This window comes from Balaenoptera borealis (genome assembly GCF_965194805.1).
Source record: "Balaenoptera borealis genome assembly, chromosome: 1".
NCBI lineage: Eukaryota > Metazoa > Chordata > Mammalia > Artiodactyla > Balaenopteridae > Balaenoptera > Balaenoptera borealis.
In genome coordinates, this window is record NC_138860.1 from 161948639 (window position 1) to 162056432 (window position 107794).

The following is a 107794-nucleotide window of genomic DNA, read 5'->3' on the forward strand; positions in this document are numbered from 1 at the left end:
AAGGAATGTGACCCAAGGGGAGGGCAATTGTCAATAACTACAGAGGATGATAGGGAAGCCAGAAAGCAAACCCATCCTTAATGGAAAGACTTTAATGGCTCACTCTCCCCCACGTACAAACATATGCCTCCAAGACCTTTGTGGTGATATAGTGGGGCCAGTTTGGAACCTATACAGGCAGTGGGTTGCACCATAGCTGAGGAACTCAGGGCCAAGGGCCCAGCACGTTTTGTTGTAGCAAGCCAAAGTGGTTATTTGAACAAAAGTAAAATATACAATGAACTTTAAATTCTCCTAACTTCTTATTGAATCCTGAAACTTGGTCAAAGGATGCTTGCAAAGTTATGTGAGTTGAAGGTAAAAAAAGATCAACAACCTTAAGCCAACTATTTAAATGACATTCAAATTAATGACCTTCATGACTTGATTGGTAATAGAGATATTGTATGATACATACAAATCTCACACACCTAAACTGGAGAATATCAGTAGTAAAATTTCTAAAGGGGCGCTCAATTTCATTCACTGTATATATATTTTTCTACACAATTTCAATGATTTGATATACAAATGTAAGACTTTTCATGTTACCTAGTCCAGTAAACAACCCTGAAATATTTTTTAAAAATCTCACACAGTATTCTTAATTGTTAGAAGAACTTTGAATATAATTGCTGTTACTTCAGAAGAACTAACAGCAATTATAACAGAAGAAAAGTTTCAGCCCTATGAATAATATGACTGCTTTTAAGAATAAATTCTCTATTGATTGAGAGGACACGTCACCTAAAGATGATCAATTTAGCGGAGAAAGCGTTGGAAGAGTTTAATGTCAAATCATGGCTCAGACAAGGATATCACTTAGCTAGTGACAACTGCATTATATGAACAATATGCCCGCAACTTCTAAAAACCAATATATGATTTGGAAATCATTAGAATAATTTGATGAATAGGTTAGCACCTACAATTTGTATCACTTGTTAGACAGTCATATAAGATATAGTTTAGATAAATTAGAGAATAAGAGGGAATATTTTTAAATTATTGATATACGTATATATAGACACACATATATATATACATTTTAATGATCATATCCACTTGTTAAATATATTGAGTATCACCTTTTTACATATATCATTTCTCAGTGCAGAGATATGTCTATAAAATAAATTCTCAGAAGAGGGATTGCTGGGTCTAAGTGTAAATGTGTTTGAAATTTTGATAGATACCATCAAATTGCCCTCTGTAGAGACTGTACTATTTTTGTACTCCCATCAGGAATTTACGAGTACCTATTTCCTCACAGCCTCATCATGTCTGTGTTGATAAATTTTTGATTTTTTTTGTTCTTTTGATAGGTGAGAAATTTTAGCTCAGTGTTATTTAAATTTGTACTTTTCTTATTATGAGTGAAGTTGGCATATTTCAATATATTTAAAGGTTGCTTGCATCTCTTCTCTTGTGAACTATGTATTGATGAGAGCCATGTCAAGCATTTTTTTTTTTTAATAAATTTATTTATTTATTTATATTTTATTTTTGGCTGTGTTGGGTCTTCGTTTCTGTGCAAGGGCTTTCTCTAGTTGCGGCAAGCAGGGGCCACTCTTCATCGCGGTGCGTGGGCCTCTCACTGTCGCGGCCTCTCTTGTTGTGGAGCACAGGCTCCAGACGCGCAGGCTCAGTGGTTGTGGCTCACGGGCCTAGTTGCTCCACGGCATGTGAGATCTTCCCAGACCAGGGCTCGAACCCGTGTCCCCTGCATTGGCAGGCAGATTCTCAACTACTGCGCCACCAGGGAAGCCCAAGCATTTTTTTTTAATTCCTGAGAGCAATAGGAAGGTGCTGTAGGGTTACCTGTTGGGAATGAATATACCCAGATTTGCATTTTAAAACAAGCACCTCTGCAGCTCTCTCTTAATTCTTCTCCCTTCACACTATATCACTTCCCTCCAAAGAATAGTGCAAAGTTCCCAGGAATCTGGAGGGATGGAATTCTGAGCACAAAAGGAGTCCTTGGATAGGAGGGAAGGAAGGGAGGAGAAGGCAGCTGTATGATAGCTTCTATTTTCTCTGTCAGGTAGAACATTAGGTCATCTGCTGAGCATGAGCAGGGTAGAAGGAAGATAGAAGTCTGAGAACAGTGTATCTAAACAACAAAACATAATAGAAGTGTTTAGCAGCCTTGAGGCTGGTGACTATGAATTTATAGTGTCACTTATGCCCAGTTGTTTGTGTTCTTCAGCAGTGCTGAGCAGCCTGGATGCCGGCACAAAGGAGATGGGTAGTTAGGTTCATCTAGAGTTTGGAGTTTTGATAGGTAAGTGCTGAGGGCAATTGTGTTCAGGACGTTTGCAGGAAGTGATTAAAACAATAGAACATGATTTCAAAAAAAACAATGGAACGTGAAACTTAAGTTGGTTAAAGAGCAAAATAAAGGCAGAAAAGAGTTGATAGATAGGGAGAAATTGGAAGATTCAGTGGACTGGATATCTTTTTTTTTTAAACATTTTTTGGGGTTGCTTTTTTTAAAAAGTTTATTTATTTATTTATTTTTGGCTGCGTTGGGTCTTCGTTGCTGCACACAGGCTTTCGCTGGTTGCGGCGAGCGGGAGCTACTCTTCGTTGCGGTGTGTGGGCTTCTCATCACTGTGGCTTCTCTTGTTGCGAAGCACAGGCCCTAGGCGCACTGGCTTCAGTAGTTGTGGCCCACGGCCTCAGTAGTTGTGGCTCGTGGGCTCTAGAGTGCAGGTTCAGTAGTTGTGGTGCACGGGCTTAGCTGTTCTGCGGTATATGGGATCTTCCTGGACCAGGGCTTGAACCCATATCCCCTGCATTGGCAGATGGATTCCCAACCACTGCGCCACCAAGGAAGTCCCAAAAGTTACCATTTGAACCATTTTTAGGTGCACGGTTCAGTGACATTAAGTGTATTCATAATGTTTTCCAACCATCACTGCCAACCATCTCCAGAACTTTTTCAGCATCCCACAGTGAAACTCCATAACCATTAAAAAAAATAACTCCTGGGACTTCCCTGGTGGCACAGTGGTTAAGAATCCGCCTGCCAATGCAGGGGACACGGGTTCGAGCCCTGGCCCAGGAAGATCCCACATGCCGCGGAGCAACTAAGCCCGTGTGCCACAACGACTGAGCCTGTGCTCTAGAGCCCGCGAGCCACAACTCCTGAGCCCGCGAGCCACAACTACTGAAGCCCACGCACCTAGAGCCCGTGCTCAGCAACAAGAGAAGCCACTGTGATGAGAAGCCCACACACTGCAACAAAGAGTAGCCCCTGCTCGCTGCAACTAGAGAAAGCCTGTGTGCAGCAACAAAGATCCAACGCAGCCAAAAATAAATAAATAAATAAATTAATTAGTTAATTAATTTTAAAAAAACAAAAAACTCCCCTCTCCCCCACCTCCTGGAAACCACTATTTTACTTTCTGTCTCTATGAGTTTGACTACTCTAGATATCTCATATAAGTGGAATCATAATATCTGTCCTTTTGTGTCTAGCTTTAATAAAGCATAAGGTCTTCAAGGTTTGTCCATGTTGTAGCATGTGTCAGAATTTCCTTCCCTGTAAAGGCTGAATAATAGTCTATTGTATGTATACTCCACAGTTTGTCTGTTCATCTGTTGATGGGCATTTGAATTGTTTCCACATTTTGGTTATTGTGAACAATGCTGCCGTGAACATTGGTGTACAAATATTTATTCAACTCATGACTTTCAATTTTGGGGATATATATCCAGTAGTGAAACTGCTGGATCATATGGTATTTCTATGTTTAATTTTTTGAGAAACTTCCTTACTGTCTTCTGCATTGGCTGCACCATTTTACATTCTTGCTGGCAATACACAAGGGTTCCAACTTCTCCACATCCTCACCAACAGTTGTTATTTTCTGTTTTTTTGATAATAGCCATTCTAATGGATATAAGGTGGTATCTCATTGTGGTTTTGATTTGCATTTCCCTAATGATTAGTAATGTTGAACATCTTCTCATGTGCTTATTGGCCATCTATACATCTTCTTTGGAGAAATGTCTATTAAGTCCCTTGCCCATTTCTAAATTGGTTGTTTGTTTTATTGTTGCTGAGTTTTAGGAGTTCTTTATGTATTCTGGATATTAATTCCTTATCAGATGTATGATTTGCAAATATTTTCTTACATTCTGTGGGTTGCCTTTTATCCTTTTACTCTATTGATAGTGTCCTTTGATGTACAAAAGTTTTAAATTTTGTTGATGTCCAAAAGTCCAATTGATCTATTTTTTCTTTTGTTGTCTGTGGGTTTGTTGTCATCTTGATAACTTGCTGCACAGCTTGCGGGATCTTAGTTCCCCGAGCAGGGATGGAACCCAGGCCACTGCAGTGAAAGCTCCGAGTCCTAACCACTGGACCGCCAGGGAATTCCCATCGTCTTGATAACTTTTAACTGCATTTCTAACCATTCTAACCTCCAATATGGAGGTCCTTCTCTAAATAGAGTTCAATCAATATTCCCCTTCAGTTGGGCTATTCATAAAAAGGAGATCCCCTGAATTGGTAAGGTTTGTATGCTTTTCTCAGGCAGCACAAGTTGATGGAGGTCTTGCTGTTTTCAGGCCAGTTTATGGACACTTTGCTGGCCGTGGTCAACTGGTTGTACAAGGTGGAACCGAAGCTGGCTTGAGGACCAGCCTGTGTATGGGGATCTCAACCTCATCATGAACCTCATGGATGCCCATAAGGTGAGGGATGAGATCTGGGCTGTGTGGAGGGCAAAGCTGTTGGGTCCTCCACCTGTGTGTGCCTTCGGCTCACGGTACCCTCCTAGGGGAGAAAGGAAGTCTCAAAATGTCTGTATCTCTGCTTGTCAGAGAGGCAGCTCCTTGCTCTGTGTGTTTAAACAAACTGTTGCCAGGATTCTGCATCAGCCACAAAGCATTTACCAAAGTTGGTTTGATTCAGATTTGGCGATGTGTAAACGTCACTTTGAGAGGTTTCCCCCACCTCCACCCCGATCCCCAATCCAATCATCCATTGGTGTCATTTGGGTCACAAAATGGATTTAATTTCAGGTGGAAATACACCCATTTCCACTGACTCCCAAAATAAACGTGAGGACTTTTTAACCACTTTGGAACCATACTCATCAATATTTAGTGTAGCCTGAGCCTGTCATGTTCAGGTGCATAATACCCTCCTGTTTCAGTAGGATGGATTCTGATGAAGTGACACTTTTATCATTATCTCTGCTAACATTCTTTACCTTGAAGTCTAGTGTCTACTTGATATTAATACAGTCCCTCTAGCCTTCTTACTTTTTTATTTGCATGATATATTTCTTCCATCGATTTACTTCCAAACTGTGTTTTGTATTTACAGTTCATCTTTCATAGACAGCTTATCATTTGTTCTTGCTTTTTTTTTCTCCCTTAACTCATCTGACAGTTTCTGACTTTTAATTGGAGCATTTAGTCCATTAACAGGAGGTGACCTTACCCACTGGCTGGAGATTCCCCATGAAGACAAGACTGTTTCATTATGTCTATATGTTTATTCTTGCCATGTAATCACACCTTGGGAGCATGATAAACTGGATTTTCCCAGCATCATGGATGCAGTCAGGAGGGTGAGTGAGGCACCTCTGAGGCCCCTCATTGGTCATTTAATGAGGCATTATAGTGCGCCTACACCAAGGCAGCCTGTGGGTCTGACATGATCATGACACAGGAGCTCAGGACAGGATCCTGTGATTGTATTCATATCTATGATAGGTCCTCAGATCACAAAATGCAAAGATTACATGTATTGGTGATAACATCGGATCATCTCCACTCCTGTAGTATTTCTTATGGGAAACTTGTCTCTGCTTTTTTATTATTTATTTATTTAGGCTGCCTGGCGCAGCTTGTGGGATCTCAGTTCTCTGATCAGGGATTGAACCCAGGCCATGGCAGTGAAAGCCAGGAATCCTAATCACTAGGCCATCAAGCTACTCCTTCTGCTTTTTTTTTTTTTTTTTTTTTTTAATTTATTTATTTTTGGCTGCGCCGGGTCTTCGTTGCTGTGCACGGGCTTTCTCTACTTGCGGCGAGCGGGGGCTACTCTTCGTTGGGCTGCACGGGCTTCTCATCGCGGTGGTTTCTCTTGTTGCGGAGTATGGGCTCTAGGTGCGCTGGCTTCTGTAGTTGTGATACGTGGGCTCAGTAGCTGTGGCTCGCGGGCTTTAGAGCACAGGCTCAGTAGTTGTGGTGCCCGGGCTTAGTCGCTCCGCCGCATGTGGGATCTTCCTGGGCCAGGGCTCGGACCCGTGTGCCCTGCATTGGCAGGCGGATTCTTAACCACTGTGCCACCAGGAAAGCCCCTCCCTCTGCTCTTTTAAATTGCTGTCTCTTTTTCATATTCTATATAGAGTAGGTCTTGGCGATCATGAATTTAACCTTGTGGTTTCAGTAATGAGAGTTCATGGATTTGCATTTGTGGTTGGCGTGCAAGAAAGCCAGACACACAGCAAGAGAGGAAGGCTTACTGGACACCGACCCCCACATTCCAACACAGCTTTGTTCTGTTCATCGCTCCCACGCAATAGTGAGCAAGTCTTAGTGGAAGGATTCATGAAGGTTGGAGGCTACTCTTTTGTCAGAGACTAGTAAATTCACAGGTATTTATTGAAATCTTAAACATGAGCCTGGGACTTCCCTGGTGGTGCAGTGGTTAAGAATCCAGCTGCCAATGCAGGGGACACAAGTTCGAGCCCTGGTCCCGGAGGATCCCACATGCCACGGAGCAACTAATCCCGTGCGCCATAACTACTGAGCCTGCGCTCTAGAGCCCGCAAGCCACAACTACTGAGCCCACGTGCCACAACTACTGAAGCCCGCACGCCCAGAGCCCGTGCTCCACAACAAGAGAAGCCACCGCAATGAGAAGCCCGTGCACTGCAACGAATGGTAGACCCTGCTCGCCACAACTAGAGAAAGCCCGCATGCAGCAATGAAGACCCAATGCAACCAAAAATAAAATAAATAAATAAGTATTTAAAAAGAAAAAAAAAGAAGTAGGTAGGACGGAGTAGTCGGGAGAAGGGGGAGAGGCAGGAGAGCGCAGGTCCTGGAAGCTGAGGGCGGAGAGTGTTTCAAGAAGAAAACAGTCAGTAACTCCCCTCCGTGCAAATGACAGCGGTAGAGAGGTGTTTGTACCTGCCAAATTGGCAGAGACTTATTTATTTACATATTTAACAATAACACTTAGTGTTGGCAAGGGTGAAAGAAAATGGGCACCCTCATACTATTTGGGCAGCAGATAATACGTAGCAAAAACCTTAAAAACTGTGTGTGCTCTTTGACCCAAATATTCCATTTCTAGACATTTATCCTAAAGAAGTCACTACGGGTGAGCACAGATTATTCGACAAGATTGTAACAGCAATGTGATAATGTTAAAAAAAACATATTATTCAATCATGTATACTTGGTTAAATAAGTTATGATAGCCATATGATGAAAAAATACCATGAAGCCAAACAAAAACACATGCGAAATAATCAACGGCACGGTGAAATATTGCAATATATTGTAAGTCAATAGAGCAAGTGTGATCTTGGTTTGTTTTTTTTTTTTTTGCATTAAAAATGTACAGATGTGTTTAAAAAAAATACACCAAATATTACCAGTGATTATCTCTTGAACATAGGTTTGGTGATTTTTGTTCTTTTTTTAATCTTTCTGTATTTTCAAAAGTTTCTGCAATAAGCAACCTGTTTTCGTAATCAGGAAAAAAAGTTTTTTTAGTGCTTTGAATAGTGTAATAATAATATGTTAATAATAGTAACAATAACAATAGCTAACATGTATTGAGTGCTTCCCGTGTGCCAGTCACTGTGCTAAGTGCTCTATGTACATTCTCATGTAATTCCCATCACAATCCTACAATCATGAGCCTCGCTGATAGATGAGAGACAACCTGAGAGAGGTTCAGTAACTTGCCCAAAGTCACAGAGTTGCCGGGTGACTGGGGAAGCCCTTGTTTGACACTACTTTCTCCAAGAAACCTTTCTCATTTCAGTTCCCCTCCAGTTCAGGAGTTCCAGGATCACCTGTCCCCACTTCCTCTGTCTTTCCAGGCACTTTGCCGGCCCCTCTGTCAGAGCGCATTCTGCTTTTGGAAAAGATTGTAAGTTCACCTGATGGCCACCCCTGTTAGAGTGGGGGTCTCTTGAGGGCAGGGAGCTGGTCCCCTTCATCTCTGGCTTGGAGCACAGCACAGAGTGCCCCCTGTGGTTGTTGCTAAACTGAACTGTGGGGTGATGCCCTTTGGACTGGCTATAACCTGCTGTTTAGGTTTATGGGAATGTGAGCCTATTGTTTAAAGATCACAGTTATTTCCACTCATCCAAAATTGAGATAAATGATCTCGGCTATTACAAGAATACTGGTACTGGGCTGCTTGCAGTCTTGCTGGGAGGCCAGCATTGTACAATACACAACCAGAGAATTACAGGCTCGATCTGAGACCCCCAGTGATGTGGTGTGGACTCAAAGGGGAATGCAGAGGGATGCCCAGGGACATAGACAGGGACAGTGAAGGGGGCAGGAGATTCAGAGACCCTGACAAAGTGTGACAAGGGGACACCCCTTTGACTCTGCCCCCTGCCTCTGCATGCAGTCACCAAGCCCTGTGGATTCAGCCTCCTAAACAGCCTTCTCCTCTGCCTTCCACCCATTGCTACTGTCTTCCTTCCTGCCCTCCCATTACTGTACCTGCCCCAGCTGTGGGCCCTGACTCCAGTCTCCCTCCTTCCAACCTGGAGTCCCTTCTGTATCCAGGCTCTGGTCTTGTCTTGGGCACTTTCAATGGCTTATCTCCATTATCCTTATGATAAAGTTCAGCATTCTTATCTTGCCTTACACGTGGTCTGTCTGTTGGGTAAGACAGACTAGGCATGTTGCTAAGGCAACAGCAGATGATTATTTAAGGATTTATTTGATATTTAAAATTTTTTTGAAGTGATCATGGAAAAATGTGAATTTTATTGGACATAATTTTAAAGTTTAATCTTGAATTTACATTAGGGCACCATTATGGTCAGGGGCCCAGAGCCCTCTTCTAGCCTTCCAAGGCCCTTTGTGGTCTGTCCCTTGTCAGTGCCTCCAGCCTCACCCTCAGCTGGCCATTTGCCCCCCAGGCTCTCCAGCCTCCACTGCACAGCTCACCTGCACGTGCCCACCTGCTGCAGCCCAGCTCCAGTGTTGTGTGACCTGAGGGAAGTCCCTTAACCTTTGTGTGCCTCGGTCTCCTCGTCTGTTAAATGAGGTGGGGGAGGGGCGGTTAGGTATCTACCCTGTGACAACGTGTGAGCGTGAAAGAAATGGTACAGAACATGGCTGGCACATGGACAGTGCTGATTGTCGCCTGCCACTGTTAACGCTCCTTGGAGTCTCGGCCTTCGCACAAGCTATTTCCTCTGCCTGGTACATTCTCCTCCCACTGACCTTTCCTTCATCCCAGCCAATTCCTTCCGGCCTTCAGAGCTCAGTCTAAGGGTCTTTTCCTCTCAGCGCAGCGCCTCAACCATAAACGAATAAATGCGGTGAGAAGGCACCTAGGGAAGAGCAGGGCGTGCAGAAGGGGGCTAGTCAATGGAGGGGTTTCCGTGAGGAGCCTTCTCTCGCAAGCCGCTGAGGGCCGTGACAATTCAGATGCGCAGAGGCTCAGGAAGGGCACCAGAGCTCCTTGACCGGCGGGAGGCGGGAAGCGGGTGCGCGTATCTCGCGCGCGGCTGGACCGGCACCGGGGTCCGAAGGGCGCCCAGCCAGACCTAGTGGTGTCAGTGCGGCTGCTGGAGCTGCCGGGGCGGCCCGCCGGAGGCGCCAGCCGGGAGCGCGCGGGAGCCAGGCGGGTGGGCGCGCCAGGAGCAGTGACGGAGCCGGCGTCAGGTGTCCGGGAGAGAGCTCCCAGAGGCGCACGCAAGGGGACTGCGGGGAAGGCGCCAAGAGGCCGGCGAGGAGCTGCGGTGGCCGGGAACCCGGGCCCAGCTGCTCGCACAGGGATGCGCCCCACTCTCGGGCCTGGCTGGCACCCACCTGAGGCGTTTCGGGTCCTGCGGCGACACTCCGCGCACCAGGTGGGGCTGCAAGGTCACTCTGCGGGCCGGACGGAGAGTTGGGATCCAGCTCTGGCAGGGCGATCAAGGACACGCCCCGCTGGAGCGTAGGGTCTGATCTCCCCGGACCGCACCGCTACCCTGGGTCCCCAGGCCGAGTCCCCGCGGCTGCCCGACAGCGTGGCCAGCGGCGGGAGGGGAGCCCAGGACGACCGCGAGGCCCCCGACGGCAGGGCTGCGGACTCCTCGCCAGTCCCGCCCGCCACCCACAAGTGGGTAGTATCTCTGGGGCATCAGCAACCGCCCCCCAGAAACCCTTCTTGGGGCTTCTGTTCCGTGGACTTGGCCCCGCCCCTGTGCCCCCATTGGTTGGGTCCGGAGGGGGCGGGACCCGACGGCTGCGAGCTGGACTGAGAGAGGCCACCTCGGCCCGGGGCGCGCGGCACAGACTGAGGGTCCGCTCCTCCCGGAGCCCGGGGGGAGCTCGCCCTCCGCCTCTGAGCTGAGCTGCCTCGGCAGCAGCCGGACTGTCTGGCGCGGCGGCACAGACAGACTAGCCGACGGTCCCCGGTCCCCGGAGGAGCCCTTGCCCGAGGAGGTGCGGCCGCATCCGACTACCCGGAGCCGCGACAGGCGCCGCGGGCCGGACGCTCTAGGGACCGCGCTGCGTCGCGGGCGACGCCCGCCCCGTCCCGCCGGCCCCAAGCCCGGCCCGCCGCTCGCCGTCGGGGCGGCCCCAGCCTCGGGCCCGGCCGGGAGCGGATGCGCGCGCGGTGAGGGCGCCCGGGTCCCGCCATGGCCGTGCGCCCCGGGCCGCTCTGGCTGCTGGGCCTGGCGCTGTGCGCGCTGAGCGGCGGCGGCGCCTCTGGCCCGCGCCCCTCGCCCGGCTGCCCGCAACGGCGCCTGGGCCCGCGCGAGCGCCGCGACCTGCAGCGCGAGATCCTGGCGGTGCTCGGGCTGCCCGGGCGGCCCCGGCCCCGCGCGCCGCCCTCCGCCGCCGCCCGGCTGCCTGCGTCCGCGCCGCTCTTCATGCTGGACCTGTATCGCGCCATGGCCGGCGACGACGACGAGGACGGCGGGACCCCCGAGCGGCGCCTGGGCCGCGCCGACCTGGTCATGAGCTTCGTCAACATGGGTGAGAGCGGGCTCGGGGTGGGCGGCGGCGACCCCACGAGAAGGCGAGTGGGGGACGGCGGGCCGAGGGGCCCCTCGGGGGCTGAGCGCGGGCTGCAGGGTCGTGTGCGCCACTTCGGGCAGGGCGAGCGCCCTGCTGGGAGCGGGGAATCACCTTGTCGTGGACGAGGAACCGCGGGAGGGAAAACCGACCAGGTCAGGGCAGCGAAGTCTCAGCGGGGTGGGGGTCGGTGAGCGGCCGATCCGGCAGGGACAGATGAGGGATGTGAGTCCCAGAGGCGTACATTCACCCGCGGCCAAACACACCCGACGGTAAGATTCATGTAGTGTCGGGTGGACGCGGGCAGTGCCAGGAAGACAGTCTGGTCCTGGGGAGGCAGATGAGTAAACAGAGGCTGTGATGCTGTCATGGTGATAAGGGCGATACTGAAGAGAGGGACAAAGTTCAGCGTGGAAAACCCTGGTCACATCATCAAAGCACCAGGTAGAGATGAGGACCCGGATGTTCTGAGTCCACAGCAGCCTCTTCCCCGGGCCACCTGGGGGCGGGGTGCTGCTGGGGGGTGGGGCGGTGGGGAAGGAGTAGACTCTGAGCTCGGCGGGGCAGGGACTGTGGTCTTGCCACCCTGGGCTCACACCCGGGACTTGGCTTGTCATGGAATGAGTGTCCAGGCCATTGAATGACCTGATGGGCAGCTTGGACCCTCTTTGTTCTCCCAGGTAAAGCCCAGCTTTTCCTCTCTGCAGAAATTATACTCCAAATCGTGGAGTCATTTACCCTTAAAGTTCTCAGAGATAACGTTTTCCATTACTAAACTCTCTTTAATCTACATTCATGAACATATGTCCCCCACCTGTTTTGCCTCCTGTCTGTGGCCAGTGAGGGGCAGGAGTCTGGGCTGAGGCAGACACTAGGCTGGACCTGGGGACCCAAGGACTACAGCTCAGCCCCAGGTGGGGAGAGCTGTGGGACCCAGAGCAGGGAGAGGACCCTTGCCGTGGCCACCGCCTCCCTTCACCTACAGCACCGCTCTTAACCCTCCCAACAGCCCTGTGAGCGACATGATATTCATCCCCATCTCCCAGGTGAGGACAGTGAGGCTCAGAGAGGCAGTGTCTTGCTCAGGACCACGTGGCCTCTATGTGGCCAAGCCAGGACAGGCCCAGGTTGTTTGGCCCTCCATCCAGTGCTCAAGGAGGTGATATTTCTGTGTCAGGAGGGCAGGCTTTCAAGGTGGAGAGAGCTTTCAGAGAGATTTCGGCAGAGGAACCCATGGGTCAGAGTGACAGTAAGTCTTGTGGGTCTTCAGCCATTTGCCTCAAGGAGGCCCGTCCCCCCCAAACCAGAGCTCGTGATGGGCCTCAGGTGGGGGAGCGAGCAGCAGGAGGCAGCCGTTAACCTGTGCTGAGAGCCCAGTGCCAGGCCCAGGACTTGGGCTGGCGGGTTCTAGATGCCACCTTCCTGGTTAGAGGGCAGGGGTGGGGACTTGGGACAGAAGCGACCACATGTGGAACTGAGGCTGGAGCTCTGTGCTGGGGGCAAGCTGACCCCGGGCTCAGGACCAAGAAGAGCTGTGGATGCAGCCACCCTGAGAATGCCTCCAGGGGAGCCGTCCATCTGAGTGAGTCACCGCCTAGCCCATGTCCCTCTTCCCCCAGCATCCCCTGGGGCAAGGGGTGCACAGCCCTGGTGGGAGCTGCTGCTGTGAGTCGAGCAGCACCCTGAGCTCAGGAGGAGCTGGTTGCCCTCCTGCTTCTGCTCTGTGATCTTAGGCAAGTCCCTTGCCCTCTCTGAGCCTCAGATCTCTCCTTGTAAAATGGGGCTCCTAGTGATCTATCCTCAGAGTTGTTGTGTGATAGGTTGACAGAGGGGGAGGGGCAGAAAGTCAGCCCCCTTTTTAGGGTGAACCTGGCCCTGGTCAGTGCTGATCCCAGACCCTCCCAGCTGTTGCTCAGCCTTGGTGTGGATGTGATGGAAATGTCCCCACATGTCTTATAGACATGTGAAACCCAGAAACAGATGTTTAAAGCCAACCAAAGGTGTTTCTATCTGTTTTTGAATAAAAACTAGCATTTGAAGTTCCATAGTCCTATAAATACTCATTTCATCCATGCAGCAACTTGTGAAGCTGTTTTTCCAGCCTTATTTCATGGGCTCAGAGAGGTTAAATAACCGACCCAGGGCCACACAGCACGTCCATGGCATCATCCAGGCTGTGGATTCCAAATCCCAGTTTCTTCCCACACCACCTCTGTGTGTTTCATGAAGGTCTAAGGCCTCTGACGCTGTGGATTAACAAGCAGATCTTTGTTCAGTGGAAGCCTGGCCTGTGGGCAGTCCAGCCAGCTGTCTGAGGGCCTTCTTTATTCTCATGTACTAATTGCACTAGTAAAACTCCTTCAGTTCGAGTAGTTTTAACTGGTAATTACCTAGGCTGATGTGGGGGATTAGAACCTACCAGGATTGTTTCCTCCGTTGGAGGCCCCGACTCCAGGCCCCTGAAGGTCAGCGGCCCCTGAACCACCGTGGAGTCTAATAGCAGAGTCGCCGTGGCATCAGTGCCCACGCCGAGGCTCCCACACCTCTTGGCTCCAGCTCCACCTCTGCTATTGGCCTCATCAGCTCCTGAGAAGCCAGCCGGGCCTGGTGCTTGCCGGGCCCCTGACCGTCAGTGGCACCTGTAGGACCCAGAGGCCTGGGCCTGCCGTCCAGGGATCAGGCCTCTGCTTTTGCGCAGATGCTTTAGGAGCCGTGTCGTGACTGACAGGGCCTGTGTTGGGGGCCAGGGCCGCAGTCAGAGCTGGGCCCTGCCTGGCCTGCCTGTCGACCTCCGCCTGTGGACTCTTGGCTCCCCTTGGCCAGGACACAGTGACGGGGCCGCCCTCGAGGAGCAGACGGAGCCTGTCCCTGGTGCCGCCTGAGCTCAGGGGAGGAGGCCCTGATCTGGGAGGCAGCGCCCAGGTTCTCGTCCCTCCTGGGCCTGCCGTGGACTCCTGCACGTCCCGAGCCACACCGCTTCCCTTCTCTGGGCCTCTGCTTTCCTGTCCAGTCCACAGCGATGGTGTCAGAAAGACGAGGTGCCTCCCAGCTCCGGCCCTGTGGCTCCCCGGAGGCAGCTTCTCACACCACCACCCATCCCTCCGCCCAGCTCGGTGTGACTGGCGGGACCCCCGAGTGCCTGAGCCGGCCCAGCCAGTCCTGAGGGAGGAATGAGGCAGGAGAGACCACCTCTGCATGTTCCTCCTGAGCCCTTCTCCGCCTCCTGTCCTGGGAGCACCAGGTGCCCAGGCTCCAGAGTGAGAAACTGAGGCACAAACGGCACTGCAGGCAGAAGTGTAGTCAGAACTGGATGGGCCATCTTCACTTTTGTCCTGCCCCTTCCCAGGACTGGTCTAATTCACTCCTGCAATCCTGGGGGGCTGAGGATGGGGGTGGGGATGAGCTGGGGCTGTTGGATTCGGGAGGCGCCGGGCTCAGTGCGAGCGAGGGACCTGGCCCGGGTCCTGCTCAGCCCCCTGACCTCACCTCCGTGAGCCCCAGGGTCACTTTCTTTGGTTCTTTAGTAGGCAATTCTTGCATATTTTCCTGAATTCACTCCACAAATAGTCATGTAGTACCTGCTCTGTGCCAGGCTCTGTTCTAGTTCCTGGATTATAACAGGGAATGAAACTAAGTCCCCCCTTGTGGAGCTGACCTTCCAGTGGGAGAGACAGATAACAGTACATCAGCCACAGAGTGATTGTCACGTGGTCTAGACAGTGCCGCCTCTCTCTGGAAACCGAGAGGGGAAGGACAGTGGGAGGGCAGGCAGGACTGGGCTGGGGGTTCTGACCTGGGACTCAACAGAATTTGCATCTTGACTCCACCCACTACTCTCGGTGTGATCTGGATTTTCAGTCCACCTCTCAGAACCTCAGTCTCCTCTATAAAACGGATATACTCACGGTACCCACCCTAGGGGCTGTACAGCGATTGTGTGAGATGACACCCAGTGATGACCACATGCCCAGAACCTCCATGTCTGTGCTTTCATCTCATCTCACATTTACTGTCACATCTTTGTTTAAAAAGAGGACAGAGAGGTTCAGGGTAGTTCGGTGGTTTTCCCAAGGTACACAGCAGGTTGTCTCCCTGCCTGCACTTCCTTTGCTCTTGTCCTACACAGAAGCTGCCTCTCCCCCCGGCCCAGGGCCCATCATTAGGTGCAGTACGTGCTGCTGAATTGGACTGTATTCAATGTGAGCGTGTGTTGTAAACTAGGAACGTGATTTTCAAAATATCTTTGTTTTGGGATTTATAGAACTGATGCATATTCGTTGTAGAAAATTCATACCGTATAGATTCATTATAGAATTTCATGATAGAAAATTCAGACCATATATCTAGAGACATATAATATGGAAGCTCCTAGTAATCCTCTGTCTACCTCAGTTAGAACCAATGTTTAATCCTTTAGCTTAGCCCTTCCCCAGCAACCAGCCCTGATATTTTATCAATTTGTGTTATTCTTTTTTACAAAGTGGAATCTAAATGCCCACTGTTTTGCCATTTTGTCTTTCACTTAACAATAAATCCTTTATCTGTCTTGAAAGTCGACTATTAAGTGACCACATTATTTTTCCTTTTATCTATCTACCTTTTATTCATTTATTTTTATTTCAACTTTATTGAAGTATAATTGACATATAAAATTGTAAGTTATTTAAAGTGTACATCAGGGTGATTTGCTATACATATACATATAACATTCCCCCCACCTAGTTAATTAACACAGTCATCACTTCACATATGTATTCTTTTTTTTGTGTGAGAACATTTAATTTCTACTCTTTTAGCAAATTTCAAAATTATATAACTGTGTTATCAACTATAGTCACCGTGTTTTACATTAGCTTCTCAGACCTTATTCAACTTATGGCTGAAAGTTTGTACCCTTTACCAACCTCTCCCTATTTCCCCCACCCCCACCTCCTGGCAACCACTTTTCTACTCTTCTGACTTTTTAACTTTTTAAAATCCACATATAAGTGGTATCATGAAGTATTTGTCTTTCTCTGGCTTACTTCACTTAGCATAATACCTTCAAGTTTCATCCATGTTGTCGTAAATGGCAGGATTTCCTTCTTTCTCATAGTTGAATAGCATTCCCGTGTGTGTGTGTGTGTGTGTGTGTGTGTGTGTGTGCACGCGCGCGCGTGTGTGTGTGCACGCGCGCATGCGCCTTATCTTCTTTATCTATTCATCTGTAGATGGACACTGAGGTTATTTCCGCATCTCGGCTGTTGTGAATAATGCTGCAATGAACATGGGAGTGCAGATATCTCTTTTTTTTTAATTGAGATATAATTGACATATAATATTATATCTGTTTCAGGTGTGCAACATAATGATTCAATACTTGTACATACTGCAAAATGACCACTACCATACTTACACTTTTTTCTCTTTGATATCCTGTTTTTATTTCCTTTGGATATATATCCAGAAGTGGGATTGCCGGATCATATGGTGGTTCTATTTTTAATTTTTTGAAGAACCTCCATATTATTTTCCATAGTGGCTGCACCAATTTACATTCCCACTAACAGTGCACAAGAGTTCCCGTTTTCCCACATTCTCACGAATACTTGTTATCGCTTGTCTTTTTGATAATAGCCATTCTAACAAGTGTGAGGTGATAGCTCATTGTGGTTTTGGTTTGCATTTCCCTGATGATTAGTGATGTTGAGCACCTTTTCATGTACCTTTTGGACATTTGTATGTCTTTTTCGGAAAAATGTCTATTCAGTTCCTCTGCTCATTTTAAAAATTGGATTGTTTGGGTTTTTTTCTATTGAGTTGTATGTGTTCTTTATATATTTTGGATATTAACCCCATATCAGAAATGTGGTTTGCAAATATTTTCTCCCATTCAGTAGGTTGCCTTTTCATTCTGTTGATGGTTTCCAGAGGTATTTCTCTTTCCAAGAGTTGAAGATGGGTCTCTTTTCTCCAAAACCCTGTTTGGCCATCAGAATGGTGTGCCCTATGGATCCCTGATGACTGACTACTCCTCCCCGCCCCCATCTTCTCAGTCTTTACTCACCTTTCTGAGGTAAATGACTACTATTGCCCCTAGGTGACAGGGGAGAAGTTTAGTCTCAAAGAGTATAAGTGACTGGCCCAAGGTCCTGGGTACCCAGATCCAAAGGAGCAGATATGAAAACTGGGTCACAGCCGTGAGGAGGGTTGGCCTTGGGGGTGGGAGAGCACAGTGGGGAAGACCAGGTTTTAGTTCAGGGTCTGCTACTTGAGATGTGTAAGATTTTGAGCAGGTTACTTAAAGTCTCAGCATCTCAGTTTCCTCATCTTTAAAATCAGGATAATAATACCTGTATCATAGTGCAATGGTTACATAGGTTAAGGCATTGAAAAACTTAGCAAGTGCCTGGCACCGCTCAATAAACAGCAGCCAGAATTATGAGGAAGAGCCTGCTGTGTTTGTCTACCCTCCCGCCCCCATCATTTACTTGGGGACCTGGAGCTGAGTGGTAAGAGCACGGTTCCAGGATCAGATCCCCATTCTACCACTTGTTTTTAGTGGATGCTATGGTGCTCCCCATATATTCTCTTTGGGACTGAGTCACTTATTGCCCCAGCTGCTTGGAGGGTGGCTGCTGACAACTGGGTCCTTCTCTCGGCACCAGCCCACCAGCTTCTTGCTCAAGGTTGGGCACCCACCTTGAGGGCACCCCACATCCAATGACTGGCTTATTGGGGTATAAATGCCCAGCCCCCTTGCCTCAAGGAGGGACAACTGTGAAGGGCCATCAGCCCAGAGCTCCCCGTGCAGATGGGATGGGCTGGCCCTTTTGTGATTGCGTCACTGTTCAACTGTGCCCACTCCTGCTCCTTCGTTCCCTGCAAGAACACTCTCCACTAAACCTACCCACCCAGCCTGTTGCCCAGGAAGTCTGACCTAAGATATATTTATATGATTTTTGTGTAAGTTATTTACTGCTGTGTGCCTCAGTTTCCTCATCTGTAAAATGGGAGCGATAATAGTTCCTGCATCCTAGGATGGCTATGAGCATTAAATGACTTACTCTATGTAAAGGGCTGAAACAGTGCCTGGTAAATGCAAAGTAAGTGTTAGCCTGGTTTGATTGTTTGTTTGTTTTTAACCTAAGTCCAGCTGGTCAGTGACAAGACCAGAAGTAAAACCCAGTTATTTCCTTTAACTGCTGGCTCTGCCCCCTGAGCAGCAGCCATTCCTTCAGAACAGTCTAGGGCTCTGAATACAGGAAGGGTTCTGGGGAAGCCAAAGGCTGCAAGACCCAGGTATGGAGAAGGTTGGATCCTTCAGTCTGAGGTCATTGTTTCACAAACACTCCTGGGAACCTACTGTGTGCTGTTGCCCTCCCTGGTTATCTTGGTGCTCACTCCAAAGCACAAGCCCCAGCCCAAGATCTGCTTATTACAGTGGGAAAGATAGGCCCACAGACAACTCAATGTAAATGATCACAAAGTGGGAGAAATGGCCATTCCCCCACTCAGATATGAGCATGAAGGTTCAGTGCTGCAGAAGACAGACCAAGTCCCTCTCTCATTTGCAAGGGATGAACTAGGCCAGAAGAGGGGGAGGAATGAATGGCCTCCTGGCTGGGGGACAGAGAAGGCTTTGAAGGAGGTGGCACTGTGCTGGACCTTGAAAGAAGGGTAGAACTTAGTCAGAAGCAGGTGAAAGGGGAAGGTGTCCAGGCAGAAGGGAGGCATGGAGGTGAAAAAGCTCTCAGCCTGTTCTTGGAACTCTAGTTCCTCAAGTGAAAATCCACTCACGGCTTCTCCTGCTTGGGATCCTTCTGCGTGTTCCTTCTTGCCAGCCTGGCACTTGGCGTTTGACATTATAGTCCAGTGGAACCCTGCGGTGTTCCCTTGACATGTCCCCAACCTGATGAGGCTGTGGATGGGGAGAAAGAATGTAGACTTTGGAGACAGACACACCTAGACTCTAATCCCACCTTGGGGGCTTCTGGGTGTGGTCTTGTGCAAATCAGTTAACTTCCCTGATCTTCGGTGTTCTCAGCTATAAAATGGGGTGAAGAATGCCTCTTTCACAGGGTTGCTGTGGTTGCCAGCCTCCAGTATAGTTCTCAATGATCCCTGCCTCCTGGTTTTCACACCCTTGTGTCCTCCCACACTGGGCCAGCGCTGGTCTATGTGACCAATAGGATGTGACAATAGGGATGCTGTGTCACTTCCAAGATTAGGTTATAAAAACACTGCAGCTTCCGTCTTGGGCTCTACCCGCCACCCCCCAAGATGACTCATTCTGAGGAAAGGTCATGTTGTGAGAGGTCCACATGGGGAACCTTCTACCCTCAGCCACAAGCGTGAGCTTAGAAGTGGATCTGTTCATCCCAGTCAAGTCTCCAGAGACCACAGCCCCACCTGACAGCTTGACTGTCACCTCATGAGAGACCCTGAGACAGAGCCACCCAGCTAAGCACCTGGATTCCTGACCCTCAGAAACCATGGGAAATAATAAGTGTTGGTTGTTTTCAGCTGCTATATTTGGGGTAATTTGTTACACAGCAATAGATAACTAACACAGTTAGGTAAACAGTAACAAATATGGCCTGCGTAATGTGCCCAGGATGGTGCCTGACATACAGTTCAGTGCTCAAAAAATGGGAGCTGACACATTATTTCCCACCTCCGTGCTTTGTCTCAAATACTTTACTCCATTTCTGCTTGTCAGAATTCTTCCACCACTCTCAACTATGTTTCCTAGAAAAGTGTTCTCTGACCACTCCTCCCTAAGGCACCTCTACGAGCGCCCTCCACCTTGATCATCTGTATTTCTCTTAGGAATGGAGTTGCTTTCTGCCTGTCTGATTTGGGGGCACGTCTAGTCCCTTTTTCTCCTACCCACCCCCCGACCCTACTAAGAAACTATGAATAACCTCAGAACGGGGACCAAATCTGACTCTGGGCCTGGATGGGTGACACATAAGCAGGGCCAGCCTCCCGTCTTTTTTTTTATTATTGCTTTTTTTTTTTAATTTGGCCACGCCGCACGGCATGTGGGATCTTAGTTCCCTGGCAGGGATGGAACCGACGCCCTCTGCATTGGAAACGCAGTCTTAACCACTGGACCGCCAGGGAGGTCCCTCCAGCCTCCTCGTCTTTTCAGATCACCCTGTCCCTCCTCTGGGACCCGAGTCCCCGCAGGGCGCTGCCTGGAGGACAGTGGCCTCAGCAGGCCACCTCTCAGGCACCTGTTGATGGAAGAATCTTGTGGAGAGGTGATTCCCCCATACCAGTATCGCCACCCAGAAAGTCCAGGGCCACTCATTTTACATGGGCTCCAAGTCTGCAAGTCCACGTGAAGGGCCCCTAACCTGACACGTGACCCCCAGCAAGTCTCTGCTCCCCTGGGCCTCAGTTTCCCATCTATGCAGGGTTGCCACGAAGGCCTTTCCAGCTCCCACAGAAGAATGTGTCCCCCACCCTCCCTGCCCACTGATGGGGCTCCTCCAGGGCTGAGGCACAAGGCGGGAGGACACCCGCCACTCCTCACGGGCACCCACTCCCCACGGGAGAGAGGGGATGTGTCACCGTGACCACGTCTTTCTGGAAAGCCCCACAGTTCAGGTCTTTCCTGGGTTTGAACTGGAGGAACCGCATCCTTCTTGCTCACATCTCCTTGGATCTATTTTTGGCCTTGGCGGGCTTGATGTGGTGCAGTGGGCAGGTTGTTCCCTTTTAATTTGGGCTGTGAAGCCGGCTGAGGCCTGGACCGGTAATTATAAGCACAGAGCCATTTATGGAAACAGCTCTTGAAAAAGTCAGTAATGAGAACTGACTAAAAATACCCCCAGAAGTGAAGCGGGGGGCCTGCTCTGGGCAGCGCTGAGATTCCTGGGCGGGAGGAAGCCCTGAAGAGGCAGAACCAGGAGGTGATGGATTCTGCAGCTCACTCGGGACCCGCACGGGCCGCGGAGACCCGGGTGTTTCCTTAGGTCTGGGGTCCCCCTCGGCCTTGTTACCGGCAGGACCAGCCAGACGGGCCCACCCCATCCGCCTCCGGGGCTCCGAGGGAGCTGGTCCTCCACCTCAGGGCCGGGCCGTGAATGGAGGCGAGTCCCACAGTAAAGTGAGAACATGGATGGCTTGGGTTGGAAACCCTCGGTGGCGAGGAAGCCACTCCCAGACCAGCAGGACGCCCAGCCCAGGGGCTGCGCTGCTGGTTGCTGAGCCGCTGTCCTGGGGACCAGGAGCCCTTGGGATGAGGGGCCGGGCATCCCCTCTCTGGGCCCCCGGGACACGAGGGGCTGGATGAGCAGCCCCAGGGGCAGACCGCTGAGGCCTCCCGTTTCCACCCCACATTGTTCAGTCTCTGTCCTCAAATTGGTCACCGTCCAGAGGGCAGATGAACCATTGACGGGAACCCCCGGGACAGGGAAAGGGAGAGACCGGCAGGCTGATGTGTGTGGGGTCAGAGGCAGGCAAGGGGGCTTTCACAGCTGGACCGAGAAGAAAGTAGCCTTTATACTTGGTGGGACGGGGCAACCCTGGAGAGGGCGGCTTCAAGGAGGGACTCCAGGGGGAGGGTGTTTGCACCAGAAGGCCCAGGAGGCCGTGAGGATGGGCAGGGCCAGCCTGTGTGGGTGAGGGATGGTGACTGGACAGCAGAGCCAAGCGTCAGACCCTCCCATGGGCCCTGAGGGGCTGGGGAAGGGTTTGAGGGCAGGAAGGACTGTCAGGTCAGAAGATGCCATTCTCTTAATAGCCACACTGGACTGGAGGAAGGGGGTGTCTTTTGAAGTCTTACTTTTTGGTCAGGAACAAGACAGATTTAGGTTGTCCGGGTGACTCTACATTTTGCTGAGGGCACAAAAATAGCCAAAGCCAATGTAGGTGTTGGGCGGGTGGCATCTGGAGGTCTAGCCTGAGCTGTGGGTGCAGGGTCTCAGACATGGGAAAGCAGAATGAGGGCCACAGACGTGGTGGTGGAGGCCGTCTCCTCTTGTGGGCCCTCCCCTCAACCGTGGGATCCAGAGGTGGTTTATCAGGGGCTGGAGGAGAAGGCCGAGGGTCCAGTTAGCACTCACTGGTGAATCGTGACTGTTTATTGTTCTGGGGGCTGCATTAAGGCGATCCAGAAGGTAAATTAATTTGCTGCTGCTTCTCCAGACAGAAAAGCTGGTTCAGTGACTGAACATTTTGGGCAGCTCTTTATAATTTTGTGGAAAATAAACATGTCAAGGTGCCTATGGATCCAGACGTACCTTTGTCTGCTCCCTGTGCCCAATGAAGTGCATTGTGCCTGTCTTTTCATATCTTTGCCAGTGTGTCTTTGGGAATCTTGTGTCAAAGGATAAATTCATATGTAACTTTGCCAGGGTATTGCAAAAGGATGTTGCCAAATTCCTCTCCATGGTACCCCTACCAGCACCATGTGAGAAGACGCACATCTGCGCTTACCTATTTCCTTCTCACAGGCCATACTGAGCACCCAAGGACAAGCCCCCCATCCCTTCCAATCCTCTTGAAACCATCATGCTCTGTATTTTACTTACAATAGAAATGACATCCCCTATTTTATTTGTCTTGTTTGTTTCTATTCTGTCTCCCCTGTTAGACTGTAAACACTGTGAATGCACTGTCCTGTTCTGTCTGTTCACTGCTGTGTTCCCAGTGCTCAGAACAGACTCTTACATACCGTAAGAACTTGATAAATTTGTTTATAAATTGAACTTGATAAATGAATGAATAAATAAATGAATGATGAGTACACTTATTTAGAAAACAATCACTCAAAATCTCCCCTTCCCCTCCACCCATGGCCTTGGAGTTGCAGACATGGCCTTCGGAGGGTATCTCATCTTGGCTCAAAGCTGGGAGATTGCAAGTCAGGCTCATCCCAAACTCCTGCTGAACAGCCATCCCTCCCAGTCCATTGCCTGACTATTTACAAAGTACTTGCATGGGCTTGTGAGGAAAGCTGGGTGTCTCCTCATTCTCAGTTCACGCAGGAGAAGACCAGGCCAGAGGGGATTTCCATACCTGGTTAGTGCAGGGACAGGCCTGCAGTGAGGCCCTGACCACTGGCCAGAACCCTCCGGGCTGCCCTAAGCTGCCTCTCTGGCTAAAGCAGGCTCAGTCTGCACAGTTAACAAGGGGGAAATAGAGGTGCCAGAAAATGCTTTCCCAGAACACCAGCTTTTGGGAACTCTGTCTCCCAATTCAAAGCCACAGGCACTGAAAAACCTGCAAATCCACAGGTGGCCTCGCCCTACCCTCCCCATTGACTGTCAGATAAAAGAGTTACTCTCTTTACCCAGTTCCACACTCAGGACATTTCACCAATTTCTGATGAAAATCATTTTCCTAAAAATGTCCCACCTCTAGTGCTTGCTGGGGTGGGCAGTTTCCTGTGCTGGAACTATTGCGGGGGTGGGGTGGGGGTTGGGCATCAATTTCACAAACCCACAGGATCGAAGTTTGGAACTGGGGTCAGCCCAGGTGAACAGGGCTGTCTTGACCGCACGCGGACCCCCAGCTCAGCAAGGGAGAGAGGTCACAGAGTTTGGTGCCCGCAGGAGCTGGCAGGTTTGTGGTTGTTCCCTCAGTCCTGTATACGACATGAATAAGTCAGCGTCAGGCCTGCAGACAGAGGTTCCCAGTGACCCACCAAGGGTCACCCACTGTGCCTTGGGGGCAGATATACTTAAGAATGCTTTGAGAGGGGTCGGGCTCAGGGCATGGCTGAGTGACCCCTCCTTATTCTCGGGGCCACACCCTGTGACAGCCAACAGCCTGGACCTATTTCATCCTGCAGATCAGGGATGCTTACACAGCCGTGTAACTGAGGTGGTCTCTGCAGTTACCGAATCCACAGAAATTGTCCCTAAAGCTGTGTGTGTGAGTGTGTCTGAAGGGAGGAGGGGACTCGTGTGGTGATAATCATGGCGAGCATCACTCGGCAAAGGTCCAGAACCCTGCCCTCCGTGCCCTGCCTGTATGGGAGGACCCAGATCCTCCTGTGTCACGCTGCCCCTGAAACAGCCTGGCTCGTGGCTGGGCATTTACTGCGGGTCCAGCACCCTGTCAGACAATGGAGGTTCTATTTCCTCTCCTCCCTGGTCAGGGGATGAAACGCCCATCTCCTGCCCAAACATGTGTCCACTGGCCCCGCCCAGCACAGCTGTTTGCCTATCCATCACCGGACCAGGCCTCCACCGCAAGGACAGGAAGTGCTCCCACATCCGCCTCTGCCACCAGCCTGGTGACTTGTGGTCTCTGAGTCCAGTAGCCAGAGAGAGAATTTTAAAAAAGACTCACAGACATGTAATTAAAATCTCAGTGTTGGTTTTGCGGGAAGGCTCTGGGAGGCTCCTGCCCCTGCTTTGCGGAAACACAGATTTTTAGTGTTTGAAAGTGACAGGAGGCTAAAGTGAGACGCTCTAAATATACTGTCCTGGGCATTTCCGGGCAGCTGGGGAAATATGGGGTTTATTCTGCTCCTGCGGTCTCTTGCCCAGACTGTTAGAGCAGCCCTGCCATGGGCCTGCCTCGGGTCCCCTCCAGCCTGGGCTTTACCCTCGCCTCCACACATAGCTTCCACTCTACCCTTAAACCACACTCCCTTGCTGCCCAGAGCCCTGACCCCCCACTGGCCAGAGCACAGCCCACGCTCCGAGGCCAGAATTTCAGCTCTCCGCAGTCAGGCCACAGCCAGACTTATGCCCTGAGCCGCACATTGCTGGATGGTGGGCGGACCCAGCACCCCACACCTGTGCAGGACCTCTGCCTAGAATGTCTTCTCCCCCACCTTATCCACCTACCAAGACTCAGTCCCATCCTTCAAGGCCAGTTCAGGTGTCACCTCCTCCGGGAAGCCTGCTCAGATCATGCCATGGGACCCTGCAGCTTCCCCAGCACTTGACCCAGCATCTCCAGGAGCTGTCATCCTACCTCGCCTCTTCCTGGTTCTTTCCATGTCTCTCTCCGGCCCCCCTTCCTGCTTCCCCTTGTTCCAAAACGGGTCCTGCCATCCTTTCACCCTTTGCTGGGTTTTATGACTGTTGTTTTCCCTGCCGGTGCTGTCGTTCCTTGGCTTTAGGCCTTTGCTCAGGCTGGACCCTAACTCTGCAGTGTCCTCCCTTGACATCGTGGCAAATTCACTCTCACCCCTCAAGGCCCAGCTCCAAAGCCCTCTCTCCCCTCAACTCCCATCCACACACCGGCTGACTCCAGGAGCCCCATCCTGCTCAAGTGCACCCAGCTATGTCCCTGCTGCCACCGTGGCCCTTTTCTGCCTTGGGTCTGATGTCCATCTCCCCAGAGGAGGGACCTGTCCTGTGCCTCATCTGTGGGTCCCAGAGCCAGCAGGGTGCTGAGCGGGGCAGGCTGGGTTTGGGGCTTGCGGACCAGACATGGACACTGCCCTTGTGGCACCGCCGTGTGCCAGGTGCCGTGCCAGGCGCCTCACGACACAGCTCCCGGAGCCCTCTCGGCACCCAGGAGGCAGAGCTGGGACAAGCCTGTTCTCGAGGAGGGAGCGGTCCCACCCAGACTGCCCAGGCCCCCAGATCCCACCCGGCCCTGCCCACCCCGGAACCCGAGCTGGAACCACAAGTGACCGCCAGTCCCACTTTGTCTTGCAGTGGAGCGGGACCACACCCTGGGCCACCAGGAGCCCCAGTGGAAGGAGTTCCGCTTTGACCTGACCCAGATCCCGGCGGGGGAGGCCGTCACCGCCGCGGAGTTCCGGATTTACAAGCTGCCCAGTACCCACCTGCTCAACTGGACCCTCCACGTCAGCATGTTTGAGGTGGTCCTGGAGCAGTCCAACAGGTGCCTGCCCTGCGCCCCACAGGCCCGCTCAAGCCTCTGTCGGAGTGTCCGGCCCAGCCCTGGGTGCCGGGGGGGACATTTCCCAGAGGACAGAAGGGGACCTTCCTGGGCAGCCCACCCTCAGAGAAGAAAGATGGTTGGCCGGAGGCCTCGTGTCACCGTGGGGAGAGGCCCAGCATCAGTCCTGGATTCAAGCCCCCATCCTACTGTCCTAGCTGTGGGACCATGGCAGGTCACTGAGCTCCTGAGCCTCAGTTTCCGCACCTGTACACGGGCACAGTAACACCTTTGTACGGTAGACACAGTGAGAAAAGGCATGTAAGGCACTCAGGTCAGAGCCGGGCGGGGTAGATGCCCCACTAATGGTCCCCCAGGAGGGCACTGGAAACAAAGGCAGCTGTGCCAGCCCTCGGTTAATTGTTCTTTCGTGTCCACAGGGAGTCTGACTTGTTCTTTTTGGATCTTCAGACGCTCCGATCTGGGGACGAGGGCTGGCTGGTGTTGGACGTGACAGCAGCCAGTGACCGATGGCTCTTAAACCGTAACAAGGACCTGGGACTCCGCCTCTATGTGGAAACAGATGATGGTAAGACTCTGGTCAGCAGCGAACCTTCCCCTGGGGGCTCCTCCGAGGAAGCTGCTGGCGGCAGGCGCAGCTGGATCCCCTCACGTGGCCCTGGAGGCCTGGCCTTTCCCACCTGTGATGCTGGGGCATACCTCCACCCCTCCACAGGGGCTCAGTGGGTAGAGAGTGAGGTTCCCGCAGTGCGGGACAGCAGGCGACCCCCTACCGGCCGAGAGTCCCTCCTCTCCTTCTGCAGGACCAACAGTTGTGTTGCTCAGAGTGAGTCCATGTTTTCCCTCCCCAAGAAATGGGAGATTCTTTCTACTCTACGGAGCTGCCTTCTGCACCAGGAGTTTCCGTCCTGGGCTGGGCGAGGGGAAGCGCTCACACCCTCAGGCTCTGAGGCAGAGGCCTGGGTGTGAATCTCGGCTCTGCAGCCTTCTAACTCGGTGACCTTGGCAGGTTACTTACCCTTCTAAGCCTCGGTTTCCTCATCTGTAGAATGAGGATTCACACCTTCATTCCTTTAGCAGGTGTCTGGGGGAGAGCCTCCTGGTGGGCCCAGGGTTGGTGTATCTGCGGTGCAGCAAGGGGCCACCATGGCTGGAGCACAGGGGACTAGGCAGCGACTGTGAGGAGGTTGAGAGAAGTGGGCAAAATATTAACTATGAAATAAATGTTATTTTATTTAACAGCAGTGGAGGAGGACAGGATCTGATTCAGCTTTTTATCAAACAACCCTCTGAGACACTCCCCCTCAAGGGGGTGTAGCATCTCTCCCTCCTTCAGTGTGGGCTACACTTAGAGACTTGCTTCCCAAAGTATGCCGTGGGCTGGGGCAGTACCTTTGCAGGGGCAACCTGAGCGGCACCCCTCAGCCGGTGCTCAGGCTCCCATGAGCACGTCATGTGGCTCCCAGACACCCTTGATCTGATGGGATGGGAACAGCGCTTCACCTCCGTGGTCTTCGTCCCCAAAACCCAGAACCCCAGTCTCACCATGAGAAAAACATCAGACAACCTGAAACTGAAGGACATTCTACAGAATACCTGACAAGTACTTCTCAAAACTGTCAAGGTCATCAAAAAACACGGGAGGTCTGAGAAACTGTAACAGCCCAGAGGTGCCTAAGGAGTTGTGATGACTATATGCCAACGTGGGACCCTGGGTGAGATCCTGGAAAAAAGACACTGGAGAAAACTAATGAAATCTGAGTAGATCGTGATGTTTAGTAAATAATAAGATACCAATATTGGTTGATTAGTTGTGACAAATGTGGATCCAGGACAGTACGTGCTGGGGACACAGGTGCGGGAACCGCTGACGTGGAGGTGGATCTGGGGGCGGGGGGGACGGGAGTAGCGCGCCTGGGAGGAAGGGTGACGATGGAGAGGAAGGACATGGCGCCCAGGCTTCCCCGAAGGGACGTCGCCTCGGGGCCTCCGTGCGCCAGTCCCCGGGTCCCTCCAGTCCCGCCTGACGGTCCGGACCGGTCCTGCCTCTCGCCTTCGCGGCCCGGGAAGCTCGGCGCCTCGAGCCCTCGGAGCGCGGAGACGGAGAGGGGCGGCGGGGAACCAGCCGGGCTGGCGCGTCACCGCCGGGGGCCCCCTGCCCTGTGACGCGCGGGCGGGGCGCGCACGGCCGCCGCCTGTCCCAGCTGGGCCCGGAGCCGGAACCCCAGCTGGAGCGGAGCGGACGATGGCAGCCCTGCGGCTCCTGGAGTCTGCGCTCGGGCGCCGGGTCCCCGCCGGCCGCTCGGTGCCCGCGCTGGCGACGGGCGGTGTGTGCGGCTTCGCCAGCAGCGCCCGCGCGCGTGCCAAGTCCTACGCGGACCCCGTGGAGGCCGTGAGAGACATCTCGGACGGCGCGAGGATCATGGTCCGGGGCTTCGGCCTCTGCGCGATCCCGGAGAACCTGATAGGGGCGCTGCTCAAGATCCGCGTGAAGGACTTGACCGTGGTCAGCAGCAACGTGGGGGAGGGGAACTTCGGGCTCGGCCTTTTCCTGGGGACCAAGCAGATCACCCGCATCGTCTGCTCGTACCTGGGGGAGAACTCGCTCTGCGAGCACCAGTACCTGGCGGGCGAGCTGGAGTTGGAGATCGCGCCCCAGGGCACCCTGGCCGAGCGCATCCGCGCAGGGGGCGCCGGCGTGCCCGCCTTCCACACCCCCACGGCCTACGGGACCCTGGCCCAGGAGGGAGGCGCACCCAGCAAGTACTTAAAGGACGGCCACATCGCCATCCTGAGTCAGCCCAGGGAGGTGAGGGAGTTCCACGGACAGCACTACCTTCTGGAGCACGCCATCACGGCCGATTTTGCTTTGGTGAAAGGGTGGAAGGCCGACCGGGCAGGAAACGCCATCTTCAGGGCCAGCGCCAGGAACCTCAACGTGCGCATGTGCAAAGCTGCGAGAACCTCAGTGGTGGAGAGTGAAGAAATTGTGGACCTGGGGTCGTTTGCCCCAGAGGACATCCATGTTCCTAACACTTACTTAGATCGAGGAATACAGGGGGAAAAATATGAGGAAAAAATGAGCGTTTAACGATCCGGAAAGAGGATGATGAAATATGCAAGTCTGCAGATAGTATAAGGACACGGATCATCAAGGGGGCAGCTCTTGAATTTGAGGACGGCCTGTAGGCCAATTTGGGCATAGGAATCCCTCTTCTGGCCACCAACTACATCAGCCCCAGTATAACCGTTCATCTTCACAGTGAAAATGGAATCTTGGGCTTGGGTCTGTTTCCGCTGAAAGAGGAGGTGGATGCAGATCTCAACAATGTGGGCAAGCAAACAGTCACCCTTCTTCCTGGGGGCTGTTTTTTCTCCAGCGATGAATCATTTGCCATGATTCGAGGCGGACACATTGACCTAACCTTGCTGGGAGCCATGCAGGTTTCCAAACACAGTGACCTGGCTCACTGGATGATACCCGGCAAGAAGGTGAAAGGAGTGGGGGGTGCGATGGATCTGGTGTCCAGTACCAAGACCAGAGTGGTGGTCACCATGGAGCACTGCACCAAGGCTAATGAACCCAAAATTTTGGAGATATGCACCATGCCACTGAATGGAAAGCAGTGTGTGGACTGAATCATCACCGAGAAGGCCGTGTTTGACATGCACAAGAAGAGAGGACTGGGCTTCCCTGGTGGTGCAGTGGTTGAGAATGCGCCTGCCAATGCAGGGGACACGGGTTCGAGCCCTGGTCTGGGACGATCCCACATGCCACGGAGCAACTGGGTCCGTGAGCCACAACTGCTGAGCCTGCACTCTAGAGCCCGCGAGCCACAACTACTGAGCCCGCGTGCCACAACGAAGAATAGCCCCCACTCACCGCAACTAGAGAAAAGCCCGCCCCAACGTAGCCATAAATAAATACATAAATACATAAATAAATTTGAAAAAAAAAGAAAAAAAAGAGAGGACTGACCCTGATCGAGCTCTGGGGTGGCCTGATGGTGGAGGACATCAAAAAGAGCACGAGGAGCACCTTTGCCATCTCCCCGAATCTCAGACCCATGCAACAGGTCGAAACCTAGCCAGAAAGTGAACCTTGGTCCCAGACCGTGTGCTTCTCCCTTTAACCTCCTGGATTGCATCCCGAGAAAGCCGCAATCACGTTTCTACATTTCACCAGCATCTGGCCGGCTTTCTCCTGCCGTCCCAGACTGGCTGCCACTGGATAGGCTTTGTTCTCTCAAGAGGGACATGCCTTTAATTAAAAACAAAAGGAAAACAGAGGCATTGACCTTATATGTCCTGTGAGTTCTGAGAAAGCTCTGCTCCAATCACCCTCCTCCCTGTCTGTGATATTTACATTAAATTCTATGCAGCTTGAGATGATCCCATGGGAAAGGTTTTACTGAAGTGCCTGCTCTTGTGAATGAATCATGAAATGTAGGGAAAAGTGATGGGGGAGGAACAACTCCACCCAGAGTCTGCGGAAGGCACCGTTTTAGTGTACTGGAACAATGAAAACATACACACATAAATGTGAATTTGTAACCAGGAGAAACGCTGTCTAAATGAAAGATTTTTTCCTTTGGCCCTATTGACCTTCCTTCTGGGGCCTTTCATTTTGTCACTAAGTTTTGTTTCCTTGTAGCCTCACCTCCTCTGCCTCTCACATTTCTCCTCCTCGTAGCTAAATAGATGTCTCTAGAAGGGAAGCAAGACCGTCTAGGCGGCCAGTAAACTGGTAATAGGGGCAACTGAAGCGGGAGAGACTGTTTGGTGCCGACGTTCCACCAGGAAGTCTTCTCTGTGAATAAACAGCTCACCTGTGTGTGGCCAAAGGCTGCGGCTTAGGATGGGAGGAGTTCTAGAAACCCGAGCGATGGACATAGATGGGTTTTCTCTTCTTAAATCATAGCGTTCCTGTGTCGTCCAGATCAGACACTTAGACCCTTCTTCTCTGTTACGGAGCCTAAACCAGCCTCTTGTTCATACTCCCTTGAAACTCATGAGGGGCAGTGAGGTACTTCATCCTGAATCCACAGTCTCACAAACTAAACAGAAAAAAATGAGTTTCCGTTTGCATGTGTGTGCGTGCGTGTGTGCGTGCGTGTGTGCGTGCGTGTGTGCGTGTGTAAGGTTCGAACCCAGGCCTGCCGTGGAGCCCACGTTTTCTCAATGTGGCTCTAGGGCTGCACAAAATGGATGGGAGCTCATAGGTAAGAACAGGAAGCTCCAGCTGGTCAAGGAAGGCCTTTCAGAGAGGTCTCCCTGAAGCCTCACCCTGACGGGAGGCCCGGATCCTGGAGTGGAGAGACAGTGTACCTGAGGGGACAGCCACAGAGTGTCAGGGGACCGTGACCAGGCGGGCAGTGGATGGACGTCATTGAGTGGACTGTGCAGCACCTTCTGGGGCTTCCGGGGAAGAGGACCTGATCTGCCCTGCATGGTGGGAGACGTCCTACAGCAGCAGCCTGGGACAGGCAGAGGTTCTAGAAGCAGACGAGTTACAGGGCTGTTAAACAGTAGAAAGAAGGAAAAGCACTGAGTTCCTACTTCTCATGCGGTGAGGAAATACCCTGTGGGACAAAAGCACACCTGGTCACAGCTGGATCCCCTCCAAGGGTTTCAGCCAGGCGTCCTGATTGTCCTTCAACGTGGCACTAGGGTCACATCCATGACCGCAGGCTGAGGTGGGGCAGGGGCTGCAGGGAAGGGGCAGGTGGCACCAGAGCAGAAAGAGGCCTTGGGGAGAGATGGGCGCAATCTTGGCCTGGCCCAGGGGCAGGGGGCATGAATCCCCAGGGATGGGATAGGTCAGGGGAGCTGCCAAGACATCCGGGCCCTGATGGGGTGGTCTCAGAAATGGGGGGAGGCTGGAGGTGTCGCGGGCCTTCCTGGCCCAGAGGAGCAGCATCTTCACCTGGACCTGCGTGCGGGGGGAGGCCACAGTGTGGCCCCCACCTCGAGGTGTGGCCACACATCCCACGTCTCTCACAGAGGGGACAGCATGCCTGCCAGCACGCTCACAGGTCAGGTCTAGAGGCAGGGACCCTGGGCCTCAGAGGTTCCTGAAGTTCCTGCCTCTGCTTTCTGGAAAGGGTCCTGCCAGAGCCAGGCAGCCTGGGGGCCAGCACCTGGACAGCCGGGGCCTGCCCTGTGACCCAATCTCTCTGCGCCCAGGAGACCCCAACACGATCCTTGACCAGACAGTTGCACAAAGAAAAGCCTACAGTGAACACGGCCTCGGGAGCACCGAGGGTCCCCCTGGCCTCTCCGTGGACAGGGCTCTCCGGGGACTCACAGGACATGGCGGCTGTATACACAGGCCCGGAGGGCTGCCGGGCCAAGGCCGCCCCACACGCCCACCAGGTGTGGGGCTCCGCTCCAGTGCCGCGTGGACGACAGCCGCCCCCCTGCCCCCGTCGCTCCACGGCCTCCTCCTGGTGCGCTCACGGGCCTTTCCCTCTCTGGCGGGGCTGCTGTGTGTCTTGTGGCTCTGCGTCCTCACAGGCCTGCTGCTCTTCCTCGTGACCCTAACCTGCCATGACCCAAATTCCCCGAACGGCTTCTCCCTGGGCCCCTTCCAGTGTCAGCTCCTGTCTCAGCAGGGTCATCCCTGAGTGGCACCTCTGATGGGCCCAGTGCATGTTTGTGGCAGGTGATGTCATAGGTCAAAGGTTAGTCTCTGGTCGATTAGTTGTTTAGTCAACTCTGGCGCATGGACTCAGGGCTAAAGCACAGCTGTGTAAGGGCCGGTGATGTCCTTGACCTGTAATGTGCAGTGGAGGATCATGAGACCCACTAATAGAACACATATGTTTATGTATGTGCACATGTGTACACTATATAAATGCACACGTGTGTGTACACATACATATATGTGCATGTGTGTGTGTATATGCCTGTGCATCACTGTTGCAACATTGGGGTGAAATGTATATGGAAGTGGGATGTTCCGCCCAGTGTTATAAGAAACATTAACAGTGAGCTTGTAGTCATCCCCTGTTGTTTAGTCTGAGAAAATTCCACAGGGAAAGGAAATAAAGAGGTTCTATCACATTCTCATCTTTATGATGAAAGCCAGGAAATAGATGTCTAAAGTTGAACTAATATCTAAATATGCAGATGTATCTACTCAAAGGAATTTTATACATTTGAAATGTTCATAGTTGAGACTTAACAAGCGAGAAAATGTTTATGTGGAAAAATTGGGAAATATACAGACTTCTTTCTTACGCTCACAATTTAAATTAACATATGAAAATATCACAGAAAAATGAAAATGGTGTGTTGTAGCAGGGGAGGGGTTTTATGGGTGATATTTTTTCTAAGTTTCTTTACAGTTGTTGTTATATATCACTTTGACAATTAAAAAACAAGAGGTCATTGGAACTACAAAGAGGTACAGGAGGATAGTTTTATCGGTGGAGGTGACTTCCAGGGATAACCAGTGTGTTTCTCCGGCGTCCTCAGGCTTTAAGCAGCTGCGGGTAAAATCCCAGTTTTACAAGCATCACTACTCCTAGGCTGAGGCCCCCGTCATGTCTCTGCCCACAGCCTTTTCTCTCTTTCTTCCTTTTCAAACCACAAACCCGCTGGTTCAGAACTTAAATGGATAAGAAGGGCTCTGGAATTAGATGCAGGTGTTTGAACGTGGACTTGGGGTAAATGTCTCTGGCCGCGGAGTCTGGGGTCTCGTTTGGGGGCATCGGGACGGTGAGTGGCCTGCTCTTGGGCGGTACTCAGCAGAGCAAGCACTGAGTCCTGGCAGCCGCTCCCACAAACCGGGTGTTGTAAATCCTACACTGATCCCCAGAAAGGATGGGGTGGAAGGTAGAACTCGGGCCTCAGAGCCCCGAGATGGGTGGGAATCCTGGTTCTGAGAGTGTCTGGTAGTGGTGCTCTAAGCCGTCACCGAGGGGCTCTGATGTTTCTCAGGGAAATGATGGGTCTGGCGTCACCATGAAGACTGGTTGAGATCATCACGTGAACTGACTGAAAGCTGTAAAGCGCTGTCACCACTGGCAGTGCCCTGGACCGTCACTAATCCCGAGTCTGTGCTCACGAGGACCCTCCCCCTCCCCTGAAAACCTGCCCGCTGGGGGCTGGGGCTGGACTTGGGACTCGGGTCTTCAGAGGAGGAAACCGAGGCCCAGTGGGTCCCCTGCAGCCTCAGGCTCCGTGCTCCTGGCCCGCCCACAGAGAGGTCCCTGCTGTGTCCCCGTGCGGTGGCCCCACCCTCGAGTGACCGCCCTCTCTGCTCTCTCTGTCTCAGGGCGCAGCGTGGATTCTGGCCTGGCCGGTCTGCTGGGGCAACAGGCACCGCGCTCCAAACAGCCTTTCGTGGTCACCTTTTTCAGGGCGAGCCCCGGCCCCGTCCGAGCCCCTCGGGCGGTGAGGCCCCTGAAGAGGAGGCTGCCGAAAAGAACCAACGAGCTGCCGCCCCCAAACAAACTGCCGGGGATCTTCGGTGAGGTTGGGGACCAGGTGGTGGGGACAGAACCCTCCCGGCCTCAGTGGGGTCAGGCTGATGGTCAGTCACCCAGCCACCTTTCCTGACACCACTTTGCCCCTGCACCCTGGGGACCAGCCACTGCACGGTCTCCAGGGCTCTGAGCATCTGCCCTCGCTGCCCCTGCCGCCCTGAAGTCCCTTCCTGCCCGCCCTGGCTCACCAGGCCCCACCCCCACCCCCCCGTCAAAATCAGGTGCCCCTGGTGGCCCTCGGTGCTGCCCCGGGCGCCCTGCAGGATCCAAGCGTTCGTGTGAAGGTGTCCCCACCAGACCAAGCCCCTCGGGACCAGAGCCCCCTGGCACCCTCCTTTCCTTCACGGGGAGCCAGGCTTTGCTTGGCCTCAGTGGGAGCCACTTATCCTGTGGAATGGGCGTGGCTGGAGAGGCGGATGAGGTCAGGGGTGTCTCCGGAGGAAAGGAGGAGGGGCTGCTGGACGGCAGAGGGTCCCCGGGCTGTTTATTGGACCATCGGGAGTCACAGGCTGAAAGTCAGGGGAGGCTGGGCTGAGCGTGGGGTGACTGTACCACGGGGAATCATCTGGAGCCATCGAAGGTTCTTGACCTGGGTCACGGCGCCAGCAGAGCTGCAGAGATGGGCTTTATGAGACCAAATGGGTTAGTTTCCCATCATTCATTTATTCAACAAATGAGCCCATCAGGGCGTCCCCCGCCCCGGGAGCTCCCCGTGGTAGGTGCACAGAGCAGGAACCCCAGAAAAGACCTTGTCCCTTCTGTCCCCCGCAGACGACGTCCACGGCTCCCACGGCCGACAGGTGTGCCGTCGGCATGAGCTCTATGTCAGCTTCCAGGACCTTGGCTGGCTGGTAATTCCTGACTCTCCTTCTTTCCTAAATGACAGTCCCCACCTTGAAGATGGCAAGTGTATGTCCAAGAGGAGGTAGAATCATGGGGGATTTGGATTTTCTTGGTTTATTTTCCTCTGTGTTTTTCCAAGTTCTCTAAAGGGAGAATGTGTTGCTTTTGTAGTGAAAAGTGCTTTTTTGTGAAAACCATGAAAATAGAGACTGTCTGAATCCTTAGCCATAAAATGTCAGAGCAGCAGCAGGAAAACTGAGGCCAGGGTGGGCAGTGCCTCTGGCCTCTGCTGTGACTGGCGGTGGGCTGGGGAGGACGAAGCTGAGCGCTGATGGCGCATGAAGGGGACGGAGATCGTGCCCAGCCCTGTCTGCTGAGGGTCTTCGGGTGGATGTCAGGCCTCTGGGGGAAACTGCCCTGGGAGGGGCCCGAGGGTGGGGTGATGGGCCCTGAGGCTGAGGGAGGGTAAGGGGCAGCCCTGAGTTGTGCTGTGACAGGTGCTGGACTGGGGGGCTCGGGAGGGGCACATGGGTGGGACTCACCTTCTCCCATTACCTGCCCCCAGGACTGGGTCATCGCCCCCCAAGGCTACTCAGCCTATTACTGTGAAGGGGAGTGCTCCTTCCCACTGGACTCCTGCATGAACGCCACCAACCACGCCATCCTGCAGTCCCTGGTCAGTACCGCGTCCCTCTGCCTGGACGCCCAGGGGAGGGGTTTGCGGAGGAGAGGGGCGCGTGCAGCCAGCAGGTGATGGCAGCACTGCTGTGTCAGGGAGCTTTCTCTACATGGAAACCTTTCTGTGTGCATGTGCAGTGAAATCCCACAGCTGTGCAGCAACTGGTCCCCGTGTGGGGCACCCCCAACCCGTGCACCTGAACACACGTGCACTAGACTCTTGCTGATCGGTGTGCACACGTACACACGTGCACGTGGGGGACTTTCACGTCCATGCGGTGGGTACCAGACTTATAAAGGCCTGCCGGCTGGTGGTCAGAGGCACAGCCCGTGCATGATAGGCGGGCATCCCACACGGCTACTTGTGCCCTTGGAACACACACGTGCACAATGTTCACTGGCGCGTTCGGCCTCCTGTGTGTCACACACGCCCTCAGGGTCGAGGTGGGGGGTGACACACGTGTGGGTTCTGCCCCCTCTTCCTGTGCAGGAGTCACCAGGTACCCCGTGCCCTTCTGGTTTCCCCTCCCGTTCCTTTCCCGTTGGCTCTTTTTTCTGGGTCCCTCTCGGCTCTTTGTGTCTCTACAGGCTTTTGATGCCCCGATGTCTGGGGAAACTTTAAATGCTGAAAAAGTTTCTAATAGGAACACTGTTGCTGCTGCTTATTGCTAAGTGTTTTAAATGTTTTTTTGTGCTGAGGCTTCTTTCTAGAACATTGACCTGGACACTCTAGTTACAGGTTGTTCAAGGTGATGCCCTAGAGCAAATGAGTTAAGAAGGCAGCATGGACCCCAGGATAATGCCTCCTTTCCCAATGGTCACATGGGATTTGCTGGACCCCTGGGGAGCTGCCTTCCTTGAAGAAGGTCAGGGGTGATGGAGCCTGTCCTGGCAGCAGGCTGCTCAGAGCTGGGGCTTCTGGGGTAAGGCTGGGCTCTGGGGACCGGGGGCCAGGCTGCCGGACAGGGCCCCCCATGAGACGGCTTGGCCCAGGTCCTGCTCAGCGGCCTCCGTGAGGCCTGGGAGGTCCCGGTGGATGGAAGCAGGTTCCCTTTTCCCTCCAGCCCCTGACAGGCTGGGGAGCTGCCTTCCGGGCCCTTCCACGTGGGGCCCCGATGAAGAGTCCAGGGTGAACGGCAGCTCATCCTGCCGAGTCTCCAGATAAATATTTTTGTAGAGGCTGCAAGAGCTCACTCAGTCGGGCTGCCTTTAGGGGTAGAGCTGTTTGGAGGAGGGTAGCGGGATCCCCGTCCGTGCCAGGTCCCAGTCGTGCCACGGCCTCGGCCTCAGCCATGGAACTGGGCAGGTGACTCGGTCCCAGTGCCCTCAGTGGTCATCTGCCCAGAACAATCCCTGCCTAGAAATTGTTAGGAGGGGTGGAGGTGCTTTCAGAAACAACAGTGTCGGACACCCCAAGGGTGAGCCTAGAAGTCTGGCCGCTAGCAGGTGTAACACGGACCTTCACCGGCTCCCAGTCTGGAAGGGGAGACGGACCAGAAACAGCTCATGCGGACAAGACACGATCAGGGACGTTGCAGAAGCGCAGGGAGGGGAAGGGAGCAGAGGGGACGCCAGGGGCGGCGCTGCAGGGGCGCAGGCAGGACCTGGCACACGTGCCGGGGACCAGCAGGGTCAGGGTCGTCCTGTCTGAGGGGAGGGGCTGTGACAGGAGCCACAGGTGCCCAGGCTGGGCCTGAGGGCAGAGGCGGGGTGGCCAAGGGGGGCGGGGCCGGGGCAGAGTTCGCACCAGCACCTGCCGGGCTGCGGGGCGAGATGGAGCCGAGGAGGGGCGAGCGGCTGGAGCCCGGGCGGCAGGAGCTGGGGGCTGGGACGGGGTCCCCGCGGCTCTCACGCGTCTGCCTGCCGCCCCCTCCCCGCCAGGTGCACCTGATGAAGCCTGACGCGGTCCCCAAGGCGTGCTGCGCGCCCACCAAGCTGAGCGCCACCTCCGTGCTCTACTACGACAGCAGCAACAACGTCATCCTGCGCAAGCACCGCAACATGGTGGTCCGCGCCTGCGGCTGCCACTGAGGCCCCGCCCCGCCTGCTGCGCCGCCCCTCCCGGGTCAGCTCAACCCTCCGCAGGGGGCACCCCCAATGCCCTCACAGCTCAGGCAGGACGGCAGCCAGGGCGCCCCTCCGCTGCCCACATCCTGCCAGGGGCTGGTCCTCCCCAGGCCCCTCTGCCCCGCCCCCGCCCGGCGCCTGAGGTGGTGGTGGAACTCCGGCCTGGTGGTCTGCGTCCGCAGCAGGGTCCTACCCCAGCCCCCTCCCCAGAGGCACGGGCTGACCGTTCTTTGCGGTTGGCAGAGTCCTGTCTGAGGACCTGCCCTTGTCCACTGCTGGCCCAGCTGTGGGCGGATGTGGGACGAGCTCAGAGGCACCTGGAGCCCAGGATGGCCACCCCAGGCCCTTCACCATCCACAACGGGGTCTGGGGATGTGTAGACAGGTCCTGGTCCATCTCCAGTTGCCTGCCCTTCCCAGGTGCAAAAGTGGGCATTTCTGGGCACTTCTGTTAGAGTGTGGAGTTGCCCTCGGTGTGCTATATTTGTGGATCTGAATTACCAAACCGCTGGCCACAAGGAGGCATGTGGGTCACCTCCAGAAAGAGCTAAATGAACAGCATGATTTAGGGCCAAGGCCGATGGCATTCATCTTCCCTGTCTTCCTCCCTTGACCTGCCTCTGCTGTCTGGGGAAGACATGCAGTGCGCGGACACTTTAGGGAAACAAAAAATCTTGGGGGCTTTATTGACCCCATCTGGTCACCATGTTGAACCATCAGGAGTTCAGCTCTGTGGAAAAGTTATCTTTTTGCTGAGCCAAGTACGGTGGATACGGCGGGTGGCCCAGGATGACAATGCCCAGCATGGGTGACATAGTTTCCCGTAACCTTCTGCACGGCAGTCATCAATCAACCTTGATATTTTTTCTTTCACATCTGGATAGAATTTCAAAATGACCAGCACAGAACTCCAGGTGGCCACCACCAACAGATTAGAGTTGGCATGTGGAGTGAAAACTACCTGCCATCTCCTGCTAAGGAGCGATCCACTGCCCCCAGTGCTCTGGGACACTGGGCAGCCTGGGGCCAGGCGTGGAGCGAGGGCAAGGCTTGTTAGCACCTGCCCATGTCCAGAAGCTGTCAAAAACAGACTGGTCACCCAAGTCTGTGTCACCCTGTCCTGTTTCTTGGGGCCTGTGAGCCAGAGAAAAGGCCCCTGTCCCAGGGGAATGACAGGCAGCAGTTAAGCTGAGCTGGGTGGGGAGGTTCCCGGAAACCACTGCTCTCCTTGGAGCGGCCGCCGGCAGTTGGAGTGTTTATTTGATTTCTGACTTGGTAAGCCTGTAATTTACCTGGTGGAGCAGACTGCGTCCAGCTGCCCGAACCCTGAAATACTGTGTCATTAAAAGCAGAGCCTGGGCCCGCCCCAACCCACGGGCACAGCCCAGGACGTGCAGCCCTGGAATTCACTCTGCGCCCCAAGGAGGGGCTCCGGGAGCACAGGTCTGGCAGCAGGGGTGGAGGCGGGGGCCTTGCTGCAGGACAGCAGCCCCTCCGCCTGGACCTGGGAGGGCCTCTGGGAGCCAGTGCACAGGAAGAGACCCTCCCCATGGACACAGGAGACTGGTAAGTGGTGAGCTCCCCATCAGTGTAGGGATCTAAGCTCTGGCCTACATGTTAGGGGACATGACTTGGTGGCTTCCTCCTCTGCGTCTATTTCCCATCTGTAACATGAAGCATGGACTTTTTGATCCGAAAAGGCCCTTCAGCCAGGGAATCTGTCTGCCAACCTTGTCTCACACTGAGCCCAGAGGCAGCTTGCTAACCCTGAACACGGAGCTCAGGTGGCCATCACGAATCAGAGCTTGCACATAACATGGAACCTGTTTGTTATTCTAGTACTTACCTACCAGTTCTCTTCCCAACATGGAGGATTGTCTCTTAGGTAAATATAAATCTTAAATTAGCAGATTATTTTGAGAACTAACATTTTTCACTTGAAAATTTTTACTTGTAATTTTCTGAATTTCAAATTTTTTTTTATTGCGGAAGTGGAAAAATCAAAACACGTTAGCTCACCAGCTACAAATTACCAAAAAAAATGGTAGTCTTAATGGTAGTTTCATCAATGACTACCATTAAAACGGAAGAATTGACAACTAATTTTTTATTTTATTTTTTATTTTTTTTGACAATTTTTTAATTTGGTATTTTTAGGCCCAGCCAATGATTAGTTTGGTCGGGTACACCAGGAATGTCTGTCATATTATCCAAAGGTTGGTAGATGTGGAGTACACCTCACCTACCAATCAAGCTGTGCACAGCAGGAGTGGAGTTACAATCCTTTTTCAAGCAGAACAACTGAAAAACAGTAAGTTATTGCTTACGTACCTGGCCATCAGACTTCCAGCAACTTTTGCCATCCAGTTACCAAATGAAATCAAATAGGAAAAGCCCTGAGGAGTGGAAGAGTTGTGAATGGACACGAAGCCCATGTATGTTATCCGGAGAGTTATGTTTGCTTAGCCAAGCAATGCAGCTGCAGTACTCTTGCTCAGGGCCTGGCTTGTTTACCTGGCCAGACTAGAATAAATAAGGGTGGTCAATTCAGACCCACTGACAGCAATAAGAAATCAGTGACAGTTGATAGGCAGGGAGGACACATAGGAAAAAAGGCTAAGGTGAAATGCACAACAGTTTTGGTGTTTGCAGTGCAATCCCGGCCTCAAGACCAAGTCATCATAATGTGAGGTTCACTGTCTTCAAACTAAGATAGGGTAGTAACATGTTCTGGAAAAATCCCTAAGAAATAGGAAAAAAGGCAGCACAGCAAGAGTACAGATTTTTGGAGCAAAATGGATTTGAATCCTGGTTCTTCTTCCTCTGTAGAGCAGGATACTGGCTTTCCTTCCAAGCTATTTAAAAAGATCATATATGGACACAAACATTTAGGACAACATCTGGCATATAAATGCTTAACAACTGGTACCCGTTGGTATTATTATAAATGAATTTGCTAGTTTTGAGCCCCTTCCGTGCTTGTCCACTAAACCTTTTCTCCTCCCAGAATGTATTCTGTGGTGTTCTATTTCAGAGCTGTGCTTTTCCCACCGCAATCCTTTTGAGGGCAGGACTTGTGTTCTCACCTGCTTTAAAGGCCTGGGACAAATGCCCGGTTATGCCGGCAGTGGCCAGGGCTGTGACACTGTGCTCTGTGTTCCCAGAGACACGGGGATCCCAGTGGCCTGCTGAGGGCACTCAGCACCACCAGGTACCCTTTTGGCAGTTTAAACAGGGGTTGTCCATCCCAAGTGTTATTCCTTATGGGGAGGCCTTTTGTGAGCACTTGACCCACTTTTTAAAAAAATGTGCTTTTCATTTATTACAAAAGTAATGCAGTTTTGGAGAAAAGTTTGGAAAAAAACAAAAAATAACACAATTCAAATCACTATAACCCTCCAAGTCAGATAAACATGCTAGAAATATTTTGTTGAATTTATTTCTAGGCTTTTTTCTTAGAATACATATAAAACATAGATGTTTACATATTACAGATAGGTATTTGTACAAAATTGGGATCATACTGTATTATATAAACTGCTTTAGATGTGCTTTTCCCACTTTATTATATGGTGTAATTTTCCCCGTTAATAAATGTTTTTTGAAAATATGGCTGTCTAGTTTTCCATCACCTGAACTCCGTAAGACTCAGTTTTCACCACTAAAAAGTAGGTCCCACAACCTCTTTCTTGTGCTGGCAGCATCTGGAGCAGACACGCGGTGAGGAAGTCCAGCAGTCACAGGACTGGTCCCGGGGCTCCACCCCCGGGTCTGTTCCTCCATGCAGCCGTCACAGGGCCTGCACAGATGGGGCCCGGCCCTGGAGGAGCTAGTGAGGGGATGCATGAGCAAAGCCAAGCCCCGTGTTCTCAGTCCTGGTGCTGGAGCAACAGAGCAATGGAAACGAGGACGGGGAGGCCAGGCAGTCCCAGGAAGGCAGCTTTGACCTTCAGCCTGCAGCAAAGGCCCCACAGCGCCCTGGGTCCACTTCCCACAGGCCAGAGCCCTCCTGAGCAACAGAGGGTCAGTGCTGTGCTGTGATTGGTTGAGCGAGGTGGCTAGGCCACTGCTCCCCAGACTCTGGGCTCCCCATCCTGCCTGGCAGAGTAGGGCCCAGACCAACCATGGAGACCATGACTGTCTCCCCACAGGCCTGGGGTTGTCCTGCTGTAGACTGAGGCTAGAGCTCAGGAAACACCCCAGGACTCCATTACGACCGATGGGGAGATGGCCACGCTTCCGACCCCAGCTCTGCCACGTCATCCTGGGTGACCTGAACAGTCATGTCACCTGAGCCTTGGTTGACCTCTGCACAAGGTTCTGGTGTGGAAACAGTGAGTTAACACCTGTGGACACCCAGAGGGGCACTGGGAAGGCCACTGTAGCTCCAAACCCACTGAGCTTCCCAAGCTGCTGGCTGGTCTCAACCTCCCTAGGCTATCAGGAGTCGGTCCTCTCTTGGAGGGCTGGCTGTACTAAGCTCATACATATCCTTTCTTGGCTCTTATAAAAGCCCTGAACTCACTGCCATCACCCTGCTTCACTAAAGCCTGCCCTAACGCTGTGGGCAGTCAGGCAGACTGACCTGTGACGGCCACAGTCTGCACTCAGAGGGGGCGCCTGGGCCTTGAGGTGGGGGGTCTCTTTCGGCAGCTCCATAAGGATCAGGGGTCACTGTGGTACATCTGAGGCCCGAGCAGACAGAAACCTGGTCAACTGCAGCAAAGGGGGCTCAGCTGAGGGCCAGGAGTCCACTCGGCACATGGGAGCCAGAGGTAGAGCCAGAGTGCCATCGTCTCTCAGCAGGAGCTCTCCTGGGGCCACCAGGGCCAGGGGACAACAGGCCACACTCCTGCCTCGTCCAGATTTCTACTCAACATGTAAAAGCCCAGCCGGGTAGACTCTGAATGGTCTGAGTAACCCACCCCACAGGGAGGTATCTAGTGGCTACAGGGCTCAGTCTCTGCTCAGTGCCTTCAGTAGGTCAGGATTTCTTTAAAGGCACTTGGCTGACCAGTCCATGGAGGGGGAGCAGAGAGAAGCCAGCCTGACTTGAGCTCCAGGAAGTGGCTGCACACAGGGACCAGACTGTGAGCTCGGCATGGGTGAGGCCACTTGTCTCATCAGTGGTCAGCAAACTTTCTGCAAAGGTTCAGATAGTAAATATTTTAGGCTTTGGGACGGTGTTGGTTAATTTTGTGTCTATAGCTAGGCCATGGTATCAACTTTTTAGCCAAACACCAGTCTGGATGTTGCTGTGAAGGTATTTTTCAGATGTGATTGACATTTACATCAGTAGACTTGGAGTAAAGCAGATGACCGCCTCATAACGTGGGTGGTCCTCATCCAATGAATTGAAGGCCTTAAGACAGAAAGGCTGGGATCACCTGAGGAAAGAGGAATTCTGCCTCCAGATGGCCTTTGGACTCAAGCTTCAACATCAACTATTTCCTGGGGCTCCAGCCTGCTGGCCTGCCCTGCAGCTATCAGATTTCTCAGCCAGCATGACTGCAGAGCCAATTCCGTGAAATAAATCTCTTTCTCTATGAACATACACGCACACCCTATTGGTTCTGTTTCTCTGGGAACTCTAATACAGGGACCATACAGTATCTGTCACCAATTACTCAACTCTGTCACTGCAGTGAGCAAGCAGCCACAGACAATATGTAAACAAATGGGTGTCGCTATGACCCAATAAAACTTTATTCACAAAAACAGGTAGTGGGCTGGATTAGACCCAACGGGTTTGCTGACCTCTTGTCTCCTGACAAATAGGTACAGCACTTGGCATGGAGAAGGCATTTTGAGTAATAAAATATCATTTAAAAAACCTGTAGAATGAAAGTGAGCAAATAAGCAAATGAATCACGGAGACTGAGCAGTACACCCACTGGCTATGAGACTGGCAGAATGATTTGGGAGTGGAGGCACTGTAGATAGGAACTTTTCCACTGTCTTTGATTCCCCGGGGGCCCGGGCGGCCGCCCACCTCAATCTGCCGCAAGACATCCAGGCCTTCCGTGATCTCCCCAAATACCACGGTCTTGACAATGGTCTGACAAGGGTATCTGGCTTGAAGATATATCACCCGACATCTCAGGGAATTGTCAGAGGGAAGAAAGAAAAGCTGTGGGGAAGACACTATTTCCTATTCCTTCACCAACCTGTCTCGGGGGACAGTTTAGCTTTAGATGTAACCTCTGACAACTCCCAGGAACTAGCTGGAGGCAGCAGTACAAAAACTAGAATTTATTTTACCAGAAGAAAACGTCTAGGATCCACACAAGTGGACCCAGGAGAGGCCCTGGCCTGGAAAGGGCACGCACAGCCGTCCACGGTGGGGAGGGCAGCACCCTGGCCCACGGCCCCACTTGGGGAAGAGCCAGAGGCGGCCCAGGCCGTGCCTGCAGAGGAGCTGCCACACGCTGACCCCAAGGGCGGGCCAGGACACAAAGCCCTGCTTGCTGCAAACGGGACACCTTGGCTGCCGGTTCCCCGGGCTGACAGCTCCCCTCTCACACGTACTCCCCACAGTCGGAGATGATGACCTTCTGCTTGGGTTTCCCGTCCTTGCTGCCCTGGGCCTTTGCAGGCAAAACAGAAGAGGAGGAATCAGGGGAGGGAGGGAGGGTGGAGAGGAAAGGGCAGCTCAGGATACCCGCCCCCCAGCAGCAGCCGTGGCCTCTCTCTCCAGGCCCCGGAGCCCCCGCTCCTGCCCTCCCACACGGCTGTGCCCCGGGGGCCCGGGCGGCCGCCCACCTCAATCTGCCGCACGACGTCCAGGCCTTCCGTGACCTCCCCAAATACCACGTGCTTGCCGTCAAGCCAATCCGTCTTGTCACATGTCAGGAAGAACTGGGAGCCGTTGGTGTTTGGGCCAGAGTTGGCCATGGAGAGCAGGCCTGGGGGAGAGAACGACCACGTCGGCCCCCTCCACCCTGCTCCCGGCCCTCAGGATGTCTGGGAGCAGAGGGAGGAGCGTAAATGCTGCTGGGAGGGGGAGTGGAATGAGGACCCGGAGCTGACTATTGGCACGATGGAGGCTGCCAGCATCTTTGAGAAGAGTGGCTTCAGTGGACAGGGGGCACTAGATGTGTGTCTAGAAGGGGACAGAGAGAATGGAAGGCAGGGAGTCTACATAACTTTTTCAAGAAGTTTTGCTTACAAAGGGGACCAGAGGCATGGGTGACAGCTGAGGGGGTACATGAGTCAAAGATTTTTGGAAAGACTGACGCCGCGCACTTTTGTGCTGATGGACTGATCTAGCAGAGCAGGGGAAATGCATTACACAAGGCTGCAGGGGCACATCCACAGAAGCCAGGTTCTGAAGTAGGGGAGAGGAGTAGGGGTCCAGGCCACGAGCAGAGGAAAGACAGCTCAGCCCCTGTACTTGGAGGGAAGTCAGAGCGGGCATGTGTGGACAGATGCAGGAGGCCAAGCATCAGCTGAGGCAGAGGGTGACGTGAAGGCTTTGGGAATGAAGGAAGGGATGGAATTGTTATCTCTGACCAGGACTGAGTGTTAACTAGGGAGCTCTATCTAGTACGGCTGCCGAGGGCCTCCTGCAGAGCTTCGGTCATACATTTCAGTACAGTTCTGTGTTTTTTCTAGTTGCTGGGGGACCAACCACTGAAATTTTTTACTGGAAGAGTCTGACAGAGCGAGGCGGGTAGTGGGGCTGAGGGAAGACAAGGGCTTACACTGGCCGACCACAGAATGTAAGCTAGGTCGACAGGGAGTGAGGACATGGTGGGGGGACGGGCAGTACATGAATGGAAACAAGCTCACTCTGCTTAGCCAGGCCGAACGCCTCTCCTCTGTTCACTGGGTGGGTCTCCTCCAGACCCCCAACCTGTCAGCCAGAACCTCAGCCCATCACTCCCCCGACACAGTCATCCTGCCCAGCCCAGCCCACCGATCACCAGCCACTGATCGGGTCCCACCTGGTGCCGTGTGTTTGAGAATAAAGTTTTCATCGTCAAACTTCTTCCCGTAGATGGACTTGCCCCCAGTGCCATTGTGGTTGGTGAAATCGCCGCCCTGGCACATGAACTGGGGGATGATGCGGTGGAAGCTGCTGCCCTTGAAGCCAAAGCCCTTCTCGTGGGTGCACAGGCAGCGGAAATTCTCTGGCGCCGAGAAAGGAAAAGGTACCCGGGTTAAAAAACAAACCGATGAAACCTCTAACTAGGCTCTGAAAAACTGTTGTATTTGTTTAATGTTCACATTTTCACTTCAAAATATGACATGCTCATTATAAACCTTTGAGATATTGACATCTTGAAGGATTAGAGGGAATTCTAGTTAAAGAAGGAGTGAACACATGCATTCTAGCTCTGTTCCACACTAAACTGGCAGTAAAGCAATTTTTTAAAAGAAAAACCAAACAGGATCTTAGAAAAAAAACACAGGAGCAACTCTTTGTGACTCTGGATTTGGCAATGGTTTCTTTTTTTTTTTTTTTTTATAAATTTATTTATTTGTTTTTGGCTGCGTTGGGTCTTCATTGCTGCGCGCGGGCCTCTCATTGCGGTGGCCTCTGCCGCTGCAGAGCACGGGCTCTAGGCATGCAGGCTTCAGCAGTTGTGGCACACGAGCTCAGTAGTTGTGGCTCACGGGCCCCAGAGCACAGGCTCAGCAGTTTTGGTGCACTGGCCTAGTTGCTCCGCAACATGTGGGATCCTCCCGGACCAGGGCTCGAATCCGTGTTCCCTGCACTGCCAGGCGGATTCCCAACCACTGCGCCACCAGGGAAGTCCCAGCAATGGTTTCTTAATTGTGATACCGAAAGTGTAGGTAACAAAAGAAAAAATAAGCAAATTAGACTTCATCAAAATGAAAACTTTTGTGCATCAAAGGACACTCTCAACAAAGTAAAAAGGCAACTCAGGGAATGGGAGAAAATATTTGCAAATCATTATCTCTTAAGCATTTAACATCCAGAATATATAATGAACTCCTACAACTCAACAACAAAAAGACAAACAACCCAGTAAATGAATAGGCGAAAGACTTGAATAGACATTCCTCCAAAGAAGATACACAAACGGCTCCTTCCCCTAAGCACATGAAAAGATGCTCCACATCATTAGTCCTTAAGGAAATGCAAATCTAAACCACAATGAGATCCATTTCACATCTACTAGGATGGCTATAATAAACAGAAAACAAGTTTTGGTGAGGACGTGGAGAAATTAGAACCCTAATACATTGCTGGTGGGAATGTAAAATGGTGTAGCCACTGTAGAAAACAGTTTGGCAGTTCCTCAAAAAGTCAAACTAGAATTACCATATGACACAGCATTTCCACTCTTAGGTAGGCACCCAAAACAGTTGAAAACAGGGATTTAAACACATATTTGGGGACTTCCCTGGTGGCGCAGTGGTTAAGAATCTGCCTGCCAATGCAGGGGACACGGGTTCGAGCCTTGGTCCGGGAAGATCCCACATGCCACGGAACAACTAAACCCGTGCACCACAACTACTGAGCCTGTGCTCTAGAGCCCACGAACCACAACTACTGAGCCCACGTGCCACAACTACTGAGCCCACATGCCACAACTACTGAAGCCTGCAACCTAGAGCCCATGCTCTGCAACAAGAGAAGCTACTGCAATGAGAAGCCCACGCACTGCAATGAAGAGCAGCCCCCGCTCGCTGCAACTAGAAAAAGCCCGTGCACAGCAACGAAGACCCAACGCAGCCAAAATAAATAAATAAATTTATATTTAAAAAAAAAACACACACGTATTTGTACACAAACGTTCACAGCAGCATTATTCACAATATCTGGAAAGTGGAAACAACGCTCAAGTGTCCATCAACACATGAACGGATAAACAAAATGTGGACTATCCAGACAATGGAATATTATCCAGTCATAAAAATGAACAAAACATTGATACATAGATGCTAAGTGAAATAAGCCAGACACAAAAGGACAACTACTGTATGATTCCATTTATATGAAATGTCTAGAATAGCAAATTCTGAGAGACAGAAAATAGATTAAATGTTCCAGGGGCTAAGGGGAGAGGAGAATGGGGAGTTGTTGTTTAATGGGTACTGAGTTTCTGTTTGGAGTGGTGAAAAAGTTTTGAAAATAGTGGTGATAGTTGTACAACATTATGAATGCAATTAATGCCAGTAAATTGTACACTTAAAAAAATGGATAAAATGACCAAAAAAAAAAAAAAAATAGGAGCAAGAGAAAAGACAAAAGCAACAAAAATCTTTGAAACCGGGCTTCCCTGGTGGCGCAGTGGTTGAGAATCTGCCTGCCAATGCAGGGGACACGGGTTCAAGCCCTGGTCTGGGAAGATTCCACATGCCGCGGAGCAACTAGGCCCATGAGCCACAACTACTGAGCCTGCGCCTCTGGAGTCTGTGCTCCGCAACAAGAGAGGCCGCGATAGTGAGAGGCCCGCGCACCGCGATGAAGAGCGGCCCCCACTTGCCGCAACTAGAGAAAGCCCTCGCACAGAAACGAAGACCCAACACAGCCATAAACAAACAAACAAACAAATAAATAAATAAGAAAAAAAAAAACAATCCTGATGTCCAGGCCACAGCCCAGACCAACTAAATCAGAATCCCTGGGAGTAAGGCCTGGGCATCAGCATTAAAAAAAAAAAAAATCTTTGAAACCTAGAAGACAAATAGATGAGCCATAACTGATATAGCAGACCTAACAAACCTGAAGCTTAAGCTGGTAAAGCCAAGAGCAATTCGATTTATGCTGCAGAAATGCCAAAAGCTCAGAGACAAGAATGAAGATGGCTCTAAAAACAGTAAGTGTGGTTGAAAGCCTGTTTAAAAAAGTAGCTAGCCTCCAGATCCTCTCTCTTCCCTGGCCCTGGCTGCCGGCTGGAGGTCTACCTTCTGGTATGTTAAAGCAGAGGGCCTATGCTCTGGGATGCACTACACACAGCCGAGGGTTGAGGTACCATAATGACAAATGGAGATCAAGTGACGTTTATATACTGTTCCCACCCCCCCAACCATGATGGCAACGAGCTGGAAACAGGACCACTAGCAAGAGACTAGAGTCTTCTCTGTGGACTCTGCTTTGTCCAAGAGACTACAACTCAGGAATACTTACCATCCAGGGTCCGAGAGACAGAGAGAATCACCTTGCAGTGGAAGCCTCAGTCAGCAAGCCTTACCGATATCTAGGGAGTTTCCAAGCAGATTTTTAGGGCCCTAGTCTTAAAGGCATCTAATGTGAAAAGCAAAGACCAAAACAAGCAAACAGACCAATAACAAACAAAGCAAAAACAAAATTTTAAAACTCCGAAAAAAGTAACCTGAAACATAGCTGTATAGGAAAAAGAAGCTTTAGTAATCTCCCAAGATGAAATGGCAGTACGTGCATGAAATAAGCACAGGATGCTATGAAAAAGGACATTTAGGAAGGTTCCAGAATGAGAGAAGAGAGAAATCAGAAGGGACAAATGCAAAGAAATAATCCAAGGAAATTTTCCCAAACCAAAAGATAGGACTGCCCTGATTGATGGGTGTGGTGTGCGGAATAATGGCTTCCCAAAGATATCTATGTCCCAATCCCTGGAACCTGAGACTATGTTATGCTGTACACAGCAAAAGGTACTTTGCAGATGTGATTAAGATTATGGACGTTGAGATGGGGAGAGTAGCCTAGATTATCCAGGTGGGCCTAATACAATCACAACCTTTCCCATCTGTAGTCAGAAAGAGAGTTAGAAGTGGATAGAAGAGGAGGCAGGAGAGAATCGAAACATGAGAGGGACTGGATCTACCACTGTTGGCTGCGATGATAGAGGAAGGGGACCACAAGCCTCTAGAAGCTGGGAACAGCCCTCAGCTGGCAGCCCACATGGAAATGGGTACCTCAGTCTACAGATGCAGGAAACTGAATTCTGCCAACAACCTCACTGTCTCTGGAAACAGATCCACCCCTAGAGCTTCCAGTAAGGAACGCAGCAACCCAGCCATCATCTTCATTTTAGCCTGCTGAGACCTGTGTTGGACTTCTGGCCTTCATAACAGTTAATAAATTTATGTTCTTGTAAGCTGCTAAGTCTGTGATAATTTGTTACAGCAGCAAGAGAAAACTAACACAGTAGGGCCCACTGAATATCCAGCATGACGAATGGAAGGAGATCTACTCCAAAGGCACACTGTTTCAGAACACAGGACAAAGAGACCCTCCAAGCCTCTGGACCAGTGTTATCTAACAGCCATTAAGCATTTGGATAGTGTAACTGAGGAAGTGAATTTTAATTTTATTTAACTTGAATTAATTTAAACTTAAATAGTCACACGTGGCTAGTGGCTACCATACTGAACAGCTCAGCTCTAGGCAGAAAATTTTAAAAAGGTTTTGTATAAAGGACCGAGAATCAGAATATTAGACTCCTCTACAATTTTACAACCAAACCATCAAGTGGGAAAGTAGATATTTTCACACATCAGTCTCAAAAAACTTACCCTCCAAGCTCTTTTCTCCAGAAGCTACAGAAGTATGTCTTCTACCGAAACAAGAGACTAGACCAAAAAAGACAACAGAGGTTCCAACATAAGCGAAAATAGGAGATCCCATGACAATAGCTATGCAGTGGCGCCTGGAAAGCAACTGGTCCAGGCCAGAGGAGGTCAGAAGGCTCCAAGGAGGAACAGTGAAATTGACAGAATATCTGATGTATTTGAACATGATGAGAGATTTATATAAGCAGGAGAATTTCGGAGAGACTCAGGAATATATGCACAGAAGACTAAGCAAATGTGAAAACAAGACAATTATGAATTCCAGGGAAAACAAAGTGCTCTGTATGAAAGGAAGTTATCACAGTATGATGCTTACACAGTTAGAATAACCTATGACCTCAACAAAATTATGGTAACAATGTAAGGAGGATGAAGGAGCAGGGAAGGTGATTTAAAAAGCTAATTCCTTATCTTCTGAAGTGGGAAGCCAATAGATGTCTAAAATGAAAAAAACTCAGAAAGTAGCAACATAAATCTGTTATCTACCAACATGGAGGTAAAAACCTAAAGAATCAGCTAAGAGTTGAAATTGGCTGCCTCTGAGAAGCAGCAAAGGGGGGGATGGGGCAGGATGGGAGGACAGCATGGGGGCACTGCTGTTTTTCAAAACAAGCTTTGTGGAATTAACATTCTAAACTATATGTCTATATAATAAAATTTAGATTAAAAGAAGAATAAATAGAAGTCAGTATTTAGCAAATGAAAAATACTCAAGAAACTGTTAGTTAACAGTAGTTACTTCTGAAGAGTAGGACTAGATGTGGAGAAGAAAGAAAGACTTAGGTTTTCAATTCATTGCCTTCAATATTGTTGGAATATATTTATGTGAGTATACTTTTTTTTTTAAACCATGAATACACATTTACTTGTATTAAAGAAAAAACTATTATTAAAAAGTAGTAAACCAGGGACTGCCCTGGTGGCACAGTGGTTAAGAATCCATCTGCCAGGCTTCCCTGGTGGCGCAGTGGTTGAGAATCTGCCTGCTAATGCAGGGGACACGGGTTCGAGCCCTGGTCTGGGAAGATCCCACATGCCGCAGAGCAACTAGGCCCGTGAGCCACAACTACTGAGCCTGCGTGTCTGGAGCCTGTGCTCCGCAACAAGAGAGGCCACGATAGTGAGAGGCCCGCGCACCGCGATGAAGAGTGGCCCCCGCTTGCTGCAACTAGAGAAAGCCCTCGCACAGAAACGAAGACCCAACACAGCCAAAAATAAATAAATAAATAAATACATACATACATACATTTATAAAAAAAAAAAGAATCCACCTGCCAATGCAGGGGACATGGTTTCGAGCCCTGGTCTGGGAAGATCCCACATGTTGTGGAGCAACTAAGCCCGTGCACCACAACTACTGAGCCCACATGCTACAACTACTGAAGCCTGTGTGCCTAGAGCCCGTGCTCCGCAACCAGAGAAGCCACCGCAATGAGATGCCCAGGCACCGCAATGAAGAGTGGCCCCTGCTCGCCCTGCTTGCTGCAACTAGAGAAAGCCCGCGTGCAGCAATGAAGACCCAACGCAGCCAAAAACAAATAAATAAAATAAATAAATTTATATTAAAAAAAGGTAGTAAACCAGCACCTCTAAAGCTTCAAAAATGCATGCTCTGACTCATCTGTTAATAGATCCCAGGATCTGAGATGCCGCAAATCAACTCAGGTCAGAAACAACGTCAAGGACACAAGAACTAAGGCACTGAGAACCTTGGAAAGGCTCACTGCTCAGCTCCCAGCTTCCCGGCCATCCTGACCGGAGTCCTGCTCACCTGCTGTCATGGGAACGACGTCTGAACGCAGGAGCATCTGGATGCGGCCTGCTGGCTTGTTCCCAATCTTGATGTCCATGTACACCTGAGGGTTCGACCGGGCCTTTTTTACAGCGGGCTCTCCCTAGACGCAGGAGAAATGGCCAGGTTAGAGAGAACAGCTGACTCCCCGACTAGGAGAGCGAGTGTTCTTCTGAAGACACCCCAGAACCCACTGCAGCGAGCGGGCTGAGCAAGGCACCGACAGGGAAGGCCTTGGGCCCTGATGGGGCTGCAGAAGGCGGAGGCCACGGCCACGGCCCCCAGCTGGACACCCAGTGACAGGAGACCTCAGCACCCTCTACCCGGAGCCCCACCCCTCAGGCATTTTATCTCATCTCACTGCCTCAGACACGTCAGCTCGCTTCGCCTTCACCCTCCCCTGCAGTCACAGAACAACGCTTTTCTGGCCCAAAACACACAACTCTCAACAACTTCAACCCCAGTTCAAGCCCACCCACCCTAGTCAGTTAAACAGACCCATTTCTGCAACACCACCCCCTTCCTCTATGCTTGGCCCTGCGTATCCGCAGGCTGGCTCCAGTGGAAGCAAGGAGGGCCTAAGTGCTCAGAATGGAGGTGGTTGGGACCTTGCTTTATACTCCAAGTAGACGAGGCTGGGCAGAGGAGATATTTATTACAGCTGTCACATTTGCTCCAAAGAGAAAACTCAAGTGTTCTTGTTTGTGCTTCAGTTTAACAAACTCGCTGAGGTATCACGCTGGGCACTGAGGATACTGTGACTATTATTTGCTGTTAACAACAGTAGTAGCATAGTTGTAACAGCAAATACTCACATAGCACTTGCCATGTACAGGGTACTATTCTGAACGTTTTAGGTAATCAGCTCATTTAATCTTTACAACCACCTGTGAGATCAGTGCTACCATCATTCCCATTTCATAGATGGGGAAACTGAGGTGCAATGAAGTTCAGTAACTTGCCCAAGGTCACAGAGGTGCTAAGTGGTAAGGCTGGAATTCACACCTAAGCCCCTCCACCCCCCAACCAAGTCCACGTTCTTAATCACATTACCCCACCTCACATTCCACATTTTTATTAACAAGGTCTTTATTAATATGAGGCCCCTATCCTCACAGAATTTACTGATTAGAAAGGGAAAGGCAATAAGCACTTGCATAGCCTTTACAAAAGCAAAGACATACAGAGAAATACAAAGAATGGTTTTACCAAGAGCGTAAAGTGGGGACTGCAAGGTGAGAGGTGGGCAGGGTCAAGGTCAGGAGAGTCCCCCGCGACTTTATCTCCCGGGACAGGTGATGGGCAGCCACTGAAAAGTTCTCAGCAGGAGAGTCAGATGATCCATGATATGCTTTAAAAAGATCATTCTAGCTGCCTTTATGAAAGACGGGAGGAGAGCAAGACTGCAGCCAGAAGGCTAGTTAGGAACCTATTGCAATTATCCAAATGAGACGAGAAGTTACATTGGGACAATTGAGTAATCAGGGGAGGATGGATTCAAGGAAGATTTAAGAGAAAAACTTGGCAGAATATGATGTTCTGGTTCTATTTTAAATAGGGGTCTAGAGTGACCTAGGGTTACTCCACTGACTAAGGGCCATTTATGTGCTCTGCTTTGCATCTGGGTATCTGGCTTAGGTCAATGTGGATGGATGGTGGCAAGTTGGTGAGTTTGAGAACACAGGAAGAACGGGATTAGAGAAGGGAGGGCGAGACTTGCAGCAGAAACGTCTGAAGCTCAGGACTAGAAACAGAGGCCAGGAAAGTCAACAGCACAGGAGAGGCTGTGAAAAATCAGAGTGACTGCCACTGTTCTGGCAAAGAGGGGAGAGGGCTGCTGTGAGTCAAGAAATTCAGAAGAACAACGTTTACAAGAAGGGGAGAGGCAGCCTGAGAGGCAATGGTTAGAGAGGTACGCCGAGAATCAGGAGGAAGTGCCAAGGCGGGTTCTCTGGAAGGAAGAACCTCAAACCTGTGCCCAGGCTGCCGGGAAGGTACCCCCACCCAGCCCTGCCTCCCCTGCATCAGGACAGGAAGCTCCAGTGAAGGGGGACTGATGAGGAGGGCTGCAGTGGTGCGCTCACCACCCCTCCTCACCTCAGGCTTCCTCCTCGTCGGCGGCAATCACAGAACAGAACCCGAGCAGAGCTGAGAAGCTCCTCATGCAGAGCACAAGGACAAGAGGCCTAAAGCTTCCCTTTAGTTCACTCATTAGCACCTCCACCAAAACACTACAAGTTCATTTTTCATTCTCTCTGCTTTTGTATATATGTTTGCAAATTCCCATAGAAACCTAAAAAACGAAGTCTCCTGTGGGAAGTGCCAGCCTTCAATCTCACCTCCTGGGTTTCCACTTTGGGAGGCTCTGATCCTTCTTCCTCTTTATTTTCCTCAAGAGTCTTCCCAGAAAACTTCTTCAACCAGTCGTCATCGGACCAAACTGAAAGGAAAGAGGCAGGCAAATGAGAACAAATTCAAGCTATCAGCCAGCTGCTAAGTAGCTGCTTTGGTCAGCAAAGCAGAACATACTCTGTGGCCCTCTCGGCCAGAGGACTCCACTTTGGGAACTCCCACAGGTAAGGAAAGTTCCCACCTTTCAGGGACTGCCAGCCCTGAAGCCCGGCTCTTAGCAGGACTAAGTGAAAAAGCTATGCCCCAGGGAAAGGTGCAGCCTTTGCCAGTCCCAGCCCTTGACGGAACCTGCCAGGAGTGTTCAGAAAACGGGGAAAACGGAGAAGCTCAAACTCTTTTTATTTCCCCACAAAGGTGGCGCATGTCCTTCGCCAGTGTAAACCACGCTCTATTCCTGTCCACCAGAGTAGCATTCAGCTCCCACTTCCAAGCAAATCGGGACAGAAAGGCAACCAAGGCCAAACTGGACGATGTGATGGGGAATCTGTATTGCTCCCACTCGCCTGGTCTGGAAGAGCCTTCCTTAATCCTCATGGGTTTTGCCAAATTGACACGAATTGTCCGTCCAAAGAGCTCAGATTCATTCTGAAAAGATTGAAAATCCAGCTGCTTAAACTCTGTTAGGTTAAAACAAAGTCAGACAGCTTTCCACATCCTTCTGAAAAATCCGAGACAAGCTCATGACTTGTTCTCCCTTAACCCCTGAGCCCCTAGCACCCAAGTTATGCACCTGCTGCAAAGTAGCCTGTAGGTTGCAGGGAATTTCCTCCCTGGAGCCATCAGATACCTCCTTTCTTTCTTTTCTTTCTTTCTTTTTTTTTTTAAAGTTGAAGCATAGTTGATTTACGATGTTTCAGGTGCACAGCAAAGTGATTCAGTTATACTTTACATATATATATGTGTGTGTGTATATATATACACATATATATACACATACACACATATATATATATACACATGTATATATATATATTCTTTTTCAGACTCTTTTCCATTGTAGGTTATTATAAGATATTGAATATGGTTCCTTGTGTTATATAGTAGGTCCTTGTTGTACATCTATTTTATATATAGTAGCGTGTATCTGACATTTCTTTCAATACCACCAATGACCTGTGCTTCCAAAGGTGACTCTGGGTTCAGAGCACTCTGAAATTACAAGGATAAATGCAGTTTCCAAGTACCCGAGTTCACCTTCAAAAGTCAAGATCAGCTTTAAGTGGTGAGAAATGATCTCTCTCTCTCTCTCTGAGAGCTGGGGCATATGTTTGGTGAATGGGAAACAGAGAACAGGAATAAAGGAAAACCTTATTATCCTAAGATAATTGGTACCAGGAAAGGTCACTTAATGTGAATTCACTTAAGGCAATGAAGAAAATTTCATGGTAAAAAGTGAAGGGAAAAAAGATTGATCGGGAATTTACTGTGATGAAACTAAAAATAATGAAAATAAATTTCTTATAGTTAAAATTCAGGTTTAATTTATGTGCTATTTATAGGACAAAGATGTAATGGATGCTGATTAATCTGTAGTATTTTTCCAACAAAATACTATCAACATTATGATATTTTTGCATTTCTTATCTGATGTGAAAATCATAAGCATCTTGAAGAGGGAATACATACTTAAGAGCTACATCATTTTCCCCAAGGAGTTCTCCAGGCTATTCCAATCATTTGCATCAGCAGCATAACCTATCTTTATCCTTGTCGAATTTCTCTTCTCAATTGTTAACTGGTCTAACACTTCATGAAATCCTGCCTCTTTTGTAAAGTATGCAACTTCACTGTGCAATCAATTTGCATTGTGTTTGCAATTTCCTATCCTAGACACGGGCAGCCAGTGAGAGACTGGTCAACAAGGATAGCAAGGTTAGCATTTACATTATTATCAAATTGATCAAAAGCGATCAATTCACAGTGAATATTTTCACATGATGATAATCTGTACTTCCCCATGCAACCTTGTAACTTTGGCGGTTCAGCAAACTCATGTATGAATAAGTGCCCTCTGTACCAGCAAAAAGCAACTTCTGTAAGAAGGAGGATTCCTAGCCATACCATGTTGTCGATAGCTGCTGCAGCATCCTGCCAAGGAAAGACAAGGTACAAGTTTAGGCTTGCAATATATGTGGAACCTAGAAAATGGTACAGATGAACCGGTTTGCAGGGCAGAAACTGAGACACAGAAGTAGAGAAAAAATGTATGGACACCAAGGGGGGAAAGCGGCGGGGAGTGGTGGTGGTGGTGGGATGAATTGGGAGATTGGGATGGACATGTATACACTGATGTGTATAAAATGGATGACTAATAAGAACCTGCTGTATAGAAAATAATAATAATAATAATTTATTAAAAAAAAAAGTTTAGGCTTGCAGTCAAATGCTTCTTGTGGTGTCTAAACATACTCAGTAGCCAAAAAAAAAAAAAAACAACCTAACAGGAAAAGGTCTATTTATACTCCTTGCCCAGGTTGTATGTGTCTAACAAAGTGCACTTCCTGGGTGACTTCAGCTATTGGCTATTTAGTGGAAGACAAAGAAATAATCACCAGTGCCGCAAGAGCTCTGCAAAGCAAGAGGCGCAGGATCTGGCAGGTCTGCGATGTTAACCACAGCCTACAGTTTGATTAAGTGAGGGAAACTTTCCTTCAAATAGCACTTCTTATCTCTCTGGAAGCATCAGCACGAGGCCCCAAAACCCAACCAAATGGAGAACAGCTCCCTTTGTAATCAGTAACAATAATAACACAAGTCAAAGACTTAACATAGGTAACAGAATTTTCTCACCTCTGCCAACTCAAATTCAACAAAAGCAAATCCTCGATGCTTTTCTGAAAAAAGGCAAACAAAGCCAAGCAATTATCATGTGGGGCAATGGGAAGAAGCAGGTGGTCACAAGGAAAGTGAAGTCAGTTGCATGCCTTATCCATTCATTCGAAATTCTACACAATAACTATTTAGGAAGAAGGAATCTTACTCTTTGATTCTTTCTAGTTTAAATAACATTTCAAGCAATATTAAACTGTTTTGTAGTGAACATAGCTGAATAATCAACTATAGTTTTAATCTCTAAAAGCAGCATTCAATTCTTTTACCAAAGCCAAATTAAAACCTTAACCTTTGCGTGCAGGAGCTAGAAAAATGAAGTCATTTAACCTATCAATTATTCATTCCAAGCATACATTTTGAACATCAACCGTGCATAAACCATGAATCCTAAAACCTGGGTAAGGACGCTGTCTTTATCCTCAGCAAAACGCTAATCTAAGCAGAAAGGTCAAGTGCACAACAACACTAGTTTAATTAACCAATTAACCTTAGAGAGTCAATATAACCTTATCATTTTTATAACATATAAAGATCCCAGGGAGGTTAAAATTATATGCAAGGTTGATGATAGAGCTGAAACGCACAACTCGACTCGGGACTCAGTAGAGTATAGGTTGCTAAAACCTCAAAACACGTCTTAGGACTTAATGAAGCTCAGGTTCTTTTGTCTTGGCCCAGAAAGAATTCAGTGAGAAGCAAAGTGACAGGCAAGAAGTGATTTATTAGCATAGGACGCTTGTGAGAGATACAAGGGGGCAGGAAAGAGAGTGCCCCACAGAGAACTCAGTGGGCTACATACAGTTTTATAATTAAAGGAAAAGTGGGGAGGGGGAGAAGACCACCTTCTTCCTCATTCTTCGAGTCTTCCATAAGTAACTCCTCCTACAGGTTGGGCAAGGGAGTTTTTGACCCTATCTGGTCCAACCTGGACTGTCATGGCGCTATGGAAATGAGCAAAAAGGCGGTAATATACACTAAAATATGGTAAATCACCTCAGGTTTCAGCATAATGTCACCTTTCCCCTATGTTTTTGTTTTTAGTGTGTGCAGAGAAGCATGTCCTAGGGATCATTAACTTACTGATCTCAACCAGCAGGATGCAGGCATCACTGACTTGATGTATAGTTTTGTTGTTAAGCAAGCCTGCTTGGTTTCACGAGTTAAGCAAGCCTGCTTGGTTTTGTTGCTAAGCAAGCCTGCTTTCTTGAGTGATCATTAACTTACAGGGGTCTCCCAAAGTTCCCTCTCTATCTGTGATCCCCTAGTGGGATTTCTAAACTAGCTGCGTACTCTATCCCTATCAGAGCTGGGCCTAAAACTCCAATCTTAAAAATGACAACAAAGGTTAAAATAGAAAACTGAACTACAACTGTGATACTAATTGATGGAAAGCTTACCCCCAGGTACACAGAGGCTAAGGCCCCACTGTTGAAGCTGGGCTTTCCTGGTACCCTCTTTAATAGCACAGCCGCCAAGAAGGGAGCAGGTGCGGTAGAGTGCCTGGCAGGTAGTTCGAAACAACAGATCTCCATGTAGCTCAAAACCTATCTTCCTACTGGCTAACTGAAAAGTTTGTCTTTGCTCAAATGCAACAGATGGGACTCTCTGCAAAGCATGTTACAGCTCACAACCACAAGCCTCAGAACAGTCCTTCTGCATCAAGATCACTGTCATGCTGCCCAATGCATATTTAGAATGCACTGTGATATGACTTAAAAAAAATTTTTTTAAGTTCTTTTCCTTGCAGGAGGATTCTGAGCAGGCGAGACACTAAAAAGACTTACCCGTTTCATAATCCAGAGGAATCTGGATATCTGTGATGTCTCCAAAAGGGATAAAAGCAGCATGAAGAACTTTGTCATCCACCTCCTCTGCCAGCCCACCTGCAAAGAAGCCAAGGGCCTTCTGAGACACTGTCCTCTATTCTCTCAAGACCCCGCCCATCTTGAGAAGTCCCTGCTGTAAAGTTAGCACGCTACCACCAAAGGGAGGGGTCTTTCCATCCAGTCCTTTGGGTTCATAAACATCCCCCTCATATGCTCCCTCACACCTACTTATGATGCAAACCCCTCTCTTCACCCTTCTTTCAGACCCTCATCTAGCCCCAGGATTACTGCAAGAGCTTCATAACTGACCTTCCTCTCCTCCACAAAGCCAACCAGAAAGATCCCGGGAACGTGCAGATTTTAACCCATCACTTCCCTGGTTAAGCTACTTCAAACGTTTCCCACTGTCCTAAGGATAAAGTATAAACTTAGCAGTATACGCAAGGCTGTTCATAAGCCCCTGCCCACCTCTTCAGCCTCTTTCCCTTTGCTTCCCCGCAAAATGATATACTTGCCTCCAAGTGTCAGGCTATTTTACACCTTTGGGATTTTGCTCCCTTTCAGTAAACACACTTGCTTCTACTTCGGCTACCCGGCTAACTCCGGCTCATCTGCGGCGTCACCGCATCCTCAAAGCTTGCTCTCACCTCTCCAGATGGAGGGGTCACTTCTCCCCGCACCCAGGCCCGTATCACCAGTGTCCGTCCCCACCAAAGCGCTCATCAAACTATGCTATTGAGGTTATTCCCATTTTTAGCCGGCTAGTCTGGGAACTCTTTTGCGTAGGGCAACAGCGGGGGCTGAGCCCTCACTGCTGTGAACATAAAGTGAATGGGCGCGAGGATTCAGAGGTCCCTAATATTCCTCCACCACTGCCCCAGGCCCAGGAGGTGAAGAGATTCCTGTTAGAGCTTGGCGGACTTGGAAAGAGCTGCAATGACCGTTACGTCTCAGGCTCACACCCTGAGGCCAAGCAATACTGCCAAAGATACGGCCTAGACAGCTGCTCGCCGCCCTCCGCGCCCGGAGACCTGTCCAGCTCCACGCCACGACCCACTAGCGGCCCGGTTCGCCCAGACTCCACCCAGAGCCCGCGCCTGCTCACCCACGTACAGCACTCGCTTGGTAGTAGCCATCTTGCTCCCGCACTCTTCCGCCGGAAGCCTACTCTCAGCCCGCCCCCTTCTCCAAGGCCCCGCCCCCGGGTACCGCTCTCGCAGACCCCGCCCACTCCCGCTTAGGCCGAGCCCGCCTCCGGCTCCCTTTGAGCCGCGGGCGCCGAGCAGGTGTATCTCGGTGGGTGAACAGACGTGGTCCCGGCGCTGCCCATGTTCCGTCGTGCTGAAAACAATCTTCTGAGGGGTCAGCCGGGGTCCGCAAGTAATAAGCTACGAACAAACTACGGTCCGCGGGCCATCCCGCCCGTCTGTTTTTGGACAACCCGGGAGCTACGAATGGTTTTTACATTTTTAAAGAGCTGGAAAAAAAAAAAAAAAAAAGGTAAGAAAAAGAAACGAAACACGAATAATATTTCGTGACACGTGAAAATTATATGTAATTCAATTTTCATTTTAAAAATTCCAAAAAAATTTTATTGGAATCCAGTCTTGCTCATTCCTTTTAGCATTGATCTGTGGGTGCTTTCAGGATGCAAGGGCAAACCCAGGGCCTGCACAGCTTGAAATATTTACCATCTGACTCTTTGGGAAAAGCGTTTGCTGACTCTTGGAATAAATCAACTAATACATAAATCATTGATTGACTTAAGTGGTACAAAATAATGGGGCCACTTATTTTAGATACAGTAGTTGGTTAAGACCTCCCTGAGGCCACATTTAAGCTGAAACCTGGAGGAAGAGGAGCCAGAGAGAGGATGGAGCAGGGAAAAGGGTTTCAGGGAGAGGAGACAACTTCTGCCGGTTAAAGGAACTGAAAGGCCAGGTGTGGGAGTTGGGGAGGGGAAGGGCATGAAACATCAGGCAGGAAAGGTGGGCAGGGGCTGCTTGATGCAGGGCCCTGTAAACCATGTGGAGGATTTGGGGGCTTTGAGAAGCTACTGAAGGTTGTGATGGGGAGTTACATGGTCACATTTATGTTTTAAAACAGTGCTCTGGGGGACTTCCCTTGTGGTCCAGTGGTTAAGAATTCACCTTCCAATGCAGGGGACACGGCTTCGAACAAAGAGCCTGCGCCGCAACACAGAGCCCGTGTGCCACAACGAAAGATCCCGCATACCACAACTAAGACCCGACGCAGCCAAATAAATAAATAATTAAAAAAAAAAAAACTGTACTCTGACCACTATGCCCAGAATGATTTGGATGGAAACCTGGAGACCAGGAGGTTAATGCAGTCGAGACTAAGGAAGAGTTGATGGTGGCTCTCTCCCTCCGGTCCGCCCTCTGACTTGTTCCCAGGATGATCTTTCTTCAGAACAAACCTCAACTCTCTAGAGTTCCCTTCTTAAATCAGTGCTGCTGATGACAAGGCTCCTAGAGCCCTTCTCAAGGGGCCCTGGCCACGTCAAGTCAAGCCCTACCAACACAGAAGCCCTGGCCCTTACCATGTGCTTGATTCTCTTGCCTCTGCCTCTGCTCATTTGGTTCTCTCCTTTCTCTGTCTGGAGGCATCCACCTGTCCTTGTTGGAGGTCCTACTTACCCCTCAGAGAGGTGCCATGGCCTCAAAGTCCAACAGTTGACTGAAACACAGTCTGTGACTGTAGTCATGTGTGTGTCTGTCTCCCTCTTTGACAACAAGGCCTGTGCCTGCTGTGTTCCCAGAGCTAAGCAGTGGATGCACACACAGCCAACCTCAGCATCCTCAGGCCAAACCAGAGGGGTACCACTCATAGAAATGAGGCTGTGAGATCTGATTACAAGATCCCCTTGTGAACCTGTCACTACTCCAGACCAACAAGGTCACTCTTGAGAGGAACCTGACCAGGTGTCCTTTATGTGAGTGTGGTATAATATATATATATTTGGTCTTTGTCCCCAGTACCTAGCACAGAGCCCCTAAAACCCCTGAAATTTCCTGAATGATAGGAGGGCCTTTTTGTTGTTGTTGTTAATAAATTTATTTATTTATTTATTTTTGGCTGTGTTGGGTCTTCACTGCTGCTCACGGGCTTTCTCTAGTTGTGGTGAGCGAGGGCTACTCTTTGTTGCGGTGCGCAGGCTTCTCATTGCGGTGGCTTCTCTTGTTGTGGAGCATGGGCTCTAGGCATGCGGGCTTCAGTAGTTGTGGCACGCAGGTTCAGTAGTTGTGGCTCGCAGGCTCTGGAGCACAGGCTCAGTAGCTGTGGCGCACGGGCTTAGTTGCTCCACAGCATGTGGGATCTTCCCGGACCAGGGCTCGAACCCATGTCCCCTGCCTTGGCAGACAGATTCTCAACCACTGACTGCACCACCAGGGAAGCCGTAGGAGGGCCTTCTTAAATTCATAATGAACCCTTTTGACCATACCTGAATTTACCCTAAGGAGGTGACGCATAGTGGGGTCCTGTATTAGTTAGGGATCTTCAGAGAAATAGAACCAATAGGAGAAATATGTATACATCATATAGATACATATGGAGAGATTTATTATGAGAACCAGGGGAGCCAATTGTATAAATCCCAGTTCAAGGGCAGGAAAAGATGAATTGAGATGTCCCAGCTCAGTCATATAGGCAGATGAAAGGGCTAATTCTCCTCTCCTCCACCTTTTGTTCTATTCAGGCCCTCCGTGGACTGGATGAGGCCCACCCACCTTACAGAGGGCAATAGCATTACTGGGTCCACTTATTCAACTGCTAATCTCATCTCGAAACACCCTCCCAGACACACTCAGAAACAATGTTTAGCCAAATATCTGGGCACCTTATGACATAGTCTAGTAGATACATAAAATTATCCATCACAGACCTCTAGATAGCTTCCAGATGGGGGCTGGTCAGCAGAGGAACCAACCACATGATTAGAGGGTTGGAACTTTCAGCTCCAACCCCTGACCTTCAGGGAGGGGAAAAGGGATGGAAATTGTGTTCAATCACCAACGGCCAGTGATTTAATCAATCATGCCTAGATAGTGAAACCACATGTAAAAATTCTAAATGCGGTTTGTTTGGGGAGCTTCTGGGTTGGTGAACACATGGCTGTGCTGGGAGGGTGGTGTGCCTGGAGAGGGCAAAGAAGCTCCGCATCTCCTTCCTCTGACACCTTGCCCTATTCTTCTCTTCCATTTGGCTCTTCCTGAGTTGTGTCCTTTATAATAATCTATAATCATAAGTATACCTCTTTCCTGAGTTCTGTGAGTTATTCTTGCAAATTTTCAAACCTGAGGGGGGGGGGTTCATGGGAACCCAAATTTGTAGTTGGCTGAGCATAAGTGTGGGTAGCATAGGGACCCCATTTGTGGCTGGTGTCTGAAGTAGGGGCAGTCTTGTGGGACTGATCCCTTAACCTGTGGGGTCCGTGGTATCAGAATTGAATTGAAATGGTGGGTCCCCGCTGTTGTCAGAGAACTGTAGAATTGGTTGGTGTCAGAAGAAAACCACAGTGGAAACTGTTGTTTGCCCTTTATAATTCACAGCTTATCCCCTCCTTTCTCTAACTTCAGATGACAGATAAGGCACAAAGGTAACAGGATAAGTGGGCAGGATAAGCAGGAACAGAAGCAGGGCTCTCTCCGTGCCCTCCTCCTTCTGCCTTTTTAGGATGATGATCGTAAATCAGAACCATCGCAGGAAATGAAATAGCCAAGCATACGGTTTGTCCTTGTCTAAGAGGTAGCAGCAGCAACAGCGCCCACCTTCTGGGCAGCTTCTTTCTTGGCATGATGAGCCTGTAGGACCGCCACAGCTTCATCCACCTGTGAGAAACTCCAGGTGGTCAGTGACATCTGAGGAGAGCCCCTCCGCCCCTCCCTGGCGCCCGGGCCCAGCGGTGGCCTCTCCTGGTGCTGACCGCCTTCCCAGATACCCACGCGCCAGCAGCCCTCAGGTCACAGGCGAGGCACGAGGAGGTCACGGGGCAGCAGACCCTTCTCTCTGCCTCCCCTGGGTGTCCAAGGCCACCCCTTGTCCCCCTGAGCCGAGTGAGCGGAAGCCGCGGGGGTCTGGGAACCTGCTCACCTTGGAGCGGAGAGACTCTGGGGACTCCAGCATGTGCAGCAGCTCCGAGTTGTCAATCTCCAGCAGCATCCCCGTAATCTTCCCAGCCAGGTTTGAGTGCATCGTCTGGATGAGCGGGAACAAACGTTCACCTGTGGGAAGGTATTCCGTGAAAAACCCAGTGGCATCCCAGTAAAGAACGGACGCTGGTGTCCAGGTCAGTAGCAGCTCTGGCCCCCTCTTCTGCAAGCACGTGGGTCACTCACCCAGCATCTGTTTCTGTTCCTGGGGCGGTGCTGCGGCCAGCATGGAGGCGGTCAGCGGCTCCTGCCCCTGCACGTGGACCGCAGGCTGGGGTGCCTGGGAACCAGGAGAGACGGCGGGCTAGCACCAGGGAAAGGACACTAGACAGTGGTCGAGGTTAGGACAGTCCAACCATTCAACACCTGAATGCTACTATTCAGCATGCCAGGAGAGGAGGATGAGAGGCCCCTGGGCAAATTCAGTCCACTGAGAGGGGAGTGGTGGGAATATAAAAACTATATAGATTCCTGTGTACATATTCAGGTATGTAATACAATGCAATACAGTCAGAAAGAGGAGGTGAAATGAACCCATAGAGAACACACCTGCTCTGTGTCAGGCCTAGTGCTAGGCGGCTATTTCCTCAGATATTTAGTCCTCATAAACTTTTTCAGGTAGAGATTATCACCCAATTTTACCCATGATGCCCAATGAGGTCAAGTCATTTGCTCACATTAGCAAAATAAAAACTGAGTATTGAATTTGTTTATTGAACATACAAAGTTACAGTAACTATCTTTAGCAGTACAGCTTTTTTCTAAAGACCCCGTTATTTCCTTTGGAGGGACTCCCAGAAAGGACTGGGCCCAAGGGCATGCATTTCAGACCAGTTATAATTATTATATACCATACGCCCTCTCTCATAAAATGCTCTATAGAAACATGAGATGTTTCTAGACATCAATGTCTAGATGCTTCTGTGGGGTCAGTGATGATCTGGGGCATAGAAGCAGGGCCTTGCAGGCTATAGAAAGGATTCATGCATTGCAATGTTTGAACCCAATTAAAAGAATTCTAATAGTAATCGCTTCACTTGTGAAGAAGAATAAATCCAAAGGAAAGGTGTAAAAAAAAGAAAGGATTCGTATCTTTTCAATAGGGCATTACATTTTGGAACTCCCATATTTAGAGAGCGTTAGGTAGGTGAAGTGATTGAGACAGTGGGCCACATCTGTTTCTCTCCTGCATTTCTGAAGGGAGCAGTTAGACACTGTGCTCACATTTAGCACAAGTTGTATTTAATTTTTTGTGTGTGTGTCTACTTTTTAAAATCCCCTTTCTCCTACTACAGAAAGAGCATTTTGAGAGCAGAGTCCATGTCAGTTTGTTTACCACTGTGACACCATCCCACTCACAATTCCTTGGCATTTAGTGGAGTTTTAATATCTGATGAATGAAGCATGGGATGTGGGCTGCTGACACTGGGGTGCATTTCCATGGAGCAAAAGCCCAAGGAGGAGCACGGGCATGAGTGGTGGCTCAGGTGCAGTGGGAACCCCTAAGGAAAAGAACAAGCCAACTTAGATCCCACCACTCTTGGCAACCACGCTCTCCAGGAGTCTTCCTTTGAGTCAGTGTTTACACCATGGAGACTGTTTGAAGGACTAAAAGTTAAAACATTCTCTCTGCTAGCCATGGACTCTTTTCTTCAGTGGCAGCAGGAGGGACAGATGTCCAGGTATGCCAGAACCTAGAACTTGTGGCCACTTTTCCTTCCTTTCAATATCATCTCATAACACTGGATTCAATGCTCATAGCAGCACTATTTACAATAGCCAAGACATGGAAATAACCTAAATGTCCATCGACAGATGTATGGATAAAGAAGATGCAGTATATAGATATATACAAGTATATATACAATGGAATACTACTCAGCTATAAAAAATAATGAAATAATGCCATCTGCAGCAACATTGATGGACCTAGAGATTATCATACTAAGTGAGGTAAGTCAAACAGAGAAAGACAAATACCATATGATATCACTTGTATGTGGAACCTAAAATATGGTACAAATGATCTTATTTATGAAACAAACAGATTCACAGATATAGAAAACAAACTTATGGTTACCAAAGGGGAAAGTGGGGGGGATAAATTAGGAGTTTGGGATTAGCAGATACAAACTACTACATATAAAATAAACAGCAAAGTCTCCTACTGTATTGCACAGGGAATATTATACTGTATATTCAGTATCTGGTAATAACCTATAATGGAAAAGAACAAAATATATATATATACGAATCACTTTGCTATATACTGGAAACTAATACAACATTGTAAATCAACTATACTTCAATAAAAAATAAACAATTGATAATGTCCAAAAAAAATTGTCCCTTGGATTTGGCAATAGTTTCTTAGATAAGACACCAAAAGTATAAGAAACAGAAGAAAAATAGGTAAATTAGACTTCATCAAAATTAAAAATTATTGTGCATCAAAGGACAACATCAGGAGAGTGAAATGATAACCCACAGAATGGGAGAAAATGCTTGCAAATGACATAGGTGATGAGTCTCCTGTCCAGAATGTGAAAAGCACTCTTAAAACCCAACAACAAAAAGGCAAACAACCCTATTAACAAATGGGCAAAGGACTTCTCTCCAAAGAAGAGATACAAATGATCAAAAGTTCATGACAAGATCAATGTCATTATATCACTTACATGTGGAATCTAAAAAAGCTGAACTCATAGAAACAGAATGTAGATTGGTGGTTTTCAGGGGTTGAGGGGGTGGAGGAAATGGGGAGATATTGTTCAAAAGGTACAAACTTCCAGTTATAAGATGAATAAGTTCTGAGGATTCATTGTTAATAATACTGTATTATATACTTGAAGATTACTGAGAGTAGATTTTTAAAAAGATTTATTTATTATTTATTTAATTTCTTTTTGGCTGTGTCGGGTCTTAGTCGCAGCATCTTCATTGAGGCACGTGGGATCTCTCATTGCGGTGCCAGGCTCTTTGTTGTGGCGCGCGGGCTTCTCTCTAGTTGTGGCGTGCGGGTTTTCTCTCTCTAGTTGAGGCGCACGAGCTCAGTAGTTGTGCCACGCGGGCTTAGTTGCCCCGCGGCATGTGGGATCTTAGTTCCCTGACCAGGGATCGAATCCGCGTCTGCTGCGTTGTAAGGCAGATTCTTTACCACTGGACCACCAGGGAAGTCCCAAGAGTAGATCTTAAATGTTTTCACAACAGAAAAGAAATGGTAATTATGTGACATGATGGAGGTGTTAGTTAACTATGGTGGTAATAATTTTGCAATATGTAAGTGTACTAAATCAAGACGTTGTAGACCTAGGACTTACACAATGTTATAGGTCAGTTATATCTCAATAAAGCTAAAAAAAAATCAATGTCATTATGTCATCAGTCATTAGGGAAATACAAACCAAACCACAGTGAGGTACCACTTCATACCCACTAGGATGGCTATGATTGAAAATAAAAGTGAAAACAAGTGTCAGCAAATATGTGGAGAAACTGGAAACCTCATACATTCTTGGTGGAATGTAAAATGGTACAGCCACTCTAGAAACAGTTTTGTGCTTCTTCAAAAAGTTAAACATAAAATTACTATATGACCCAGCAATTCAGAAAGAAAAAAAGAGAGAGAGAGGGAAAGAAAAAATATTTGAAGAAATAATGGCCAAAAATTTCCTAATTTTAAGGAAAAACATTCATTTACAGATCCAAAGAACTCCAAGTAGGATAAACATAAAGAAATCCACATTTGGACACATTATCATCAAACTGTTGAAAGCCTAAAACACAGGAAATTTTGAAAGCAGCAAGAGAAAAACAGCACATCAGAACTCACAAGTAGAGTTCTAGGCCAAAAAAAAAAAAAAAAAGTAAAAAAAGGGAATTCCCTGGCGGTCCAGTGGTTAGGACTTGGTGCTTTCACTGCTGAGGAGGTAGGTTCGATCCCTGGTCAGGGAATTAAGACCCTGCAAGCAGTGCGGCCAAAAAATAAAAAAAGAACTCTTAAGTACAGTTCTGACAAGCCTTATTTCTCGACAGAAACAATAGAGGCAGAAGGCATTTGAATAACATAATCAAGATGCTGAAAGACCCAATGCAGCCAAAAATAAATAAATCAATTAATTAAAAAAAAATTGTACAAATACATATTCTCTTTTCTCCTGTTAATTTCTTTAAAAAATATAAGATTTTATGAACCACTAATTATAACACTGTATGTTGGGTTTATAACATGTATAGATGTAATATATGTAACAATAATAACACAAAGGAGGGGGTATGAAATTAAGCTATATTGGAGCAAAGTTGCTATATTTAACCATTTTTAAGCTAATATTAACCTAAAGAAGATTATAGTAAGTCAGGATGAATACTGCAGTCCCCAGAGCAACCACTCTACATACGAATATAGTTTGAGTGAGTAAAATGGCTGAAGTTCTTGAGTGAATTTGGATGACTCAATAAAATACCGTTTTTAAAAAATCAACAAATAAATTTAAATGGTACTCTAAAAAATATTTTAGCACAAAAGTAGGCAGTCAAAGAGGGAAGAGAAACAAAAGAAAACAGGATAAATATAGAAAATAAATAGCAAAATGACAGGCATAAAGCCAGCCACATGAATAATTACACTAAAAGTGAATAGACTAAACAATTCAATCAAAAAGTAGAGATTGTCAGATTGGATTTTTTTTAAAAAAGCAAGATTCAATTATATGCTATCTATTAGAGACACAAATCAGATTCAAAGACACAGGCAGGTAGAAAGTAAAGGGATGGAAAGAGACCATGCAAACTGTAACTCTAAAAGAGCTGAAGTGGCTGTGTTAATATGACAAAATAGGCTTTAAGATAAGAAATGTTACTGGCAATGAGAGGAATATTTATAATGATAAAAGAGTCAAGACATCAGGGAGATGTAACAACTATACATCTATACATACCTAACAACAAAGTCCCAAAATACATGAAGCAAAAACTGATAGAATTGAAAAGAGAAATAAACAATTATAGTTTTGGCATTTCAATACCTCACTCTCAATGATTGATAAAGGATATATATCCAGAATATAAAATGTACTCCTACAACTCAATAATAAGAAAATATATTATCCAATTTAAAAATAGGCAAAAATTTGAGTAGACATTTCACCAAAGAAGATATGAAGGTACAAAGAGCTAACAAGCACATGAAAAGATGGCCAAGATCATTAATCATTTGAGATACACAAATTGAAACAAAAATAAGATACCACCACACAGTCACTAGAATGGCTATAGAAAAAGATAATAACAAATGTTGGTGAGGGTGTGAAGAAATTGGAGTCCTCATACATTTCTGATGGGAATGTAAAAATGGTACAACCACTTTGAAGAGTTTGGCAACTACTAAAATTTAAACTTTATTTATGACCCAGCAATTCCCCTCCTAGGTATCTATCCAAGAGAAGTAAAAACATATGTCTACACAAAGATTTGTACATGAAGTGTTCGTAGCACCATTGTTCATAAATAGCTAAAAAGTGGAATCTATTGAATATCAACTGGGGAATGGATAAACAAACTATAGTATAGCCATACAATGGAATGCTATTCAGCTATATAAAAGGATAAAACTTACATGCTACAACATAGGTGAACTTCAAAAACACAATGCAGACACAATCACAAAAGGCTACATATTGTATGAATTCATTTTTATAAAATGTCCATAAAAAGCAAATTTATAGACACAAAGTGGATCAGCTGTTTGCCTGGGCCGTGGGGTGGAAGAAGGGACTGACTGAAAATGGGCACAAGTGAACTTTTGGGGATGATGGAAATGTGCTAAAACTGGATTGTGACTTACAGAGTTGTCAAACTGTAAATTTACTAAAAATCCTCAAACTATATACTTACAATGGGCATATTTCATGATATGTAAATTACACCTCAATAAAGTTGTTTTAACATTAATCGCATTCAACAGGTACAGAAAAATCAGCTTTGGTTTTCTTATCCATAATGGAGGAGTAATAATAATCATTTCTACCTCATAAGGTCTTTGCAGCATTAAATAATTCATACAAAATGCTTAGCAAATGGCAACAAGTGAATCTCAATTATTGTTAGCTGTTATTGGTCAAGAAAAGGCTATGTTCTAAACTGGGAGGTAACAGGGTTAGATTTGTCTTTTAGAAAATCACTCAGGTTGCAGAGTGGTGAATGAACTGGTGAGATGGAGGTGAGGGAATGATGTGTATACAGTTCTGCTCTCTGCCTCTTGCCTGTTTGCAGGCAAGAGACAATGCAACCTGAAGTAAGCCAGAGGCTGCAGAGGTGGAGACGAATGAGCCAGGAGGTGGGACAGAAGGGGCTGGGAGGTCACTAGGACGACTCCCCAGCTTTTGCCTTGATGACTAGGTGGCTGGCAGTGCTATTTCCTGTGGTAAAGGAACAGGTGTGCAGGAGTAGGGATGGATGCTGGTTGGAGATGGAGACCGAAATTCGGGAGTCTGTGGAGCTGACGTCATGGAAGTGGACAGGTGAGCGTGAGCAGAGGGAGAGGAGAGGGTGCAGGATGGAGCCCTGGAATGCCAGCATTTAATGGGCGAGCAGAGGAGGAGGAGAAAAGATAGGAGCCTGCAGAGGGCCAGCAGGGGAGGAGGAGGGCTTGGGCAGAGGTGGCAAACCAGATGCTTGGGCAGGATTTTCTGACAGACATCTGTAGTTAGTTTGGTCAATTCTGTTTTTTGTTTTTGTTTCGTTTTGCTTGAAAGGTGCTTAACATGTTCTTTACTGAGACATAATTCATGTACCATAAAATTCACCACTTTAAAGTGCTCAATCAGTGTTTTCTGGTACATTCACAAAGGTGTGCAATCATCATCACTAATTCTAGAACATTTTCATCCCTCCCCCTAAGATGCCCCATATCAGTCACTTCCTGTTACCCCTGCCCCCCAGCCCCTGGCAACCACTAATTGACCTTCTGACTCTGTGGATTTGCCTATGCTGCATATTTCATATAAGTGGAATCGCATAATATGTAGTCTTTTGTGATTGGCTTCTTTCACATGCATAATTCTTTCAAGGGTCCTCCATGTTGTAGCATGTGTCTGTACTTCATTTCCTTTTACTGCTGCATAATAATCTGCTATATGAATATACCACATTTTATTTATCCACTCATCAGTTGATGGACTGTGGGCTGTTATGAATAATACTTTTATGAACATTCTTGTACACGTTTTGTGTGGACGTATGTTTTCAATTCTTTGGGGCATATACCTAGGAATAGAATTGCTGGGTCTTATGGTAACTCTGCATTCAGCTTTTTGAGGAACTGTCTCTAAGTCTGGTTGTATCACAACCAGACTGTGTGACCAAGGGCAGATTGTTTCACTGTTCTGTGGCTCAGATTCCTCATCTGTAAAAGTGAGACAATAAAGGACATTTTTACTGTTTCCAAAGCAATTGCACCATTCTACATTCCCACCATTAATGTATGAGGGGTCCAGTTTCTCACGTCCTTGCCAACACTTGTTATTGTATGTCTTTTTTATTATAGCCAACTTAGTTGGTGTGAAGTGGTATCTCTGTGTGGCTTTGATTTGTATTTATCTGAATATTAATAATGTTGAGGATGGCCATGGTGTTTTCCTATTGAGATTTGCTAGAACATATCATTAGGTTTTTTTTCCCCCCTGTTAGGTTGTTTTCTTCCTGTTGATCTATAGAGATTTTCCAGATGGAAAGCTGATTTTTCCCATACTATAGTTCTTATGTTATTTATTAACATGGTCCAATGCCCCCACTCTATCATCCTGTAGGATGGATTGTGCCCTTTCTGTCGTATATCGTCTCCAGTGTTTTTGGTCTGTATCTGGGCTCCCTACCGCTTTAGAATGATCCTGAATTAATTCTATCCTATTTAATATATATAGTTTAATGATAAATTTTTATATCTTGTATCTTGTTCTTTTTTCAGAATTACCTTGTATATTCTTGGGTGTTTACTCTTTCGTATGAATTTTATTTTTTAAATTATTTAATTAATTTATTTTTATGTTTATTTTTGGCTATGTTGGGTCTTCATTGCGCGCACGGGCTTTCTCTAGTTGCGGCGAGGGGGGCTACTCTTCATTGCGGTGCGTGGGCTTCTCATTGCGGTGGCTTCTCTTGTTGCGGACAACACACCTAGAGCACACGGGCTCTAGGTGCATGGGCTTCAGTAGTTGTGGCACACGGGCTCAGTAGTTGTGGGTTGCGGACTTTAGAGCACAGGCTCAGTAGTTGCGGCGCAGGGGCTTAGTTGCTTTGCAGCATGCGGAATCTTCCTGGACCAGGGCTCAAACCCGTGTCCCCTGCATTGGCAGGCAGATTCTTAACCACTGCGCCACCAGGGAAGCCCTCATATGAATTTTAGAATCCACCTATCAAGTTACATGAAAAATCCTCATACATTTTTACTGGAATGAATTGAATTTGTAGATTTATTTTAAGGGAGAAGTGACATCTTTATGATAGTATTCCCATGCATAAACATGTTATATCTCTCCATTTTTAAAATATTCGTTTTATAACTCGGAAATACTTTGTATTTTCCTCTGTAAATGTCTAGCATGTTTTTTTTTTAAAAGATATATCCCTAGATACATGATCGTTTTTACTGACATTGTGAATGGTATCTTTTTGCCTATCACATCTTCTAGTTTCTTATTCCTATTACAATCAGTATGGTAATCTGTTGATTTTTGTATGTTGATCTTATATCTAGTAGCCCTGCCAAACTCTTTTATTAGTTCAAATAGTTTTTCTGTAGATTTCCTAAATTGACAGTAATATAACCTGAAAATAGAAACAGTGTTGTCTCCTCCTAATTCTTATCCCTCGTATTTATTTCACTTATTACATTGGCTAGGAAGTCGGGATAGTGGTGATTAGTAAGGTGACAGTGAGCAATCTTCCTTTGTTCCTGACTCAATGGAAATGCTTCCAAACTTTCATCTTAAGTATAAAGTTTAGGTTTGGGGTAGATACCTTTTAAAAGTTCCCTTCTATTCTCAATTTGCTAAGCATTTTTATAAGGAATCTCTGTTTCATTTTGTTGAGTGGTATTTTTGAATTTTTGAAAGAATCATCTGATTTTCTCCTTTATCAGTTAATTAGCAAATCACAGTGATAGATTTCCTAATGTTAAATTATCTTTCTGTGAGTAAAATGAAAATTAATATCAGACCTGGGCTGATGCAAACGTGCCTGACACTGAACTTGGTCTTCCACAATAATGTTTCCTTAGAAACAGTAGAGTTAAGATAAAAGGGGGTTATAGTGTACGCCTCCTTTGTTGTGTGCTTAAGTTTTGGGGGGTTGTCAATGGGCTTACACATCCAAAATGGTGTAAATTATTGGTGGGAAATAGAGGCTGCAGCTTCTATAAGTCAAGGTGACCCTCACATACCTTGGTTCTCCTGTACATGACCTGTGGGTAAGTGACAAAAGAATCTGTGTACTTGGGTAGCTGCTGGGCCTCCCAGGAAGATGAAAATGGCGTCTGCCATATCTCCTGCTTTGTGTTCTAGATTAAAATCTATTTGTGGGACTTCCCTGGTGGTCCAGTGGTTAAGACTCCATGCTCCCAATGCAGGGGGCCCGGGTTCCATCCCTGGTCAGGGAATTAGATCCCGCATGCCGCAACTAAAAATTCTGCATGCTGCAGTGAAGATCCCGCACGCGGCAACGAGGGTCCCATGTGCCACAACTAAGACCCAGTGCGGCCAAATAAATAAATAAATATTTTTAAAAAATCTATTTGTGTCTCATGGGTCTGATCACCAACTTGAACCCATAATCACAGTGGTGACACTGCACCTTCCATTCCAGTGGTCGTGATATATGATTTTTTATAAGTTGCCAGATCTATTTGCTAGCATTTTATTTTAGGATTTTTGCAAATATATTCATGAGTTTGGGCTAAATTTTCTTTTCTCATACTAGCATCCCAGATTGGTTTGGCATCAGTTATATAAGTCTACAATTCTTATCTGCAATTCCAAAATTCAAAAAGTTCTGAAAACTAGCAACAGGTTTTCTTTGGGGGGAGGGGGTACATTTTCAGCAAACTCACCTGGCCACTAAACTTCATCTGTGAGACTATTTAGTTTTTACTTGTCCCACTTAGTATGTTTTATGGCAGAAATATTAACATATTTAATCGTAGGGGACTGGTCCCATCTGTGCTGAGGGTGTTTATACACAAGTTACACACTGCATCATCTTTCTAAACTTCCAAACCCCAAAAAGTTTAAGATGAGGATAGTGAACCATTTTACCGTAATAAACTGGTCAGATTTCCTGGTTTTTTTGTGGGGTTTTTTTTGGCAGGGGTTTGGGAAGCAGTGTATTTGAAATAGTTCGCATAAGATAGGGATAATTTGTTTCTTTAAAGTGCGGAAAACTTGTTTGTGAAGCCAGCTGGGTTTCATGCCGTGTGTGTGTGTGTGTGTGTGTGTGTGTGTGTGTGTGTGTGTGTGTGTGTTATTGGTGGTGGCGGGTAACTTATTTTTCATGGCAATTAATTCTTTGGTGCCATTCTGCCCTGCATTACCCAACTGGGCCAAGCCTTCCTGTTTCTCTTCAAGAAAGTCTGATACTGCAGTTCAAAAATATTGGAGTCGCTAAAGACCAGTTGTTATTAGGCAATTTGATTTGCAGAAACTACTGCTTTTTGGTTGGACAATTTGGGAAGAAAAAGGCTTTCAGGGATTGTATTTAGCATGGTTATGGAGACAAAGTTTTAATTTTACCTCTAGAGGGCAGTCATAGATCATAAATTGGTAGGGCTGTTATTAAAAACCATTACCTAAAAATAGATTAAACTGAGTGCCCCTTTTGGTATGTATTATTTCCCTCACTTTACAGATGAGGAAACTGAGCCTTAGAAAAACTAGGTAATTTGCTTATTTCACAGCAGTTGTAAGCAGCATAAAGCAGATCTGGGATTTTAACCTCAATCTATTTACCACTAAAATCCATACTCTTAACCACACTGTATTCTCATTCTCTCTTTCATTCTCTCTCTCTCTTTCTCTCTCCTTTCCTCCTTCCCACCCCCCCTCACCTCTCTCTCTTCCCAATAGAAACAGTATACCACACTGGTTAAATGTACCAACTCTTAACAATTCTAAAGTCAGTCTGCTTGACTAGGAAGGCTGGGCCTCAGTGAGTACCTGCAGGACAGAATGGCATCAGGAAATTGAGTCCCATGAAGAGTAAAAGTCACCTGGCAAACCTACCAACCTCTGGCTCTATTGCTTGCCAGCTGTGTGACCAAGGGAAAGTTACTTACTTGCTCTGTGGCTCAGGCTCCTTATCAGTAAAAATGAGGTGATAAAGGAAATTTTTGCTGAGTCTTGAGCATATGCGGTATACTGCGTGACTCTGAGCCTGTATTGCTAATAAAATGCAAGAAAACAATCAATCAGGGTCCCAAAAGAAGGAACCAAAGTGCACCCCTCTTGGAGAACTGATCAGAATCAGCAGAAAACAAAACAACAACAACAAAAGCCAGCCTGATGATGAACTTGTTATGTTTGTGATCTGTGTCTCAGATGTACTACTTGGACTCAACCTACTGGACCTACTGGGTCAATAAAGTTCTTAAAAGCCACAAATGGAATTGGGGCTCTGCTTCATTACAAGCCAAGCAGTCCTGTGCCGACAAACTAAAGATTTATTTAACCAGCCAGTCACCTCTCCTTATATTGTACAGTGCCTTTTGCTCTTAGAAGCCCATCCTTGTCTTTGGACTGGGAGTCAGTCTTCATGGGCCCTGTTCTTCCTTGTAGATTACCTGCCTGAGAGTAAACCCTCTATGCTTTAGCTAATCATCCTGAGTTGTTTGCTAACGTTTCATCTGAAGACCCAATCTTACATGGTCTAACTTCTGTACTAGATCAAGTTTCCCTGCCTTACCCAGCAGTACAGTCAGTTTAACAGTCAGTTTACAGTCAGTTTAACACATATCAGTATTTATTTTTTTATTAGGAATTAGAGTTCCTATCTCATGAGATTATTTTGATGATGAAATGATACATGTAGGGCACTTCGAACAAAGCCTGAGGTGGTAAGAACTCATTAAGTGCTATTGCTGTTAGTTCAACAAATATTTTTTTGAGTGCCTACGGTGTCAGGCGCTATTTTCCATTCGAAAGACACTTTGTAAAAAGCGAAAAATTTATGCATTTTGAAGAGAAACCAGAGTATCGAAAGACACTTTGAAACGTGTGTGTGTATCAGGAAGAGTCTGATCAAGAGATAGAAATTACACTGGTTATTTGAGCAGAGATTTTAATATAAAGAATTGTTACCTAGGTATAAAGTTATTAACTGGTTAACTGACAATTCAAGAAAAGAACAGTAAGGTATCTTGGAGGCAGCAATCAAGGAAGCATCTACTGCCCTTTAGGCTGGGAGAACAAATGGAAGGTATTTAAATTATTAAAACTCAAGCTTATCGGAGTGGCCCTGCTGAGCTGAAACTCAGATTTCTGAGGAGGGGGGACTGTTCAGCTGTTGCTGGATTTTCTGGGTGAAGCACAATAAGGTTGGTATGCAAGTGCTGGAAATACTGCAAACTAGATTCAGCATCCTCCCCAGGAAGGAAGTGTTGCGGCCAGGGTGAAGAAGCATTGCTGGAGGATGATCACAAGTTCAGGAAGCCCAAGGGAAGAAACCAGTTCCTTCTTCCTCCTCCAATCTTGTAGCCCCCTCGCGTACCACCTATTCATAATGCCTAAGAGGAACCTGCTTTTGGCAAAGCAGAAATATGGTTACTCTGGTCCCTGCCCCAGCATCACAATGTAGAGTATAGAAGGGTGGGTTGGAGCTAATAGAAAACAGATTATTTAATGGCACAATCCGTCCCTTTGGCTATTCAGCATCCCTACGTACCTTCTTCACATATTTGAACTTCCATAAGAAAATTAAAAACACTCTATTTTTCTTTCTAACAAGTTACAACTGTCCTTCATTCAAACGAAGACATCTAATTCTCTACCCTGAATGAGGAGATGCAAAGTTGCAATAATCATTGTATAATCATCAAATCATCTTTGAGTGAGTCACACCATCCATTTCTAAAACATGTTAATTACTCCTCAACTTCAGCCTTAATCCCAACTGATTATTCATTTGAGCTTGTCATTTCCTCTCTATATGCACTCTAGGGCATTCAGAAGGATTCATCCCACACCATAGTCCTTGTAATTACTGCCCTAAGACCAAGTGAAACAGCCACTCTGTCAAACGGCCCTTTCAATCGGCACTTCATCACAACCAACCACGGGTGAAAATTTGATCCATCATGAAGTCACTGCATACCGTGGATTGCTAGTATTCCCCATCGTCAAGGAGGTCAGCACTGAGTTCAACTCCAAGAACACAACCAAAGCATTGTCAAAAAATTCCTCTTCTGGTACCAGTTTCTCAATCAGCTAGGGTCCAATGGGGAGACAGAACCCCACCAGTTATTTGAACAGAGAGAACTGATTATAAATCATTGCAAACTAGGTATAGAGTGGTTAATGAGGTAAGTAAAAGAGCAATAAAAAAGACACCAATTTATCATAGACATAGCAATTGGAGGAAGCAGCTACCACCCCCAGGGCTGAAGGAACTAAGAGAAGAAGTGTGAATAATCAAAACACTTGAGCGTAGAAGAGGGGCACTGCAGAGCTGAAACTCAGACCCCTAAGGATGAGTCACTGCTTAGATGATGTTGGTGTCTCTGAACCTGGAAGAGGGTCCCCCCCCCCCACGGGGCTGAGACCCAGACCTCTTGGGGACAGGGCACTGGCCAGCTCATGCTGGTATCTTGGAGAAGAGCACCATGGAGCTGTCTCTGCAAGTGATGGAGATTGTGACTGGATGCAGCTGCTGCTACAGGAAAGAACTGCTGTTACCAGGGATTAGAAGCATCCCTGGGGTGATACTCAGAAAGTGTAAGCCATCAGAGAGCCCATAGGAAACCAGAAGCAAGTTTCTTCTGCTACCACCGTCCTTGCATGTTCTCTCTCCCTGTGTATTAATCATGCCTTTTAATTTCCTGTTATTTGATGCTTGGGCATCCTGGGGCCTTACTGACCTTGGAGGGATTGCTTCTTCCAAGGCTAGCTAACATCCCCTTTAGAGATGGCAAACAACTTGCCTTAGAGCGTTCTTTTCATATGCAAACCAACTGATCCAGAGCCCATGATCCCAACCATCTCCTCTGTTGAGCTCTCACACTCTGGGCCACTATCCATCCACCCTAATCACCCCAAGGCCGGGTACCAGACAACTAAGGACAGTCCCTATACCCCAGAGACCACTGAAATTATTCAAACTAGCCAACCCTAAGCCTGCTTACCCTGCCTTGCCTGTTCCTTCCAGTGAAAACCACAATACAAACTCTTGCCCATGTTTTTTCCTCACCCCTTTTGCCCCCTGACCCACCCTGGTGCTTCGCCGTGTGACCCTGAGTGGTGTGCCATGCCTCCTATTTCTAGGGAACTGAGCAAACTTCTTCCTTCATGATGGTCAATTCCATATCTGTGTGTCACACAGATTAATCAAATCCCAAGTGCCCTTAAAACACCCTGTAGCATCCCCTCATGACAGAGCCTAACAGGAAGCCAGTTCACAAAGCAGAAATGTGGGTGTCAGAGTCCCAGCTCCAGCCTCACAAGGGAGAGTACAGAAAGGAGAGTTTGAAGCAGAGAGATAACAGCGGACACTCTGGCCAGTGTACATGTTAAATAAGGTCTGTTTACGAAGGAGCTTCTAGTCTATGACAAAATTGTTTATGACTGGACTGTAACAGTAGAAAATTGCACCTTAGAGACGTGCCTCACCTGAGACCACCACATAAGGAAGGCCAGCAGAGAAGGCCTGCGAGAGCTAGGGCCGGAGGAGGGCTTGTAACTTCAGATGGGGCTGTCAAAGAAGGCTTCCAGAAGTGACACTGAGCAAAATCCAAAGGAAGGGAGGGAATGAGCTATGGGGTTGTCTAGGAGCCATGTGGATATCTGGGAGCAGATCATTTGGGTAGTGAAAATAGTAAGGGCAAAGGCCCTGAGAAAGGATGACCCTGTCTTCAAGAAATGACAAAGAGGCCGTGTGATGTTCTTTTTTTTTTTTTAATATTTATTTATTTATTTGGTTGCACCGGGTCTTAGTTGCGGCAGACAGGCTCCTTAGTTGTGGACTCTTAGTTGCGGCGTGCATGTGGGATCTAGTTCCCTGACCAGGGATCGAACCCAGGCCTCCTGCATTGGGAACATGGAGTCTTAACCACTGTGCCACCAGGGAAGTCCCGTGATGTTCATTTTATGTGTCAACTGGCTAGGTCATGGTGCTCAGTTCTTTGGTCAAACACCAGTCTAGTTGTTGCTATGAAGGCATTTTTGGGGATGTGATGTACACTTAAATCAGTCAACTTTGAGTAGAGCAGATGACCCTCTATAATGTGGGGGGACCTCATTCAACCAGCTGAAGCCCTTAAGAGCAAAAATTGAGTTGCCCCTGAAGAAGAGGGGATTCTGCCCCCAGACTACACAGAAATTCTGCTTGAGTTTTCAGCCCTCAGACTCAAGACTACAACATCAGCTCTTGCCTGAATTTCCAGCCTGCTGGCCTGCCCTGTAGATTACAGACTTGGCCTGAACCTACAACAGTGTGAGCCAATTCCTTAAAATCAATCTCTCTCACCATAGTTATAATATGCATCCTATTGGTTCTGTTTCTCTGAAGTACTCTGACGAATACAGGCCAGGGTAGCAGAAGAGAGTGAACAGCGGGGTGAGTCCTATGAAATGGGGCCAGAGGTGAGGAGTGGGAGGGAAGAGCCCATGGTGTAGGGCCTTGTAGCCAACAGGAGGGCTTTGGCCTTTACGTGGGCTGGGAAGTCACTGGAGGGTTCTGAGCAAAAGGGTGACATCATCTGACTTGTGTGTTCAAAGCTTCTCCTGGTTGTTGTGAGGAGAATGGACTGTGGGGCAAGGCCGGAGGCAGAGAGGTCACTGCAGGGATGGACACTTGGTGAGGACGTGGAGGGGTCAGGGGGAAAGGGGGGTGGCAGTGCAGGTGGTGAGAAGTAGAGAGATACCTCTGAGACATTTGGCTCTTGGGTTACCGGATCTGGACTTCAGCGGTCTGGGCTGGAGATGTAACTCTGGCAGCTTTGAGCCGGCCTCACCCATGACCACACAGGGAGGCCGCGGAGCTCTGCCCAGGGCCAGGGCCTGAGTTCTCCACTCAGCACCTCAAGCGTGGCCTGTGTCCTAGGGAGGCTGCTGCAGCGCCCCCAGCTCCCCACACGGGGGCTCCCAACAGAAGCACCAACCTCCATGCCCGAGGCGGGGTGGGTAACACCAGGCCTCCTCCCCGCTGTTCACAGGTCATTGCACTGCAGGCCACGGCTCTTCACAGAAAATAGGAACAAGCCTGGAAAACCCCAAACCCAGTGTTCTATTAACCCAGTCCTGAGTGAGGACCAAGCAGACAGGCCTGGTTTTCTCAGCAGAGCTGGTTTCTGTTAGTCCAGGGAAGGCAAACAGGTTTCATCTCATGTGCCAATCTTGATTAATTAAGCTTGGCTCTGGATAGAGCTGTCTTAACCTGAGGGAAGGAGTGTGGTCATCCATCTGGAATCTCTCAGACAGCATCGGTGGGTGGGGCAGGGGAAAGGAAGAGCTGCTCTTCAAATACCTGTGACATGAGTGTGACATTTAGCTGTGTCTTTCCCTCAAAGCAGCCCAGGTGGGGTATCTGAGGGTTGGCCTGGGGGTGGTAGAGACAGCTGAAGCAGTGGTGCAAGTAAGGAGAAGCTTGTGTGCAACCCATTCATTTATTCAGCAAATAATTTTTACCTGCCTACACGTAGCAGTTACTATGCTAAGTGTAGGGGATGAAAAAGTGGAAGCAAGCCTACTCTGTAAGCCTGCTGTTTTAGTCAGCTCGGGCTGCCATGACAAAATAGCACAGACTGGATGGCGTAAGCAGCAGAAATTTATTTATCACAGTTCCGGAGGGTGGAAGTCCAGTTCAGTTCCTGGGGAAAGCTCCCTTCCTGGCTTTTGGACAGCCACCTTCTCTGTGCTCTCTTCTTCTGTGTTCTTGCGTGGACTTTCTTCTGTGGGTACATTTTGTGGCAGAGGGGGAAGACAGAGAGAGATCCCTCTCTTCCTTTTCTTTTCTTTTTTTTTTTTTTTGGCCATGCAACTTGCGGGATCTTAGTTCCCCGACCAGGGATTGAACCTGGGCCCTCAGCAGTGAAAGTGTGGAATCCTAACCTCTGGGTCGCCAGGGAATTCCCTCTCTCTTCCTTTTCTAAGGTCACCAGACCTATCAAAGGATTAGAGTCCCACCCTTATGACTTTATTTAATCTTAATTACTTTCTAAAGACCCTGTCTCCAAATACAGTCATATTGGGTGTTAGGATTTCAACTTATCAAGTTTGTGGGGATAAAATTCAGTCCACGGCACCTGCCCTCATGGAGATTATGGTCTCATGAAGATTGACAACTTAACAATATAAACAAGTAAACAAAAATATAATTACAAGTCCTATTAAAAAGTAAACAGGGTGTTGTGATAGAGAATAGTAGAGAAGGAGAACCTAATTTCTACAGGGAGATAAATGCTCTCTGAGGATGTGACATTTAGATCTGGACCTGAAGGATTAGAAATAGTCAGCTGTTCAACAAGCAGGTGAAGGATGTTCCAGGAAAAGACACCCACAAGTGCAAAGGCCTGAGGCAGGAAAGAACTTGGTATGTTAGGGGAAGTGAAAGCACAATTTTGGCTTTTAAAAGATCACTCTCATTTCTGTGTGGAGAATAGACAATATAGGAACAAGAGTATAGGAAAGCAAACCAATTCCAAGGCTATTGCCATCATCCATGTAAAAGATGATGCTTGTTGGAACTAGAGTAGTAAAAGCAGAGATGGAGAGAAATCGATTGATTCTAATATATATTAGTTGAAGGTAGACTTGATAGGATTTGTTGACTGATTAGAGTTTGGAGGTATTAGAGGGAAGTGAAGAGAATGATTCCTAGGTGGCTGGCCTGAGCCACCAGATAAATAGTGGTGCCATGTATTTATATGGGGATGTCTGTGGGAGGCATGGAAGTGGCAGGATTAATCAAGAGTTCTAAAATGGATGTGTGTGATTTGAGATTCCTATTAGATACTTAACTGAAGAGCCCGCAAACGGGGCCAAGGTGAGGCCAGTGAGTTACAGGAAAGGTGTGTTACAGAAGGCGATGAGGAAAGTTTTTCAAGGTGGAGTTTGTTTGACCACATTGAAAGTTGTTGAAGGGATTAAGAGGGACAAGAATATAAAATTGTTATTGGATTTGGTAGAGTGGAGGGCTTTTGTACCCTGGACTGCCTTTAGATAGGAGATGAACACTTTCCATTTTCATGGGGGCAGAAGAGATGGATCCAGACATGAGTGGTTTGTGAACTTGGTGATAGAAAGACAATGGAATTCCTCTTTTTTCCTAACAAAATGCCAATATAATGACCTCATGAGCTGTGACCATTAGTCAAAAAAGGCATATGTGATCATTAAAATGCCATCAAACATATTTTAAGTAATACAAGCTACAAGACCAACCTGTGACTATAAACAGGGCTTATGTAACAGTTGTGATGGTGAGAAAAACCACCATGGATGTTGCCAACACCAGATCTCACCAGCTGAACATCTCCAGTCATTCAGAACTTCAATAAATGATCGGAGATGGTTATTAGTTAGGGTGAGTAACGTTAGCTGCAGGAACAAACATCTCCAAATGTAAATGGCTGAACTTAATAGAAAGATATTTCTCATTCACGTCACCATCCGATGTAGGATGGTGAGGGCTTTGCTCTATACAGTCACTCAGAGACCCAGACTTCTCCCACCTTAGGGTTCTGCCTTCTTCTAGGTCTTTGAAATCCTCTCCATTCATCTGATAGATGGAGAAGAGAAAGGATCATGCCTGGGAGGTCTGTATGAGGAAGCGAGGCATATCACTTCCAGTTCTCAGTCACATGTCCACCTCCAACAGCCCCGGCTGAGATCCCCATCAACACCGGCATCAAGTACCCAACATGTGTGTGAAGATGTCTCCAGATGACTTTAGCCCTCGGCTGTCAAAATTTCCCAACCTAGGCCCCAGACACTGAGGAACAGAGATACACTTTCCCCCACTCTGCCCTGAACGAATCCCAACAATTGCATAAATTCTAATTCCTTAATAAATTCCTTTTCCTATATTAGTCATCGTGTTTCCATTTGTATGATCCAACCATGATCAATATCAACTCTGGATTTGAACTGAACATAATTGCCATTTTGAATGGTACAAGTGACACACTAGTTGGTTCTGGATCTTTTAAGAAAACAAAACCCTGATGACTTACTACTTATACCAGTGTTAGAACACACCCACAATAAAACCAAAGTAAAGGGTAAACTATTTAGAATCACTAACAAGTGAGTAATTTGAGGATAAAGATAAACTGATGATTCCTCTAAAGCACAGAGCAGAGTTCTTCCTAAAGAATGAGCGATGCGGCGTGTGCTGTGGGCAGGGATGTGAGTGAAGCAGCAGAATGCCATCAGTGTTTCTCAAGAGTGGCTATATAAGAGGCCCGTTTATCAATGGTCATGATGGTATCCAATGAACGGATGAGCTTATATTATAACATATTTATAAATAATTAATTGTACTATTTATTTCAGTTGCTGCTTACCATTTGCCAACTGGTATCTTAGTATTTCAATATTTCATCCACTGTCACAGGCTTCACAGTGCATACCTGTCCCGCAGTCCTGTTAGTGTTTGCCATCTTGGGGGGCGGATGGCAGGGTGAACTGGTGATTTAGTTGGAGGTCTTCCAACCTGCAAATTCTCCTTTCAGAATTCAAATTGTAGAAGCATTTCATTTGTTCTTTTTAATGGGAAAAACACTTCCTGGATGCAGGCAAACCCTGTGTCCTCACCCCATGCACAGCTGGTTTATTCTGGGGCCCTTTCTTTCCCATCCAATGCTCCTCACCCAAGGGCACCAACTACCCTGCTTTTATTTCTCCTCCTTTGGCCTCCAGTTTCCCTGAACTGAAAATAAATAAGATGGACAAGTCAGCAACTCTCAAATTTTATGGTACACAAATGCAGATTCCCAGGAGTCACCCCTGAGTTTCCAATTTTGAGACAGTAAGACTTTCTCCAGGTCACTTCGAGCCCTGCCCTTCTCTGGCCCTAGGCTACCTCTCTGCCTTGCAGATCTGGCGATTCTTTACCCCCATTTGGGAGGGTTGGATGGCCCAAAGTATCCAGGCTCTGTTTGCAAATAAGAGAGGGTGACTGAGGCTGCAAACCCAACCCAGATCACACAGCCCCAGGCTGATCATCCCCTAGTCTCAACCAGAAACTAGAACTTTCTTTAGGCACTGGGAAGCAACCTCCATCTGTGGAGCTCCTGCTACGTGCCTGATACCATGCTGTATTCTTTCATGTATCACCTCACTTAATCCTGACAACAAATCTTTTTTTTTCTTTTTTTCTTTATTAATTAATTAATTAATTATATTTATATATTTGGCTGTGTTGGGTCTTCATTGCTGTGCACGGGCTTTCTCTAGTTGCGGTGAGCGGGGGCTACTCTTCGTTGTGGCACGCGGGCTTCTCATTACAGTGGCTTCTTTTGTTGCGGAGCACGGGCTCTAGGTGCAGAGGCTTCAGTGGTTGTGGCACGCGGCCTCAGTAGTTGTGGCTCGCGGGCTCTAGAGCACAGGCTCAGTAGTTGTGGCGCACGCGCTTAGTTGCTCCATGGCATGTGGGATCTTCCCGGATCAGGGCTCGAACCCGTGTCCCCGGCATTGGCAGGTGGACTCCCAACCACTGTGCCACCAGGGAAGTCCCCCTGACAACAAATCTTATGAGCCTGGAATTTTTTTTAATTTTATTTTATTGAAGTATAGTTGATTTACAATGCTGTGTTAATTTCTACTGTGCAGCAAAGTGATTCAGTTATATATATATATATATATATATATATATATATATATATATATATATATATATATACACATTCTTTTTCATATTCTTTTCCATTATGGTTTATCACAGGATATTGAATATAGTTCCCTGTGCTATACAGTAGGATCTTGTTGTTTATCCATCCAATATTTAATAGTTTGCACCTGCTAATCCCAAACTCCCAATCCATCCCTCCTCTCCCCTTGGCAACCACAAGTCTGTTCTCTATGTTTGTGAGTCTGGTTCTGCTTCATACATAAGTTCACTTGTGTCATATTTTAGATTCCACATATAGGTGATATCATATGGTATTTGTCTTTCTCTTTCTGACTTACTTCACTTAGTATGACAATCTCTACGTCCATCCATGTTGGTGCAAATGGCATTATTTCATTATTTTTTATGGCTGAGTAGTATTACATTGTGTGTGTGTGTGTGTGTGTGTGTGTGTGTGTGTACCACATCTTCTTTATCCACTCATCTGTTGATGGACATTTAGGTTGTTTCCATGTCTTGACTATTGTAAACAGTGCTTCTATGAATGTAGGGGTGCATAGATCTTTTCAAATTATAGTTTTGTCTGGGTATATGCCCAGGAGTGGGATTGCAGGACCATATGGCAACTTTATTTTTAGTTTTTTGAGGAACCTCCATAGCGTTTTCCATAGTGGCTACACCAATTTAGATTTCCACCAGCAGTGTAGGAGGGTCCTGGGACCATGATTAATCCTGCTTCTGAGAGGAGGACACCAGGCATCAGTGAAGCCCCAGTAGGGAGTGTAGGGCAGAGTTGGGACTCCATTCAGACCTGTCCTGAGGCCTCCTGAAGCCGGCTCTTCCCCTTCCAACATGCTCACCCAAGAGCAGGGGCTGGAACTCAGATCCAGAAGTGACCTTGAAGCTCAGTCTAGCTACCTGTTGTCTACCAGGAAGAGGGGAATGAGCTTAGCACTTCACTCTCCATGGGTTGGCTCCCCTCAGGCTTCACCACTCACCCCCAGAACCCTAATGCACAGGCACCTTCCCTGCACCCAGCACCCAGATGCCCCCAGTATCTGGAATGATGGGCCAGGCTCCCGATCACCTCCCATGTTCTAGGTGTGGGAGGTCGCGGGAGCGGGTCTGCAGACTCTTCTCCCGACAGCTCTTATCTGCTCACCCGTCTCCATCGGGTGCCAGCACTTCCGGTCCAGACCTCCATCCCCTCAACCACTCCAGCTCTCAGGCCCCCAACCCACTCGACACCTAGAAGCCCAAGTAATCCTTAAAAGTGTGACTCAGGCTGTTCGTGTTACTCATCCCCAGCCACAAAACAGTCTGATGGCACTTGGGATAAAATCCAAACTCCTGGCCATGGTCCTCTCTCAGCAAAGTCACTTCTCTCCAGCCATAAAGGTCTCCTCTGAGCTCATGTGAGAAGCCACTCTTCCTCACCTCAAGGTCTCTGCCCATGCAGTCCCTCTGACTGGCACATGCTTCCTCTTCTCTCATGCAGCGGGCCACTTCCAGTCCTTTAGATGCCATCTTCGTGGAGGCGCTTCCCCACACCTCCAGGCTGGCACCGAATTCTGCACCCCCTTACTCGGGTCAAGCATCCTGTCATTTCCCTCATGGCATATTGTGACAACAATGTGTAATTACATAATTATTGGTTACTTTATGTCTGTTTGGCTGTAAACTCCGTGAGAGGGATTGCCATGTTGGTCTTCATGATGGTAAATTTCATGTGTCAACTTGACAGGTCCATAGGGTGTGTCTGCAAGGGTGTTTCTCAATGAGGTTAGCATTTGACTTAATGGACTCAGTAAAGCAGATTGCCCTCCCCATAGTGGTGGGCCTCATCCAATCCACTAAGGTTTGAATAGAACAAAAAGCTGAGGGAGAATTTGCTCTCTCTCCTGACTATCTCTGAGCTGGGACATTGGTCTGCTTCTGCCTTCAGGCTCAGACTAGGACTGGGACTTACACTATAGGCTCTTGTGGGTCCCCAGTTTGCTGGCTGCAGATCTTGGGATTTCTCAACCGCATAAAGGTGGGAGCCATTCCTTCTCCCTTCTCTCTCTCTCTCTCTAGGTAGGTAGATAGATAGACAGATAGATAAATGCTTTTAGTTCTGTCTCACTCAAGAACCCTGGCTAATACAGTCTGGTTCACATTTGTATACCCAGAGCTCAGTACTTAGTATTAGTACATTTAATCCAAAAATATGTATTAAATGAATGAATAAATGATGCAAGTTAAGAGAAGAATGACATAGGACTCACATGAAAAAGGAGGCCCAGGGTTGTGAATGTGGAGGAGCTGAACCTTCCTCATCCAGCCCCTCATTGAGCAGATGGGCTGCTTCACAAAGACTGGAGGCCTGTGTGAGGGGAGGAAGTCTCTTGACTTACATGCCTACCTGTAATTTTTCCAGTGTTTGTCCTAATTGCCCTTCCCATCACCTCAAAGGAGAAGGTGTCCCCATTTTCTTTTCCAGATTGTTCCACCAAACTTTGACCTCAGAATCTTCCACCTCTTCCCATCCTCCTCCTCTGCACCAAGCACCCACCCCCCCATAACATCTCTGTTCTCTAGAAGCATCTGAAGTCAGTGACCACTGTCCAGTCACCCTCTTTTGTTGTCACTTGTTATTTTCTGGCTCTATCTCTGGCCTTTTCCTAAGCACTTAAGATGCATTGTTGCACACTCACAGACATAGAAAACAAACTTATGGTTACCAAAAGAGAAAGGGGGTGGGGGGAGGGATAAATAAATTAGGAGTATGGGCTTAACAGATATACACCACTATATATAAAATAAACAATAAAGATTTACTGTATAGCACAGGGAACTATATACAATATCTTGTAATAACCTATAATGGAAAAGAATCTGAAATATATATATATAATGTATAACTGAATCACTTTGCTGTATAACTAAAACTAATACAATATTGTAAATCAATTATACTTAAATTTTTTTTTAAAAAGATGCATTGTTGCGTTTAATCCTCACGACAACCTTGTAAGGTAGGTTCTAGTTTTATCTCAGTTTTACAAATGAGGAAACCAGAGAGGTTAGGTGACTTGCACAAGGTCACACAGTGAGTAAAGTGAATGATGTAGATGTGATTGAAACAGAGGCCCCAACTTCCATTTCACCATCTCCTCATGCACCCTCCCTGTCCTTGCTAGAATAAATACATAAAGGAAGAGCCACCCATCTTCCCTTCAAAGGCCTCCAGAACCTTTGAGACCACTCAAAGGTCCCTTCAAAGTGAGCCCAGAGTGTCCTCTGCTGGCACTCCTTCTCGTTGCACCTCCTGTCTCTCACCTTACATGGCCTTCATTAGTTGAGTGTGGTTTGGCTGCAAGCCATAGGAACTAGCTCTGGCTAACTTAAAGGGAAAAAGGCAGAAGGTAGGAGGGGCGAGCAGGGGATGAACATTAGAAGGGTCAAGGATAGATCATGGATTCCAAGACAGGGTTGAACAGCCAAGAAATTGCCACAAGGGCAGACTTAGAGACACTCCCTCCCCCGCCTCAGCAAGAGATCACAGGGCTTTCTTCCTAGAGCACCACCATCAATGGGCTTCTGGTCCATTGACACTGAGATTTCTGTGCCTCTCCACTCAGAATTCCAAATTCCCAGAGATGGCATCTGATCAGCACAACTTGAGACAGGTATATCCACAAGTAGAGACTGAGGCCATGGGGCCACATGGCAGCTCACCTCCTTTAATGGCCAGGCTGGCCCCTACATGCCTTGATCTGTTCCGGTATTCCCAAAGGCTCTTAGACGTCTTAGGAGGCAGCCAGGCATGCTAGGGTGTGTGTGTGTGTGTGTGTGTGTGTGTGTGTGTGTGTGTGTGTGTGTGTGTGTGTGTGTGTGTGGCCAAAGGACAGGGCCTGCCCTGGGCTCAGTAGCTGAGCATTCCAGGGCCAGGGAGAAGGAGATGTGCCAGAGATGGGCAATGGCAGACAGGAGAAGGTCAGCGCCTGGATCAAGGGAGTAGATTCCTTTCACCTTCCCACCCATCCCTACCCCACTATTTCCATCACTTTTTTTTCTAAATAAATGTATTTATGTATTTATCTATTTATTTTTGGCTGTGTTGAGTCTTCGTTGCCGTGCACGGGCTTTCTCTAGTTGCGGCGACCGGGGGCTACTCTTCATTGCGGTGCGCGGGCTTCTCATTGCAGTGGCTTCTTTTGTTGTGAAGCACGGACTCTAGGCGCGGGCTTCGGTAGCTGTGGCACGTGGGCTCAGTAGTTGTGGCGCACGGGCTTAGTTGCTCCGCGGCATGTGGGATCTTCCTGGACCAGGGCTTGAACCAGTATCCCCTGCATTGGCAGGCGGATTCTTAACCACTGCGCCACCAAGGAAGCCCTCCATCACTTTTAATGACTGAATTAACCTCAATTAGTTAAAGTTTCAGTTTCACATTTGGCTCAAAGCTCTTTCCTAGCCCCACTCCATGACTCCATGAAGGGCAGGCTTAAAGCTCCAGCTGCTAGGGGCAGGGAGGGAGCTCTGACACACTCACCCCCTTCCTGTGATTGCTTCTCTGGTGTGAGTTTCAGGGAGGAGGGAGAAAGGAAAAAACAGATTTCACGTGTGACTGCCCATGGTGAGTTGGGGCAGGCCTCTTCCTGTGGATCATAACCGTTCTTCCCCTGCACAAGCAATGACATAGCAGTTGCTGTGCTTTCAGTGTCCAGCACCAGGGGTGATGCTTCAAACATTTAACAACCACAGTAGCACAGGCACCAACCCATCAGAACAGTTGCAGGCCAGTTGCCGGTCCTGAAAGCTCCCTGATGTGTCAGGCCAGAGGCAGAGGAGCAGGGGTGGTTCCACTTGGAGGTTCAGGAACCCAGGGAGTCCTGGTGGTGGGAGCAGGGTGGCAGGGGGTGGCAGGTGGCACTCGGGGAAGTGGCTATTTACCAACTGATGTGGAAATGTTTCAATATTTTAATGATTGGTATGTTGTTCTGGCGTTGAGAAATGGGATATTTCCTGCCATATCAGTAAACAAAGGATGTCACAGTCATCAGCGATTGCAGCCCTCCAACATGAGCTGGTGAGCCCTGAGGAAACTCAGGAAGGAAAGAATACCTGCCATCTAGCAGCCATCAGACTGCAGCCACTCCCTACGGTGAGCCCTGAGGAAACTCTGGATGAGAAAGCACAGGATACTGGCCCCAGATAGCTGAGGTACATATCAGAGGAATGATTTCAGTGAGCTCAGACTCTTGCATCTTCCCATACATACAAAAGTGCTAAATTCCTTAACTTGGGATATCTGGTTTTCTTTAATTAACAATAATCTTTTTTTTTTTTTTTTGCTTTTTTACTTAATATATCCTGGTTATCTTTTTTTAATGTTTTTTTTTATTGTGGTAAAAGTCACATAATATAAAACATACTGTTTTAACCATATTTAACTGTACAGTTCAGTGGCATTAAGTACATTCACACTGTTGTGCAACTCTCACCATCATCCATCTCCCGAATTTTTCACCTTCCTAAACTGAAACTCTGTCCCCATTAAACACTAATTCCCCTTTCCCACTCCCCACCCCCCCACCCCCCCGGCCCCTGGCATCTCCCAATGTACTTTCTGACTCTATGAATTTAACTATTCTAGGTACCTCGTATAAGTGGAATCAAACAGTATTTGTCTGCTCCCAATGTATATTGAAATGCATTTTTAAGGTTAACTCAATATATGTCCTGAAAAGAGATTGTACCTTCTTTTTTTTTTTTCCTCTGTGCTATACAGTAGGCCCTCACCAGCCATCTACTTCATACATAGTAGTGTACATATGTCAATGTCAATCTCCCAATCCATCCCACCTACCCCCTCCCCCTTGGTATCCATACATTTGTTGTCTACGTCTGTGTCTCTATTTCTGTTTTGCAAATAGGTTCATCTGTACCATTTTTCTAAACTCCACATATGTGTTAATATATGATATTTGTTTTTCTATTTATGACTTACTTCATTCTGTATGACAGTCACTAGGTCCATCCACGTCTCTGCAAATGGCATAGTTTTGTTGCTTTTTATGGCAGAGTAATATTCCATTCTATATATGTACCACATCTTCTTTATCCATTCATCTGTTGATGGACATTTAGGTTGCTTCCATGTCCTGGCTATTGTAAATAGTGCTGCAATGAACATTGGGGTGAATGTATCTTTTGGAATTATGGTTTTCTCTGGGTATATGTCCAGGAGTGGGATTGCTGGGTCATACGGTAGTTCTATTTTTAGTTTGTTTTTTTTTTAATAAATTTATTTATTTTATTTATTTACTTTTGGCTGCCTTGGGTCTTTCTTGCTGCACACAGCCCTTCTCTAGTTGTGGTGAGCAGGGGCTACTCTTTGTTGTGGTGCACGGGCTTCTCATTGAGGTGGCCTCTCCTGTTGCAGAGCGGGCTCTAGGCACATGGGCCTCAGTAGTTGCAGCTCGTGGGCTCAGTAGTTGTGGTGGCTCACGGGCTCCAGAGCACAGGCTCGGCAGTTGTGGCACACGGGCTTAGTTTCTCCATGGCATGTGGGATCTTCCCGGACCAGGGCTCGAACCCATGTCCTCTGCATTGGCAGGCGTATTCCCAACCACTGCGCCACCAGGGAAGCCCCATTTTTAGTTTTTTAAGGAACCTCCATACTGTTCTCCATAGTGGTTATATCAATTTACATTCCCACCAATAGTGTAAGAGGGTTCCCTTTTCTCTACACCCTCTCCAGCATTTATTGTTTGTAGATTTTTTGATGATGGCCATTCTGACCTGTGTGAGGTGGTACCTCATTTTAGTTTTGGTTTGCATTTCTCTAATAATTAGTGATGTTGAGCATCTTTTCATGTGCCTCTTGGCCATCTGTATGTCTTCTTTAGAGAAAAGTCTGTTTAGGTCTTCCACCCATTTTTTGATTGGGTTGTTTGTTTTTTGATATTGAGCTGCATGAGCTGTTTGTATATTTTGGAGATTAATCCCTTGTCAGTTGCTTCGTTTGCAAATATTTTCTCCCATTCTGAGGGTTGTCTTTTCGTCTTGTTTATGGTTTCCTTTCCTGTGCAAAAGCTTTTAAGTTTCATTAGGTCCCATTTGTTTATTTTTGTTCTTATTTCCATTTCTCTAGGAGGTGCGTCAAAAAGGATCTTGCTGTGATTTATGTCATAGAGTGTTCTGCCTATGTTTTCCTCTAAGAGTTTCATAGTGTCCAGCCTTTCATTTAAGTCTTTAATCCATTTTGAGTTTATTTTTGTGTATGGTGTTAGGGAGTGTTCTAATTTCATTCTTTAACATGTAGCTGTCCAGTTTTTCCAGCACCACTTATTGAAGAGACTGTCTTTTCTCTGTTGTATATTCTTGCCTCCTTTGTCATAGATGAGGTGACCATAGGTGCGTGGGTTTATCTCTGGGCTTTCTATCCTGTTCCATTGATCTATATTTCTGCTTTTGTGCCAGTACCATACTGTCTTGATTATTGTAGCTTTGTAGGATAGTCTGAAGCCAGGGAGCCTGATTCCTCCAGCTCCATTTTTCTTTCTCAAGATTGCTTTGGCTATTCAGGGTCTTTCGTGTTTCCATACAAATTGTAAAATTTTTTGTTCTAATTCTGTGAAAAATGCCATTGGTAATTTGATAGGGGTTGCACTGAATCTGTTGATTGCTTTGGGAAGTATATTCATTTTCAAATACTGATTCTTCAAATCCAAGAACAGGGCATATCGCTCCATCTGTTTGTGTTGTCTTTGATTTCTTTCATCAGTATCTTATAGTTTTCTGAGTACAGGTCTTTTGCCTCCTTAGGTAGGTTTATTCCTAGGTATTTTATTCTTCTTATGACAATGGTAAATGAGATTGTTTCCTTAATTTCTCTTTCTGATCTTTCGTTGCTAGTGTATAGGAATGCAAGAGATTTCTGTGCATTAGTTTTGTATCCTGCAACTTTACCAAATTAATTGATTAGCACCAGTAGTTTTCTGATGGCATCTTTAGGATTTTCTATGTATAGTATCATGTCATCTGCCAACAGTGACAGTTCTACTTCTTCTTTTCCAATTTGGATTCCTTTTATTTCTTTTTCTTCTCTGATTGCTATGGCTAGGACTTCCAAAACTATGTTGACTAATTGTGGTGAGAGTGGACATCCTTGTCTTGTTCCTGATCTTAGAGGAAATGCTTTCAGTTTTTCACCATTGAGAATGATGTTTGCTCTGGATTTGTCATATATGGCCTTTATTATGTTGAGGTAGCCTCCCTCTATTCCCACTTTCTGGAGAGTTTTTATCATAAATAGGTGTTGAATTTTGTCAAAAGCTTTTTCTGCATCTATTGAGATGATCATACAATTTTTATTCTTCAATTTGTTAATATGGTGTATCACATTGATTGATTTGCATATATTGAAGAATCTTGCATCCCTGGGATAAATCCCACTTGACCATGGTGTATGATCCTTTTAATGTGTTGTTGGATTCTATTTGCTAGTATTTTGTTGAAGATTTTTGCGTCTATGTTCATCAGTGATATTGGTCTGTAATTTTCTGTTTTTTGGTGATATCTTTGTCTGGTTTTGGTATCAGGGTGATGATGGCCTCGTAGAATGAGCTTGGGAGTGTTCCTTCATCTGCAATGTTTTGCAAGAATTTGAGAAGGATGGGTGTTAGCTCTTCTCTAAATGTTTGATAGAATTCACCTTTGAAGCCATCTGGTCCTGGACTTTTGTTTGTTGGAAGATTTTTAATCACAGTTTCAATTTCATTACTTGTGATTGGTCTGTTCATATTTTCTATTTCTTCCTGGTTCAGTCTTGGAAGGTTGTACCTTTCTAAGAATTTGTCCATTTCTTCCAGGTTATCCATTTCATTGGCATGTAGTTGCTTGTAGTAGTCTCTTATAATCCTTTGTATTTCTGTGGTGTCAGTTGTAATTTCTCTTTTTCACTTCTTATTTTATTTGTTTGAGTTCTGTCCCTCTTTTTCTTGATGAGTCTGGCTAAAGGTTTATCAATTTCTTTTATCTTCTCAAAGCACCAGCTTTTAGTTTCATTGATCTTTGCTGTTGTTTTCTTTGTTTCTATTTCATTTATTTCTGCTCTGATTTTTATGATTTCTTTCCTTCTACTATGGGTTTTGTTTGTTCTTCTTTCTCTAGTTGCTTTAGGTGTAAGGTTAGGTTGTTTATTTGAGATTTTTCTTGTTTCTTGAGGTAGGATGGTATTGCTATAAACTTCCCTCTTAGAGCCGCTTTTGCTGCATCCCATAGGTTTTGGGTTGTCGTGTTTTCATTGCCATTTGTTTCTAGGTATTTTTTGATTTCCTCTTTGATTTCTTTAGTGACTTCTTGGTTATTTAGTAGTATACTGTTTAACCTCCATGTGTTTGTGTTTTTTACGGTTTGTTTCACTGTAATTGATTTCTAATCTCATAGCTTTGTGGTGGGAAAAGATGCTTGATATGATTACAATTTTCTTAAATTTACCGAGGCTTGATTTGTCACCGAAGATGTGATCTGTCCTGGAGAATGTTCCATGTGCACTTTAGAAGAAAGTGTTTTCTGCTGTTTTTGGATGGAATGTCCTATAAATATCAATTAAACCTATCTGGTCTAATGTGTCATTTAAAGCTTGTGTTTCCTTATTAATTTTATGTCTGGATGATCTGTCCATTGGTGTAAGTGGGGTGTTAAAGTCCCCCACTCTTATTGTGTTACTGTCGATTTCCCCTTTTATGGCTGTTAGCATTTGCCTTGTGTATTGAGGTGCTCCTATGTTGGGTGCATAAATATTTATAATTGTTATATCTTCTTCTTGGATTGATCCCTTGATGATCATGTAGTGTCCTTCCTTATCTGTTGTAAGAGTCTTTATTTTAAAGTCTATTTTGTCTGATATGAGTATAGCTACTCCAGCTTTCTTTTGATTTCCATTTGATGGAATATCTTTTTCCACCCCATCACTTTCAGTCTGTATGTGTCCCTAGGTCTGAAGTGGATCTCTTGTAGACAGCATATATACAGGTCTTGTTTTTGTATCCATTCGGCCCGTCTGTGTCTTTTGGTTGGAGCATTTAATCCATTTACATTTAAGGTAATTATTGATATGTATTTTCGTATTACCGTTTTCTTAATGGTTTTGGGTTTGTTTTTGTAGGTCTTATTGTTCTCTTGTGTTTCCTTCCTAGAGAAGTTCCTTTAGCATTTGTTGTAAAGGTGGTTTGGTGGTGCTGAATTCTCTTAGCTTTTGCTTGTCTGTAAAGCTTTAGATTTCTCCATCGAATCTGAATGATATCCTTACTGGGTAGAGTAATCTTGGTTGTAGGTTTTTCCCTTTCATCACTTTAAATATATCCTGCTGCTCTCTTCTGACCTGCTGAGTTTCTGCTGAAAAATCAGCTGATAACCTTATGGGGATTCCCTTGTATGTTATTTATTGCTTTCCCTTGCTGCTTTTAATATTTTTTCTTTGAATTTAATTTTTGTTAGTTTGATTAATATGTGTCTTGGCATGTTTCTCCTTGGGTTTATCCTGTATGGGACTCTCTGTGCTTCCTGGACTTGGGTGGCTATTTCCTTTCCCATGTTAGGGAAGTTTTTGACTATAATTTCTTCAAATATTTTCTCAGACCCTTTCTCTTTCTCTTCTTCTTCTGGGACCCCTATAATTTGAATGTTGATGTGTTTAATGTTGTCCCAGAGGTCTCTGAGACTGTCCTCATTTCTTTTCATTCTTTTTTCTTTATTCTGCTCTTCAGCAGTTATTTCTACCATTCTATCTTCCAGCTCACTTATTTGTTCTTCTGCCTCAGTAATTCTGGTATTGAGTCCTTCTAGTGTATTTTTCATTTCAGTTATTGTGTTGTTCATCACTGTTTGTTTGTTCTTTAGTTCTTCTAGGTCCTTGTTAAACATTTCTTGTATTTTCTCCATCCGTGCCTTCATTCTATTTCCGAGATCTTGGATCATCTTTACTATCATTACTCTGAATTCTTTTTTCAGGTAGATTGCCTATTTCCTCTTCATTTATTTGGTCCTGTAGGTTTTTACCTTTCTCCTTTGTCTGTAACATATTTCTCTGTCATCTCATTTTTGTTGATGGGTGGGGCTGTGTTCTTGTCTTGCTGGTTGTTTGGTCTGAGGTGTCCAGCCCTGGAGTTTGCAGGCAGTTGGGTGGAGCCAGGTCTTGGTGCCAAGATGAGGACCTCTGGGAGAGCTCACACCTATTAATATTCCCTGGGGCCTGAAGTACTCTGTTATTCCAGCAGCTTGGACTCAGCACTCCCACCACAGGGGCTCAGGCCCAACTCCTGGCCTGGGAACAAAGACCCCACAAGCCATGCAACGGGGAAAAAAAAAAACCCCAAAAAACAAAACAGACAACAACAAAAAAGAGCATAACAATAACAAAGCATAAAAAATAAAATAAAATTAGAAAAATAAAAAGTATATTAGAAAAAATAAAATTGAAACAACAAAACACAACAGCAAAAAAAATTGGAAAAAAATTAAAATAAATTAAAAATTAAAATTCCCTGGTGCCTTTGCTATTAGTGTCCTTGCCCCCACGGTGAGCTACATCCAACCCCTGCCTCCACAGGAGGGCCTCCAAGACCTCTAGGTAGGTCTCTGAACCTGCTGTGTCAGCACCACCTCTGCGTGTGTTCCTTTCACCAGTGTCTGACCCTGAAGCTGGCCTGGAGCACATGTGCCCGCACAGGCTGGCTGGGGTGCTGGCTTCCATGGGTGTGTCCGCAGGGGCCGGCACAGCTGGAGGAGGCTTTGGAGGACGGTGGTGCTCGGCCCGCCTGGACCCGTGTGGCCCATGGAGGCTATGGGGGGTGGCAGTGCTCAGGTCCACTGGGACCCACACGGTCAGAGGAGGCCTTGGCAGGGGTGGGGGCTCAGGCCTGGGACCCGTGCAGCCAGAGGAGGCTTTGGTGGGGGTGGGCAAAAATAATCTTTTGATGTTCCCTACTACCTGCCCTTTGTTGCAAAACTCCAGTATATCCTAGCTCCCCCCTCACCTCCTCGGAGCAGTTCTATCATGGCTACTTGAGATGCTGCCTCCTGGGTTTGAAGTCCTAAAAATTCCCACTGAATTGTTAGCGCAAGTTCATGTGCCCGATGCACAGTGAAGCCAAACAAACTGAAACATCGGAGTTTGGAGCAGAGAAAGGTTTATGGCAGGGCCATGCAAGGAGACAGGTGTCTCATTCCCTAAGAAGCCCCGAGCTCCCTGAAGGGTTTTGGCAAAGCATTTTTTTTTTTTTTTGGCAAAGCATTTTTAAAAGCAGGTGAGGGGGGCTTCCCTGGTGGTTCAGTGGTTAAGAATCCGCCTGCCAATGCAGGGGACATGGGTTCGATCCCTGGTCTGGGAAGATCCCACATGCCGCAGAGCAACTAAGCCCGTGTGCCACAACTACTGAGCCTGCACTCTAGAGTCCAAGAGCCACAACTACTGAACCTGCGTGCCACAACTACTGAAGCTCGCGTGCCTAGAGCCTGTGCTCCGCCACAAGAGAAGCTACTGCAATGAGAAGCCCGTGCATCACGACAAAGACTAGCCCCTGCTCTCCGCAACTAGAGAAAAGCCTGTGCTCAGCAACAAAGACCCAACGCAGCCAAAAAAAAAAAAAAAGCCAGGTGAGGGAGGTGGGTCAAAGGGTAAGTGATCAGCTCATGCACAATTCTCTGATTGGCTGATGGTGAGGTAACAGAGTGGTGTCACAGGGGTTAACATTATCAGTCCTTAGGCTCCAGGAGGTCTGGGCCCATGTTCTCATGGTCATCAAGTAGTTAACATCTTCCATTTGGTGGGGGGTTTTCACATCTGTAAAACAACTCAGGAAATGTGCATCAAATACTGTTATCTAGCTGCTTCAGAGAGGAGCTAAAGCAGAGGGTACGGGGAAGGCCTGTCCCAGGAAGGCCCCATAGGGTCCTGCTCGGTTACAGAATAAAAGATAACTCTCAACTTTTAGACTGTGAATAATTTTTTAGTCAACAGCGTGTTCTGGTTGAATTTCAGCCTCGCCACCACTAATCCAATTCACGGTCTGTAGACTCAAGAGCCAGCAGTGAGCTCCCTACAGGCTCTGCTGGTGAGAGATTTGATCCTAAACCATTCTCTTAGATATGGATGGGCTCTTGAAACATAGTCACATTTGTCTGCTGACTCCCAACTGGCAGCACATGGGGTTCCTCTGCAATGGTCCCAGCAAGCCTGCAGCTCCCAATCTTACGTAGTCTCTTTATCTCCAACTTCAAGTTCGGCAGCTGGTGCTGTCCGATCTAATAAGCACAACCTATATGTGATTATTTAAATTAAAATTGATTAAAGTTAAATAAAAATTTTAAATTCTGTTTCTTCATTCACACTAGCCACATTTCAAGTGCTAGTCACGAGTGGCTAATAGCTACCATATTGGATAAGAGATAAGCATGGAGGTAGAACATTCCCATTGTCGCGAAAAGTTCAGTGAATCAGTGCTGGACTGTGAGATCTGTCTTCCGTAACTCTCAGGAACTGACCACTCCAGGGCATGCTCTTTTCTCTCTCCAGTTGGCACTGTCACTACATCATCTCTCCCCGATACCTTTTCCTACATCATCCTACCCTTGCCGTTGCAGCAATGAGGCAGATGATATTATGGGTCAGCTGAGAGAGAACTGACAAATGAGTCAATTCCCCTTCCTGAGTGTGATATTGTGAATTATAATAAGAAATATATATTTGGTCTTCGTTGACAGCACAGTTTCTAAAACACTTGGGATTTCCTAAATGGATAGAGAATGGTGTCTTTTGTCATGTTAATGAGGTGACTTTTGGCATGCCCTCGGGTTACCTAAGGATGGGGCTGGTTGCCAGGGGAACCAACCCTTTGGTTGTAGGTTTGGAACTTTCTTTCCCATCCCTTGACTTCCTGGGAGGGGAGAGGGGCTGTGAGGCAGGAGGTAGATGGGACCCCCAAGGAAAGCAATTGGAGATTCGTTCCCTGTGGATGGATACTCCAAGATGAGAATGGCAGGACAATTGAGAGAGGAGGTTGGGCCCTGCCCAGATAAAAGATAAGAGACCACCTATTTCTCATTCTCGAAAATCAAGGAGACCTCCCTGACTACACATGCGCAGAAAGGCTCCCTGGAGGTCAAAAAGGGAGGGCGTGCCACCCCATAGTAAGTGATGTCAACTACCCATAGTCCTCTTCGGTGGAATCCATCTTGGCTGGAGATGCACGCACACACATTGGAGGATCCTGAGATATACCAAATACGGACTCTGAACCAGGCAAATCAAAATGATTGGCCAAAGGAAACCTGGAAGAAATGCCCCATAAAAGTGATTTAAGCTACCACGAGGGCGCGACTTTCTCTCTCTCTGAGTCCACCTGTGTGTCTATATGTTGTACTCTTTTTCCTCCTAATAAATACTTTACTTGTTTCACTACTTTCCATCTTTGTGGGAATTCTTTTCTGCAAAGCTGAAGGGTCAGGGCCTTGTCACTGACCACTGGTCTAGTGGCTAGGATCTGGTGCTCTGACTGACGAGACCCGACCTCAGTCTCTGGCCAGGAACTGAAACCCTGCTTCAAGCCGCTGCAGGGCGAGGCCACCCGAGATCAGCTGGAGGTTGAATTGATCACCAATTACATAGTCAATCATGCCTATGTAAGGAAGCCTCCATAAAAACCCCAAAATGAGAGGGTTTGGAGAGCTCCAAATTGGTGAACACCTGGAGGTGCTGGGAGAGTGATGCACCTGGAAAGGACACGGAAGTTCTGTGTCCTTCCCATATACCTTGCCCCATGCATCTCTTCATCTGGTTGTTCATCTGTATCCTTTATCATATCCTTTAATAAAGTGGTAAATGTAAGTATTTCCCTGAGTTCTGCATGTGGCTCTAGCAAATTAATCAATCCCAAGGAGGGGGTCATGGAAACCCATGATTTGTAGCCAAGTGGGATAGAAATTTTGGGTGACGTGGGGACCTACTACTTGTGATTGGCATCTGAATGGGAGATTCAGATGGGAGCAGTTTGTAAGACTGAGCCCTTAACCATGGGATCTTACAGGTTCTATCTCCAGGTAGATAGCATCAGAACTGAGTTAAATTTTAAGACACCCAGCTTGTGCCCCAGAGAATTGTTTTGGTGTGGGGACCAGAAGGGTCAAAAGTGAAGTGTTCTGTGTGAGTGTGGTAGTGATGTGAGAGTAAAGGAGACACACAGGAAAGAAAGACACAGGAAGCAGAAAACAGGTTTTTCTTTTATATTGAGGATACCCCAAAACTTCATGAGCTAATTTCTGGGATCCCCCTCCAAGAGCTATCAGGAAGGGAACCAGATGAACAAACTCACAAGGAATGAGGGGCGAGGACAATCTGTCTCCCTTTACAATCATAATCTCCGGTTTCCATCCTCTTTGTAGAAATCTATTGGGAGGGTAGAGAGAGTCTTGGGCTAGTTTTGAAGTTGAGCATCTCTCAGTAAACACTGCAGGAAGGTGGCTGAAACTACAGTCCTCGGTACTCTGAATTTATAATACCAGCCGCTTATCTGCTTGCTCTAACTCTGTTCTCGTCCTACTCTGCCCTCCTCTGTATAGCCTGGAGCTGGAAGCCTGTAAACTACATTTCTTAGACTCCTTTTTCAACTGGCTTCCCCTTAGGTTTGGCCAATCAGAGGCACTGGTGGGAGTTTGGAAGGCAGAAGGGAGAAGCCTTTTTTTTCTTTCTCCAGCAGTTGTAAGAGCAGCAAAAACAATGAGTGGCTGCAGGCTCCTGGGTTCCTGCTCAAGCAGCACTCTTCCAGAGGTGGTAGAGGTGGCTGGCACTCCAGCAGCCTCAGCAGCATGGTGCTCTTGAACTCTAAGTCTGGCAGTGTCAACAGCAGCAGCAAGTGACTTCAGCAAGGGTGTGAGCTCCTGGCTTCCTGTAGGGCAGCAGTGGTGGTGGTTCTGGTAGTGACAGCAGCAGGTGCACCAGCTGCCTTCGCAATGCAATGAACATGGGCTCCGGAGAGCATCGTCTTCCTTTTTACCCCTCCAGCCCACTGGTGGTAATGCCGTCCCCTAATTAGACATCTCTGGGTATCCTCACTGTCTGTGTTTTGTTCCTAGAGCCCTTCTAACATTTTTGTGTCCAATCTCTTGTATTAAGTACACTCTTGGAAATACTAGACTCATTTTTGTTTTCCCTGGTACATGAAAGGAAGCGATATGAGCCATTTCCAGCTTCCTCCATTCTCTTTCCCTTTTCACTGGCTGGAGACCTTAGGAAATGGTAGAATCACAATGTAGAAGGAGCCTCAGTCCCAAATTCCTATAAGAAGGAGAGCCACTCACCAACCTGACACTGACCCTAGACTGTACATAAACAAGAAAAAATTTCTATTGCGTTTGAGTTATGGTATGGTTGGATCTATTTGTTACAGCAGCTTAGCCTCTGCCCCAACAAATATAGCACCTTAACTGTGGTTTATATATTTATGTGAACATAGTGCTTACTTGTGCCAGGCACTCTGCTAAGCAATTTATCCTCCTTGAATGCCTCACATAACAAGTCATTCTTCTTATTATGCCCAATCCCACACGAGGAAAAAGAATTGCAGAGAAGTTAAGTAACTTGTCCAAGGGCTGTCTAACTTGAAAATCAATGCACTTGAAAGTCTATATATAGAGAGCTACTTAGTATACATATATATGTGTGTGTATCCATATCTATATCATCTATTTATTTCCCCCATTAGGTTTGTTCTCTGCTTGCCCCCACTTTCTACCCTCTCTGTGCTGCCCCCGGAGACTGACTTGTGAACTTGCATCAGCTGGGCTACTTTGCCCTCTGGCTTCTTGTTGTGTTTGGCCAATGGAAGACATGAGTACGAGAATGGCACATGGGAATAGAAGGAGGTCAGTGTATTTATTCCACCCACCCTCAGTCTCTCTGTACCAGGCCAGGTGTTGGCAGTGACTCTGTTCCTTTACCAAAGGCCATGGATCCCACTGGAAGACTCTCCTAAAGTAACAGCTCTGTTCCCTTTCTTGCCACGTGAGGCCTAGAAATGGTCATGACTCTCCACTGGCGCTAGCCCCAGGATGCTTGACAATACCTTGCTGATTTCTCAACCCTGCCCATATCTGTGTAAATAGTTCCCCCATTGACCTATCTTAGTTATCTCTTTGAGTACCATCTGTTTCCTGTCAGTACTCTGATAGTATGACTTGTATGTGTTTTTATAATTTAGGAACTTCTGTTGTCCTTGGTAAGAACACCCTCCTTCCCTACTCTGGATACAAACATCCTTTGGGAGGAGTTGACCTTACCTCCCAGTTCTAGGGGTAGACAAGTGACTCAGCCCTAGCCAATAAAAGCACTGCATCCCCCTGTTTTCAGCAATTGATTCTGAACTTAGCCTGTCCCAAATCAGGCCAATGAGAACCAGCCCAGGATGTTGACTAGCTGCCCTGGGGAAGAGAAACTCTCTTCTTTTCTGTGGGACTCCACCTGAAAGGATGTTGGCTAGAGATGATGGCAGATATCTTGCCTTTATATGGATCCCAAGAACAAAATTGACATTGACACAAGTGAGCAAAGTGAAGCCCTAGAAAGAGGTCAGATATTAATCACATTGTTTAAGCCCCTGAATCAAGCCACCCCTGAAGTCCAATCTACTCCTGAGGTTTTCCCTTACTGGAGCCACTACATCCTTTTTTTGCTTAGCCCATTGTGGGCTGGATTTTCTGTCATTTGCAACCAAGAGTCATAACCGATAGAGAAATATGACAAACTCATATGAACTTTCTGCAAGCAAACAGAAGTCACCTCTAGATACCTTAAGTTTAAAAAAAAGAAAGAAAATAAATTTGGGGGGAGGGATGTGAAATGGCTCACAGAGACAAAGGAAAAGCAGAAGTAGGTCTTGGAAGACATGTGTACCAAAGTGATCCCTGGGGATTCAGAGAACAGGAATGAATGTACAGTGTCATCAGGGCACTGCTCTGGAATAAATCAGAGCTAATTATCTACCAGCTTTGAGTCACCTTACTCAAGATTCAGATTAGCTTGGGAGAGAGAGAGAGAGAGAGACTATTTAGCCTTACCTGCGTCTCATGCCCAACACTTGCCCATGGGAAGGCAGGACACCGGATTGATAGTCCCACCAAGACTGTGTACAATGGGGGCTAATTCCCCAAAGCAAAATCGGTTCTAAGCGTTTTGCATATATTAACTCATTTTAATCCTTAGAGTAGCACTTTGAAATAGGTACTGTTATTACTATCCCTATTTTACAGATGAGGAAATTGAGACATAGAGAGATAAAGTAAACTGCCTGTGGTCATACAGCTGGAAAGTGATAGAGCTGGGATGCAAACCCAGGCAGCCTGGCCCCAGGGTCTATACATTTAACCCACTACACTATAGGGCTTCTCCAGCAGAAAGTGAGTGAGGGCAGGGCCAGCCAAAACACAAGGTCCCCTGCAGGTAATGCTCAAGGGAGAGAGTATGGGGAACTTCCACCCTCTCTGTATTATTTTTTTAGCCACTATGCATTAACAGGAAAAAAAAAATTAATAGATTTCTATTTTGGAAATTAAAAAAAAAAAAGAATCCTGCTTAGCCAATAGAGAAAGCGAAAGAGCCCAAAGCTGGTGATCTTACTCTCTCCCAGCTACTAAGAAGACTATGAAATATCTAGAACCAAGGTGAATTCCAGCTGTCACACCAGGCTGCACTAGCCAAGGCTGAGGAAACCCAGGGAGTCAGGAAGGCATTATCCATCATAAAGGCACAGTTTGGGACCAACAAGGGGAGGAATGCTAGCATTTTGGTGAAGCAAATTGAAGTGGCCACAGCCTGCAAATTTCTGCCCTCATCGAAACCCTGATGGGCTCAGTGCCTTCTGCGCCTCCTTTTTGGGGTCTCCCACACAGACACACTGTTCCTTCTTCCTTGCAGCCTGCTCCACCCTCCTTACTCTGCAGAGCCCACTCCCTCAACATACGTAGTAGGTATTGCCAAGCCTGAGAACAGAGAGGCCACAACAAAGTTTCAGAACTTAAACCTCATTCCTCTGGCTCAGCCTTTAGCCGCAGAACAGTGGAAACAACAACTCTTGTTCTGGACACTCTCCTTTCCCAGGAATACAGGTCAGTTAGTGGTTAAGACTGTGTGCTCTGGAGTCAGACGTAGGTTGGAATCCCAATTCCGTCACTAGTGGGCTGTGTTACAATGGGCAAGTTGTCTAACACCTCTGAGCTGCCATCCACTGCCGTGAAATAAAGTAATGATACCAGCACTGAAATTCTGTCCCTACATACTGGTACAGCTGGTTGTTAAAACATCAAAATATTTGCAAATTGATTGGTAAATAGCCATAGCCTTGGGTCCCTACCTCCCTAGCTTCTCTCCTGCCTGCTCCCCTTGATCCAGTAACTAAAGTGTTCACTCTTGGCAGAACAGAGTCCTTGATCTAGCACTAAGGCCAGCATCTGTTCTGATTGGTAACACCTGTGCCTCAACAGAAACGACCCCTGGCAGAGGTCATTTCTGGGATGATGCAGATAAAGGACTGGGCAGAGTTGTTGTGGGAAGGGGGACCCCTTCCCGGGCCCGAGAGTGGGCTCTTGTCTCACATTCGGAAATGAATTGTCCGAGGAGACACACGTGCTGACACAGCAAGAGACTTTATTGGGAAGGGGCGCCCAGGCGGAGAGCAGGAGGGTAAGGGAATCCAGGAGGACTGCTCTGCCACGTAGCTCACAGTCTCAGGTTTTAGGGTGATGGGATTAGTTTCCGGGTTGTCTCTGGCCAATCATTCTGACTCAGGGTCCTTTCTGGTGGCACGCACAACCGCTCAGCCAAGATGGATTCCAGCGAGGAGGAGTCTGGGAGGTTGGTAGGACATGTGGACTGGAGTCTCCTCTCTCCTTTTGACCTTTCCCATATTCTTCCGGTTAGTGGTGGCTTATTAGTTCCACGTTCCTTACCAGGATCTCCTGTCGTAAACTAAGTCATGCAAATTGTTACTGTCTTTGCCTGGCCAGGGCGGGCGGTTTCAGTCAGTGTTTCCCCTAACAGAGAGTCTGGGACATAGTGAAGCAACTCAGTCAATGTCAGTTGCTATTGCTTTAAACATCGAACCTAAAGGGCAAAAGCAGGATCAAGATCAGGGTCTCAACTATTATAAGCTTGTGAAGATGGGTTATGACTGGCAGTTCAGGAACAGTCACAGGGCCTGGGATGAGTCAAGGGCAAAGCTGTGTGGGTGGTCCTACCTGGTTTAAAGAGCCAGAGCAGGACCAATATATCCTGCTGGGCTTTGTCTGTTTAATGCCTTGGGGGATCAGAAAAGAATATTCCAATCCAAGGCCCCTCCCGTTGAGGACTTGAATGATCTTAAAGAGAGGCGGTATTGTGTACTGGCAACTAGTCTGGGCTCTGGAGCCAGACTGCTTGGGTTCACATCCCAGCTCTGCAGCTTTACTAGCTATGTGAACTTGGGCTAGTCACTTAACTGTTCTGTGCCTCAATGTCCTCATCTGTTAAATGGGAGTGATAAAAGTACCTGCCTCGAAGAGTTCTTATGAGAAATAAATTAGGCAATACATATAAAGTGTTAGAAGAGCATTTGGCACAAAGTAAGCTATCTGTATGTTACCTATTGTTAAGAAGCTCACAGGTGTAGGGGAGCAGTCAGATTCATGCCCACATAATTCTGTCCAGGGTGACAAACAATCTTTCTTCACCCTCCTAGTTGGAACTCTTCCCCTGCTCTCCTGGGCCTCCTGTACCAGCTCCCACATTTTACAGACTGGGAGGCACAGAGAGAGAAGGGTCTTGTCCATGGTCACATGTGGGGTCATTGACGAAGATGGGATTTTATTTTAGAGTTCCAGAGACCACTTCCATCATCTCATGCTGCCTCTCCCCACTTCCTCATGCCTTAGATTATGGTATCTGTGAGCAGGGATGAGCTTTTGCCTGTCTCTGGGTCCCCAGGGCCAGGTGCTCAGAACGTGATAGAGTCAGGGCTTTCAAACACCTGTCTCTCGTAAATCACCAAACAAAGGGGCCAGGGACGTGCCTGCTAATCGGTGCCCCAGGTATGCTCTCATCCTGCTAGGACCCCAGAGAGAAGACATAGCCTGCAGCTGGGAGGATGGACAGCAAAACAGTTTTCAGGGGGAACGGGACGATTCCTAAAGAAAAAGAGAGAACTCCACTGGCTCCTCCCCAGCGAGCCTGGCCCTGAAGTTTCTGGGATCAGCCAGAGAAACCTAGCCTCCCCTCTTGGCAAGCTGATCCTCATCCCCTATCGCGCAGCCCACCTCAACACTCGCTCAATTGCTCAATTGGCAGAAGCCCCGCCCCCCCCCGCCCCCGCCCCAGCTCTTCAACATCCGGGCTCAGATTCAACCAATCCCCAGATGCCCCGCCCTACTTTTGTCAGATGCCTAGAAGTGCCTCCCCCGCACGTGGCCCAACCTGAGGCTATCTGCTCCCCTTTCGCCCCCAGTTTGGAGTAAAATGATTCCTTCTCATTGCCTTGGGTCAGGAGCTCTCAGCTGCCACTGCAGCTGGGGCGGCCGGGCCCGGCTTTGGGGAGACCCCCAAGTGCGGGGAGGAGGTGTTCCCAGGGCCCTGAAACCTTCCAGACCCACTCAGTGTAAACCGCCTCTGGCTTGTGTCAACATCAGAGGCCGGAGACTGGCGGCTGGGGACAGGCTTCGTCTACGCGACGGGAAGACGGGAGGGTGGGGAATGGAGGGGTTCATGAGGTAGGCAGATCCTTCTGGGGGAGATTCCGGGAGGCCTCTGGGACTCCGTGAGAAATAAGGAAGGGAGGGATCGGAATTAGAGGCTGTAGGGGGCCCACGGCTAGCATGGGGCTAGGTAGAGGCTGGGTACTTCGCCATCCTCGCCCACCCGCCATGGCTTGAGGGGAGTGGGTGTGTTGGGGGTGGGGATGATGCGAAGGCGTGGGCTGCTGACCACCTCATCTCT

At 47.8% G+C, this 107794-nt stretch overlaps 4 protein-coding genes and 1 long non-coding RNA gene across 7 annotated transcripts; 3 read left to right on the forward strand and 2 right to left on the reverse strand.

Annotated features, from left to right (window-relative positions):
- Nucleotides 1–10895: 10895 nt before the first annotated feature.
- On the forward strand, nt 10896–44269 carry BMP8B (bone morphogenetic protein 8b; the record flags this gene model as incomplete). 2 transcript variants are annotated; one of them, XM_082366535.1, is made up of 7 exons in its annotated part: nt 10896–11235; nt 25890–26079; nt 26517–26665; nt 34379–34573; nt 35361–35440; nt 35998–36165; nt 37992–44269. In XM_082366535.1, the coding sequence occupies 7 exons, from the start codon at nt 10896–10898 to the stop codon at nt 38139–38141; spliced, it is 1272 nt and encodes a 423-aa protein (XP_082222661.1). In that variant the 3' UTR covers nt 38142–44269. The 2 variants fall into 2 exon arrangements, with proteins under 2 accessions (XP_082222661.1, XP_082222660.1); XM_082366534.1 differs by having other exon boundaries at nt 35998–36108.
- Nucleotides 27070–31187, forward strand: OXCT2 (3-oxoacid CoA-transferase 2). The gene is given in 5 exon segments (XM_082366572.1): nt 27070–29174; nt 29177–29283; nt 29287–29733; nt 29737–29794; nt 30070–31187. Coding segments are annotated over 5 exon segments (1560 nt in total). The 5' UTR covers nt 27070–28342; the 3' UTR covers nt 30186–31187.
- A 143-nt stretch (nt 44270–44412) lies between the features above and the next one.
- Nucleotides 44413–60723, reverse strand: PPIE (peptidylprolyl isomerase E). Of its 2 annotated transcripts, XM_082366554.1 has the most exons (10): nt 60672–60723; nt 59525–59623; nt 57699–57742; nt 56970–56996; nt 55412–55493; nt 54836–54936; nt 52476–52599; nt 46123–46308; nt 44939–45081; nt 44413–44763 (listed from the first exon to the last, which is right to left on the reverse strand). In XM_082366554.1, exons 1-10 carry the CDS (start codon nt 60700–60702, stop codon nt 44695–44697), a joined length of 906 nt encoding a protein of 301 aa, XP_082222680.1. In that variant the 5' UTR covers nt 60703–60723; the 3' UTR covers nt 44413–44694. The 2 variants fall into 2 exon arrangements, with proteins under 2 accessions (XP_082222680.1, XP_082222681.1); XM_082366555.1 differs by lacking the exons at nt 57699–57742; nt 59525–59623; nt 60672–60723 and having other exon boundaries at nt 56926–56982.
- A 3573-nt stretch (nt 60724–64296) lies between these two features.
- Nucleotides 64297–65055, reverse strand: LOC309616233 (polyadenylate-binding protein 4). The gene is made up of 3 exons (XM_082366561.1): nt 64927–65055; nt 64682–64812; nt 64297–64419 (listed from the first exon to the last, which is right to left on the reverse strand). Exons 1-3 carry the CDS (start codon nt 64967–64969, stop codon nt 64330–64332), a joined length of 264 nt encoding a protein of 87 aa, XP_082222687.1. The 5' UTR covers nt 64970–65055; the 3' UTR covers nt 64297–64329.
- Nucleotides 64800–73349, forward strand: LOC309616248. Its single transcript, XR_014237389.1, has 2 exons — nt 64800–64877; nt 66036–73349. It is a non-coding gene; the product is annotated as an uncharacterized lncRNA (long non-coding RNA).
- The last annotated feature ends 34445 nt before the right edge of the window (nt 73350–107794 follow it).

Bases quoted from the DNA above. Each gene is read 5' to 3' on its own strand.
- PPIE (XM_082366554.1), bottom strand. From the start codon at position 60,702: ATGGCTACTACCAAGCGAGTGCTGTACGTGG. The intron at 55,494-56,969 runs GTATGGCTAGGA...CAATCTTTTCAG, and splicing joins CAGCAGCTATCGACAACATG to AATGAATCTGAGCTCTTTGG. The intron at 46,309-52,475 runs GTGAGCAGGACT...TCTCGGCGCCAG, and splicing joins CGTCGTTCCCATGACAGCAG to AGAATTTCCGCTGCCTGTGC.
- LOC309616233 (XM_082366561.1), bottom strand. From the start codon at position 64,969: ATGCTGGCCGCAGCACCGCCCCAGGAACAGAAACAGATGCTGG. The intron at 64,813-64,926 runs GTGAGTGACCCA...ACCTTCCCACAG, and splicing joins GGAACAGAAACAGATGCTGG to GTGAACGTTTGTTCCCGCTC. The intron at 64,420-64,681 runs GTGAGCAGGTTC...AGTTTCTCACAG, and splicing joins CAGAGTCTCTCCGCTCCAAG to GTGGATGAAGCTGTGGCGGT.